The sequence below is a fragment of the Ornithorhynchus anatinus genome, chromosome X1 (assembly GCF_004115215.2).
Source record: "Ornithorhynchus anatinus isolate Pmale09 chromosome X1, mOrnAna1.pri.v4, whole genome shotgun sequence".
NCBI lineage: Eukaryota > Metazoa > Chordata > Mammalia > Monotremata > Ornithorhynchidae > Ornithorhynchus > Ornithorhynchus anatinus.
Genome location: NC_041749.1, coordinates 114,756,007 through 114,877,128, shown reverse-complemented (window position 1 = coordinate 114,877,128; position 121,122 = coordinate 114,756,007). Strand labels below are relative to the sequence as shown.

At 52.4% G+C, this 121,122-nt stretch overlaps 1 protein-coding gene across 4 annotated transcripts; it reads right to left on the bottom strand.

The window, feature by feature from the left end:
* Positions 1-8,023: 8,023 nt before the first annotated feature.
* On the bottom strand, positions 8,024-103,247 carry NCAN (neurocan). 4 transcript variants are annotated; one of them, XM_029051710.2, is made up of 16 exons: positions 102,699-103,247; positions 81,075-81,154; positions 72,268-72,669; positions 70,068-70,242; positions 69,621-69,748; positions 67,933-68,226; positions 66,433-67,461; positions 53,495-55,483; positions 26,906-27,022; positions 15,583-15,696; positions 13,820-13,978; positions 13,199-13,281; positions 12,643-12,787; positions 9,679-9,861; positions 8,940-9,099; positions 8,024-8,398 (listed from the first exon to the last, which is right to left on the bottom strand). In XM_029051710.2, the coding sequence occupies exons 2-15, from the start codon at positions 81,145-81,147 to the stop codon at positions 8,948-8,950; spliced, it is 5,043 nt and encodes a 1,680-aa protein (XP_028907543.1). In that variant the 5' UTR covers positions 81,148-81,154; positions 102,699-103,247; the 3' UTR covers positions 8,024-8,398; positions 8,940-8,947. The 4 variants fall into 4 exon arrangements, with proteins under 4 accessions (XP_028907543.1, XP_028907541.1, XP_028907542.1 ...); XM_029051708.1 differs by lacking the exon at positions 102,699-103,247 and adding an exon at positions 76,147-76,363 and having other exon boundaries at positions 81,075-81,156; XM_029051709.1 differs by lacking the exons at positions 81,075-81,154; positions 102,699-103,247 and adding exons at positions 76,147-76,363; positions 78,069-78,137.
* Between the last annotated feature and the right edge of the window lie 17,875 nt (positions 103,248-121,122).

Below are 121,122 nucleotides of genomic sequence, written 5' to 3'. Positions count from 1 at the left end.
AAACCCTGGAAAAGAATAAATTGGTGGGAATTTGACTTGGTCCCTGGTCCTCAAGGGGCTCTTGCCTTGTCTTGTCTTATGCCGTCTAGTCGTCTTCGACCCATAGCGACGTCATGGACACATTTCTCCCAGAACACCCCACCTCCACCTGCAATCGTTCTGGTAGTGGATCCATTGAGTAAAAATATGGAAGTGGTTTACCACTGCCTCCTTCCACGCAGTAAACTTGAGTCTTTGCCCTTGTTTCTCTCTCATGCCGCTGCTGCCCAGCGCAGGTGAGTTTTGACTTGTAGCAGATTGCCTGCCACTCGCTAGCCACTGCTCGAGATAGGAATGGAGTGGATATGCCACTGCCTGACTCTCCCTCCTGCGGTCCAGACTGGTGGAGTACTGGGAACTCTCCAAGTGTGACCCTGAGAGGTGTCAAGGGGCTCACAATCTAATATAAGCCGGGGAGAAAGGACCAGAGGCAGACACATGAGGACTGATGAAACAATAAAACACTAAAACATAAAAGACAAGGACAAATACACAAAATCAGAACAATCAGTAGGATGTTGAGGCTAGAGGAGAAGAATTTTGGGTTTCTCATGACTCAGAGTCCATAGCACACCCAAAGGCACTGCAATGGCTACCGCAGCCACCATCCTTCTAGAGATTTTATGGAGTTCTTATGCTGTGGATTGTTTTTCTCTTTCCCACCACGGTGTTGGGAAGGCAGGATGAGATGGCGTCTCCTCAGTGGCTGGGAGGGAGAGTCGGTGCCTATTCCTTGGGAGGCAGCCTGGCTGGCTGTCCAGTGGGGGGACACCAAAAGCGCAGGACAGCGAGGCACGCCCAGAGCATGTCAGGAGCAGGGGCCCTCGGTCATGGAGAGGAAAGGCAGAAGCGTTCCCTGTTTCTTCACTTGGCCTTGGAGGAGAGGAACCGAGACCACGCAAGGAGGTAAGGTTGTAGTTACCATTTGCCTTGCTTGGCTGTGGTAGAAAGGTGGACTTGGTGGCTGGCAATGGGGTTGTAAGGGTGTCTTAGTGGCTAGAGCGCAGGGCTGGGAGTCAGAAGGACCTGGGTTCTAATCCAGGCTCTGCCTCATGTCTGTTGTGTGACCTTGGTCAAGTCACTTCTCTGGGTCTCAGACACCTCATCTGTAAAATAGGGATTAAGAGTGTGAACCCCCTATGGGACAGGGACTGTGTCCAACTTGATTAACTTGTATCTACTCCAGCACTTAGAACAGTGCTTGGCACATAGTAAGTGTTCAACCAGTACCATAATTATTATTATTAGCATCGTTATCATTACTAAGGGAGCAGCACACTCCAGGATTCCAGTAGCAGGAACAGCATTCACATTCAGCTGTTCATTCAATTGTATTTACTGAGCGTTTACTGTGTGCAGAGCACTGTACTAAGTGCTTGGGAGAGTACAATATAACAATAAACAGACACATTCCCTGCCCACAGCAGTTGGACCTACTAGTGCTTGTAGCTGGGAGCCTGAACTCTGCCTCTGGGAATATGTCTGGGATGGACCCATTGGGGAGCAAGGCTGGGGCAGGGGCTTCTTGCCAGCAATGCTCCCAAGAGCCTGACTAGAATTCTAGATCCCTCAAGACTGAACGTTCAAACACAGAAGCTCGAGAAGCTAGAGTGGAGAGAGAGGCTTCATTCTTCACCACTCCAGGATCCTGCTCCCAGTGAGAACTTGGCAAGAGCAGCATGGTTTAATGGAAAGGATGAGGGGCACAAGAAGAGTATGGCAAGGGTGCCACATGATAAGAATTATTGCGGTATTTGTTAAGCGCTTACTATGCGCCAAGCACTGGGGTAGATTCTGGATAATCAGGTCTGACACAGTCCCCGTCCTACTTGGGGCTCATAGTCTAAGCAGGAGGGAGAACAGGTCTTGAATCCCCGTTTCACCACTGAGGAAACGGAGGTATAGGGAGGCTAAGTGACTTGCCCAAGATCACACAGCAGGCAAGTGGCAGGGCTGGGATTAGATCCTAGGTCTCCCAACTCCCAAGCCTGGGCTCTTTCCACTAGGCCATGCTACTTCTGAACATGCTCCAAGCACACTTTTTAAAAGAGATGTGGAGGTGGTACAGAGGCTTTGAGGTAAAAAATGAAATAAATGGTGGTATGTGGTAAGCGCTTACTAGGTGCAAAGCACTGTTCTAAGCGCTGGGGGATACAAGGTGATTAGGTTGTCCCACGTGGGGCTCACAGTTTTAATTCCCATTTTACAGATGAGGTAACTGAGGCACAGAGAAGTTAAGTGACTTGCCCACAGTCACACAGCTGGCAAGTGGTGGAGCCGGGATTCGAACCCATGAACTCTGACTCCCAAACCCGGGCTCTTTCCACTGTACCATGCTGTAGAGGGGGATGTGCCTGCAGGAGGGAAATTTGAGTCACTGAACCCTCCATCCTCTTCTTTCTTTCTTGGCCTCCCTTCCTCCACCCTGTGGCTGTCGTCATAGGTAGCGGATGCAGGACCCACTGAGCTTAACCCAGGATCTGTGAGGCAGAAGCCTGAACTGGATCCGACTGGATTGCAAGCCCCTACCCTTCCCCTTGCACTCATCTATTGTAGTCTACCAATCGGTCAATCAAATAATCGTGCTTATTGAGTGTTTATTGCATGCAGGCCACCATACTAAGCAGGAGAGTACGACACAACAATATAACAGACCCATTCCCTGTTCTTCCTATGGTGCTCTGCAAACAATTAGGGCTCAGTTAATACACTGATTAATCCACTTGCTTGAGGTCAGCCTACTCCTGCCTTCTCTGGAGTCAGAGCAGGAAGTCACAGTCTATTTCTTCCCCTAAGACCACCATCCATGCCCATAGTCACCTCCCCTTCTCCCCTTCCTACAGTCCCTGTTCTTAAGCAGACTTTAGTTTCCGAGGCACTTTCCTTTGCAGCCACAGAATAACTGCCCTAATTCTCCACGCGCCAGAGAGGGAGGGCACCCCGCAGGGGGACCCCCACTCTCCCGCAGCGCCTTTGATATTTTCATTAGCCGCGCCACGTGGCGCCAACGGAGAGGTTAAATTCTTGGGCCTGAGGCTGCGGCTGGCTACTGCAGCTCTGATTGGAGCTGGTTAAATGGGGGATCTGTGTCTTGGGGGAGGCCTGGTCTGAAAGGGTCTTCTCTGGGAGCTGGGAAGACTGGTGCTCTCAGCCTGTAAACTGAGCCCGTTGTAGGGTAGGGATTGTCTCTATCTGTTGCCGAACTGTACTTTCCAAGAGCTTAGTACAGTGCTCTGCACACGTAAGCGCTCAATAAATACGATTGAATGAGTGAATGAATGAACCCAACCGACCAACAAAACAAATTAAAAAAACCCAAGCTGCCATTTGGCTGGTTTCACAGGAGCATTGGCTGAGTTCTCCCAGCTCTCCCTGGGCAGATTGTGTCTGCGAAAGCATCATCTTATGTCTTGAACTTTTCACCAGTGCAACCCTAGAGACTGCAGGCCTTCTTTGGGCCCTTGGGTCCACAGCCTGCCAGAGTCACTGAGCGTTAGATAGGTCTTGGGGTTGGAGGCTGGGATCCCTGAGGCGACCCCTCGCCCCCTTTCTTTTGAAAAGGGGATAAGGCCGGAAGCAGATGGGAAATAGGGTGGCATTGGGCAGAGGTTATGAAAAGGAAAAGAAACACACTCTTTGGAGAATGAGAATCCAGCCCCATTACTCATGGATGGAGAAGTAGCATGGCCCAGGGAAAAGAGAAGGAGTTCAGGAGTCAGAGGACCGGGGTTTTAATCACAGCTCTGCCACTTGTCTGCCGTGTGACCTTGAGCAAGTCACTTCACTTCTCTGGGAGTCACTTACCTCATCTGTAAAATGGGGTTTAGTGCTGTGAGGGCCCATGGCACATGGACTGTGTTCAGCCTGATTAGCTTAATAATAATCATCATCATCCTTGTTTTTATTGAGCACTTACTACGTGCAGAGCTCTGTACTAAGTGTTTGGGAGAGTACGACATAACCATATAACAGACACATTCCCTGCCCACATTGAGTTTACAGGCTAGAGGGAGAGATAGACATTAATATAAATAAATGAATTACAGATACATACATAAGTGCTGTGAGGCTGGGGGGTTGAATAAAGAGAGCGATTCAGGACGATGCAGAAGGGAGTTGGAGAAGAGGAAATGAGGGCTTAGTCAGGGAAGGCCTCTTGGAGGAGATGTGTCTTCAGTAAGGCTTTGAAGGGAGGGAGAGTGATTGTTGGGTATGAAGAGGAAGGACATTCCAGGCCAGAGGCAGGATGTGGGCGAGAGGTCAGTGGAGAGATAGACAAGATCGAGGTACAGTGAAAAGGTTAGCATTAGAGGAGTGAAGTGTGCTGACTGGGTTGTAGTAGGAGAGTAGAGAGGAAATGTAGAAGGGGGCAAGGTGATTGAGTGTTTTAAAGCTGATGGTAAGGAGTTTCTGTCTGAGATGGAGGTGGATGGGCAACCACTGAAGGTTCTTGAGGAGTGGGGAAACATGTACTGAACATTTTAGTAGAAAAATGATCCAGGCAGGAGAGTGAGGTATGGATTGGAGTGGGGAGAGCAGGAGGCAGGGAGGTCAGCAAGGAGGCTGATAACAGTAATCAAGGCAGGATAGGATAACTGCTTGGATTAACATGGTAGTAGTTTGGATGGAGAGGATGTAGTGAAGATTGAACCAACTGGATTTAGTGATAGATTGAATACATGGGTTGAATAAGACAGAGGAGTCAGGGATAATGCCAAGGTTATGGACTTGTGAGACAGGAAGGATGCTGGTGCTGTCTACAGTGATGGGAGAGTCAGGGAGAGGACAGGGTTTGGGTGAAAAGATAAGGAGTTCTGTTTTGGACATGTTAAGTTTATGGTGATGGCAGGACAACCCAGTAGAGATGTCTTGAAGGCAGGAGGAAATGCAAGACTGCAGAGGGAAAGAAGAGATCAGGGCTGGAGATGTAGATTTGGTAATCATCCGCATAAAGGTGGTAGTTGAAGCCATGGAAGCAAATAAGTTCTCCAAGGATGTGTGTGTAGATAATAATAATAATTGTGGCAGTCGTTAAGCACTTACTATGTGCCAGGCACTGTACTAAGCACTGGGGTGGGTGCAAGCAAATGGGGTTGGACACAGTCCCTGTCCCACATGGAGCTCACAGTTTTAATTGCCATTTCACAGCTGATACCCAGAGAGGTGAAGTGAAGTGACTTGCCCAGGGTCATACAGCAGACAAGCAGCAGATTCAGGATTAGAACCCAAGTCCTTCTAACTCCCAGGCCCATGTTCTATTCACACTTACTGAGCACTGAACTAAGCACTTGGAAGAGTACAATATAACAGAGTTGGTAGACACGTTCCCTGACCACAGTGAGTTTACAGTTTAGAGGCGGAGACAGACATTAAATATAAATAAATTATGGATATGGACAGATGTGGTGTGGGGCTGAGGGAGGGATGAACAAAGGATGCACATCCAAGTGTGAGTGTGATGCAGAAGGGAGTGGGAGAAGAGGAAATGAGGGCTTAGGGAATGGCCTCTTGGAGGAAATAAATCCAGTTGATTGATTGATTGACCTAGGTAAGAGTAGAGTTGTCCTTAGACTTAAAGACCACCTTTACCTAATCCATTTTTCATTGTGTGTCAATTATCCCTCTCTTCTCACAGCTCACTGGACTGGTGTGCCCCCTCCCCTTCATCCTCTCCCTACCCCCCCACTCATTGATGGCTCCGTCATGTCTCTTTCTTAAGCTCCAGTCCTTATGTTAACAGCACCATCAGAGTGTGTGCCTTTAACGGGGAAAGGTCTCCATTCATTCTAGCTGACTGCCGGCTGCCGACTGGGTGGCTACTGAGTCAATAAAAGGGAAGGGGGCGTGGATGAAGGGCACAGGGGTTATGGGAAAGGCTGTGGGGGTCAGGTAAATCCAGATTCATTTTTAAATGGGATATCAAGAGTGACCCCGATAGGGTTTCTCGAAGGGTAATTTGGGGGAGGTGGGGGGGGTGTGCTCATATCTGATCATCTCTCACCTGTCATCACTTTCCAAGTGAAATGCTGGGGACAAAGGGAGCTGGAAATAGTTTGCCCTAAATGCTTCTTTCCCATAAGATCAGTTTTGGGGTTTTGAAAAGAAAATGGAAGTTACAATAGGAGGGATTAAGGAAAGATATGATTGTTAAATCTCTGGAGATCTCTAAGAATAGGAGAGCCGCTCCCATCTTGCCCCCAGTTCAAGAAGGAGGCGTTAGGCGGAGTCGCCTGGAGGCAGGCAGTGGGAGGGGATGATTCTGGGGGTGAGTTTTTTGTATCCGTCCTCAATGGTTTAGTCATGGGGTCCCTTCCAGCCCACGATTTCTGGAAGATGAGGACTCCAAGAAGACTGCAAGAAGCATCATCCTGGGTTTTGAACTTTTCACCAGTGCACTAGGCTCAAGAGAGCTATTTCCTATAAAATTATTTTTATTGGGCTCATCCAAATGGGGATAGAGAGAGAGAGGAGGGAGAAATATGGGACAGAAACGGCAGGATATGATTGGGCAGGATGATGCTGTTGAAAGCCTGGAATTGGACCTTCAAAACTACATCAGTGAGTAAAATTTATTTAGAATGAAACTAATGGGACTCATTTTTAGGGAACCTTTGTTCTATGGGAGTCTTTTTCTTCAAAATCATCCAGTGAGTGAGTGAAGGAAAATTGCATAATCTGGCGATTTGAGGACTGTTTTGAGGTGTTTGTCACCACAGTGAAGAGGTTCTACTGTGAAATCACCCCTTGCGTGGCCCCCCACCCCCGGCCCCCCGGCACGGAGAAGGAGATGGTGCTAGGCATTTGAACTGTTAAAAAAATTTATTAAAATGTCCAGGAGTACATAAATGCACAGTGTTGGGATACCACGGACCTACGGAACACTGCACGTCAAAACCAGCGGAGAGTCCAAAGCGTGTCGCACACACGCACACACGCACACGCACACGCACACGCACAGAAGTAAAAAAAAAATTCCTCGGTTTAAAAAAACCCCAGAAACCGGGAACCCCAAAGAATTAGTAAATTGAGCCACCCTCCCAATCGCCTGAATACCTCTGCACGGGGGAAGAGAGGAGAGAGGGGGTGGGGAGAGAGAGAGGTGGGAGGAGAGAGATAGAGAAAGATGGAGAGAAAGAGAGATGGAGGGAAAGAGAGATGGGAAGAGAGAGATGGAAAGAGAGAGATGTAGAGAGAGAGAGAGTTGGAGAGAAAGGAAGATGGAGAGAGAGAGATGGAGAGAAAGAGAGATGGAAAGACAGGGAGATGGAAAGACAGAGAGATGGAGAGAAAGACAGGGAGATGGAGAGAAAGACAGAGAGATGGTAAGAGAGATGGAGAGAAAGAGAGTTGGAGGGAAAGATAGATGGAGAGAAAGTCAGAGAGATGGAAAGACAGAAAGGTGGAAAGAGAGAGGGAGAGAAAGACAGGGAGATGGAGAGAAAGGGAGATGATACCTCTCCGTGGAGGAAGAGAGGAGAGAGAGGTGGAGAGAGAAGGATGGAGAGAACGAGAGAAATGGCAAGAGATGGTGAGAGAGAAGCAAGAGGCCACCGGCACGAACAAACTAAGACTACACTTTCCAACAACACCAGATTCAAACAGAAAAAAATAACAGAGGAAAAAGAAAGGGGGGAAAAAACCCCAAACCTTCTAGCAACATTTAAAACTGAGAGACTGGATTTTTTTTTTCTTTTTCTTGCTTTGCTTTCTGAAATCGAGACGAGTCCCAAACTGGAAAGTGGAAAGCTCAGAGCGATCTGCGAGCGAGCGCTGGTCGTGGCGGGCTGCAGGAGGCGCCCTGGCCCGGCGAAGGACAGGCCCGGCTGCCCTGGAGATTCGCGGACCTCGGAATTGGCTTTCCCTCCCCCACCCCTCGGGGCCGGCTCTGAGCGATGGGGATTTAGGGCTTTAAAACGTCGTCGTTGGACCGTATCCAGTCCGAGCTCGTGGAAGGAGGGGGAGGGGGGAGTCTCTTGGTGACACGTTTTTATGTTTAAAATCTGTTTTGTATTTTCCTTTTAATACTGCAAACCTTTCTACTATACGATCACAGGTGGGAGTTACTACTTCAAGTTTTATGCGATTCTATTCAACCAGCAAAAGACCGGAAACATAAGGGACCCGTCAGCCTCTCCTCTCCCCCGTCCCCCAACCGCAGCTGGAGAGAGAGGGAAGGAGGGATGGAGGGAGGGAGGAAGCAGGGAGGAGGGAAAAAGACTTTCGGGGGCGTGGGACCACCAATGCCTGCTATGGGGGCGAGGGGAGAAGGGAGGGATAGAAAAACAGACTCTTTTGCAACAGGCAGGCTGGGGGAAGTTGATGGGGCTTAGACATGCCCAGAGTCCAAAGGCTGGGAGTCCTGATGGGAAGAGATGAACAGGAGATCAGACTGAGCAAGGAAAATGGACAATACTATCTTCCATCCCTGACTTCATGATCATCCAAGTCTGGTTGTCTACCGTATCCCTCCGAATCTAAGTCAGCCCCATCTACGAGTCTACTCCCCCTTCCCGTGCATCTCATTCAAAGACCAGCCAAGGCGACTTCACCACATAAGATGAAGATCAGTTTAAGAGCTCTGGGGGAGCGGTCATAAAAGTATCCGTCTTACATTCGGAGCAATAAGGGACATATACACACAGATATGAGACACTCTTGTATGTGGGTACACACATACCTTCCCATGGGCACTCTGTGTATGTGGATGATTACACAGGTACATCGATACTTTAGCGGGAGGTATCTTTTGGGTGTAAGAAGTGGAAGTCGAGGCTTTTTCAAAAGGGAGTTGGGTTGGGGGCTTGGGATCAGGGGTGGGGCCCCTCCCCTACCTCTTCTGCCAAAGGTTTTGTGGGGAATGGGAGTGGGTTGGGCTGGGTGGGGCTTGTGCTTTCTCTTGCCTTGGCCTTCAGCAGAAGTTACTCTCCTCCTCCTCCTCCTCCCAGTCCAGCTTGGGGTGCTTCTTGTGTTTTCTCCGCTCCTTGCGGGATTTGTGGTGGTGGTGCTGGTGATGCGGGTGGTGATGGCGGTGATGGCGCCGGGTCCTGTGGGATCTCCTAGCTGCCGGGCGGAGGGGGACAGGAGAAAGGGAAGATTTATCCAGGGATGCCTGGTGGAGGAGAATTCTCTGCCTCCTTAACCTGGGAGTCTGGACGAGAGAAGCAGCGTGGCCTAGTGGAAAGAGCCTGGGAGCCTAGGAGTCAGAGGACCTGGGTTTTAATCCTGCCTCTGCCAACTGCTTGCTGTGAGATCTTGCACAAGTCACTTCACTTCTCTGTGCCTCCATTTCCTCAACTGTAAAATGGGGATTCGAAAACCATCTCCCTCCTACTCAGAGTGTGAGCCCCGTGTGGAACGGGGAATGTGTCCAACCTGATGCACTTGTATCTACCCCAGCACTCAGAACAGTGCTTGACACACAGTAAGCACTTAACAAATATCACGGAAAAAAAAAAAGATGTTAGATCTGCCAGCCCACCCGGCTTTCCTCATCTTTCCCCCACTCCAGGAGGCCTGTGGGCAGTTTAATGCAAGAAAATCAAGGTACTTGGTTACTCGCTCAGGCAAGGGGCTCCTTGCAAGGCTGGTCCAGGGGTCCCAGGATGGGAGAAAGCGAGAGGGAGGGAAGCAGCCACCTACGTTTTGTACAGACGATCTTGGGCCGATCCCACTTCCCGTTACTGTGACACTTGATGGTGGGCAGGTGGTGCTGCAGGAAGCCCTCCTCGCATTGGTAGCGCACAGTCGAGTGGATGCTGTACTTGTCCTTCCTCGAGCCCAGGGGAAAGGCGTTCTCCACAGCTGGGGGCAGCCCACACAGCACTGCAGACACAGTCAGACAAGGGAACCAAGGAGGAGACCAACATCAGCACAGTCCATAAGATCAGGGGGCATGTACCCAACGGGGCCTCCGTGGGGCCTCTGCAGGGTTGGCCGCTTATCCCAGGGGTCTGGAGGTAGCGGGCATTTTGCCAATAGGGCAGAAGGGGAACGGGAGGGGGAAAGGCAAGGAACAGTATCTCCCACCCTGCCCCTGGTCCCTCTCCTCTGATATTCCATAGAATATTATCAGTCCCTGAAATCCAACCCTCTACAACTCCCCCAATAAATAATCTGGTGTCAAGGGTCAGAGGTACTCTGGTCCTGTATCTCTTTTAGCTAAATTTCTTTGAGTCTTCCCCATTGTGCCTCTCCTGTGCTTCCCCTCCCACCCCAACCAACACGCCCCCCCCCCCCGCCTCCCCCACATACGCACACCTCACGGCCCCCTGGAAAGGGCATGGGAATCTCCCTCTACCTTGCAGGGTTTCTAGGCTTCCGTTGGGGAAAAAGTCTCCATTGACATTTACATGGAATTCACCAGCTGGAAGTCAAGGCTGTCAAATCCCTGACTCCCAGTCTTGATATTTACAAAGGGTGCGGAATTTAAATACCAAGTCAAAGAAACAAACTCAGGCACTCCCATGCCCTGGGGGAAAAAATAATCGATAAGAGGGAAGTCTCCGAAGCTGGGTTGCCCCGGGGGCCGGGCCAGGGCACCGTGCTGAGCAAAGCCATGTTTGGGCATTTCAGCACCAGGATGTAGCTCCGACAGCCGCTCTTCTTCCATCCCTGGCACCACCTTGGCCAGGCTGGAGTGGATGGAGAGCCAGGGCTGGTAGAACTGCTCACATCTCCACTGCCAAACATATGCTCTCCTTCCCCGCCTAAAGTCCCTACCTCCCCCTCCCAGGGTGACCAAGTGGAGCAGTGGCATGAAGTCAGGGAGGTGCTGAGCTTGTGGTAAGATTGGACTTCTTTGCCTTTGCCAGTCCCCTCCTTGTCTCCAGAACCCCCTCCCTCCCAAGAGATCTGAAGATCAACTAGACCATAACCACGCATCACCTCTGTCACTCCCCGGGCCCATCTCTGTGGTCATCTATGAGGTCAAGTGAGTTTTTTCCATTAGTCAGGATTGAAACCATCCCCAGGCCCGGATTTTCAGAGGGGAGACACGTGGAGGAGGGAGAGCTGGGTGTCATCTCTCCCACCCTCCCCTATTCCCTCCCTGGGCCTGGAGGTTGGCTACTTTATGATCACTAAATGCAATTTGGTTTGGCATTAAAAATGAATGCCCCTCTTGTACCATTTACATAGGGACCATGTGGCATTATATAACTATATGGAGAGCTATAGTTATATCCTCTCTAAATTATAGATGGGGTCGGGTGTGAAAGGGGGGGGGCTGTGTTTTGACAGATCCTCACTAAGGTGTGCTGAACTATCTGCATATTTAATTAATTGCCTTATTGGGGAACATATATCATGACATTTCACTGCCTGTCGGCTCTGCCGGGAATTGAAAGTGTATTTCTCCAGCTCCATTTGAACAGCTGGAGGTTAATATAACTTTCAAGATAAGAAATAGGAGACTTAATAGTTTTAATAGTGTCATATTAAGGAAATTAAAGCGAAAGGAAGGAAAAAATAGAGCCGTAAAAAACACAGAGATAAAGCTGTTGTGGCCTGGGGGGCGGGGGAGGGAGCAGGGAAAGGATGGAATGGAGTGTACAATCTATCGCATTGTACTTTCCCAAGAGCTTAATCCAGTACTCTGCACACAAGCGCTTAATAAATACCATCGATTGATTGATCAGTTGTGTATTCTCAGGAAACCAGGGCACGCCTTCCCTCGGGGAAGCTCCCGTCTACGGCATTCAATATGGGGTTCAGACCCTCCTGGGTGGCAGGGTTAGGGGCACATCGGTGGGATCCAGGTCGGGTGACTCTGAGGTGCCTGTGACCCTGCCTTTGTTAGGCAGGGCACAAGCCGCGTAACGTTATTCTGACGATTTTGCACGAATCCACCCAGACCTAGAGGGTTTCCCCGGGGAGTCCCCTGACCACCGCCCTCCACCACTTGCTCTAGAGCTCTTGTTTTTCCCTGCCAGCTCCTTCTGAACACAGGTGCCACTTCTGGGATCACTCATCAGAGAGATTTCAGCATGACCTAGTGGGTAGAGCACGGGCCTGGGAGTCAGAAGGTCTTGGGTTCTAATCCCGGCTCCCCCACTTATCTGCTGGGTGACCTTGGGCAAGTTGCTTCATTTCTCTGGGCCTCAGTTACCTCATCTGGAAAATGGGGATTGAGACCGTGAGCCCCATGTGGGACAGGGACTGATTTGCTTGTATTCACCCTAGCACTTAGAAGAGTTATTTTGACTAATGGAAAAACTCACTTGACCTCACAGATGCACAGAGATGGGCCCGGGGAGTGACAGAGGTGATGTGTGGTTATGGTCTAGTTGATCCTCAGATCTCTTGGGAGGGAGGGGGTTCTGGAGACAAGGAGGGGACTGGCAAAGGCGAAGAAGTCCAATCTTAACACAAGTTATATTGTGCTCTCGTCTTCCCTTCCAAAGAGGCCAAAACCAAGCTTCGACCCACCCCCAGGGTGTCACCCAGCCAATCAGAGGGCAGCATCAGACAATTTACAGTCTGTCCCCCATCCCCCCCCCCCCCCCCCCCCCCCCCCCCCCGCCGCACACTTTCCCACTTCACAGTGAGAGAGCTTCTGTAAACACCTTTCCTGGGGACGAGTTGCAGGAGTCAGAAGGAGCTTACCTGTTCCTTTTTTGCAGATGTAGGGGAGATTGTAGTTGCAGGGCACATCGTTCCAGCGGCCGCTCTCATGGGCCACGGTCACCACGCAGTCTTCCCCTCCCGCAAAGAAGTTATCTGGCTGGTTTTCCCTCCAGTTCTCGTATTGCTGAGGGAATGGGGTGGGGAGAGAGAAAATAGACCTCAGTCATTTCTTCCGTAGCTAAGGGCTGGGGGTGGGAGGGTGACCCACCCATCCCCAGGTTCTAGAGGTCACACCCTTCTATTCCGTCTTTCTCCTGACCTAAGGCTCTTGCCACAGTCCAAGCACACAGCTCTGCCACTTGTCGGCTGTGTGACTGTGGGCAAGTCACTTAACTTCTCTGTGCCTCAGTTCCCTCATCTGTAAAATGGGGATTAAGACTGTGAGCCCCACGTGGGACAACCTGATTCCCCTATGTCTACCCCAGCACTTAGAACAGTGCTCGGCACATAATAAGCACTTAACAAATACCAACAATAACCAAAAGGCTCGTTACCCAGGAGTGCCCACTCCCTCCCCACGGTCCTCCTTGCTCACCAGGCCGGTGTTGTCGGTCCACTGGAAATCCCGTTCCACGATCCGGTCATTCAATCCGATCCACGTGTTCTCGTGCCCGAAGCCTGGGGACAGGGAATTGGGGGTGGGAGTTGGGGGGGAAGAACTGCAGGGCCTGGGATGTAGCAGGAGGGAAACAGGCCTGGGGTAGGCCCTCCCTGAGAATCTCATACCACTAGGCGGTGTAGCTTTTGTGATCCACCCCAGGGGTGGCTGCAGTCTTCCCGCCGGCAATTCGCATCAGAAAAGACCTGGGCTCTGAGGGCCTTGAACTGGGAGACTCTTAGATGGTTCTGGCTTTGGGACATCCCAGAGGACTGTGACAAGTATTCCTCTAGCTCCCTACTCCCCAAACAGTCCCCAAGCTGTCCCACTCCACAGGGCCTTTCTGCTCCTCTCCCTCATGACCCTGAAGATAGGACCGCCAACTCGCCCCACTCCCCACACACACTCACAGGGTCCCCACAAGACTCACTCTTTCGGCTGGCAGCACCCGCTGCCTTCAATTGCCTGTGGCCTGGGGCCCCCATGCCCTTGACTGCCCCCATTCCCGCCCCCCCACCGCTCCCATTCCCACCCCGCACACCAGGCTGGAGTCCCTACTGTTGATGAAGCCGTGCTCCTCTGGGGAGTGGATGCTGGTGAGGTGGCCAGCCCGGCGGCGGCAGTCCCGCTCGGCATCCTCCCAGGCACGGCGGTGAGCAAAGTAGCGGTAGCAGTGGCCCTGAAACTTGTGCCAATTGTGGTCGCAGCCTTCTGTGTCTGAGAGGAGGGTGGGGGGCCAATTGGGTGGGGGGGAGGGGGTTCGTGGGAGACAGAGAGGAGAGAGTCATAAACAGTAAAAGGGGGAGCAGCGTAGTCTAGGGGATAGAGCACAGGCCTGGGAGTCAGAAGGACCCGAGTTCTAATCTCAGCTCTGCCACTTGTCTGCTGTGTGACCTTGGGCACGTCACTTCTGTTCTCTGGGCCTCGGTTTCCTCAGATGGAAAATGGGGATTAAGACTGTGAGCTCCGTGTGGGACACGGACAGTGTCCAAATTAATTGGCTTGTATCTACCATTCATTCATTCAATAGAATTTATTGAGCGCTTACTATGTGCAGAGCACTGTACTGACCGCTTGGAATGTACAATTCAGAATGTACAATACCCCAGTATTAAGCACTTAAATACCATAACACCCCCTGCCCCAAAATCAGTACTGTTTCAAGGCCCACTCAGTGTGGAACATCCAGGAAGTGCCTTGGATTGGGAGCCAGATGACCTGGGTCCCAAAGCCTGCTCAGATATTATAATAATAATAAAAAAATAGTATACTGTTAGCTCCTTGTGAGCAGGGATCACTTCTACCAACTCTGTTATATTGTACTTTCCCAAGCACTTAGTACAGGGCTCTGAACACAGTAAGCGCTTAATAAATGTCTTTGGCTGATTAATCGATTGATTGGTAATTGTGAGGTGCTGACTATATGCCAAGCACTGTACTGGGGTAGGTGCAAGATCATCAGTTCAGACACAGTCCCAAATGAGGCTCACAGTCTAGAGGAGAGGGAGAGCAAGTATTCTATCCCATTTTGTAGTTGAGGAAACTGAAGGCCAGAGAATAATAGTGATGAGTACTTGTTAAGTGCTTACTATGTGCTGGGCACTGTACTAAGCACTGGGGTGGATACATGCAGATCGGGTTGGACACGGTCCCTGTCCCGCATAGGGCTCGCAGCCTCAATCCCCATTTTATAGATGAGGTAACCGAGGCACAGAGAAGTCAAGTGACTTTGTCCAAAGCCATACAGCAGACAAGTGGCATGAAGTGACTTGACCAAGGTCACACAGCAGGCAATTGGCAGAGCTGGAATCAGAACCCAGGTCTCCTGACTCTCTGTCCTGTGCTCTTTCCACTAGACCACATTACTTCTCTTTTGAAGAAACTCTTAGGCCTGGCCCAAGATCCAGTGCCAGTTCTGGCTGGTTTCTTTTTCCTGTGATTGAAAGTTCCTTGAGGGCAGGGGTGGCCTTGTTCTGATGCTCCCCATGGTGTGGAGCCTGGTCTAACAGGAAGAATTTCACACCCACCCTCCCTCCTTCCTGGGGCTTCATCCCCTGGCTTCTTCCTTCAGCACATTAGTGGGGACCTGGAAACCTGAGGCACTGGAGGAGGGAAACGTGTTGTGGGCAGGGAATGTTATACTCTATGTCGTTATACTTTATATCGTTATACTGTACTCTTCCAAGTGCTCAGTACAGTGTTCTGCACACAGTAAGCACTCAATAAATACGATTGAATAAATGAATTAATGCATATTCCCCTAGGTCCTGGCGAGGCCTCCTTCTGCTGTGGGGCGGAGCTCCAGGCTGGAGGCCTCTCACCTTTCTCGCAGACGCTCCCTCCGTAGCTGGGCAGACAGAGGCAGACGAAGGAATTGATCTCATCGATGCAGGTGCCGCCGTTCTGACAAGGGCCGGACAGGCAGTCGTCGATATCTGCAGAGCCAGGAGATCCGAAGGGTCAGCTCTTCCCCTTGACCTCCCACCCACTGAGCCTCCAGAGGCCAAGCGGAGACTCCTGGAGCAGCACAATAAGGGGGCTGGACAGAGAGCAAGGAGCTTGACCTTCTGATCCCACGCCCATCCACATCCTGGCAGGATGCCTCCAGAGGCAGCAGAAAGACAGATGTGAAAAATGACTCACTGTGTGAACACCGATTAATTAGCAATTAGCATTAATTAGCGCCACTCCTGGAAGCCACCGTCAACTTGGCCGAGGCTTTGTTTGTGGGTCTGGATGGAGTCACCCAAATTGGGTGTCCTTTTGATGTCTCGCCCAGTGGGTAGCAGAGAGTGAAATCAAAGCCGCTAAGCAGGGAGACCCCTCCTCTTTCCAGGTTTCTGGCTCTGTGGTAACTTTCCTGGACAGCGGCAGCCTGTCCTCCTGTCCTCCCCAGACAGGGAGCCAGAGGTCTGGGCCAGGCACCACCCCTCTCCACTCCCCATCTCACCCGAAGAGACTGGCAGCAGCGTGGCATGTGCCAACAGAGAGATGCCATATTGGATTCCCTCTGACAAGAACGGGGGTGCGGCAGCTGCTGCAGCTGAAGTTGCTCAGCTGCGTCCAATGGGTTCGATTTCGGCACTAATTGGGGCTGATTTATCTATGGCTAACAAACAGGGAGGGAGGGTAGGTGGGGAGAAAATGAGTTTCCTTCTGTTCTAGCTCTCTCTTCCCCCAGGGGGAGATGGGGTGGGTGGAGGGGAAGAGGGCTCCGAGACTGATGCAGCACAGGGAGGATTCTAGTGTCTTGCTCCCTGTTTTGCACCGCCAGAAGGCTCCAGGTTTACCTCAGCCTGTAGTTAGGTATGCAGGGATGGGGATGGAGCCAGCCGGCATGAGAGGGACCAAACCACAGGGCCAGGGACCATGTCTATTTCGCACCTATGTCTCATTTCCCAACGCTTAGTGGAGAGCTCTGCACACAGTAAAGCGTTGAATGAATACCCTAACTACTTCTACTTGTAGCAACTAGCTGGTGATGACCAATTTAGTGTTGGGTGCCTCAGCTAACCTAAACGTCCCTCGCTCACCTCTCTCCTGTCTCCAATCCACTGGTCACACCTTTCCCCCTGCGGGGAATATCATCTCCCCTGAGTTCCACCAAGCCATGTTCCTCCCCAGCTTTCCCGCCTTCCTAAAATGCCACCTCCTCCAAGAGGCCTCCCTCGATTGGTCCCCCACCTTCCTGGTTATTTTACCCCAACAGCCACCTGAGCGCTCTGTTTATGTAATGGTTGTTTACTGGGGGTTTTTTTTATCACTTGGATCTATATTCTTGCTCTTAGCTATTGTAAATTCGTCATTCGGGTCTGATCGTTTCCCTCTTTAGATTGTAAGCTCCTTGAGGTCAGGGCCTGAGTCTCCTTTTGCATGCTCCTCATAATATCTCTCATAATATCCCGGCTGGATTATTGTGTCAGGCTTCTCTCTGATCTCCCTTCCTCCTGTCTCTCCCCGCGCCAGTCTATTCTTCATTCCGCTGCCCGGCTCATCTTCCTGCAGAAACGCTCTGGGCGTGTCACTCCCCTTCTTAAAAACCTCCAGTGGTTGCCTATCAACCTCCGCACGAAACAAAAACTTCTCACTCTAGGCTTCAAGGCTCCCCATCACCTTGCCCCCTCCTACCTCTTCTCCCTTCTCTCTTTCTACTCCCCATCCCACACGCTCCGCTCCTCTGCCGCCACCTCCTCACCGTCCCCCGTTCTCGCCTATCCCGCCGTCGACCCCTGGGCCATGTCCTCCCGCTGTCCTGGAACGCCCTCCCTCCTCACCTCCGCCAAACTAATTCTCTTCCCCTCTTCAAAGCCCTACTGAGAGCTCACCTCCTCCAAGAGGCCTTCCCAGACTAAGCTTCCCCTTTTCCCTCTGCTCCCCCTTTTCCCCCCCTTCACCTCCCCTCAGCTAAGCCCTCTTTTCCCCCCTTTCCCTCTGCTCCTCCCCCTCTCCCTTCCCCTCAGCACTGTGCTCGTCTGCTCAATTGTATATATTTTTATTACCCTATTTATTTTGTTAATGAGATGTACATCGCTTTGATTCTATTTATTGCTATTGTTTTAATGACATATTCATCCCCTTGATTCTATTTATTGCTATTGTTTTTGTCTGTCTGTGTCCCCCGATTAGACTGTAAGCCCATCAATGGGCAGGGACTGTATCTGTTGCCGATTTGTCCATTCCAAGCGCTTAGTACAGTGCTCTGCACATAGTAAGCGCTCAAATACTATTGAATGAATGCTCCTCAAGCACCTAATACTGTGCTCTGGACACAGTAGGAACTCAATCATCAGCGCTGCTCCTGCTGCTGAATACTCTAATGAGTCTGTCTGGGCTTGTGGGTAAAAGTCGATCTCCCAAAACCCGGTTTTGAGCAGCGACAAGAGTCACGACAACAACTTGTATGGCCAGGACCACCTCCCCACTTTAAATCTGTCCACCTTGTTCACCTCCCCTCCATCAAAGGCTACCTCCTCCAGGAAGCCTTTCTTGATGGGTTGGAGGATAGGGCAAGGAGAGGATGCCCACCCATCCACCACCCACCCATTCATCCAACATACTTTGAACCGTTCCTTGAATCCTGCCCTTCCTCCTCTGGTACACCTCCCTCCCTCTCTTGCCCTACATAGCCCAGGGGACAGCTCCTCTACCCATTCCCCTCCTTTCCCACTAACACTCAGAGATGCTGCCCAGAATCAGTCAAAGAGGCGTAAATGGTACAAGTTTGTCCCATCTCATTATATTTGGAAGTTCCTAGGCAGGGGGGAGGTAGGGGGTGGAGGAAGGCAGGCTCTGGGGTCCGTTTTGCCGGTCAGGCAGATTGGGAACATTAATGAATATTATTTGCAGAGGAGGCAGCAAGCAGGCAGGATGCTTTTGCTTCCGGCTCAATAACGCCGGAAAGTCATGCTGTGGCTGTGGTAATTAGACTCTTGGCTGTGGTAATTAGACTCTTCCCCACTTCTGGGTGAAAATGAGAATTCAGAAGGGGTGAAGGAGAATAATAATAATAATGTTGGTATTTGTTAAGTGCTTACTATGTGCAGAGCACTGTTCTAAGCGCTGGAGTAGATACAGGGTGATCAGATTGTCCCACGTGGGGCTCACAGTTTTTAATCCCCGTTTTACAGATGAGGGAACTGAGGCTCAGAGAAGTTAAGTGACTTGCCCACAGTCACACAGCTGACAAGTGGAGCCGGGATTTGAACCCCTGACCTCTGACTTCCAAGCCCGGGCTCTTTCCACTGAGCCACGCTGCTTCTCCCAAGCCCATGCTCTCTAGAGGAAACCCCAACTACTCTCCAAAGAGCCCAGCACTGAGGGCCACTGAGCCAGGATCTCCCTTGGCTCTGTGAGGGCTGTAGCCATTTCACTGCTAGGGAGCTGGACCAGGGTTTCTTACTTTCGGGTTCCCGCAGAATCAATGTTCCTGGAATGGCATGGTCCCCAACTCTCTCCCCATTAACCACGGTACCTGGGCAGTGCCCAAAGCACTTCCCATGGGCTTCCCTCCACTCACCGGTTACCCTCTTTCCAGGCCAGAAGCCAGAATGGTTCCAGGGGTCAGATGGGAAGGAGAGGGGGTGGGAGCCAGCTGTGGAGGGGGCTGTTCTGCTGCACCGTGAGGGTTATTCAAGATCCAGTGTAAAGAAACCTCTATTACTCCCCTCCAGTGTGGGAAACATAAATCAGTCAATCAGTGATATTTTTAGAGGCTTACTGTGTTCAGAGGGATCAATCAATCATACTTATTAAGCATTTACTGTGGGCAGAGCACTGTTCTAAGTGCTTGGGAGAGCACAATATAACATATTGGTAGAAACATTCCCTGCCCACATGGAGCTTACAGCTGGGATTGCTCTCAGGAGTTGGAGCAAAGCCATGCCAGGAGCTATAGGCAAGATAATAATAATAATTGTGGTATTTGTTAAGTGCTTACTATGTGCCAGGCACTGTACTAAACGCTGGAGTTGGAGTTTGTTTGGATACTAAGTCAATCGGGTTGGACACAGTCCCTCTCCCACCTGGGGTTCACAGTCTCAATCTCCACTTAACAGATGAGGTAACTGAGGCTCAGAGAAGTGAAGTGACTTGCCCAAGGTCACACAGCAGACAAGTGGCAGATCCGGGATTAGAACACATGACCTTCTGACTTCCAGACCTGTGCTCTATCCCCAGAGGATGACCAGCAGTCATGTTTTCAGATGCCTAGTATCGACATATTTCTGCAAAATGATATACATGTTCGTCATTCTGGTGTGTGTTTGGCATAGCTCCTGTGATGTGATGTCACTTGGGTCTCCTTGTCTGGTATTCGCAAGGGCTGCCAGTGGCCACCCTAGATCCAAGTAGGGCAGGGGGTTTTAAAACATGTGAAAGACATTGTCTGAAAGCATTTAAAAACAAAGCCTCCTGCCTAGGCACCAAATGATGGCTGGCAGGGGATTGGATGGATGGGTTTTATCCGGGCCCGGGGAGGTGAGCTGCCATGGCTGGGGACACAGTGGGAGGAGGGAAGGGGGAGGAGAATGGCTGAGGGACAAAGCCCTATGCCCTTTGGCTCCCAAACCCTAAATTGGGCCTGGTTTAAGCTTCCTCCCCACTCCATATTGGGTCCAGCCTATTGCCAGGCAGAAGAGATTTGCAAGATCCGGAGAGACAGGGCGCAGCAACAACAGCCAGCATGGGGGATTAAGGCGGCATTAACTGGGGAGCAGCTACAGGGTCTGAGCAATCCTCTCACTGGCAGCTTCCAAAACAGTTTGGAATCCATGAGCACAACCCCGAGAGGCCGGCATAGAGAGCGTTGAGAGCATAGAGTGGAGCCGGAGCCTGGGCTGGGGCCTTATCGTTAGGTCACTCAGCAGGCCCCGGCAAACCGAACGGGAGGGAGGAAGGGAGGGGAGATGGGATTATCCCCTCTTTTAACTGACTAGGGGTGGCAGCCAATTCTTCCTCTGGGCCCCCTCTGGTACACAAAGGAAAAATTCATCTCCCTCAAAGTAAGGGTTAGGGGAGGGAACAGGGGAGGGAGAAGCTGAGGGAAAAAAAAAAAACCCACCACCCAACAAAACCTGGAGGTGGTGTGGCAGACTCAGAGCCATTCATCTCTCTCCTCTCCCTTCTCCCTATCCTGCCCCCTGGATTTAGCTCCCACCCTGAGTTTGAAGCATTTAAAATGCTTTCAATTGAGTGCCACAAATCAATCCTTACACATATTTTCAAAACCTCCAGCCCTTGGATTAGCCACCCCCTTGCATTTAACATACTGTGCCTTGAGTCTAAAGCTTTGGTCATTCCTCCACCTGGACCTAGCGAGATTTACCGTTAATATTTTACTGCCTTGAATGTGCGTGACCCGTTTACATCAGTAATCTCATTTTATCATCACCATATCTCACATCTCTGTAAGAGGCAGCTCTTTTCTGCCCCCATTTTACAAACAAGAACATTGAGGCCCAGAAGGAGAAAACCATTTGCCCAAGGTCACACAGCAGGCACAATGGCTGAGCCAGACTATCTCCCCCATTTAGACTGCGAGCCCGTCATTGGGCAGGGATTGTCTCTATCTGTTGCTGAATTGTACATTCCAAGAGCTTAGTACAGTGCTCTGCACATAGTAAGCGCTCAATAAATACTATTGAATGAATGAATGAAAGGGCCCTCTTGACTCCCAGCCCCCACTGGGAATTGAGTGGTGGGGAGTATTACATCCATAATTTATTTATATATCTGTAATTTATTTATTTATAATATTATCTGTCTCCCCTCTAGACTATAAGCTCGCTTTGGGCAGGGAACGAGTCTACCAAGTCTTTTATATTGTACTCTCCCAAGTGCTTAGTACAGTGCTCTGCACACAGTAAGTGTTCAATAATTGATTGATTGATTGATTGGAGTAAGGGAGGAGGAAGGATTGAACCAGTTGGCTCTAGGCTCAGGGCCAGAGTCACCCACCTTCCCTCTGGCCACTTCCATCCCGGTGCCCTCAGGCCGGAGACCAAAGGACAGGGAAATTCAAAGAGCGACAGAATTGGGGAGTGAGACACTTCCTGCTGCAGAAATGCCAGGGAGGTCAGCCCATTTGCTCTTGGAGAGCAGGGAGCCCATCTCAGTGCCTCATTAGGACATCCTAAATCCTGGGCACTCTTCCCTCATGAAACACAGGATTGTACCAGCTAAGTGTTCACCTAAATCCATAGGGGCAAGGTGGAGACCAGCAGTTCCACTGTGGAATCCCCCCGGCCCCCCACCTTTCTTGGGGTCCATCTGCCCACCCGAAGATATGGAATAAGGGATGGAAAGAAGCAGGGATTGTCCAGAATGGCACACTGGGAAAACAGTTGGTGCCCATTCACCCATTCTGGTTTGAATTTATTTATTTCTTTTTTGTGTTGGGGGTGGTGGTGTTGAAGGTCTGAGCTGAGTCATCTGGATCAGGACAGAGACTCTACAGCGGTATGGGGGCTAGGCCTCCCCCAACTGACAGAGTCATGTGTGCCAACAAGGCTATTACCCGGGGCCCGGACTGCGGGTGTTCAGGGGGAGCCAGAGTCTCGCCAATACCATTATGCGGTTTGAAATGTCTTGTTCGGTCCATCTATCCACTTGCTTGCCATGCAACACTTTTACTTATAGGAACAACGCACATCTTTAAATGCCTCAACCCTACCCCTCATTCTAGTGTGAGTCTATTTTTATTTTCACCTCTGGGCATGTGCCCCACTGAGAACCTGCTTCTCTGCTCCTTGCTAACCTCCCAGCCTCCTGTTTCTCCCCACTCCAGTCCATACTTCACTTTGCTGCCTGGATCATTTTTCTACAGAAACTATCTGGTCATGTCACCCCATCCTTCAAAAAATTCCACTGGTTGCCCACCACCTCCGTATCAAACAAAAACTCCTCTCCATTGACTTTAAAACACTCCATCACCTCGCCCCCTCCTACCTCACCTCAGTTCTCTCCTTTTACAACCCAGCCCGCACACTTCACTCCTCCAGTGCTATCCTCACTGTGTCTCGATCTTGCCTGTCACACCACCGACCCCTAGCCTACATCCTGCCTCTGGCCTGGAACGCCCTCTTTCCTCTAATCCGACAGACAACCACTCTCCCCCACTTCAAAGCCTTACTGAAGGGACATCTCCAAGAGGCCTTCCCAGACTAAGCCCCACTTGTCCTCATCTCCCACTCCCTTTTGCGTCACCCCGATTTGCTCACTTTGCTCTTCCCCCTTTCAGCCCCAAAGCACTTATGTCATTTTATTTATTTATATTGATGTCTGTCTCCCCCACTCTAGACCGTAAGCTCTTTGAGGGCAGGGAATGTCACTGTTTATTGTTGTATTGTACTATCCCAAGAGCTTAGTACAGTGCTCTGCACTCAGTAAGCACTCAATAAATACTATTGAATGAATGAATGCCCCCCACCCTACCTCACCACCCACCTTTCACTTCCCACTGTGCTAAATGCCCTGAGCACTGAAGGCACTTACTAAATACTACTGACAGAGAAGCAGCATGGCACAGTGGAAAGAGCCCGGGCTTGGGAGTCAGAGATCATGGGTTCGAATCCCAGCTCTGCCGCTTGCCAGCTGTGTGACTTTGGGCAAGTCACTTAGCTTCTCTGTGCCTCAGTTACCTCATCTGTAAAATGGGGGTTAAAACTGTGAGCCCCACGTGGGACAACCTGATCACCTTGTATCCCCCAGCGCTTAGAACGGTGCTTTGCACATAGTAAGTGCTTAACAAATACCACCATTTTTTTTTTACTGATAGACATAGGAGGGAGTACAGCACTCAGATACTAAATACCATAATAATGTTGATAATAATAAATACTAAATGTTTAGGATAATTATAAGAGTAAGAACACTAAGGGTGGGAGGCACCCATCCAGAGAAGGATGTTGGCAGCAAATCAGTCAGTAGTATTTAATGAGCACTTTTTAAAAATGGTATTTGTTAAACATTATGTGCCAGGCACTGTAATAAGAGCTGGGGGAGATACAAGATATCAGGTTAGACATAGTCCATGTCCTACATGGGGCTCACAGTCTCAATCCCTATTTTACAGATGAGGTAACTGAGGCCCAGAGAAGTGAAGTGACTTGCCCAAGGTCACACAGCCAAGTGGCAGAGCCGGGATTAGAACCCAGGTCCTCAGAGTCCCGGGCCCGTGTTCTTTCCATTAGGCCCCATGGGGCACTCACTGTATTAAGCACTTGGAAGTGTTCAATACAAAAAGAGTAGGTAGACAATCACAGTATGCAAATCACAGTATGATATCTATACATTGATCTCAAGTCTAATACAACCCCAGCTTTTAATGGGGTTGTTTTAAAAAGGAAAGGCTTGACTGCAATTCTTCCTAAAATCAATCGGGGACTCCAGGCCTCTTATGAGGAAGGAGTGGGAGGGAAGGAGGGAGGGAGTAGGAAAACCATATCTCTTCAGCCCACAGGATGGGGTGAGATGGGGAAACAGATCGGTTATAGGCTGAGATCCGAATGGAAAGATGCACCCTTTACTCACCCCTCCCTCAGCCCCTCAGCCCTTAGGTACATATCCATAATTTATATTAATGTCTGTCTCACACTCCAGACTGTAAGCTCATTGTGGGCAGGAAATGTGTCTACTGACTGTTACATTGTAATTTCCCAAGAGCTTAGTACAGTGCTCTGCACACAGTAAGCACTCACTAAATATGATTGATTGATGATTGATAAAATCAATGGTATTTATTGAGCGCTTACTCTGTGCAGAGCACTGTACTAAGTGTTTGGGAGAGTACAATACAGCAGAATTAGCATAAACGAAGCTGATGTTCCAGGAAATCAGCCAGGGTAATCACCCAGATAGTGCCTAAATACCTTCTTAAAGTCCTTTTCTCCAGAGATCTCTGGGTCTTACTAAGCCCCTGGACCCCAGGCTAGCTTTAAAAAGGCACCAAGACTGATAACCATCTTCAGTCTGCTTCTGCTTCTTCTTCTTATTATTGTATTTGTTAAGCACTTACTCTGTGTCAAATACTGCTTTAAGTGCTTGGGTAGTTAGAAGTCAATCAGATCAGACACAGTCCTTGACCCATGTAGGGCTCACAGTCTAAGTAGGAGACAGACAGGCATTGAGTCCCCATCTTACAGATAAGGAAACTGGGGTGCAGAGAAGTTAACTGACTTGCCCCAGGTTACGCAGCAAGCAACTGGCAGAGCCGGGATTAGAACCCAGGTGCTCTGATTTCCAGGCCTAGGCTCTTTCCATTAGACTATACTCTTCCTCAGCTGGGTAGCCCCAAGGGCAGGCCATGCTTGCCCACTTTAGTGCCCGTGTTTCAGACCCCCTTCTTGTACCTACTCCAGCCAACAGTTTTTTTTAACCATACCTGTCGAGGCAAAGGGTTGGGTGGGACAACCTTGCCCCTCTAAGGGTGTGCCCTTGCGGCAAGTACTACACAGGCCACCTTGCCATACTCATCCACTTGACTCCTCTACCCAACAGCCCTGGGTGCCCTTGTGGGGAAGGGGCATCATCCTCTTTAGCATGCACGCTCATTACCCCCTCTTTAGCTGGTTGTCTCTCCCAGGGGTGATTTAACAGGACATCTGTTCCCAGCATCCCCTCTGTTTTTCTGGAGAAGTAACATACTAATGAATTGCTGCACAATCACGCCCCTCTCCTCTCCTCCTGGCAAAAGGCAGTAAGCAGGTGGAGGCTGTCACTTTCACGCCGAGGAAGAGGAGACCATAAGGGCTGGGATTTGGGAGGTCTTTGCTTCTTGGATTTGGCAGAGGCCTGTAGCCAAGACCAGTCACTGGGTGGAGTGAGCTCCCTGCAACCTTCTCTTGATTTTAAACTCGGGGTCCTCCCCATGCTGTGCCTCCTTCGGATGGGCTGCAGAAGGAGTTCTATGTCCTGGGGGGATGGGGAGGCCATCTTCGTGGGGGGTCAGGGGGAGAACAGAGGTCCACAGGGCGAGAGGCAGCAGCTGGTACCTCTGGCCTCACAAAGACTGTAGGAACATCTTTGCACTTGGGTCCAGACCCTCTAAACCCTTTGATACTCACCCCACCCCCACCCATTTTAGGTCTATATCTTTATCCTCTGTTATTTCCCCTACCCATCATTGATTTTCATGTCTCTCTCCCCCACTAGGTTCTCAGCTCCTCGAGAGCAGGGATGGTATCTGTCGTATTGTCCTCCTTGTGGCCAGGAAACATTGTCTAATAAAAATAATAATAATTATGACACTTAAGCACTTACTATGTGCCAAGCACTGTTCTAAGCCCTGGGACAGTGACAAGTTAGTCAGGTTGGACACAGTCCCTGTCCTACATGGGGCTCACATTCTTAATCCCCATTTTACAGATGAATAATAATAATGTTGGTATTTAAGCGCTTACTATGTGCAGAGCACTGTTCTAAGCGCTGGGGTAGATACAGGGTAATCAGGTTGTCCCACGTGAGGCTCACAGTCTTAATCCCCATTTTCCAGATGAGGTAACTGAGGCACAGAGAAGTGAAGTGACTTGCCCACAGTCACACAGCTGACAAGTGGCAGAGCCGGGATTCGAACCCATGACCTCTGACTCCCAAGCCCGGGCTCTTTCCACTGAGCCACGCTGTTACTGAGGCCCAGAGAAGTGAAGTGACTTGCCCAAGGTTACACAGCAGACATATGGCAGAGCCGGGATTAGAACCCAGCTCTACCAATTTGTTATATTGTGCTCTTCCAAGGGTACCGTGCTCTGCACACAGTAAGGGCTCAATAAATTCAGCAGATTGGTTGATTGAGTCGCCGGGTGGAGTTTATACGGCTGGCAGAGTGGCTCCAGAGCCCCAACCCGTCCCTGGCAGATCCCCCCGGACTGTCTGGAACGACTGGGGGTGAGGTGGGAGGACGGAAAGCTTATGGGGTTCTGGGGTGGGGGAGAGGGGCATCTCTGCACCTCTGCCCCCCTCTCCAAGGCCCATGAGGGCAACAGGAAATTTCTTCAGTTGCGGCAGCGGAGAAGAAGATGGATGCATCACGGAGGATGAGAAAAATCTTCTCCCTTCCCTCCCCCACTTCATAGCCTCCCCTTTTCCCTCCTTCCCCTCCCTAGCTCCTCATTGCTCAGCCTCAAGTTAGCCCCACTGGGCCCTTCTCACCAATTTCGCAGTTCTCTCCGGTGAATCCCTGGCCACAGTTGCAGCTGTAGACAGTACCGTTGGGCTGGCAGGTCCCTCCATGCAGGCAGGGATTGTTCTTGCAAGGATCGGGCCAGGCTGCAAGACAGGAGCATGAGATGAGTGTTGAGGGTGGGGGGTCACCGTAAGAATGGAAGCTGCTGTAACCCACCCAGAGCGAATAATCAGTGAATCTCGATTGAGAAGTAAAGAATGTTGCCATCATTCATTCCATTACTGGGTTCCCCCTGGGCCAGGCTAGGAAAAAGTGTTTGTGGGCTGGTAGACTTTTTCTTCTTTGCAAGGCTGTTTACTCCCACGCCACGGCACCACCCAAACGCCCCCTCTCTCCCTCCAGCTCCGCCCAATCAAACCTGAAAGTAGGACCTGCCTCTGAAAGAGCTAGACAAGCCAGGAGCAGCGGTGCTGCCATCTGGTTCTCCCTGCTGCCCCTCTGCCATTCCACCCTTTCCCCTTCATGGCAGGGAGAAAGAGCCACTGCCAGGAAGATTTTGGTGCACTGTGCTATTAAATGAAGGTCCTGAATATGCCATGCCATTTTGCAGCTGTCTTTTGGGTCATCAGCTCAAGCACCTTTTCCCAAAGGGCTGAACAAACGTGATGACTGACTCCATCTCCCTGGAGAGGCTTTCTGGGGGATAGAGTTTTGGGGGTTCAGGCCTCACCCTGAAGACCGCCCCCCGCCGCCGGGCATCCCAGCATCTCTTCTGCAGCTTCCTCTGTCCGGCAACGGTGGGAGTCAGCTCCTGTCTGGTTCAGGTTGGCCCGATTGATCCCACTTGACCCCGGCCCCTTCGATCCCTCCAGCGCACCTGTTGCCTTCTCTGCCACAGTCCCATGTGGTTTGTGTTTGTCTGGGACTGTCCTCTCTCCCCAGCTAGGCTGGCAGGGATTCGGGCTAGTGTTTCCCCCAGTTTCCTGGGGCGCTCAATACGGGCTGTTGACTGACCGGCTGATTGAATCCACGACTCCCCCTAAGAAGCCCAGCCTTCCCCAGCTCGCAGGGCTCCCGCTCCTCTAATCCTGGACTGGCTGCTCCCCTCCCCCTTCACTGGGGGAGATGCCAACTCCTCCGCCCGAGAGAGAGACAGCAGCAGCAAAGTGTCTGACAACAATTAGTCACGTCCTGTTCCCTAAGAATGCAGCTTTCCAGCTCCATCTGTTCACAGGTAATTCAGAGGCTGCGAAGCTGCCCTTCCTCGCTTTCCCCAACCCCTCGCCCCCTTTCCAGACTAACTCGGCTTCTCCACCGCCTCCCCCCTCACGCCCTGCCGAAGATCCGCTTTGCTCCATCTGTCTGGGGGCCCCGTGGGCTGTCAGGCGGTGACAGACAGAGTCTCCCTGGGCTGCGGGGACCCCCGATCCGGGCCCCCAGAAGACGGAGCGTGGCCGGCCCGCCGTGGCCTGTGGTTGCCCATGGAGATGTAAATGCAACATTGGCATCGCAGGCCCCACAGCCTTCTGGCAGATGGAACAAGTCGGGATGTCATTTTTTCCTTTTTATAATGAGCGGTGACTGACTTTACACACTCTCTGAGGAAATCAGCACCACCCCCCAGCCCTGCACGGCAAGGGGAGAGAGAGTCAAGAGTCCAACCACCAGCAGCCCCTGGGATAGGGAGATGTGCACCGGTCGGCGTCTACGCGGAGGAATCCGTTGTTCTCTTGCCCCAGCGCAGGGGGCAGGGGAGTGTGGAGGTCCCCAGACCAGACCCTCTCTGCAAGGGCGCTCGGGAGGAGGCGTCTACCCGGACCCCACTCCGGAGAGGCAGTCAAGGTTAGGTGTCCCTACTCAAAGCCCAACCTGGCATTGTCTCAGAGCTCGGCTCCCCGATTCGATACAGCAGGTGCTGGGGCCTGCAGAAGGAGAGTGACACACGGAAAAAGATAGACTCCGGCATATGCCTCACTCCCCACCCCCCTTAGAGACCCGTTCTCAGTCTGCCCAGAGCCCGAGCCACGACTGCCTGAGCAACACCAATGGGGAATGAATGTATTCCCAGACCAACGATCCCTCAACGGATTGGCGTCGGCCATCAAATGTCTCAACCACCTCTGAACGGGATGATCCAAAGTCACCTGAAAGCCAACCATTTACCAAACTACTCCCTGTGCCTCAATCTCATCTCTCTCACCATCGACCCCTTGCCCACATCCTCTCTCCTGCATGGAACTCCCTTCCCCTTCATATCTGACTCTCCCCATCTTCAAAACCCTACTATCACATCTCCTCCAAGAGAACTTCCCCGACCTACCTCTCATCTCTCCACCCTATTCGCCCTCCCTTCTGCATCCCTTATGCAGTTGGGTCTGTACCCCTTGAGCACTCTGGTACTCATCCAACCCCCGACCCCACAGCACTTTTGTACATATCCTTCTATTCTGTTGCTTCCCCTACCTGTCATTTATTTTAAAGTCTGTTTCCCCACTAGATTGTAAACTCCTTGTGGGCAGAGTTCATGTCTACCAACTCTATTGTACTCAGCCGAGTGCTTAGTCTAGTGAACTGCACATTGTAAGTGCTCAATAAATACCACCGCTTGCTCGATTGATAAGTGGTCAAATCCCAACCCTCTCTTCCCAACTCATCTATCTCTGACAGGTCCCCGTCTGAAAGCCTGCCTGGTGGAGACCCGTTGCCCGAGCTGGTACCCTGATGTCAATTCCCAAGCATCCCTTCCGCCTAACGTGCCAAAGGGATTCTAGGTCCACAGTCCTGAGAGGGTTTTCCTCTCTGAACACTTCCTGTCAGCAGAGCTCTCTGAATCTCTGCGGAGACCCAGCTCATGCTCTGGCCCCCAATTCAGAATCGTCTCCTTCGGAGGTGGAGCTGCAGACTCATCAGGTACTCACCCTCCGATAATGGTGATGATGATGATAATAATAACAATAGTAATAATAGTCGAGCATTGCACTGAGCCGGGGTCGATAAGAGATAATCAGGTCAGATACAATCCCTGTGTCACACGGGGCTCACAGTCTATGGGAAAGGGAGAAGAGATATCATATCCCCATTTTACAGATGAGGAAACTGAGGCACAGAGGCTGGGCGACTTGTCCATGGCTAGTGGTAGAATCGGAATTAGAACCCACGTCTCCCGTCTCCCAGGCCCGGGGTCTTTCCACTTGGCTGTGCTGCTTCTCATTCCAATCACTCCACTGCTCACCTAGTGCACACACAGACCTCTCTGAAAAGGACAGGTGGATAGTAAGACCTTTCAGAGCACGATTTCTCATCCCGCGGGGTCGAATCTTCTTGAATGTCTTAGCGATTCCCTAGTTCAACACATTTTGAAAACCCTCGTTATGCACATAGACGGGTCCCTCTCCTCTCTCTTCTCCAAAGGAAGACGGGCTTTGAACTACAGCAGAAAGCTAGTGCTTTAACAAAGCATCGGGTAATCCTGCATACCTCCTGGGCAGCAAGAGAATATGCGGTATTTCAACAAATCCAGCAGATTTAAAGAGGCAGACAAAGACAAAGGAACAGGGAAACTAAGAGAATGAGCTTAGTGCATACATAAGAGACACGTAAGGACACATCCCCCCCACCCCCTTGCCACCGTCAAGCACCCACAGATACCACGGCAGGGAGCAGACACAGGGAGATGGGTTCAGAAGCACCCAAACTCACAGACAGATAGGCATAAATTATATTACCATTGTAACTATGTACTGCTTTGAAGCTTATACCAAAATATTATTATTTTTTTAATCCCTAAAACCTCAAGACCCTAACCCTTTAATTCCCAGTGACTCAATGACTCCCATAATGGTTTTAAATAAGAGGGTGTTTTCCAAGAAGAAAACTGCAATGTTATCTGTGTTTTTACCATCTATTGTTTGGGCTCTCAACTCCCTTTAATGTTCTTTGCCCCAGTCTTTTGCAATATGTTTTTCATTGAGTGTCTATGCAGGCGCTGACTCCTCCATCACCCTGGAAGCCTTCTGAGGTCAGGGTAGACCTTTCACCAGGCTGGGCCAGGCCAGACCTGCTCTGCTAAGGGTTAAGGTCCTTAACTGAGCCACCGCTGGGCCCAGATTGGGTTGGAAATTTTCCATTCCGCAAGCCCACCCTCACAGCCCTCCTCTCTACAACCATTTTAGGATGATGTATGGGCAGAACCTGCGGGGAGGCAGCAATTTAGGTGGCGGTGGAGTGGAAGAGCGCCTGCCTGGAGGCTGGCAGGCAGCTTGGAAGCAGACAGACCCAGGTTTGAGTCCAAGTTCTGTCACTGGCCTCCGGTGTGACCTTGGGTAAATCACTTAACCTCTGTGTGCCTCAGTTTCCTCATCTGCAAAATGGGGGGTAATAGCCACCTTTCTACCTACCTCACAGGGGTGTTGTTGGGGCAAAACTGAGATAAGTTAATGTGAGGGCTGTTTGAGAATCAAAGTGTGGTACAAAAATCAAGGCCTTATAATTATACATAGCTTTGCACACATGGGTAGTTATTCCACTCTGCTGCTTGAACTACAAATCCCAACAGGCCACTGGACAACTGTATGCACATACATTTTCCAATCATGGTGATACCCACTGAAAGTGAGAGCCTAATAATAGTAATTATGGTATTTGTTAATCGCTTACTATGTGCCAAGTGCTGGTGTAGATATAATCAGATAAAACATGGTCTCTGTCCCACATGGGGCTCCCAAACTAATGGGGAGGTAGACCAGGTATTGAATCCTCATTTTACAGATGAAGAAACTGAGGCCCAGGAAAGTTAAATGTCTTGCCCAAGATCACGCAGCGGACAAGGGGTAGAGCCAGGATCAGAACTCAGGTCTGCTGACTCCAAGTCCATGCTCTTTCCACTAGGTTATACTGCTTCTCAGCTCCCAAACCACTTTCTATCTCTCTAAAGCACATTTCCTGTTTGAAACTGGGGGTGGGGGGAAGCTGGACCGCAAAATTGCTGGGGTCTCAGGCAGCAGCCATGTCCTGTTCTTCTTTTGTCCTTCCCCAGAGTGCCTAGCACAAGACTCTATACCCAGTAGCAGTTCAGTACAGGCCAGTGATTGAAACACCATTTTATTGAGCAATGGCCTCCCCTTTCTGGCAGCCATAGGGAAGGTATCTCTGCCTCCTCAACCCACATTTCCTCATAACCTCACCATGCCAGAGGAAAGGAGGTGTGGTATCCCACAGTGGGCTGTGATCTGGACTGGCTTCCCCAAGACCAACTTTCATCGGTCCCAAGACTAGCCTGCCATCAGAAGGGAAGAGAGATCGGACTCTGCTCAGCTGGCTTGATTTCAGTGATAAATGAGCCATCCTCTGGAATCACCGCTGAAGCTGGGTAATTTCCTGGCCCTGGAGAATGTTTGCAGTGATGTGCGGAAACAAGAGTAATTGAACCTTGGGCTTCAGGGTATCGGCCAATTGCTGCAGGTGGTAATGCGAAGAGTGCCAGGCCCCCGCCTGCCTCCTGTCTCCATTCTGCCTCAGACAGGGAGCCCAGGGACTGCTCCTTAACTTCTTCTCTCTCAAAGATGAGGGGAAGGGGGAAGGAAGCTACGCTCGATGTTGTAGGAGGGAGGAGGTTGGCTTTTACAAACCAATGGGCTGAGCCTGTGTTGCAAATCCCATGTCCTGACTTGAAATGTGCATGGGTGTACGTGTGTGTGTGTGCATGTAGTGGGGCAGGTGTTCACCTGTGATTATAGGTGGAAGTTGGTGAATCCTTAAATCCCTCCCAAGATGGCAGGCACCTGGACTGTAAACTCTGGGAGAGCAGACACCAACTCTTTTCCTTTTGTTGCCTGTTCCCCAGCACCTGCTCTCAGTAGGCTTCAATTGCTGCTGTGGATGGAATGAAGAAAAGGAGGAGGAGGAAGAAGAAAGCTTCTGTGCAGGACTTAGTGGATAGAGCATGGGCTGGGAGTCAGAAGGACCTGGGTTCTAATGGCTCCACCATGTCTGCTGTGTGACCTTGGGTAAGTCACTTAACTTCTCTGTGTCTCAATTATCTCATCTGTAAAATGTGGATTTTACATGTGTAAAATGTGTGTAAAATGTGTCACATGCATGTGTGAGCCCCATGTGGGACAGGGAATGTGTTCAGCCTGATTAACTTGCAACTACCCCAGCACTTAGAACAGTGCTTGGCACATAGTAAATGTTTAAAGTACCATTATTATTATTATTATTATTAAGACCACATCTGACCCATTCCAGATTAAAAACTGATGGTGATTGATCCTGGCTTTAAAATGGGGATGCAAGTTGGGGCTTACCCCAAGATTACTGAACTCTAAGGGGCCTGTTCAAGGCTAATAATAAGTTATGAGGTTTTTTTAAGTGCTTACTATGTGCCAAGCACTGATCTAAGCACTGGGGTAGATACAAAGTTATCAATTTAGACATAGCCCCTGTCCCACATGGGGTTCACAGTCTAGGTAGGAGGGAGTAGGATTAAATCCCATTTTTCAGAAGAGGGAACTGAGCCACAGAGAAGTTACTTGCCCAAGGTCACATAGCAGACAAATGGCAGAGCCAGAATCAGAACCCAAGTCCTCCATCTCCCAGGCTCCTACTCCTTCCACTAGGCCATGTTGCTTATGTTTCACGCTGCTAAGAGTATGTTGGCTCCGTGTTTTCAAGGCAGTTATGCCTGTGGAGGTTAAGGGACTTTCAGCTCTCTGTGGACGTAATGAGCCTCCTGAACTTCCAGGTTCCGCACTGGGGAGCTGAGTATTCAGAGAGAACCCCCATTACTCATTCTTCAAGCGCTCAACTCCAAGTTCCGGAAGTTCTCCCCGCTACCTAACCTAACTCCCTCCTGCTGCAGTTCAAACCAAGTTCAGCATGTATTGCTGTGCACAGCTGAGTACCTGTGCCCATGTAATTGCATGTGAGGCTATGGACCTACTCTCTCTACCTCGATCTCATTTATCCTACCGCCAACTCCTTGCCCAAGTCCTCCCTCACACCTGGAACCCTCTCCCCCTACCTTCTAAGCCCTCTTAAAATCACATGTCTTCCAAGATGCCTTCCCTGACTAAGCCCTCATTTCCCCTCCTCCCTCTCCCTTCTGCGTTGCCTATGCCCTTGAACCCCTGAAGCACTTGATACTCATCCCCGCCTCAACCCCACAGTAGTTATGGCCATATCTTTACACTCTGCCATTTTCCCTTTCTGAAACTTATTTTAATGTCTTTCTCCTCCTCTTGACTGTGAGCTCCTTGTGAGCAGGGATCGTGTCTACCAACTGTTATACTCCCCCAAGCACTCAGTACAGTTCATTCATTCATTCATGCAGTAGTATTTATTGAGTGCTTACTATGTGCAGAGCACTGTACTAAGCACTTGGAATGTACAATTCGGCAACAGATAGACACCCTGCCCATTGACGGGCTTACAGTCTAATCGGGGGAGACAGACAAAAACAAGACAACTTAATCACGATAAATAGAATCAAGGGGATGTATACCTCATTAACAAAATAAATAGGGTAATAAAATATATACAAATGAGCACAATGCTGAGGGGGAGGAGTAGAGGGAAAGAGGGGAAAGGGGGCTTAGCTGAGGGGAAGGGGGAGGGAGCAGAGGGCGGAGGGGGAGCAGAGGGAAAAGGGGAAGCTCAGTCTGGGAAGGCCTCTTGGAGGAGGTGAGCTCTCAGTAGGGCTTTGAAGAGGGGAAGAGAGTTCTGTGCACACAGTTCAGTGCTCAATAAATACCACTGATTGCCGGAGCCCTGTGTGTGCCTGTACGCATGAGGGCCTGCAGGTGAATATTGTGTACACATGTGCAAGTCTTGTGTGCATACATGTGCATATTCGTGTGTGTGTGTTTGGAAAGCATGTACCCACGTGAGCCAATGCAGAGCAGTCCTCCCAGATCTGTCCCTTCTCACTGCCTACAGCAAGTGATGACTCAGTCGCTTTCATGCTCTGACTTCTATTTTCAAACTCATTTGCATTTCTGCCAGGAAAGGGATGTCTGTGATGAGGCACCCCCAAAATCCTCTCCTCCCCCTTGCTGCTTCTCTCCAGAAAGGAATGGAGACTGCCTTCCTCCCCTGCACCCTCGCTGAGAGATGCTTTGAAGCTTCCTCCAACACAGGGATCGGTGACACTGCTGCCTCGGCCTCCGCAGTAGCCTTGGCTTTCCCAGCGGGCAGTGCGGGGTTTCAGGCCATGTGAATTGGGTTCCAGCAGGGTCTCAGATTTGGTGGGCGAGCCACTGGTTCAAAGGGGATTTGTTGTCGAGCAAGGCCTGGGAGCTCGGAGACCTGGCTGCTCCACTTGCCAGTTGGGTGACCTTGGGTAAGTCACTTAACTTCTCCGTGCCTCAGTTTTCTCAACTGCAAAAATGGGGTAAGAGACCCGTTCCCCCTCCCCCTGACACTGTGAACCCCATGTGGGATGGGGACTGTGTCCCAAACTGCTTACCTTGTATCCAGCCCAGTGCTTAAAGCAGTCTTTCACACATAGCAAGCGCTGACTTAACAAAGACCACGATTATTATTGTTGAGAAGCAGCGTGGCCTAGTGGAAAGACCACAGGCCTGGGAGTCAGGGGACCTGGGTTCTAATCCTGGCTCCACCACTTGTCTGCTGTGTGACCTTGGGCCAGTCACTTAACTTCTCTGTACCTCAGTTACCTCATCTGTAAAATGGGGACAAGGACTGTGAGTCCTATGTGGGACAGGAACTGTGTCTGCTCTGATTATCTTGTATCTTCCCCAACACTTAGTATAGTGTCTGGCACATAGTAAGCGCTTAACAAATATCACCATCATTATTATTCTTCCTGCGGTGGAAGCCCTCCTCCCCCAGGTCCTCTTGCCCCACACGCCCATCCCCTAGACCGTCTGCTCCCGGTCAGCAGGGATCCCAACTCAAAGCCAAAGCCTTGTGATGGGGATCTCTGGGGCCCTGCTTTTGCCTTTGATATGGCCAGCAGAAGGCCAGCCTGACTTCAAGGCCCCTGGCCCAGCTCCTGAGGCCACTGGAGTGCCCGGCTGTTGAGGAATCTGGGTGGCAGCAGCAGCTCTAGGCAGCTAATTGTCTTGTTGGTTGGAGATGGGCGGCTCCCGGCCCCCTTGATTTGCTCCCGGCCTACTGGCTGAGGAGTGGTTTGCGGCTGGAAGGTGGCCGCTGTCGGATTTACCCCCTGGTTAAATATTGCAGGGTTGCCTCAGGTGGGCAGGTGGGCTGAAGAGCCATTTACTGTTGGGTGTTTTAGGCCATCCATATCCACACATGGCTTTATTTTGGAAGAGTCGCTGGAGAGCCCAGGGACAAAGACTCTGAAGACCGCAGGGTTCCTCATTACAGCCAAATGGCAGCTGCTGAGTGTATCAGAACAAAGCTGTCCCTGCTGGCAATGTTGGTGACATCTCTCCATCTCTCCAATCACAGGGAGTTGGCAAACAGAGAGGAAACGGGGCTGACTTCTGACCTCAGCACAACCTCCTGGTGGGTGGAGTGGTGGGGGGTGGGGGCGGAAGAGGAGGAGGAGGAGACAACAGCAGCAGCTAAGAGGCCAGGAGAGCCCTCCAGTTCCTCCAGCCTTCTTTGTTCCGCTGCTGCAGTTGTCGTGACCTAACACTTGGTGCCTGCTTGGCCACCGTGCTGTGATCTATGGATGCTGCCTGGGCCCTGATTAATTAACAGCAAAACCCATGGTTGGAAGATCCCCAAAAGAAAAAAGGAGCCTGGCAGTTTGCAGAGCGACAGAGAGCGGGGCCACCGGCCCAGGTCCAATTCTGGAAACCCACGGGACGGGGACAGGCTCAACACCAGGTGGTTCCTTTAATAATAATGATGATGATACTAATTGTGGTATTTAAGCACTTTGGGAGTCAGAGATTGTGGGTTCTGATCCCCGCTCTGCCGCTTGTCAGCTGTGTGACTTTGGGCAAGTCGCTTAACTTCTCTGTGCCTCAGTTACCTCATCTGTAAAATGGGGATGAAGACTGTGAGCCCCTTGTGGGACAACCTGGTTACCTCGTATCTACCCCAGCGCTTAGAACAGTGCTTGGCACATAGTAAGCGCTTAACAAATACCATCATTATTATTATTATCATTATTATTACTATGTGCTAAGCACTCTTCTAAGTGCTGGGGCAGATACAAGATTATCGGGTTAGACACAGTCCCTGTCCCATGTGGGGCTCACGGTCTCAATCTCCATTTTACAGATGAGGTAATTGAGGCCCAGAGAAGTGAAGTGATTTGCCCAAGGTCACACAGCAAACAAGTGGCGGAGCTGAGATTAGAACCCATGACCTTCTGACTCCCAGGCCCGTGCTCTTTCCTTAAGGCCATGCTGCTGCTTCCCTTTCCAACCATCACCTCCCTCTTTCCAAATGGCGCTCTCTTCCTCCCTCCAACCCACCCCCATTCCCAGCCTGCACTTTGGCCACAGGCACCCAAGGGCTCTGCGGTGAAAGTCATCACCCGGATTAGGAGCAAACGTGGTTCTCCAGATCTGACAGGGAAGGTGAGGGGAGTGAGGTGTGTTCAGCCTTTCATTTTCTTGTTGGGGCCTCTCCGAAGTTAATGGAGCATCTGGAGTGTAGACAGGTGGGAGGGAGGGAGGAAGGGCAGGAAAGTGACGGGGAGAGAGACAGAGATAGACAGCGTGAAGGAACAGAGAAAATGGGCCAAAAAAACACAAGGCAAAGGAGGATGGGGAGGTGAATTTAGGAGAAGCAATGTGGTCTAGGAGAAAGGGTACAGGACTGAGACTCAGGAGACCTGGGTTCTAATTCAGAGAAGCAGCGTGGCTCAGTGGAAAGAGCATGGGCTGGGGAGTCAGAGATCATGGGTTCAAATCCCAGATCGGCCACTTGTCAGCTGTGTGACTTTGGGCAAGTCACTTCACTTCTCTGGGCCTCAGTTACCTCATCTGTAAAATGGGGATGAAGACTGTGAGCCCCACGTGGACAACCTGATCACCTTGTATCCTCCCCAGCGCTTAGAACAGTGCTTTGCACATAATAAGCGCTTAACAAATGCCAACATTATTTAATTCTGGCGCTGCCACTTGTTTGCTGTGTGACCTTTGGCAAGTCACTTAGCCTATCGTGCCTCAGTTACCGCAGTTTTCTCCTCGGGGATTTGATGCCTGTTTTCCCTCCCATTTAGACTGTGAGCTCCATGTCAAGCAGGGACTGTGTTTGATCTGATAGTTAACTTCCCCAACGCTCTGTACGGAATAAGTACATAACAAATATCACAGTTATTCTTCTATTATAGAACTCTCTCTTCCTTCAGATCCAGCTCTTTCCCTCTCCCCACATATACCTCCCACGACTCATGAGGTTCCTTTCATCACCTTCCCCACCCACCCCTCAGCGGCCAACCTCCCCCGTGCCTCAGGCCTTAATTCCCTGACACCCCCAAGAGTTTTCTGGTTCAGCCTTACAGTGACTCCTCAGACCCACCCTTAATTCACCAGCCCACCCTATTTGTGAGGTCCTAGCCACATTCGCCAAACCCAAAACGATGAAACCAACACACTCAGGTGTTCTCACAAAAGTGGTTAAAAACAGGGGTGAACGTTTCAAAAAAAAATTATTCTACCTGGAATGCTGTGGCAGCAGAGAGGGTGCTGTGAGGGAGTAACAGAAATGGGATCAGGGGAAAGCCCCAGTCACACAGGAACGGGTTCCTGGGTTGGGTAAGGAATAATGTGCCACCAGCAGAGAGCAAAGAATGGAGTCATCACACTGACTCTGCCTCTAACCCCAGTTCCTTCTGCCCCCAGGGACGAGACAGGCACACCCAGGCAGACTAGGGCCCCAGGGGAGGAGTAAAATAGGAAAGGTGAAGTTGGTGGTAACCCAGAGACAGCAGGAGCTGAGAGGGGAAGCATCTTGGCATAGTGGATAGAGCACAGACTTGGGAGTCAGAAGGTCATGGGTTCTAAACCCGGCTGTGCCACTTATCTGCTGGGTGGCCTTAGGCAAGTCACTTAACTTCTCTGGGCCTCAGTTACCTCATCTGTAAAATGGGAATTAAGACTAGGAGCCCCATAGGGGGCAGAGACTGTGTCCAACCTGCTAACTTGTATCTAAGCGCTTGGCACATAGTAAGCACTTCAAAGTACCACAGTTACTGTTATTACTATTATTATTATCCACCATCACCTCTGCAGCAAAACAATTCTCATACCGGAACGACCATTCTGGCCCTTTTTCTTTTACCAGACCCCAGCTCTGGTCCAATCTAGCTTACTTCCAGCTCTGGTTAAAAAAGAAGCAGAGTTTATTATCCAGTTTTCATCCTGATTTCCACTAGGCCCACTGTCTGATTCCACCAAGAGCACACTCAGCGGCCTGGCTGCTCACGTCCAAACCCCTTGCCTCTACCCATGCCAGACTCCCAGCAGAATCCTGCCTCCTGCCAATGGAGCAGCCAGCAAAGCAGCAGAGAAGGGTCAGCAGTCTCGCGACCTTCCAATCCCCACACCAACACCCTCTTGTCGACAGATCCACGCCAAGCCAGGGCTGGGCTCTTCAGAGTCGAAGGGGAGAGGGCCAGGGATGGGAGGGAGCGAATGTATGATGGATGGCAGCTGTAAGGTGGGGGTGAGTACAAGTAAGGAAATGTCAGCTGGGCTCCAGGGAGCAGAGGGTATCAGTCACTGTCACCGGGACAGCAGAGCAGCGGTGACAAAGCGGTTTAAAAGCCAGCAAAATGATTTTTACCAAGAGAAAATCGCAGTCCTCCCTGCCCCCTGACACCCGCATCATCCGGGCTAATGGAAAGTGGGATTGTACCACGAGAGAAGCAGCGCAGCTCAATGGATAGAGCTTGAGACCGGGAGTCAGAAGGACCTGGGTTCTAATCCCGGTTCCACCACTTGTCAGGTGTGTGACCCTGGGCAAATCGCTCAACTTCTCTGGGCCTCAGTTTCCTTAACTGTTAAATGGGGATACCTGTGCTCTCTCCCACTTACACTGTGAGCCCCGTGTGGGACAGGGACTCTGTCCAACCTAATTAACTTATATCTACCCCAGCACTTAGAAGAGTGTTTGACACATAGTGTTTAAGAAATACCATTAAAAAAAAAAACTGGGTGGCTGAGAAATTCCTGGCTTCTGGGGTCTTCACCCAGTCCCGATCCACTCTGGTTTCTAAAGAACTGAGAAGGGGGTGAGTTTGAGATAGCCAATGGGATTGGAACAACACTCAAAGAGACATGCTGGGGGGGCAGCCCCCCCAACCCCGGGCACCCCACACCCGTCTCCCCTCTTCTTTCCGTCTTTATCTGGGACCAGGCAGGTCCTGTTCCCCAGGGATTCTTTCATTCAATCGTATTTATTAAGGTCTTACTGGGCACCTGAAAAGCCAACTACCTAGCAGGGAAGCTAGAGAACCACAGGTGGTCCTAAAAGCAGCTCTTCCTGCTACTCTGCATTATGTGGGTCATACTTTTTAGGCTTCATCCTACCACAGAAAAAGCCTAAGGCAGCCTAAGCCTCTAAGCAGCATAGCCTAGTGGATAGAACACAGGCTTGGGAGTCAGAAGGATCTGGGTTCTATTCCCAACTCCTCCACTTGTCTGCTGTTTGACCTTGGCCAAGTCACTTAACTTCTCTGGACCTCAGTTCCCTCATCTGTAAAATGGGGATTAAGACCGTGAGCCCCATGTGGCACAGGGACTGTGTGCAATCTCATTACCTTGTATCCACTCCAGCGCTTAGAATAGGGCCTGGCACGTAGTAAATCCTTAACAAATAATATTAAAAATAAAAAAAGACTCAATTAGAGTCTTACTTCCCACCGGAGTGGTAGGATTGGACCCCACACTGCAGGAGTGGCAGAAGCATGATAGCAGGAGGGAAGAGGACAGAAATAGCATGGTGTAGTGGATAGAGCACGGGCCTAGGAGTCAAGGATCTGGGTTCTAATCCCGGCTCCACTACTTGTCTGCTGTGTGACTTTGGGCAAGTCCCTTTGCTTCTCTGGGCCTCAATGACCTCATCTGTAAAATGGGGATTGAGACTGTGAGCCCCACATGGGACAAGGACTGTGTCCAACTCGATTTGCTTGCATCTAGCCCAGCGCTTAGTACGATGCCTGGCACATAGTAAGCGCTTAACAAATACCACAATTATTATTATTATTAGAAGGAGGAGGAGGAGGAACAAAAGAGGTTGCTCAGCCGCTGTCTCCTTCTCTTTTTCTGTGCCACCTTCGCTGCCCCACCTGACATCCCCAGTATGTACCTAGGTACTGGGCAGGAGCTGGAATGACACATTTCTGGTTGTACTGGAAACTTCTCTTAATAGCCCCAGGGCTGGCCATTTCTGTAGAGAATGGTGAAGTCAGGAAGATGCAGCAACCCCAGTGGAGGCGTGAATGAATAGTCCCAGTTCTCTCTCATGCCTTTCAATCAATCAATGGCATTTATTATTAATAATAATAATTGTGGTGTTTGTTAAGCACTTACTATGTGCCAAGCACTGTTCTATGCACTGGGGTAGATACAAGGTAATCAGATTGGATCCAGTTCTTGTCCCTCATGGAGCTCACAGTTTTAATCCCCATTTTACAGATAAGGTAACTGAGGCAAAGAGGAAGTGAAGTGACTTGCCTAAGGTCACACAGCAGACAGGTGGCAGAGCCAGGATTAGAACCCACATCCTCTGACTCCCAGGCCCATGTTCTTTCCACTAGGCCAAGCACTTACTGTGTGCAGAGAACTGGACTAAGCATTGTCCCTCCTCTCTCTCTCTCTTTCAATTTGTCTCCATCCGCTCACTCTCTGCTCTGCCTCTCGTCTCCCCCCTCCCTCCATTTCCTGCTTCTTTGGTCCTGCCTTCTAGAGACTCCATTCCCATCCCACCCTGAACCAGAAAAAAACTGGCCACTTTACCTGAGGTCTCCTTGAACATACCCACCTAATTTACTCCTATGCCATGAGGGGGCTGGGATCCCACAGCCCAGAGAGACTGAGGACTAGAGAGAGGGAGGCTGTGAAGGAGCCAGAGAGACAGAGAGAGATAGACCTAGAGAAAGAGACAATCAGCAAGAAAGAGACATAGAAAGAAGCAAGAAATGGATAGAGAGTCAGAGAGATAGAAAGGGGGCAGAGAGTTGGGGAGAGAGAGAGTGTGTGTGCTTGTGTGTCTATATTCTGGCAGAAAGAAAAATCTGTTCAAAACTCAGTTCTGGCCCGGCCCCATGCTATCCCTCTCTTCTCACAGAGAAACCAGATCTAGAGTTGCCTCCACCCCCACACTCCCCCTTTCACCATCTCCCAGCAAGAGGGGATTTCAGAGAAAATGTGTTCAAGCAAAGCAAGCCACTAATGAAGCTGTCACATATGGACTGGGGCTCTCAGAAGGGTCCTGGTGAGCCTGGGTGGGCTGCGAATGGGGCTTTTGGTCTGCAGGCAGATGGGGTGGTTAGTGGGTCGGTGTGTGTGTATATGTGAGAGAGAGAAAGTTTAAGGTCAGTCAGTACCCAGATGCCTCCAGCTCCAGCCCCACAGTGGCCCATCCAGCTGCAAGCTGTGGCTCTGACCATAGGTGTCAAGAAAGCCCTGGTCCAGGATGGCTATGCAGCAGCAGGGGTTGGAAGCAGCGATGGATCGGAAAAAAGGCAAACCAAGAGACCCTAGGATCCAGGAAATCTGACCAGAAGTCAAATGCACCTGAAAGGGCATTCATTCTGGATTTGGGGAGGGGGCACCCCCAGCGGGGCCCCGTTCACGCCTCGCTGAGCACACCCGAGTGGCTTGCCAAGATTCTCAGTTGCCATGGTGACGGCTGGCGCCTGCAGGCCAGCTCCCTCAGCTTGGCCATCCTCCTGACCTTGGCTGGCTAGGGTCTAGGTGAGCAGAAACCACCCCCTGAGGCAACTGACCATCTTTAGTTAGTTATTGCCCCTTGTCCACCAGCCCTCCCAGCTGGTCCTCTGGCCTGGCAGGAGGCCCCAAGGGCCCCTCCTCTTGGCCCATCTCTCCCTGTCCTCCCTAGGAAGTGGAGCCTGAACTCCACACTAGGCAGCCCATCATGGGGGCTGCTGCTGGGGTCCCAGTTCAGCAAGGGCCAGCAAGAAATGAGTCCTCTCCCTCTTCCACCCCTTCTTTCTCCTTTTCTTCCTTTTCTTCTCCCTCTTTCTCTTCTTTTTCTTAGGAGTAGTAACAATACTTTGTATTTACGTAGCATTTTCCACCAAAGGAATCTAGTGTGCTACCCACATACTAGCGCCCTTTCTGGGAAGAAGATTGGGTCAAAGATCATCCTCCCCATTTTACAGACAGGCCATGGAGGCCCAGAGAGGTTCAATGACACAACCAAGGTCACACAGCATACCAGTGGCCGAACCAGAATTTAGAACCCTAGCTCATCCGACTCCAACCAGATTATACTGCCTGCCCTTCTCCTTCTCTCCATCCCCACTCTCGCTGGGGTGCCTTTCCCTGTCAGGTTGACGAGGTAGCAGATACCACAAAAGAAATCTACCCATCGCCTAACTCAAAACCCAGATCAAAAGCAGTCTGTTGAGAGACAATCTTATAAGAGCAGAGCATCTGTCCTCTTTCCCTTCCTCCTCATATTTGCATGAGGGCAGGGTTTGTCAAAGGCTTCTTTTTGCCCTCCTCACAGCAGGGAGAAGAAGCAAGGGTGATGTCTGAGCTCAGGGGCTGGATCGCAGGTGGCCAGGAAGGAAAGTGAGCTGAGGCAGTCCCGGCAGGTGAATTTTTCAGATGAGTCCCCTATTTCCATGTAAATGTCCTTCACCGTTAACGAAAAGAGAGAGGATTCAGCCCACCGAGGGAGTCGAGTTTCTGTGAGAGCCCTGAGTTACCTTAGTATCCCAGGGCTGGAAAGGATCCAAGGGGTCATCAGATCCATTCCACTGCCCCCAGACTGCAGAAAGCCCAAACCTTCCAGGACGGATGGAGTTTTGATCTGTTTTAACAATCTCCATAATGCATCTCAGTTGCTGCTTCTCTGTTTGCTTTCCCTGGCACTCAGGAAGTTCTTTCATGCCTAACCAGACTCTTTCTTGTTGCATTTTAAGCCCTTTGAGGACTGAGAAGAATGGGTTAGTGTCCTCCTTGAAGAAACCCTTCAGAGATTTAAAGGGATCTATGAGGCTCAGCGGGGGAAATCACAGGGCAGGACTTCACGGAGCTGGGTTGAAGAGCATCAGTGGGGAGTGAATTTATAGAATGGTGGAGGCTGAGGCCCCTCCCTGTAGAGCCTCACCACCAACCAGGGGAAGAATGACCGGTCTCCTCCCAATCACTTAAATGATTGGGTGGGAAAAGGGGAGCTCAGAGACTGGGAATAAGGGGGTCATTTATCCTGTTTTATACTGACCAATCCAGTTTTCAGCTAACCTGACCCCAGTCCACTACAGATGGCCTTATGCCCAGGGGTCTTTATTCTCAATATTTCTACTTCCCTGACTAAGCCCTCATTTCCCCTACCTGACCTCCCCTTTCATTCATTCGATCGTATTTATTGAGCACTTACTAAACTCAAGTATAATTGATCAATTAATGGCATCTATTGAGTGCTTACTGTGCGCAGAGCACTGTACTAAGCATTTGGGGAAGTACACTGCAACAGAGCTGGTAGACACGTTCCCAACCCACAAGGAGCTTACAGTCTATGGGGGAAACAGACACTAAAGTCACTTCCAGCTAGGGGAGATGATGGAGTATAAGGATATGGACATAAGGGCTTTGGGGTTGGGATGAGTATCAGAGTGCTTGAGGGATGCACAGCCAGGTACTCTCCCAAGTGCTTAGTACAGTGCTCCGCACCCAGGAAGCATTCAATAAATATGATTGACTGACTGAATGGCAGAAGGGACAGTGTGGGCCAAGGCTGGTCGATAGGAAAGAGGCACAGCTTTAGAAGGCAGCTGGTCTGGATCAGAGGGGTCAGGCTGAGGGACCATGGGAGATGAGAGCAGACAGGGTGGGACTGGAGGAAAAGGTTTCAGAGGGAACAGGGACTTGGGATTTTGGCCCAAGTCTTGGGCCTCTCGGCTTCCCCTGATTTCACACAGCCACGTCTCCTCTGCACAGCAGAAAGGGAGGACTCAGCTCCAGGGTGGGGTGCACCGCTGCACTGAAATGGGTCCAATTACATCCCTGGCTCGGAACATTAAGACACATTTTATGAGTCAAGCAGCTTCTCTCCCAGAGCGGGGAGAACTTCAAATGGTGAATATTAAGTGTGTTGACAGACTGGCCCCTCAGTGACTCTCAGCTTTAAAGATCCACGTTGCTTTCCCCCCACAGGGAAACAGAGCAGAAAGCTAAAATATTCCTGGCCAGGGGCAGCCTTTCCAGCAAGGCAGAAGAGACTCTTGGAATTTCATATATTTTGAAAGTTGGCTCTGTGGTGGCTTAGGGGAGCCTTAGGTTGGAAAAGCCTGGGAACCGGAATTACAGTCCAGGTGGGAAAGCAAGGAGACCCCAAAACTTTAGCTCAAATGCATTTAAGGGAAGAGCCTGGAACTCCAATGCCATTATTACTAGGTTGGTCCTTTCATGGTGCTATTGATATTCCAGGCTCTAATTGCTAATACAAGCAGTACAGATAATATTGCCAAATGCCAATATTCATTGCTGATAACATTACTTGTCACCAATATAAATATATTATTGTTAGAACTTGGAGATGGTACTACTGCTGGGGATCTCTAGCTGTATGTGCACACGTGGCTGAAAAGACAGATGTGTGGGGAGACTTTCCGATTCTGCTGGGGGGCCCTGGCTTTGGGCACCTGGTCTTAATAAACATTCCCAGGATTCCTGAAACGCTCCAGTTTTCACAAGCCAGGCCCACTACCCCACCCAAACCGAAAGAGGGATCTGCCACGCATATGCAGCCCCGTTCAGCAGGGGCAGCTGTGCCTGATGCCTTCTGGGAACTTGTAACCCCAGTAGCCCAAGCAGCAGAAACAATACACTAACAATTTGGGTTGGGGGCGGGGGGGGTTGTCCAGCCAAAACCCCACAGCACCCTGACCCTTGGAAGCCCTTAATGAAGAGGTAGAGAATTGGATGGGGATTCCACACCTGAACCAAATTTGGCTGAGGTCTTTTGGGCCAGTCTGACTGGAGCCCATGTCCCTGCCCACCCACTCTTTGCCAACCAGGAGAGGCAGACCACGTCCCCAGTAAATGCTGAAGGGAGGCGGTGGGTGGAGGGGCTGGAGACAGAGCCTCACAAGAGTTGTAATGCAGGAATTGAGTCTAGGAGAGGAGAAAGGGGTTCTCCGTTAATCGACTCCCTCTTAGCTGTCTCCTCTCCTCTCCTGTCACTCCCCCACCTCAGGCTCCTCACTCCTCCAAGGCAAAACTCCTAACCATCCCTTGCTCTTAACTCTCAGTCTCTCGTCTCTGAACCACTGCTGATGCTTATCTCCCTGTCTGGGACAGCCTCCCCTTCAGCTTCGCCGAACCCTCTTTCTAAGATTGCTTCTCCCAGGAGGTCTTCTCTAATTACTTCCCCCATCTTCCTGGTGCTAACCCCTTAAGCTCTCACTGTATAGAAGTCCCATGGTCAAGCAGAAAGAGTCCAGGCCTGGGAGACAAGACTTGAGTTCTCATCCCAGCTCTGCCAGTTGCTTGCCTTGTGACAAGTCACTTCATGTCTTGGTGCCTCAGTTTCCTCATCTGTAAAATGGGGGTTGACTCTAATTCCAGCGCCACCACTTTCCTGATTATATACGTAATATACATACATATATTATGAAAGGAGCAGAAGGATGGGGCAGGGCAGTTAGTTACTGGTGATAGCACAGCAGTGCGTGGCGCAGTGGAAAGAGCACGGGCTTTGGAGTCACGGCTCATGAGTTCAAATCCCAGCTCTGCCACTTGTCAGCTGTGTGACTGTGGGCAAGTCACTTAACTTCTCTGTGCCTCAGTTCCCTCATCTGTAAAATGGGGATTAAGACTGTGAGCCCCACGTGGGACAGCCTGATTCCCCTGTGTTTACCCCAGCGCTTAGAACAGTGCTCTGCACATAGTAAGCGCTTAACAAATAGCAACATTATTATTATTATAAAACACCAGGAAGCAGGGTGGCCTAGTGGAAAGGACATGGGCCTGGGAATCGGAAGTCCTGGATTCTATTCCCAGCTCCTCCACTTACCTCCTAGGTGACCTTGGATAAGTCGCTTACCTTCTCTGTGCCTCAGTTTCCTCAGCTGCAAAATGAGGATTCAATACCTGTTCTCCCTTCTACTTAGACTGTGAGTCCCCATTGCCCTGAATGTTTTGTATCTACCTCAGCGTTTACTACAGTGCTTGGCACATGGTAAGCACTTAAATAGCATAATCATTATCATTATTATTATTATTATTATGTGGGACATGGACCATATCAAATAGCATTATTATTATTATTATTATATGGGACATAGACTGTGTCCAACCTCATTATCTTTTATCTATCCCAGCACGTAGTACAGTGCCTGGCATATAATAAGCTCTCAACAAATACCATTTTAAAAAAAAAGTAAAGTGGAATTTGGACATTTCCAGACACAAGGAAGAAGGACAATAGGACATCAACAAGAATAATCCCAAAGCTCCAGGAGGAGAATTGAGAATATGCAGACACCCCTCGGAAATACCCCAGATGACCCAGAGTGACATCAGAGGCCAGGATTCCCACCCTTGGGGCAGAACCAGGGAGGGGCAAAAGGATGTTGAGCTGGTAAAAGAGGGACCAGGAGACAATAATCTCTGCTCTGCCAGTTGGGTTTTGCAAGACAGAGTCCATTGGTCTGTGCACCAGTGTGGAGAGAGCTAGTAAACTGAATTGCTTTGGACCTCTTGCAGTGTCATGTCATTCTTAGGAAATCATAATGGGGTGACTGGCAGATTCTTTCTCTTTTTGCGGGGTTTTCTTACAGGAACCCCAGTATACTGTTGATGGGAGGTGGTTGTCAGCAATACAAGTCGCTTAACTTCCCTGTGCCTCTGGTTCTTCATCTGGAAAATGGGGATTCAATACCTGTTGTCCCTTCTACTTAGACTGTGAGCCCCATTGCCCTGATTGTTTTGTATCTAACTCAGCATTTACTACAGTGCTTGGCACATAGTAAGCACTTTAATAGCATAATTATTATTATCATTATTATTATTAGGGACATGGACCATGTCAAATAGCACTATTATTACTGTTATATTATTATAGTCACAGGACCTCTCCAGTAATAATACCTGTTCTCCCTCCTTCTTAGACTGTGAGCCCCACGTGGGTCAGGGACTGTGTCCAACCTGATAATCTGGAATCAGTCCCAGCGCTTACTACAGAAGTTGGCACATAGTAAGCACTTAACAAATATTATCATTATTGTTGCTATTATTAATGCAAGAGCTGCCCACACTGGAGGGAGCAAGCACAGGGTGAGGGAAGAAATCTCCCTAAGCGCTTCGGCATGCTCCTCAGGGGCTCGCTCAGCCCGAGACACTCAGCAGCGCCAAAGCTCGTCTAATTAAAAAGAAAACAAAAACACACCAAAAAAAGCACATAAGCAAGCACCAGGGCCCAAACGGCTGAATTTCTGCTACAGACGCCACAGTCGCCTCAGGGAAGCCCACGAGAATTGGAAGCCCAGATGGAGAAGACAGGAAGAGGGGTACCTCAGCTCCACATGGTGCTGGCTTGCTTAACCAAGAAGGAAATGGGAGGTAATAGTAATAGTATTAAAAGCCTACTGTATGCAAAGCACCATACTAAGAGATGAGAGAAAATCAGACACCGTCTCTGGCTAGAAGGGGCTGGGATTCGTTGGTAATAAAAGAAGCAGCATGGCCTAGTGAATAGAGCACAGGCCTGGGAGTCAGAAGGACCTGGGTTCTAATACCAGCTCTGCCATTTGTCTGCTGGGAGACCTTGGGCAAGTCATTTCACTTACCTGAGCCTCAGTTCCCTCATCTGTAAAATGGGGATTAAGACTGGGAGTCCCATGAGAGGCAGGGACTGTGTCCAACCTGATTACTTTGTATCGACTCCAGTACTTCAAACAGTGCCTGACACGTAGTAAGTGCTTACCAAATATCATAAAAAATTAATAATAATAACAATTGTGGGTTTTGCTGAGTGCTATGTGCCAAGCACTGTATTAAACACTGGGAGAGATACGTTACATGCAAACCGGACACAGTCACTGTCCAAAAGAAACAGAACCCAAAGTTTTAGGAAGAAAGAACAGGTATTTAGTCGCCATTTTACAGATGAAGAAATCGAGACCTAGAGGAGTTAAGTGATTTGCCCAAGGTCACACCCAGATTGGATCCCACTCCCTCTTAAAGGCCCATGCTCTTTCCATTAGACCATGTTCTCTACGAGCAGGACCAGGCCTGGGCACTTTGGCACGTCAGCCACTCTCCCTCCCATGCCCGCTGCTGCTCAGAACCAAGGTTGGTGGGGGCAGGGGGGATTATAGTCGCATGACCTCTCCAGTGGCTGAGGGCCTGCTCAAGGGTCGCGCCAAAGCAGATGACAAATCAGCCTAAATAGCAGACTTGGGTCGCTCTTGACTGTAGCGTCCCTCCTGGCTCATCAGAGCCTACCCCAAGAGCCCCAAAGTGGCATCGAACCAGGACCATAAAGGCAGGGCGTCAGCTTCAAGCCCAGAGCACCTGGGATCCAGACAAGTCCCTGCAAATCTTCTCCCTCCCAGACTCCTGGCCCAGCAGGGGGAGGGGGCTGAAGGGGAGGGGGTGGTGTGGGGGGAGACAGCTCCAGGCTCCAGCCCTCTAATCAGGAAGGAGTCAGTCAGCTTAAAGAGAGAGGGGTTCTAGCAGTTTGGGCGGCGCTGGCTGGTACTTCAGGGCGGCCACTCATAATGATTTACCAATGAATACTGCAGAGACAGACGATGCCTGCCGGAATCTCATTCCACACGGGGTCAAGAAGATTTCAAACTCCATGCCCTGCTGCGAGGACCCGTGGAGGCTGCTGTCATTAACCCAATCAGCCAACCCCCCTGGCCTGGGTCCTCCTCACTCTCTGTGGACTCTCATTTCCTGGTTTGGGAGCTGCCAGAGTGCTCCTGCCAAGCCCAAATGAAACCTGATTTCATTTCTTCATGTAAAAATTGAGGGTGTTTGGGTTGGGTTGAGTGGGCAGAGGGGACCTTTCCTGTTTTTTGGCTGCTTCTGTGCTCCTCTGCTGGTTCAGGTCCTCGGAGAGTGGCAGCTGGGGTTGGGGTGGGCTCTCTTACTATTAGTGGATCCTCCCTTTCTCTCCCAACTCCCCGGGCTCTTTCCCTAGCCCTGCCAGAAGGGAGGCGCCCAGGCTCTCCCGCACCTACAGAGCCACACCTCCCTCCCTACAGTTATGAGACCCTCCAAGGGGGGCCACAACCGCCACCCCCTATGCAGGGCTGGACCTGCTCCCTTATGGGAATCAGTGTGGCCTAATGGATTGAACACAGGCCTGGGAGTCAGAAGGACCTGGGTTCTAATCAGTTGTCTGCTGTGTGACCTTGGGCAAGTCGCTTAACTTCTCTGTGTCTCAGTTACCTCATCTGAAAAATGGGGATTAAGACTATGAGTTCCATGTGGGACATGGACTGTGTCAAACCTGATTATCTTGTATCTATCTCAGTGCTTAGTACAGTGTCTGGTGCATAGTAAGTGCTTAACAAATATCATAAAAAAAGTCTTCTTTAGGAGAGAGAGCAAGGAGGCAAATAGACAAGAAATTCCCCCCCAAACACACACTCACACACCCCAAGCAGGGTGAGTTTGGACAATCATGAGCACAGAGGGCTTGGCGCCAGACCCTTCAGGGTGCAGGGGAATTAGGATTCCAGAGGGCGCCATCTGTCACGGAGGGGTGATGAGAAAGAAAAGTCTGAGAAGAATAATAATAATGATGTTGGTATTTGTTAAGCGCTTACTATGTGTCGAGCACTGTTCTAAGCGCTGGGGTAGATACAGGGTAATCAGGGTGTCCCACGTGAGGCTCGCAGTCTTAATCCCCATTTTACAGATGAGGCACCGAGAAGTCAAGTGACTTGCCCAAAGTCACACAGCTGACAGGTGGAGGAGCCGGGATTAGAACCCATGACCTCTGACTCCTACTTGCCCCTTCGGAAGAGAGGAACCACACAAGCACTCCCCAGGCAGGAAGTGGAGACGCTCTCACCTTCTTCTGGGCCCAATGGGATGTGGTGGGGAGGAGAAGGGAGCATCCTTGGGTCTAAATTTTCCCTTTGCGTGAAGGAAGTAAGAGAGGGCCCAGCTCCCCAGTTTCCTCGTTCTCCGGACTCCGATGCTCCTGCATGGAACACCTTCTTTACCATCCACCGGACCATATCCTCTCCCTTTGCATCCCAGAGCTGGAGGCCACCCCTGTCAGGAAGCCCTCCCACCCTGGGGGCTTTCTCAGCTCAATCCCGTCGCGACTCACTCTGTCTGTCCACAAGATGAGGATTGGGATTGTCTGCCTGCCTCGCCTCCCCGATTCTCCCAGATCCTGCCCCCGCTTTCCTCCCCAACCCCATCTCTGTAACTTCCCACCACCCAGGTTCTCTCTACGGATCCCTAGGTAACTGACCCCCCGGCCCCTGAAGGTGCCTTGGCCTTGTGGCCTCCGCTCCAGACCGTCAGACCGTCACCTATGACACCTCCGCTGGCTGCCGGGTTCTGAGCCGATCTGATGCTCCTCCCCACGACCCCGACCCACTCCCTTCCCCAGCAGAAACCCCTCAGGGACACAAACCCAGTGAGACAAGAAATGGGGGGGGGGGAGGGGAACAGATTCAGCCTGCCAGACAGAATCCTCTCACCACAAAAATCAAATCAAATCAACCATCTGGCAGCATTTGGGGGAGGTAGAGGACGTACGTTTGATTTCAAAGGATGTCTTTCCATTTCGATTAGTACCGGTGTAACTGGCGAGAGCGGCGGTGGGCATTGCAACAAGAATATGGGATCTGAAGCAAATAAAAAAACCTCGACAGCACCTGGAACAAAGGCACTGGGGCATCCCCAGGGCAGGGACATTATCGTCGTCTCTGCCACCCTCATCGTCTAGGCAATTGGACTAGCTAAATAAGAGCATCAATCCCCCACAAGCATAATTTAATTAGAGGTGGGCACGGCCCAGCTGGCAGCATGCCACCACTTTGGTGGCAGGCGCGGGGGGAAAGTGGCTGGGCTCTCCAAGAGGTACCAGTGCCCCTAGAGTAGCAGCTTAGCCTAGTGGAAAGAGCATGGGACTGGGAGTCAGAGGATTTAGGTTCTAATCCCAGTCCCGCCACTTGCCTGCTGTGTGACCTTGGGAAAGTCACTTCACTGCTCTGTGCCTCAGTTTCCTCATCTGCAAAATGGGGATTCAATACCGTTCTCTCTCCTACTTAGACTGTGAGCCTTATGTGGGACCTGATGATCTTATATCATTCCCAGCACTTAGTACAGTGCTTGGCACATAGTCATCACTTAACAAATACTATTATTATTATTACTATTATTATTGACAAGCAGATCCTTGGTCTCGGCACCATAACGTGGGATGGGCGGGGAAGGGGAGGGATTACCCTGTGGACTAGTGGGTCTGGCATGTCAACGGCAGACAGGAAGCAGCATGGCCTAGTGAAAAGAGCCTGGGCCTGGGTGTCAGAAGGACCTAGGTTCTAATTCCGGCTCCACCGCTTGTCTGCTATGTGACCTTGGGCAAATCACTTAACTTCTCTGTGCCTTAGTTACCTCATCTGTAAAATGGGGATTAAGACTATGAGCTTTATGTGGGACAGGAACTGCATCCAACCTAGTTACCTTGCCTCTACTCCAGTGCTTAGTACAATGCCTGGGACGTAGTAAGCACTTAACAGATACCATTATTATTGGTAGGAGAAGGGGCTAGGAGGGATCGGGGAAATGGGTGGGGGAAATACTCCCAGCAGCAACAGGGGAGTTGCAGAATCATTTGGCTGGATGGCAACCAAGTCAATTTCCTATCTCCAAGATAGGACTGCCCCTAATCTGTCCCCGATATTCCTAAAGGATTGCAAGGAAAAGGAGATTGTCTATCCTCTCTAGGTCTGAGAAGCAGCGTGGCTCAGTGGAAAGAGCACGGGCTTTGGAGTCAGAGGTCATGAGTTCGAATCCCGGCTCTGCCATTTTGTCAGCTGTGTGACTGTGGGCAAGTCACTTAACTTCTCTGGGCCTCAGTTACCTCATCTGTAAAATGGGGATTAAGACTGTGAGCCCATGTGGGACAACCTGATTCCCCTATGTCTACCCCAGCGCTTAGAACAGTGCTCTGCACATAGTAAGCGCTTAACAAATACCAACATCATCATCATCATCATCAGGTCTCTCAGGCCAGCATCCCCAGTCGGGACTTTCAGGGGGTTCTTCCTTGAGTCTAATCTCCATCCCTCCTGCTGCAAGGGAAACCTGTTTTGTCTTCTGGTCTTGGGTGGAGCTGAAGACCTACTGTTTTTTAAAGGGCTGGGGCTGTGGAAGAGTTGGGCAAGGGCAGGTGGGAAACAGAGGATCCTGGGTTCCAGGGTGAAGGGATCCTACATTATAGCCACCCCTGGGAACTTTCCCTGGCCCTCTCGGTCCCTGGGGACAAGCACTTACATTCTGTGCTCAGGTTACTCTCCAGGGTCCAGGATGGGATCTCCAAATCCTCTGCCATAGGCAGCATCCGGTCCTCTGGTCCACTCCCGGCCTCCTCCCCCAGGGCCAAGCCACCGGAATCTGTCACGGGGCCCCGCTCAGCCTCCTCGGGGGATGCCCCTTCTGGCCCGAGGGAATAGCTCCCTTCGTCCGTGGTGGGTTCTTCTGAGCCCTCCTCAGGCAGGGTCTTACCCTCGGGGCCAGTGGGCTCCCCACCCTCCCCGAGTCCTGGCTGCAGGGAGAGCAGGGTCTCAGGTAGCTCTGGCAAAGCCTCACTGGGGCGCAGGGTCTCCTCGCTGCTGCTGAGCAAGCCGTTGGTGGTGGGGTGGGGTGCCGGGAGCCCCAGAGGACTGGGCAACTCTCTTCTGCCTTCCCCTGAGGCATCGTCCATGTCCTGCTCTGGGATGCTGGTCGGGGTTCCCTGGAGAACTCGGCCCCCTGATTCCTCTGGGCCATTTGGGCTCAGAGACTTTGGGGTCCAGGAGTTCAATGGCTCTGGAGCAAGCACGGGTTCTCCCGAGGGGCCACCCTCTTGGGCAGGTAGCCCGGCCAGTGAGTTGGCTTGGGTAGGGTCTGGGGTCGCCCAAAATGACTCTAGAAGGCCTTCGGTTCTGCTTTCTGGCTGGGGTCTCCAGGGGGCCGACTCTGGCTCCAGGGGGTTCCGTGAGGTGAGGTGTCCGGGGCTGGGCTCATCGGGCCCGGACTGCGAGGTGGAACTAGCTGGGGTCTGGCTTTGGACAGCATACGCAGAGGAAGTAGCCACCGTGTGAAAGCCAGGTCCTTCCTCTTCTTCCTCAACCTCTTCCTTCTCCTCCATCTCCACCTCCGCTTCTTCGGTCGCTTCGGTAGCCAGGTAGCCAGGGGTCGTGGAGGGGTCTGCGGTGATCCTGATGGGAGGCAGAGAGTCAAGGTCACCGCCGACTCTGTTCATGGGATGGGAGGCCAGCAGGATGGTGGATGGAGTCTCCTCTTGGGGTACCGAAGCGGTTGTCCCTGCCAGGGCCACCCCGGTACCCTGCCAGGAGGTAGCTCCGGGCACAGTGGTCTCCGTCTCGCTGAGAAGGGAAGGCGGATCGGGGTCTTGGTCTTGTCCAACCTGGCGTGCCTCCTGCCCTCTGTAGGGGGATCCAATTTCAGTGACTGACTCTTCCCGCCTGTCCATTGTGAGGGGCGCTGGAGGGGTGGGAGACTCTTCCCCAATTCTCTCTTGCCCACTTCTGCCCCATCCGGGGTCCTGGGTGCCTGTGGAACTCCAGTTGACATGCTGGGTCTGGGAAGCTGTGGGATCCTCTGGGAAGATAGCAATTTCGCTGGGTTCCCCCTGGGGCTCCTGCAGAGAGGCCCCTGGTGTCATTCTGCTGGGTGGGGTGAAATCTTGAGGAAGGGAGGTCCCTGGGGTAGGAGAGAGTGAGGACAACGGGAAGGGCTTGGGAGCCCGCAGCATGGCCAGGACGGGCACATCCACCTCTTTGCTGACACGGGCCTCCCCAGAGGAGACCTCGGAATCCTCCCCCTGGACCCATTGGCGGGAGCTGCTCTCTGCTCTTCCGGTCAGCACACCACTACTGGTGGGCAACGGGTACCGGGTGGCATATTGGCTAGGAGGGCTGTCTGTCTGTCTTGGTGTCCCAGTGTCCCTCAGGCGCCAGAGGAGCCCACCCCCAGCCTGATCTAGGGTTGCCACTGTCAGAGGAGCATCAGGGCTTAGACTTGCTGCCCAGCTGTCGGTGTTGGCTGATGATGTTGGCTCTTGGGTTGGGACCGGGAAGGCTCTTGGCTCCTGGACACTGGTGACTGGACGCTCTTCGGGCTGCGTCAGTGAGGGCCGGTTGCCTTCTTCAGGAGCCAGGGCTGGATTTCTGATCATTTCTGGGTCTTCTCTCTCCTCGAGGTCAGACACAGAGGTCAGGAGGCTAGGTGGGCTCCCTGATTTCTCGGATCCTGGCACGTCTGCAAGAAGGCACATTTGGCACAATTAGCAGGAAGCCGGAGGGCAATCATGGGAGGAGAACGGGGACCCAGGGAATTGAACCAGTGAGAAGCACTGCGATCTAGTTGAAAGAGCCCGGGCCTGGGAGTCAGAGGACCTGGGTTCTAATCCTGGCTCCACTACTTGCCTGCTGTGGGACCTTGGGCAAGTCGCTTCACTTCCCTGTGCCTTAGTTTCCTCAGTTGCAACATGGGGATTCAATTCCTGTTCTTCTTCCTTCTTAGATTGTGATCCCAATGTGGGACAGGTAAACAGCTGCCCCAAATCTGGGAAGAAGCATGGCCTAATGGAAAGATCATGGGCTTGGGAGTCAGAGGATGTGGGCTCTAATCCTGGCTCTGCCCCTTGCCTGCTATATGACCTTAGGCAAGTCACATTGGAGAAGCAGGGTCGCCTAGTGGATAGAGCACAGGCCTGGGACTCAGAGGGACTCGGGTTCTAATCCTGGCTCTGCCGCTTGTTCTCTGTGTGACCTTGGGCAAGTCACTTCACTTCTCTGGGCCTCGGTTACCTCATCTGTAAAATGGGGATTAAGACTGTAAACCCTGTGTGGGACAGGGACCGTGTCCAACCCAATTTGCTTGTATCCACCTCAATGCTTAGTACAGTGTTTGGTGCACAGTAAACTCTTAACAAATACCACAGTTATCTTCTCTGTGCCTCAGTGTCCTCATCTGTAAAATGGGGATGAAATGCCTGTTCCCCTCCCATTTAGAGTGTGAGCCCCTTGTAGGACAGGGACTGTGTCCATCCTGGTGATCTTGTATCTACCCCAGTGCTTAGTACAGTATTAATAAATGCCATTGATCGATTGAAAGATAAAAAAGAGAACTGAGACAATTCATTCACACCTTCATTAGTGTTGCTGTATCCTCCAAACGTCCATCTTAGATGAGCCATGTGATAACCCTAACTCTAACCTCTATAACCCTAACTATCCCATCTTAGATGGCTCGTCCATGAATTTATCCATAACCTCCTTGAACCTATAGTTATTTTTCGCACTCGTCCATGAATTTATCCATAACCTCCTTGAACCTTTAGTTATTTTTCGCTGAATAACTTCCTGTGGTAACTGCTTCCATACCTGTCTATCTTCTGTGTGAAGAACTGTCTCCTTTTGATCTGAACCTTCCATCTTCAAACTTCAGTGGGTTCCCCCTTATCCCAGGGCTTTGGATTGGGGGAACAATTCCATGTTGGTCCTACCCACAACCTTCATCATGTTGTAAACTTGAACCGTGTCCCCTCTTGGCCTGCATCTTTCCAAACAGAGTCTTGACTTTTCAGGCTATTTTCCTGAAGACCCTCCTCCAATCCCCCGATCTTCTTTCAATCAATCAATCAATCAGTAGTATTTATTGAGCGCTTACTGTGTGCACAACACTGTATTGAGCACTTGGAAGAGTTCAAAATAACCGAGTTGGGAGACACGTTCCCTGCCCACAACGAGCTTACAGTCTTGGGTGCCCTTCGCTATTGCCAGTCTCCACAGCCTAAATTGCAGCAACCAGAGCTGCCCACAGTATTCTAGGGCTTGGATAACCCTTGTCTTTATATATTGTTTTCTCCATTTTTTATTTTGCTTTCCAGTACCTTCCTGGTGGTGCTCAACATTTGGCTGGTCTTTTTGGCTACCACCACCCATTGAACAGATGATTTAAAAGAGCAATCAGCAATGACTCGGAGATCTTTCCTGAGTCATAACTGTTAGTTTAGGAACCATCGTCATGTGGTTGTACTTGGGATTATTTTTCTGCACACACATTACCTCAGCCTTGCTCACGAAGCTTCCCTCCCACTTTCCTACCCACTATTCAGCCCTGAGACCTTCCTGCGGTTTATGACCCTCCGTATGGCATGTCACCCCCCAGAAGAGCTTGGCGTCATCTGTCAAATTGGAGAGTTTATCGGGTACAATGCCCTCTGCCAGATCATTTCTGAAGATGTTAAAGAAAACTGGCTGTGGCGTTCATCCCCACTATTTATACTTCTCCATCCAGGCAAATGATCGTTTATCCCTACTCTCTCTTTTCTCTCTTTTAGTCAGTTTTCTCTCTCTGGCAAAACAATTCCTTCAATCTCATGATTACTCCATGTTTTTCAGCAGTCTTTGGTGTGGAACCTTGTCAGAGATCTTTTCAAAATCTGGTTCCCTTCTCTCTTGCTTCAAAAACTCCAATAGATCGATGGGACTTGATTTCCCCCTACAGAAAGCACTTCTCCTCCAGGAGGGTTTCCTGATTAATCTCTCATCTCCCCACACTATTTCTGCCACCTAAGCACTAAAGTTACCACAATCTTTATACTCTGTTGCTTTCCCGCTACCTGTAATTTATTTCAGAGTCTGTCTTCCTCATTAGATTGTAAATGATAATGATAACTGTGGTATTTGTTAAGCACTTACAATGTGCCGGGCACTGTACTAAAATGTTGGGGTGGACACCAGATAATCGGGTTGGAAACAGTTCCTGTCTCATGTGGGGCTCACAATCTCAATCCCCATTTTACAGATGAGGTAAATGAGGCGCAGGAAGCAAAATGACTTGCCCAAGGTCACGTGGTAGACAAGTGGCAGAGCTGGGATTAGAACCCAGGTCCTTCTGAATCCCAGGCCTGTGCTTTATCCACTATGCCATGCTACTTCTGTAAACCCTTTGAGGCCAAGAACCATGTCTACTCATTTAACTGTAATCCCCCAAGTGCTTAGAATAGTGCTCTCCCCAAACTAGGTGCTCAATAAATGCTACTGATTGATAGATTGATATTGGCCCCTCCCCAGCAGATTGCTTTTCTTTGCTCCTGCTCCTAAACTTATTTATAGATTCTACTAAGTTGCCATATATAGAAGTGAGCCTCACCAGTTTATAATTACCAGGATCACTTCAAATACCCTTATAAATGGGAGTTACATTAGCAATTCACCAGTTCTCCATTAGAGTGGCCTGATCAATCCATCAGTGGTATTTATTGAGCACTTACTGTGTGCAGGACATTGTTCTAAGTGCTTGGGAGGGCACAATGCAACAGAGTTAGTAGACACGTTCCCTGCCCACAGTGAGCTTGCAGTCTAGTGGAAAGAGCACATGACTCGGAGTCAGGAGACCTGAGTTCTAATCCCAGTTCCACTGCCTGTGAGCTGTATGACCTTGGGTAAGACATTTAACTTCTCTGTGCTTCAATTTCCTCACCTGTATAAGGGGGATTAAACATCTGAACTCCTTTCCCTTGGACTGTGAGTCCTGTGTGGGACAGGGCCTGTGACGGATCTGATCACTCTGTATCTACAGCTTTTGGCACACAAACGCTTAACCAATATTATAATCATTAGTATTATTATTATTATTAGAGTGCTACTTAATAATGATAATGTTGGTATTTGCTAAGTGCTTACTATGCGCAGAGCACTGTTCTAAGCGCTGGGGGAAGATATAGGGTCATCAGGTTGTCCCATGTGAGGCTCACAGTCTGAATCCCCATTTTACAGATGAGGTCACCGAGGCCCAGAGAAGTAAAGTGACTTGCCCAAGGTCACACAGCCGAGTGGCAGAGGTGGAATTTGAACCCATGACCTCTGACTCCCAAGCCCGGGCTCTTTCCACTGAGCCACGCTGCTGTAATGCTAGGTTACTGACTCTTGCCAAGAGTTCCTTCAGAACTTCCGATGGATGCCATCTAGTCTAGTCTAAATTAGACCGTTTAAATTAGACCGTTTAGACTGTGAGTCCATTATTGGGCAGGGATTGTCTCTATCTGTTGCCAAATTGTACACTCCAAGAGCTTAGAGCAGTGCTCTGCACATAGTAAGCACTCAATAAATATTATTGAATGAATGAATGAATCTAGTCCAGTGATTTGTTTCCATCTAATTTCTCAATATCATTAGCTAACACAATTCGACTCCATTCTGCTGACCTGTCAGGTAAACAAAACAGTTTGGGGGTGAGAATCTCTCTTCTTCCTTAGTAATGACCAAACTGAAGAATTAATTGAGTTCCCTGCTATCTCCTTTTCATCCCTGAGTGCGGTTTTTACCCCACCGTGGTCATGGGGCCCTACTCATTCACTAACCTGCTTCCTACTTTTGATATATTTTAAAGATCTCTTATATTTAGCTTTGGCATTTCATGCAAGATGCTCTTCCAACTCTTTTTTGGCCCGCCAAATTTTCTGTTTGCAACCCAACTGCCACTTTTTATGGGTTTTCCGTTCTCACTTGGGAGAGCCTTCTGCTTTTTAAAGAATGACTTTTTCATCTGGTGACCTCTTTTCCTCTGCCAGCTAGCCATGCAGGGTCTTTGTTTAGCCTTCTGGTTCTCTGTGGCTTTTTCTAATAACTTTTTTTTTATTTCTTCTATGGTATCTGTTTAGGACTTACTATGTGCCAGGTACTTTACACTAAGCACTGGGGTAGATACAAGCTAATCAGGTTGGACTTACTCCATGCCCCACATGGAGCTCACAGTCTTAATCCCCATTTTACAGATGAGGTTACTGAGGCACAGAGAAGTTAAATGAATTGCCCAAGGTCACACAGGAGGCAAGGGGCAGAGTCAGAATTAGGACCCAGATCCTTCTGACTCCCAGACCCGTGCTCTGTCCATTAGGCCATACTGCTTCTCCATTTGGATCTGCAGCTCTCTGCCGAATTATGTCTCTGTTTCTAGCTCTTCCACTCATGAGGTTCAGCCACCCCTAGTCTAGTAGATCACTTAGATTTCTTTTTATCCCTTCCTGCTTCTAAAGTCCACATTTTCTTTCTACTTTCTAAATTAAATGTTCTCCTATTCATTTTTTTGAAGCCTCCTTTCCCTGGAGAAATGTTAAATGTTACTGAGTTGTAGCCACTTTTATCAATAGGTTTAAAGCAGGTAAATTCAGTTAAGCAGTGCATAACAGGTTACTAGAGGGAAAATTCGAGATGTTGGATGGTCCAGGCATACAGCCGACATCCGGTTCCTCCAAGCATCTTGCAGCCATGGAGACAGAATCCTGGGCTGGATGGATCACCGATCCAGACCAGGATGTTCTTTTGACCAGTGAGAGAAAAATCAAGAGATAAACAGGCAGACAAAAGAAAGTAAAATAGAAAGGAAGGGAGAAAAAGAGGCAGAAAGAAAGGGCCCGAGAAAGGATGCTTGCACCAGGGAAATAAACGCAGAGACAGAGGATTTTAAATGTAAAAGAGTATTATTTTCCTTTTTCAGCATCATCCTCCATTGGACTTGGGTGGCTGTGAAGTTGGTGGGGGGAGGGGGAAGGGTCCAACGGAAAGCACGCGGGAGGCTTGCACAGTGCCAGCCCTGAGTTGGGAGGTGAGGGTGTTGATTTTTGAGAGACTGGCCTGTGTCGAAGTTGGGGACAAGTAGGGCCCCAGCTTTAGTCCCACAATCCTTTGCATCCAAGGGGCCTAAGAGAACAAGAAGGCCTGGCTCATGGGCTTTAAGGAATCCCAGCCAATCCCAGCACTGAAGAGTTGCCATGGAGACTGCCTTCTCCTGGCAAGGGAAGTGTGTAAGGGGAAGAGACGAAGAAAAGCAGGGAGGGAGTCTAGTGAGGAGGGACAGGTCCTGAAGGTGCCCTTGATTTTCTGAAAGCCTCCAGCAGAAGAAAGCAGTCCTTGGCCCCCGAGGGGTCAGGAGATCAGGACACTTGGGTTCCTTTCCGGTCTAACTAGAATCAGGGCTTTAATAAGAGCATTTCTCAGTCCCCTCTGCCTTCTGACTGGGTGACCACTATCTCCGACCCTGGAAGAGAGAGCCCTGTCTCCACCTCTGGGATCCCACGGCCTCCCGCCTAACTGGCTTCCCTCTGACTCCCAGCCAGACCACTCCCCAAGTCCAAGTTTCACTGCTTTGTGTGGGATGTAAGGTGAGGTTGGGGAGAAAGGCCCCTGCTCCCCGCCCTCATCAGCATTTGGCAAGTATGCCCAGGAGATGGGTGCTTCCAGGTCTGGGCTGGAGGCTGTGGGAGTCAGGCAAATGTGGTCGGAGAGAGAGAGTATCGTGCGGACATCAATTTCCAACTCCACCTGAGTGCTCCTCCTCTTCACAGGCCACCTGCTCCCAACAGCTGCTTTCCAGATTGGAGTCTCTCCTCAGCTTTCTGCCTAGGCTCCCCTAGCCCCTCAGCCATCCCCATCTCTCCCCCTCCTCCTCCAGGCCTTCCCCCTCCCTTTTGGTGCCCTCCATGTTCTCCCTTCTTCAAATTATTCTCTCTTTGCACCTTGAACACTCCCTCCTCCTGTCTATAATAACAGTTTCCCTTCAGACTAATGGCAGGATCAGCCTGCAGGGAAGAAAGGGAGAAAGGACTTTGGCAGAAATCCAGGTATGCAATTCCAGAGCCAATTGTCTTAACATCAATACAGCTGGAGTTTCCACAGGATCGCCCCCCTTCCATTTCCGGCACTGTTCCAGGGCTCACCTGAACCTGGTCACCCACACGAACTAGTGTTCTCCTGGGAGAGAGGGGAAGTGGGGGGGTAGGGGTGACAGTGTACAGCCCTTGTCCCTCTGAATCTCCTTAACTGCCCTATTCCTTTGCCTTAAAGTCCATTAAATACCTTCCTGAACTGCTGACTTTAAGACAAAAGACCCCAGAATGAGTAACCAAAGGGTTTGGTGGAGAATTTTAAGCAGCGAGGCAGAGGGCTCTCTCTGTGAGCTGGTTGGAATGAAATCCCACCCGAGGCAGAGGGATGGAGTATATGACCTCTCAAGGCCCCTCCCAGACCTTGAGTTCACTGATTCTGTGACAGCAGCCTCTCCCATTAGCTCCCTAACAAACCACTGTCCTGGAAAAAAAAACCAACAACCCACTGAAAATTCCTTTGTCTCTTTCCGTTCAATCAAAAGTAACAAAATTGACTCCCTGGCCTGGTTTCCATGGTGATGGAACTTAACCTCCCATTTACTCCCTGCCTGGTCTTGGGGTCAGTTTGCAGGTTGGGCTGGATAGGGAAGAGAGGGGAAAGAGCAAAAGTGACGGGGGAAACGAAGTGGGAGGGAGGGGGCCGAGTCCCAGCAGCCGGAGAGCCTCTGGCTCCGGCTGAGGGATGGGAGAGACGTTGCCAGAGCTCAGGGCTGGGAGTGCTGACAGCTCCCTCTTTCCTTGAGTGCTCAGCTGACGGGCTGTGCCCATAAAACTTAACGATTTGTTAAGATCTGCAATTCCAGTTTTAACAAGCTGCCGCGGTAAAACGTTTATTTTTAGTTGAAAAGGTAAAACATCAGCTGGGCCCACTTTGCTGCCTTCCTTCTGCTTCCCCCCCCCCCCAATTTCCTTCCCCTCATGCCAGTCTTGGGCATGGCCAGGGAGACAGCATGGATGCACCCTACCTGGCATGAGCACCCAAAGGGGAGCAGCACCACCTGACTCAGGGGGAAGAACTCTTATGGCACAGTCATCCCTGGCCTAGGGATCCCTAAAACCAGGTGGCCCTTATGGCATCAATGCCCTCTCTAGAACAGATGCCCCTGCTCCCATTTCTTGGCACAGACTCTGGTCCTGCTGGACACTGGAGAAATCAAATGGTGGCATTTCTGGGATTGGAAATTGGGATCTGCTGACTGCCAGGGATCTCAATTCTCCCCAGCACTGAGGGGGACTCCCAGTGGTCCTTCCAGCCCATGGGGAGGGGGAAGAAGGGAGGGCACTGGGGAGGGAGAAGTGACTTTGCCCGCTGCCAGCCATTCACTTAAGTCAGCAGGAGGTGATTTGTTGTTGAAAGGGAAGAATTAATTAGCTGGTGGTAGCCTGCTCGGTGACCTCAAGCCCTAATGAGGCTGTGGTTGAGGGTGATGGGAGGTGGCGGAGAGCGGGAGAGGAGCAGGAAGAGGGCAAGGAGAAGCAGCAGGGGGAGGCTTGTGTTTCTAAACCAAATGAGCATTGAGCTGCTGGATGCTGGGCCCACACCAACTACCCCAGCAACTTTCAACCAGAGGCTCCATGAAGGGAAATCACCATGTCCAGGCTTCAGCCACCGGGGATAGGAGCCGGCAGCCAGAATTTGGGTTTCCCACACCTGAGCCCAAACTAAATCCTCTGCTCAGGACCCTCCCCTCCCCGTCCGACCCTGACCCAGTGATTCCTTGCAGGTGGCTCCAGACTCCTAAATCCCAGACACTGCTGAGCACAAAAAGGAGAGGCATCCAACAGTGGGTGCCCCACCATTGCCCCCAGGATGGCATAAGAACTGTCACTGGCATTATTTTTCCAGCCTTACTGACTCCCATGCCCATTGCCTGTGCCAGCTATTTCAGACATTTAACTCCCTCCTCAAACTCCTGTCTTCCCGCCCCCGCCCCCCTACATCTCTTGCCCCTAATGACCTGGCCGTGCACTTCATTGATAAAATTGAAACCATCTGGCATGATCTCCCTAAAATTTCTCCTGCTCCTCTCCAGTCCCTTCCTCCTCCTGCCCCCTCTTCAACTCTCATCGTTCCCAGCAGTATGACCAGAGGAGATCTACCACCTTTTGTCAAAAATCTACCCCCTCCACCTGTGCCTAGGACTCCATCCCTTCGCACCTTCTCATCGAACACTTGCCCTCTCCCTTCTTCCCTCCCCGAATGCCATCTTCAACCGTAAGCTTTCCAGTGGCTTCTTCCCCACTGCTTTCAAACATGCTCATGTCTCCCCATCCTAAAAAATCCCTACCTTGACCCCGCGTCTCCCTCTGGTTATTGGCCCATCTCCCTCCTACCCTTCCTCTCTAAACTTCTTGAGCGAGTTGTCCACACCACTGCCTCCATTTCCTTTCCTCCAATTTTCTCCTTGATCCCCTCCAAACTGGCTTCTGCCCCTTTCACACCACGGAAACTGCCCTCTCTAAGGTAACAAATGACCTCTTTTATGCCAAATCAATGACTTCTACTCCATCCTAATCGTCCTTGAACGCTCAGTTGCCTTTGACACTGTGGACCACCCCCTTCTCTTGAGAACTTTATTTAACCTTGGCTTCACTGACACTGTCCTCTCCTGGTTCTCCTCTTATCATTCTAGCTGCTCCTTCTCAGTCTCTTTTGCAGGCTCCTCCTCTGACTCCCACCCTCTAACTGTGGGGGTACCTCACGGTTCAGGTTTGGATCCCTTTCTATACTCCATCTCCACCCACTCCTTTGGAAAACTCATTCACTCCCATGGCTTCAACTACCATCTCTGTCTGGATGATTCCCAAATCTACCTCTCCAGTCCTGACCCCTCTCCTTCTCTGCAATCTTGTATATCTTCCTGCCTTCGGGACATCTCTACTTGGATGTCCCACCGATGTCTCAAACCTAACATGTCCCAAACAGAACTCCTCTCCTTTCTACTCCAACCTTGTCCTCCTGAGTCTTTTCCATCACTGTAGACAACACCACTATCCTCTTTCTCCCAAGCCCGTAACCTTGGCTTTATCCTCGACTCCTCTCTCTCATTCAATCCACGTATTCATTCTGTCACTAAATCCTGTCAGTTCTATCTTCATAACATCCCTAAAATCCATCCTTCTCCATCCAAACTGCTATTATGCTGATCCAAGCACTTACCTTACCCCACCTTGACTACTGCATCAGCCCCCTTGCTGACCTTTCTGACTCCTGTCTCTCCCTCCAGTCCATTCTTCACTTTGCTACCCAGATCATTTTTCTAAAATAACATTCAGTCCACTTCTCCCCCCTCCTCAAGAACCTCCAATGGTTGCCCATCCATCTCCACATCAAACAGAACCTTACCATTGGCTTTAAAGCACTCAATCAGCTTGTACCCTCCTATCTTACCTACCTGATTTCTTAATACAGCCCAGCGAATATAATTCACTCTACTAACGGTTACCTGCTCACTGTACCTCGCTCTCATCTGTCTTGCCTCCAACTTCTTGTCCATGTTCTCCTTCTGGAATGGAACTCCCCCCACCCCTTCATGTACCACAGACCATCACTATTCCCTCCTTTAAAGTCTTATTAAAATCACATCTCCTCCAAGAGGCCTTCCCCGATGAAGCCCTCATTTTCCCTACCCCCTCTCCCTTCTGCACTGTCCGTGCACTTGGATCTGTACCCTTTAAGCACTTGACAGACACCTCTCCCTCAGCCCCACAGCACATATATAATTTCTTTTAATGTCTATCTCCCCCTCTAAACTGTAAGCTCCTATGGGCAGGGAATGCGTCTACCAACTCTGTTGTACCGTATTCTCTCGAATGCTTAGTACAGTGCTCTGCATACAGTAAGCCCTCAACAAATACCATTGATTGATTGACCCTTCACTTTCCAATAAGCCACTCAGCAGTGAGTGTAAAAACTATACCAAATAAATGGCCCCCCAACTTTGAGATCTCATGTCAGGGGAAAACTGAAATTGAACCCTCACATATAAACTGTGGGAATTATGAGAGTCTATTGTACTCTTCCCAAGCACTTAGTACTTAGTACAGTGTTCCACATACAGTAAGCACTCCATCAATACTACGACTGAATTGATCGATTAAATGAGGAGGGTTTGACTTCAGGGCACCAGAGGGCAAGTCTAGGTTAAATACCAGCTAGAAGAATTGCAGATACAAACTAATCAGGTTGGATGCAATCCCTGTGTGGGGCTCACAGTGTTAAAACCCATTCTATAGATAACGGAGGCACTGAGAAGTGAAATGACTTACCCAAGTTCATCCAGCAGACAAGTGGCGGAGCTGGGTTTAGAACCCAGGTCCTTCTGACTCCAAGGCCTGTGCTCTATCCACTAGGCCATGTTTCTTCCCTCATAGTAGTACTCCTACCAACTAGGTAGCTATCAGAAAGGGAGCTAAATTAGGAGTTGTCCCTCCATCCTCGCCAGTCCCAGCTGCTACTAGGGCCCCTGAATGGGGCTGTGGAGGGGGTGGGGGGGGGGGTATTCAGCAGCCAGGCTGGGGACAGGTGACTCACCGGAATTGAGTTGGTCCACCTCATTGGACAGGGAAGAGGTCTCGGGAATGCTGGGGGGTCCAAGGGCCAGAACAGAGGGGTTCTCCATGTGGTTTCCAGCTGCTTTGGTTTCCAAGGGTGCTGCAGTGCTGCCTCTCCCGCTGCCCCACTTCCTCTTAGGGGCCACCCTCGCCTTCTGGAAGTATCGTCCATTGAGCCCTTTGTAGCGGCCTCGCCTGGTGGTCTCGGGGCTCCCTGGGGCAGCTGTGGTGGTCCCTGGTTTGCTGGGGTCAACTGTTTCCATGCCCAACCCCCCGGTGACTCCCAGGGCTCCCTCTGGCAGGGATGTTGGGAAACCCTCTGGGCCTGGGCTACCCAGACCTCCAGAGCTGTTGCTCAGGGTTGACTCCCTGGCCCTGGGCCCGGCCACTTCCGTGATAGCAGCAGGGACCCAGAGCTGGGTGGGCCCCAGACCCTTAGGGACAGACGAGCCCCCTTCTGAGATGGTAGTGGAGCCGGGACCCTGAGGTTCCTGGGATGTGGCTTCGGGAGGTGGATGTAGAGTGCTGTCTCTCCACCTGGGGGTCTGGTCCACCATATTCTGCCACTGATCTTCCTCCAGTTCAGGATCCGGCACCAAGGATGTGATCCCAGCTGTCTCGGCCCTATCTGCAAGAGACGCAGGGGTCCCGCTCCCTGCACCCATCCCCAACCTGGCCTGGTAGGGGTCCAGCAAGTGGCCTTCTTCCACCTGGGCCATCCCCGAGGGGGTGGCAGTCGTCGGCTGCAGCTGCTCGTCCTCAGGGTGCGGTGGGGCCAAGAGGCGGGGCTTCAGGGTCGGGTGTTCCTGTCCCGTCCCATCCCGGGAGTCACCGGAGACCAAGAGATCGTCCCCGTCGGGGCCCGGGAGCCCTCCGGGGGATGGGGCGGGGCCGTGTTCCTGTAGAATGTTCTCCAGGCTCAGAATGGGCAACTCCTCTGGCTGGGATCCAGCCCCTGGGGCCCAGGCGGGATGCTCCGGGAGCTGAGTCGGGGGAGCCAAGTAGTGGGCTGCAGGAGAGAGGCAGAACTGGTGTCAGGAGCGGCGGGCCAGAACAGCTCCCAAAGACACCAGGGACTTAGGGCAGAAGGAGGGAGGAAGCCCCAGATACTTCTGGTCCAGACTGGCCAGGGAGGGGGGAGAGAAGATTTCAAGGTTTGGGATCACCTCCCGAGGAGCCAACTGGCTGGCCAATAGACCCACTGACAGATGAAAGGGTAATTTCAACTTATTACTCATTCCTCCTGTGACCAGTAATGGGGAATTATTAGAAACTATCGGCACGGCGCAGTCACCCTGCAGGCTGTGGGAGCTGCTGATAAGGCCCCAATCGAGGTGAGATTAGCGCGGACCATTAAACAGGAGCCACGGGTGTCCCCTGATCCCTGGACTTGGAAAAAGAGGTGGAAGGGTCTCTGGACCAAAGACCCTGGGAGGAAAGCATGAGGGGGCAGGAGAAGCCAAACCCTTCCTCCCCTTACCTCTGTAACAGTAAGCATCGAACTTCAAGGAGGGTTCCGGGAAGCCTGTTCGGTTAGGGAACTGGTACAGGGTCCTCACTCCGGGTTCCTCCCCACCACACTTCTTCCGTGGAGTCTGGATGGGGTAACGCACGCTGCCATCGGCCAGCCAGCCTGGGTCACACTGATCCAACCCCTCCTGCCAGGCTAGGTAGAGTTGGCCAACGGTCGCCAGAGTGGCGCCCTGGCTCTGGCAGTGAGCCCGGGCCCCGGAGAGGGTCAGCCGGCGGGGGTGGGACACGTAGAACACTTCGCCTGCAAGGAGGGAGGAGACAAAGCCTGGATGAGAGTCGCTCTATCCCCCAAACCTCCAAAGAGGACAGGGCCATCGAAGAGGTGTTTGGGATACATATAATTTTTTTATGGTATTTGTTAAGCGCTTACTATGTGCCAGGCACTGCTCTAAGCCCTGGGCTGGATACCAACTAATCAGGATGGACATTGTCCCTGTCCCATATGGTGCTCCCAGTCTTAATCCCCATTTTTACAGATGAGGTAACAGAGGCCCAGAGAAGTGAAGTGACTTGCCAAAGGTCGCACAGCTGACAGGTGACAGTACTGGAATTAGAACCCAGGTCCTCTGGGGACTCCAAGGCCCATGCTCTTTTCAGTTGGCCATTCTGCTTCTTTTTTATGATATGTAAGCATTTACTATGTGTCAAATACTGTTCTAAGGACTGGGATTCTGAAAAATTAATTAGGTTGGACATGGTTCCTGTCCCCCATGGGACTCACAGTCTAAGTAGGAGAGAGAACCGATATTTAATCCCCATTTTACAGTAGAGGAAACTGAGGCACAAAGAATTTAAGTGACTTGCCCAAGGTCACACAGCAAGCAATTGGCAGAGCATATTGTCTATTTCTAATAATGACCCCTTAAATTTGTAGAGCACTTTGATTTTTCCAGAACATCTTCACATCACTTAGTTCATTTTTTTCTCGCAACATCCCTGTAAAGTGGGCATTATAATTCCTATTCTACAAAGGAGGAAAATTAGGCCCAGAGAGTTTCAGTGATTTGCCTGTGTCCCCACAGCAGGCCAGTGACTAGAAATCAGCTCTCCTGATACTTCGATCACCTGATACCCAAGAATAAGGCTTTTGCCCCAGACCTTGAGTACTTCCAAACTTCCCCTTTCTGGCCTGGAACTCCCTCCCCCTTCACATCTGACAGATTACCCCTCTCCCCACCTTGAAAACCCTCCTCAAATCACATCTCCTCCAAGAGGCCTTCCCCAAGCCCTCATCTTCCCTACTCCCTCTCCTTTCTGCGTCACCCTCGCACTTGAATCTTTACCCTTCCAGCACTCGATATTCACCCCCACCCTCAGCCCCGCAGCACTTGTGTACATAGCCATAATTTATTTTAATGCCTGTCTCCCCCTCTAGACTGTAAGGTCCTTGAGGGCTGGGAAAATATCTACCAACTCTGTTGTATTGTCCTCTCCCAAGCGCATAGTAACAGGGCTCTGCACAAAGTAAACGCTCGATAAATACCACTGATTGATTGATTGGTAAAAGAGCCATAGGCTGGGCTGATGCTTAGGAACCCGGTCGAGAGGAACAGAGGGAAGAGAGTCACCGAGGGTGGGAGAGTGGGAGACTTTAGGGCGTGGCTGGGCTGCACAGATTGAGTACACAGGACTTGCCTTTCAGTTCCCGAGCGAAGCAATAAACATCATAGCGCTCCTGGGGGTCCCGCAGACCATAACTCCGGACCCCGGGTAGGCTGTTGCGGTCTCCATAGCAACCAGGCCTGGACAGAGTGATGGGGTACCTGGGGGGAAGAGGCAGAAGAAATGGGGAAGCGTTGCCCAGTGAGGATCAGGGCTCCTTCCCTTTCCCCTGACACCAAGGACAATGGGCAGGGGAACAAGGGGAGATGCAGCCAGTGCTTTACGGCAGCGGCCAGGTGCTAAACCACTCCCTGGAGAAGCCATGGTGGGCTGAGGGAGAGTCAAGGCAGAGGTGAAGGAGCCTCACCCCAAGAAGTCACATAGACCATCCCCCTGCCTCTAAGCCTCCCAGCCCCAGGGGCTGATCCTCCCCAGAGCTCTAAAACCCTAGATGTGACCTGAAGTCCCATCCCAGCTCACCTGACAGTGTGATCGGAGAGCCAGCCCGCATCACAGTTGTCATACCCGTCCTCGAAGGCAGCCTGCAGGTGGCCGGGGGTGGCGATGACGGCCGAGCTGCGACGGCAGGCGTCCTGGGCCGCAGGGAAACTCAGCGTGTAGCGGTTGCTGGCAGCTCGGTAGTGAAAGACCACACCTGGCGAGGGGTGAGGGGAGGGTGGTGCAGAGGGGTGGACGTCATGGGAGGGAAGATGGGTCAGGGAAGCAGGAAGAATGCTGCTGGGGGGAGGGGAGGTGACCAAAAGTCCCCAACCCTGGATGGCCCTTCCCTAGGGCTCACTGCTCCCACCCAAACTCCATATTGATATCTTGCGCCCCATAGGGCAAGATCTTGCCCATAGGCCATCTTGCTCATCTTGCTCATCTTGCCCACAGGCCAGTGCGAGAAGCACACAGGAACACACTCAGCAAAATACCCCCTCTGCTTACACCCCTCTCCCCTAGTTCAGGGCTTCCTTTCTCCAACTAACCAATCAGAGGAAGAGCTGGGGGAAATGGAGGAGGGGGATATTCAAGTTGACCCGATCCATCAGTTTGACTCTGCCTGGAGGCAGGCCTCAGATCTAGTCCCTCCCTGGAAGCTCCCCTTGGCCCCCCACCTCCCCGCCACCATCAAAAATCCCATACTCATATTACTGGAGCCCTAGAGAAGCCGAAATGCTGGGGAGAGTGAGTCTGGGAAATGGGGAGAGAGGGAAGGGGCGGGACCGAGAGCCTGTTCCCCAGCAGGCCCCAGTCAAGCTTCAAGAGATGGAGCGGAGAGCCAGGCAGAGGGAAGGTGATGGTGGGAGATGTGGCATGGTGGGGGTTTTTCAAATGTTCCTCTGAAAAACTCAGAGACCATTTCAGTGTTGAAGAAGTCCAGGTCTCTGGGCAAAAAGTAAAATGGCAAAAAAAAAAAAAAATCCCCAGCAGCATCAGGCTAAATAAAAGATCAAAGTCAGAGATGGGCAAAGCAGAGCCCGTGGAGGATGGGGAGGATAGTGAAGGGCAGCAGCAGCCTAGCCCCAGCCACCTGGAACCCTAGTACAGGTGATCTCTCCTGGAATCTCAAGGCTCGCTGACATTTCTACCCACCCTGTGAAGGCCTGAAACCTGACTCACTCATGTCCTCCCCGCTCTTGGTCTGGGCCTTGGTGACAGAGAGAGAAGCTGGAGTGAACTTCCCCCCAAAGAAATCTCATCACTTCCTACATAAAAGCACATATCAGTCTTTTGGAGCAACCTTAAAATAACACACTTTTGTGGGATGGGGGTAGGTGTGTGTGGGAGTGCACACCTGGTCTTTGGGACCAGGCCTCCGTTAGCACACCACAGTGTGTCATGCTACCCCTACTCCAACAACTGAGGAATAAAGCTTCCCGAGGACCCCTCATCTTCCCCCCATCCAGCCCCAGTGTACTCCCCTCTCCCTCCCTCCTCTCCCCTGTGCCCCTGAGCCATCTCACTGGCCTGCCAATCGCAGGAGAAGGGAGACGTTGGCAAGGAAACCGACTTGGGCTGCCGACTTTCAGAGGATTATTATAAATAATGAGAGGAAAAGAGGGATTTTAACAGCTGCTCAGCACACCCAGAGAGCACCGCTCCCTCCCCCTCCAAGGCTCCAGCCCCTCTCTGGGCAACTCAAATAAAGGGTGGGGGGACAGCTGGTGGGCACAGCTTCCGCTTCCCCCTCCCCCCTCCCAGATGAGGGTTTCTTCCTGTGATGCGGGCACCCACGGTGGGAGGAAGGACTGGAGGAGCTGGGGGAAAAAGATGCAACACCTCCAGCCCACCAGAGCCCAGACCAGAGAGAGTGACTGATGGAGAGGCAGATAGCAAGACAGGAGAGACAGATCTGGGGGGAAAGATGAGCCAGAGAGACGGAACCAGAAAAAATAATCCATCCCACCCATTCACCCCTTCCCACTCTCTGAGGGCCCTGGTCCCCACTTTCCTCCCACCCACCAAGAAGCCTGGAAAATATCAACTTGTCCACTCAGCTCAGGCAAGTCATGCTTTAAGCCAGGTGAGTGGTCTAAAATCTGACTTAGTGGCCGTCCCTGGGAGTGGAGGGTGGCGGATGGGGGTGGGGAGCGGGTGGGAGGGAGGGAGTCAAACATTTGGGAGGACTGGTCAATTTCTTCTGTCTATTTTAACCCCCCTTTCCCTCTGGACTGACCGGTCACTTCCAAGGGCAGCAGGTCTTGCTCATCGTCAATGCCAGCCACCACCTCGCAACGGTAGAGCCCCGTGTCGCTTGCCCGCAGGGGCCCCAGCACCAGGGTGGCGTTGGTGCGGTTCTGGGGATAGCCAGGCAGGCTCACCCGGCCCTGGTAGCCCCGCACCACCTTCACCACCTTCTCCTTGGCCACCAGGATGGGCACCTCCACCTTCTGCCCTGACGCTGAGCGCACTTTGGTCCACTTGACCCTGGGTGGGTCGTGGGAGGTGTTTGGGCCCAGCGAGGTGGGGGAGCGGAGGAGGAAGAGGCAGGGCAGAGCAACCATCTCGGCCAGCCCGGCCCGCAGTGCCTGATGCTGCACCTTGTTGATGTGGATTACCTTCCCGGCGTCCTGGGAGCCTGAAAAGCAAAGGGGAGAAGGCGGATGAGCGGAGACAGCGCGGCCACCGGGGGCGCCTTCTGGGGCCAGACCCAGAGATCCCACTCCAGTCAGGGCTAAAGTGGGGCCGAAGGAGTGACTCTCCCGTGAAAGGGTGAATTTGGATGCCCAGGGACAAACCCCTTGGAGTTGTCCCCGAGGCCACATATGCTCCTGATTGGCTGTCTGAATGTTCTCAGGATGGGCCTGTCTCTCTGCTGGTGGGTCAGGGGGTGGAGTCCCTCCGGGTTCCTCCCCAACCTGGTCTGCTCTGGTCAGGTACCCAGCTGGGATTTTCCAAGGTTCAGGCTTGACTGGAAACATACCCTCACAATTGCGTAACTCTCCTTGCTCGCTCTCCCCCTCCTCCGCCAGAGGGTGCCCGGCCGGAGCCCGGAAAGACCCTGAGAATTCTGGGGATTCACACCTCTCCAGAGCCAACCAGATAGGTACAGGTCTGGCAAACAGCCACCACCTCCCCACTCACCCAGGTGAATCATGATTGAGAGTGGAGTGAATGTAAAGAATGTGAGGCCTGGGACTGGGAAATCCTTGGTCTTCATTTTCAAGGTCGCTTTATCTTGACCCAGAAGGTTATTTAGGCATTCCCCCCCAACCCCATCTCAAATCGGCCATGTAGACAAGGATCCAACAAGTCAGAGCCCAGAAGTGAATGAGTGGCCTGTTGAGACCCTGGTATAAATAAACATGCCTTTCCTTGGCCCTCCCTGAGTCGTCAGACCCTTTGTGATTGCTCAGCTGGACATCAAAGAAGACTGCACAGGTCCATGAGGACATGGGCAGGTTGGACCTGGACCCCCTGACCACAGAGCTCCTGAAGTTTGAAAAGTACCTAGCTTGGGGGAAGGCGTTCCAGCTGTTTGGCTCATTATCCCAATTTCTCTTTTCCCAGACAGGAAGCCTCCACAGAGCTCAGCCTGAAGGCCACCCTCCTCCTCAAAGTCCCTCTCCCTAATGAGAGACTAGACCGTGAGCCCGTTGTTGGGTAGGGATTGTCTCCATCTGTTGCCAAATTGTACTTTCCAAGTGCTTAGTACAGTGCTCTGCACATAGTAAGCGCTCAGTAAATACGATCAAACGAACGAATAACCCGGAATCCTAGGCCGAAGAAGAGGCACCCGAGGTGGCAGGTCTCTGTGCCCTAGAGGCTACTGGGATGTGCGCCGGGATGGGGCTTAGAGTTGGGTGAGGAGGAGGCTAAAGGGGCAGAAAGTGGGCAACACACCAACTCTGCTCTTCCTGGCACCTGCTTCCCCTTTCCCCCAACCCACCCCTTGGACCCGACCCAGATGTCTTGTGAGACCAGAAGGAAGTGCTTAAAGCTGAAACTTGACCAGAAGGTGAGGGGAGAGCTCTCTGTGGGGCTTGAAGGCCCTTCATTCTTCTCTCAGTTTGACCCTAAGCAGGGACTGGGATTGTGAGGGAGGAGGAGACTGTTGAGTGCTCCCCTTGGTCTCCCTGAAAAGGGAACCCCCCTTTCATTCCTGTTCCAGAGCCACCAAGTCCTCAAGGCTCATTCTCCACTCCCTGGGGAGCTTTATGTTCCATAGGCTTCGGGTCAACCCAGCATCTGGTTTCCTGTAGGACCATGCAGCCCCAAACCCCCATCCTCTCCCAGTTTAAGACTTCCTTATCTCAACCAAGGAGACCACCTCACAATACACGGTGGTGGGAGAGATAGCAGGTGTCAAGGGCAGAGGCAGGATTGGAGTAGGAGCAGATCCAGATATACTCCCGCGGTCTCCGGAGGCCTGTGGGGACTCGGAGCTGGCACCCAGAGTGCTCCCCGTGGTGGGAGAATGAGCAGAAACTTGATCCTGCTCCCCAAATCCCTCCCGCGTGGGCAGGGCCCCCACCCCTGCACAGCCATGGCCGGAGTCCGGTCTCCTTTCCCTCCACATCCTCCTGCCCTCTCCCTCTCTCCCCGCCACGGCATGGCAACAGCAGCCAGCCCCATGACCAGCAGGACAGCAGCGCCTTGACTCTCACGGGATGGCCCGCCGTTCACCCCTTCCCAACAGAGAAGTAGCAAGAGGTGAGAGGAGAGGAGACAGCTGCCCAGCTGAGAGGGTGACAAGTGTGGCCACGGGCACAGACACTCACGAGGCCCAAGGTATCCTGGCACCCCAACCCTAGGGCCAGGTAGTGGGGAGCACATGTGAGGCATCCCTACCACATCAGCAGCCCCCCATGTCGCTGATGAACAGCAAGGAAAAGGAATTGTGGTGTGAGAGGGAGGGGAAGAGAGCAAGGAAAAGAGGGTTTCACTACAGGCATGGAAAAAACACAGCACAGCCCTGGTCTATCCTGTCCCAGAGTGCTAGACTGGAAGCTCCTTGAAGGCAGGGATCATGTCTACTAATCTACTGTCCTTTCTCCAGTGCTTAATGCAGTGCTCTGCACAGAGTAGGTGCTCAATAAATATTACTGATTGCTGCCTCTATGCCCCCTGAGCCTCTGAGGCGCAGAGCCCAGTTGGTGTCACCCCCAGGTATCACCAGCCCTCCTGAGTCGGCTCTCTGGGGCACATAGACGTACAGTTGAATCCTGGATGCAGGGTCCGGGACAGACACATTTGTTATTTTTAATTACACAAACTTCAGGGAGGAAAAAAAAAAAATCAGGCAATGGAGGGACTTTCGAGTGTTTTCTCAGTTCCTCTCTCGCTGACTCTGCGTGGTAATAAATCACCCGGCGCTCTCCCTGGGAATGTGTTTTTCTGCTCAGATTGCTCTTCCTCCATCACGCGGCCGTGCCGGAGGGTTATTGATGGGCTCCTGAGCCTCACAGGGGCTGCCACCCGGCTTTGCAATCGTGGGGTTTGCTCTCACCGCCAGGTGTCTTGCCTGCCCTGCTCCATGGGATTCAGGGCCTTATGCTGGCTGGCCCAAGGGACCCTCATGTCCTAGAGCCCACGGGGGAGAGGGCGGCCGGGTGGGGAGAGCAAGCTGGGACAACAGTTTCTTCACCTGCCACCCCCTGGTGTTTGCCCACCCAAATGGGAAGTGGGGGTGGCAGGCAGATAGGAGTATTCTGGGGAAGAGGCCAGGATGGGGCAAAGCTGAGCTAAAAGAAGAGCTGATTTAGTCACAAGGAAGGCCATGGCATCTCCATCCTGGGAGATCTTTAGGAAAGGAAGAATCACCCATCCAACCCGAAGGTGGAGGAGGCACACAGGAGAAGCTGGTGATTTGGGCAAGTGGGATGGAGGGGAGGGTGGGGGCAGGGAGGGCAGGGACAGGGAGGGGGATTAGCCTGTGGGCCCTGCCCCCTCCCTGCTTCCCTCAGGGCAGTGGGCAGCAGCAGGACTCGGTCCCATCCATCAACGATCTGCCATCGAAGGAGTGGACTTCAACTGCTGCAGAAGGGACTTGGGTTAGACCTGAGAAAGGCCTGGATCCTGACCATCGGGGTTGCGAGACCCTGGAGGGTATTACCCAGGGCAGCCGTGGGGTCTCTTCTCTGGAGGCAGGGGGATGGATCAGATGACGGCTGGAAGATTGCACGATCCATGTCTCTCCTCCACTGTGCCAGCTAGCCCTCTTCCCTGGTCTCCCTCTTGCCAGTGCCCTCTGGCATCTCTGGGCCCAAGGTAGCGCTTCCCCAGGCTCCGGAAACCAGAAAATCCCAATGGCTTTGGGGGAAGCATCACCGCTGCGGAAATCACAGTCAAAAAATACAAACTAGAAAATCGGGGTCAGATGTGGCTCCAGCAACGCTTCTAATTATGCAAAACCCTAACCGGCTCTGATCCCCACCCCTCCCCAAATGACCCGCAAGTAGCTGACTCACTTGCTCAAGACAATTGCCCGAGTGGCTTATCCCTCCACGGAGAGGTGAATTCACAGAATGAGGAAGAGGAATCAAAGAGGGGAGCAGGGGTGGTGGGTGGGGGTGAGGGGTGGGGGTGCGGGGGTGGGGGACCAGGATAAACAGTTCACATGGACTGAAAACCTGGAGCCCTGCCTGGCACAGATGGGGTCAGGCCAGGTCACGGCCTAGAGGCCGGAGCATGCACATCGCTCTTGCGGCACTTTGGCTTCCCTTGCAAGGAATGGAAAACCAGCCTTAGGAGAAAGGCTAGAGAATTTTGCGGTGTATATCTTGGAGAAGAGAAAACTTGCAGCTGGGGAGGGGGGGAGGCTTTACAAGGAGGAGTCCATTGACCAGTTATTCTCCTTTGAACAACGAACAAGGGGGGGACTGGCTTAAATGTGTGAGAGAGAGAGAGAGAGAGAGAACTCGTTGGGTTAGACTGAAGGAAGAACCTTCAGTCTATTTAGGGGATTAGACTCTGGAGCAGGTTTCCCAGGGAGACTTCCAACTTTCCATCGCTGGGGAGTTTGAAACACAAATCAGACAGCCTTCTGTCCTGGAGGGTTTAGGCTCTCCTCTGCCCAGAGGCAGGGGGCTGGACCCAATGACCTATTGGGGTCCCTTCCAGCCCTGGGATTCTCCGATTACGTACCTTCTGGATAATGGGAGAATCAGCTCAACGGGGAACGTGATTTGACGTACAGACCAGGCCGGGGCGTGAGGCCTGAAGGGTTGGGGCCGGGGTCTGCCGGTCCCCATTCCGCCCTGCCTTGTAGGACGGTCTTGGTGAAGGGCCCCTCCGGAACTCCCAGACATGTTCCTCACCTCACCCCCGGAAGGCGAGAGCCGGGAGGGGGTGCGCTTCTTCCCATTTCGCAGGTGGGAAAACTGAGGCCCAGAAAGGTTAAGTGACTTGCTCGAGGACAAACACACGCTCAGTTGCAAAGCCAGAGGCAGGCCTCCCTCCCCACTCCAGTCTGGTGCTCCTTCCACGGGTCCGCTCTGTCACCTGGGCCGAGGGGCTCACACTTAAAGGCCAGCTGCAATAGGCCTCCTTTTCCACAGGTCTTCCTAAGGGTTTTTACCTTGACCGAGCCTATGCCCTGAACGTTACTGTGGCTCTTACCTTGACCGAGTGCCTGCCTTGGATGCACTATCCCGGGAAAAGCTGCAGGAGGCGGGGGCTCAGGGAAGCCACTCCTGGCCCCTCATCCGCCCTCATCCGCTGAAAGTCCCGGGCCCAGCTAGCACTCCCGCCCGTGGCATGTGCCCCACGCTCCCACACTATCAATCTCCCATAATTACCCTCTTTGTGTGCTGCCTCTCACCAACACACACATGCACACCAGACTGGGCTCTGCTCTCTTAACAACTTTCATCCAGGAGGCCACGGGTAATAAATAACCGTCTCACCATTCTCTCCTCATTATAGCTGCTCCGGGCCTGGGCCTGGAGCCGGATTGTCCACTTTTCAACGCTATTAAGGCTCGGTCCCCGTCATTACATCACCCTGCCCGTTTACCCCAGGAGAGAGGCTGCTCACTTCTCAGAGTGCAGGCCGCTGGGCGCCGGGAGCGGAGAGGGGAGCATGTTTTATTTATATTCCTTTCCATGCGGTGGTGGCTGTCGAGCCCTGAGGACTTGTCAAGAGCTTGATAGATGCGTCGCTCGGTTTAAAGAGGGTTTGAAGGTGGCGTGGGGTCCCCCTCAGACGTGCCACAGGGTCAAACCCTCCCCCCCACAAGCCGGTGCCCCCAGGACCAGAGTGTCGTGCCCTAGGGAGACGGGAACGACAAGTCAATAAACGGTCCGCTGGCCGTTTCCCTCCCAGAGGTCCCGGCTCTGGTCTGGTTCAGCCCAAACACCCTTCATTTGGAGCCGCGAGGGGTCTGGTGTGAGGACTTTGCTGGGAGGTTGGGGGAAGGGGGACGGGGGTCCCACGGGTAGCAGACCCCAGGGGTCTGGGTGGATCGGGCCCATCCGATGACACCAGCCAGCTCGGAACCCGTCAGGGACCTGAGTCTCTTTTCTGTGGGCCCTCAGGGCCGTCCCTGCCTCCTCTTGGCCTCCTCGGCCCCCACCTGGGGCTCCGCTTGTTGGACCCTCCGGGGAGCTCCAGGTTCCACCCGTCCTGATCCCGGGCGGGCAGGCCCAGCGCCGCTGCTGTCCGAAGGCCTTGGGAAACAAGCGTGGAGTGTGAGCTGGTGGTCAGGGTGGAGGGCAGTGGTGACGAGAACGCTCTATCCAGAGTCTCCAGTTCCTGAAGACCAGGGGCCGGCCGTCTGGGCCCCGGCCCCATGCCGGTGAGCTCTCCTGAGCGCTTCTCTTCGGGTCGGGCTCTGGTAAATCTTCAACGGGGCGAACTCTTTCCCAAAGAAACAGCTGGATCCAGATACTGCACGGGGGTGGGGAGGGGGGAGCAGGAAGGGGCCCCGCAGAGCAACCCCACAATAACCAGGCCGACCGCAACGTCCCCCTGGCTGGTATCAACCCTACAGTAACAACCCCCGGCCTTGCGGAGGCCGTGAGCAGCCCTTACGGAAATTAACCCAGGTGGATCTGAAGGAGGAGGAGAGAAACAAGCAGAAAGGAGACTGTGTGGTGGCTGCACCCGGGGAGGGGGAGTATCTCTATGGATGTTAACTAACTTCTTCTCCCATCTTCCCCTTGGCAGTTTGGGGCTTGAGTGGGCAGGGGTTGGAAGGGTGTGGAGGCCTGGTTTTGTTCTCAGCTTTGCCAGGAGGCCCAGAGAGGGGGCAGGGATTGCCTGAGGTCACACGGTAGAGGAGGGGTTGAGACAGGAGTGGGACCCAGGAATCCCGGCCCCCAGGGCACCCTATGCCCCAAGCAATCCAGGTGTCCTGGGTGTCTGGCAGGGGGAGGGGTAGAAACTCCAACTCCAGGAATCAAAGGAGGCTAACCTGGATGGCTATGGAAGAGCAGGAAATAGGGTCTCTCCTGCCCCCCACTTTCACCCTCCAAGCCCCAAATAGGTACCAAGCTGAGAAGGCAATGTCCTGGCTGGAGGCACAGAGGACAACTCCCCAGGGCTATGGCTAGCCACAAAGACAGGGACTCGTCCTCCATCCGGCCACCAGCCAGCCATCGGTCGGTCAGAGGATGCCCAAGACAGCCGAAAGGAAAAGCCTCCAGGTTCCAAGGGTGAGCAGCGATGCCCTTGGGTTCAGGAGCCCTCAGTGCAGCTAGGGTGGGCAACCTGGGACAAGATGGAGGGGGTTCCCCTGGCTAGCAAAGGGTAGAGGGCAACTCCTCTTCCAGTCCAGCTCTTCCGGCCCCAGCTACTCCTATTCAAATGTCTCTGCCCACTGCTCCTCCCTCCCCGAGGGCTACAGGGTAAGGGCTTTGGTCCCGTTGGTCCCCAGCCAGTTTATCCAGGGAGAGGGGCAAATCTGATGCTAAGGTGGGGCGAGAATGTGAGGTCCGGGGACCTGGAGATTGGGGCTTGATACTCGGAGGGAAAGGGACCTAATGCCCAGCCAGTGGGTCTAGGGTAGGGACCAGAGGCAGCCCAGGTGAGAGGCAGGCCTGGGAGGAGTCTCTGGTGCCAGTTTGAGGGCACACGGGAAGGCCTGGCCGTGCCAGTCACAGGGCAGGCAGCCGGCAGCCCCATGTTCGGCTCACATTGGCACACGTCTGGACTAACGAGCTGGCTGACAGATGCCACCAGCCATGCACCTTCTGCAGACAGATGGGAAAAACCGGGATTGCCCCCAGACGGAGAGGAGCAGATTCAGCCACATGACATGCACACAGCCTGGCTCTGGTGGGGGGAGGGGCGGGGAGGGACAGCGGAGGGACAGGCACAGGGCAAGGGCCACAACCCTGGGCCCTCTGGAGCTCGGAAATCGAGACAGTTGTCACCGAGGTGCCTGAGATTGAGGAACATTCCTGCCCGCTCTGCCCATTGGCATGCAGCCAAATTCAAGGTGCCCCTGGGCTGGGGAAGCCTGGGCTGCTTGAGTCTCCATCCAACACCTGGCCTTGGAGCTCTGATTGAAAACCACCCAACCAGTGTCCAGAGATGGGGGGATATGGGACGGCGGGGAGGAGCGGAAGCAGGAGACCCCTCTGTGGCCCTCCAAACTGCCCCACATATACCCCGTCACTGCAATAACAAATCCCATGCTCCAGGGGCTTCCACCGAGCCCGATCCGTGAGTGTGAAAGAGTGAGGTGGATTGTCCGTGCATTTGCATTGAATTTGCATGTCATTTACATCTCCTACAAAGACTCTGCTGCTCATTCTCCAACCCATTCCAAGTTAAACCATCATCCTTGTTACGGTTTTTTTGTCTCGATTTCTCTCTGCCTCAGCCCTCCCGCCCCCTTGTCAAACTAGATCCTCTCAACCAGTCAAGCTGGAGGGGGATTCAGAGCTAGGGACGGAGAGAGGGGCGGGAGGGTAAGAGCTCAGACTCGTCTCACCTGGAGCAACCCACAGAAGCCCTCCTCTCCCTGGTGCCCAGCCCACAGTGGAGAAGCGGGGAGAGGAAGGGCTTGGGAAGAGCAAACAGTGTCCCCTGACTTACCCTGCCCAGAGACTGCAAGGAGCAGCAGTTGGAGGAGCAGACCTCTGGTGGCTTGGCCCAAGAGGTTCCCCATCCTTAACCTGAAACAAAAGAGAGAAGGGTGGGTTTTTTTCGGGGGGAAGACAAATCCGCTCTTGATTCCTGTTTGTTTAGTGACTGCACCGCCTCATAAATCACCTTTCAGCGCCTCTCAGGCCTAAGTGACATCCAACCTTCCCCAATGAATAATGTAGAGGAAATGGCCTAGAGGGTAATATTAACTCCACTTAGGAAGATTGCTTTAAACGGGGAGAATTTAATTCCGCTGCTGGTGTGAAGCCTTCTCCAGAGCTCAATAAACGGAAGTGGGAGCCAGAGGAGGGTGGGGAAAAAGGAAAACCTAAGAAACCGGATAGGAATTGGGGGTGGAGAAGGCTGGGTTGGAGGGAAGGCTGGCATCCAGGCACTGATGCCGCGGAAGGATGGCGCAAGGACCTTTGGCTCCCTCCAGCTGGCAGCAGGTGCACTATTTGGGCAACTGGGCACCTTTGGCAGCTGGGTTTGATGGTCTGATCCCAGACGTGATTTCTGGTCCCAGTAATGATGATGATGATGATAATAATAATACTGGCATTTGCTCAACGCACTGTACTAAGCGCGGCGATCTGATACATTGCGATCAGATCAGACACAGTTCCTGCCTCACATGGGGCTCACAGTCTAAGGGGGAGGGAGAACAGGTATTTCATTCTCCCATTTGACAGAGGAGGAAAGTGAGGCCCAGTGAAGTGATTTGCCCAAGGTTAAACAGCAGGCAAGTCCATTCATTCATTCATTTATTCATTCATTCGTATTTATTGAGCACTTACTTTGGGCGGAGCACTATACTAAGCGCTTGGAATGTACAATTCGGGATTGGAGCCCAGGTCTCCTGACTCCCAGGCCTGTGTTGATTCTGCTTAACTATGTTGCTGGTCCTAAGAGGCCTGTGGGGTGGGAGTGGGGAGTGGGGGGTGGGGAGGGCCCCTGCACTGAAGGTAGGAGGTTTTAAACTGTGTGAAGCAGCCTGAAGGAATAGCTGAAAACTCTTTAAACCTCAGTAGTGAGGGCTAAGTGCCCAGAGTGGAGTAAGAGTTGGGTGGGACAGGGGTGCCGTCTCCTTCAGGATGTTATGGGTGGGAGTGGGCAGTGGCAGGAGCAGGGAAAGAGTGGGAGTGAGGAAAGATGGACAGGAACACAGTCCTGCCCCAGGGCCGGAAGCACTAGGCTTGAGGAGGGATGTGATAGGGATGGGCACAGGTCAAGCATGAGGGATGATGTGGGGTGAAATGTAATTCTGGGAGCAGCATGGCCAGTGGGGATGCCCTCCTTCAGGAAATTCCAAGGCCCCATAGAAAGGCCCCATGTAGAAGAGCCCCAAAGGGAGACCTAACCGGGTATGGGGAGCCCCATAGGGGCTTCCCCCGTGTGAGGCGGGCCATGCCCAGCACTGAGCTCACAGTGGGGAAGACAGGCGAGGGAAAGGTGGTCCTACCCCAAACCCCACACACCTCGCACCCCTGCCCTGCCTCCTTCCTTCCTATCTGACCCCCTATTCCAAATCCAGGGTTCTCCTACAGGGGCTCTGGGGCCATCTCCCTGGGCTCCGGCTGCCCCTCCTCATGGGGCTTTGGCCTGTCACTACCACTCTGTCATCTCAGGCGGTTCCCAATTAATTCTGCTTCCAGGCTGCCTAGACACAGGCTTTGCTCTGAAAAAGTAATTGCAGAGGTTGGTGGTGGTCTTTCTGCCACGGTGGGATAATTGGATCAAATTCTATCTTCCCGACGGCAATCAGGGATTTCAACAAGCCTATTTCTTTCTCTCTCCCTTCCTCTTTTCCCCTCCCTCCTTCTCTCCCTCCCTCCCACTCTCCCCTATTTTCCTGTTTCCCAGTTCTCATGGATTTGGGGCAGGTCTCACAGCAGTAGCCACAGCTTTCCTTCCCTGGCCTGGGTTCACCTCCAGGTAACGTGGAGTCCTGGGTACAGGGATTCATCCCAGTCCCTTCCCTCAGGAAGAGGTTTTGGTCCGTGAATCCAGCCCAGTGAGGCAGATTCATTTAGAAAATGCAAAAGATGAATGTCCCTCCCTCCCCCAGTGGAAAGTCTGGGTTCTAGTTTCCAGCTAAACCCCAGAGACAGGGAAGGGGGTCTGGAGGGAATCTGGAGGGGATGGAGCGGGGGGGCAAGGCAGCCTCTGCCTGAAAAAAGTGTCTACCTGGTTAGGTGGGCCCTGGGGAAGACCAGAGTCCTCAAGATTAAAATGTCTTTAAGACTCACAGTGCTGCGCTGAACACCCCAGAGTCCTAGCCCCTGTCTCCCAGGAGATCCACTTGAGTGAGACAAAATGGACAGTACGTGACCTTCTCTGCTTCTGGGGTTGTTGGTGGAAGCTAGGAGAAGAGAAGACCAGGACAGCCAGAAAGTGAATATATCTCCCCTGCCCGCTCCCACACTGAAGGAGCATGGCATAGTGGATAGAGCATGGGCCTGGGAGTCAAAAGGTCATGGGTTCTCATCCCGGCTCTGCCACGTGTCTGTTGTGTGACCTTGGGCGAGTTACTTAACTTCTCTGTGCCTCAGTTATCTCATCTGTAAAATGGGGATTAAGACTGTGAGCCCCACATGGGACAACCTGATTAGCTCGTACCTACCCAGTGCTTAGAACAGTGCTTGGCACAAAGTAAGTGCTTAACAAAAACCATAATCATCATCATCCCAAACACTCTCTCTCTCAGAGAGATGGTGAGGGGAATTTTCATAGACTCACGGATTCTTCAGGCTGGATAGATCTACAAGAGATCATCCAGTCCAGTTCCCTGATCCCAGACATATGGGATTCTGCTCTTTTCTTGAAGCCACTTGGGGAGAAGAGCCCACCTAGATCTCCTCCATTCCAGAGTCTGACGGTCCCAAGGCTAATGCTGCCCAACCCTGAGAGTGATTCCCCTCTCCCTGCTTTGCCTCACAGCACTGTCTCCCAGCCTGCCTGGGCCCCTCAAGGGTGTGTGTGTGTGTATGTGCATGTTCCACAATTGGGGGGCTCTCTTTCTCCCACCAGTCCCTTAGCCTGTCTCCCCCATCTCTCCGCCCAGAGGTGCCAACTCACTGAGGACTCTGCCTGGGGAGTACTGAAGCATGACCTGTCACTCCATTCAGGAGATGGATATGCCCTTGACACATGGCTGAAGCTGTACTTCCATAGGGCTCACCAGCAAGTCTGGGCGATGGGGGTGGGTCGGGGGAGGAGGAGAGACAGAAGGCACCCTCGGGTGGGGATCTTGGATGCACCAGATGAAGAGTCTACACCTTCAGCTTCCCTCCCACTGAGCTCCCCCCCCCCCCCAGCAGAGCCACTTAAAAGCACAGAATCTGGGACCCTGGATGCTTAAAAAGGAAGAGCCATTCAGGGTGAAGGTATAAGCTGCCCCAACCCCTGGCTCTCACCCTCACCTCCCTGCCTCCAATTTTCATCCCATCTCCCTTTTCCTGAGCTCCCAGTTCCCACAGGTTCGCTGGATGGAGCAGAAGTCACTAGGGAGGGCTACTGAGTTTGAGTCCAGAGTCAATGGTTATTCTGCTGTGTGGCTTCAGGAAAATCACTTAGCCTCTGTGGGTGGCTGAAGCGATCACACTGAATTACTCCTCTGGGTTGCCCATGAGGTTTGGCAAGGTCTCCTGAGATAAAGACTGCATCCTACCCCGTACCTGCCTGGCCAAATCGTTCTGCTGCAGGGATCTTCTGCTGGGGCTAGGGAGGGGGGATGGTGTCAGTTGAGCTACCACTACTATCAACAATCCAAGTGTGAGTCCCACTGAAAGCAGAAAAGGTGGCCCCAGAAATAACTCCATGGCCAGTGTGTCTAAAGGACAGTGGTCTCCAGGAACACATCAGCCCCTTGAAGGCTGTTCTGCTTGGAGGACTGCACGTGGCAGGGGCTCTGTAAACCCTAACAACCCCCAGTGGCTATACTGGATCCTAAATTATCCAACCTACAGAAGAAAAGGCTGAGAGAAAGCTTAATTCTCTCTCCCAGCTGATACTTATCCAGTGGACAGAGAACAGCAGAGAACAGCAAAGGAACTAGTCTGCCATCGCAGCAGGAGGAATTCCGGTTAGACCTAAGGAAGAACTTGTCAGACAGGCGTGTTGGAAACCGGATTAGATTAAAGAATGAGGGTGGTCTCGGGAGCCCCTTCTCCCAGAGGTAACGGTAAAGACTTTTACCTGCCTGGAGTGGGGTGGGGTAGTAGGGTCCTGCCCAGAGACGGGGCTTGGATAAAATCTCCTAAACCATGTGACATAATAGGACCGTCTCTAGCTTAATGGGGGAAATATGGGAGCTGTAGATATATCTAGCCATATCCTTCCTCCTGGGTCAGATAGAGCCATATATCACAGAGAAATTGTTACAGTGTACAGAAGCACAAGCAGGGCCATCTATCCCAGCAGCTAGAGAAGCAGGGTGAAATCATGTGAGGGTTTGGCCCAGCTCAGCATGAGAAGTAAAGTGGCCTAGTGGGAAGAGCACGGGTCTGGGAGTCAGAGGAGCTGGGTTCTCATCCCTGTTCTGTCGATTGCTTGCTGTGTGATCTCGAGCAAGTCGCTTCATTTCTCTAGGCCTCAGTTTCCTCAAACTGTAAAATAGGGAGTCAATCCCTGTACTCCCTCCTACTTCAAACATGAGCCCCGTGTGGGACAAAGACTGTGTCTGACCCGATTAACTTGTATCTACCCCAGTGCTTAGAATGGTGCTTGACCCATAGTAAGAGTTGAACAAATATAATAATGATAATAATAATACAGCAGATGATAGCCCAGACCTCATTTCCTCCCTCTTCTAACACCACCCCCAATTTAAACTTCTCTCCCCCACTTCCAACCCCGCTCTGTCACCTGCCATCCCAGAAAACAGAGAGCCTAGGGCATCCCCCAGCCTCTCCCGAATCCCCACCTGCAGCCAAAGAGAAGCACTTTGTTTTTCTCTCAACTCAGAGGAGGCCACCCTCTGAAATAGCAGCTTCGTGCAACACCGGCTAAGTAGAGCCCAGAAGAGAGGAGAGGCAGCTGCAGGGAGGGGCTGTCGGAGGGGGAGAAGGGAAGAGAGGAGAGGGAAAAGAAGAAGAGAGCGAAAGAGAAGAAAGGGGAAGGGAAGGAAGAAGAAGAGACTAGGTGAGGAGGAAAGGGAACGGAGGCTTTCCCTGTTGAGCGAACCTGTGGAGTGGAGTGGAACAGATGAAGGCTCCAGTTATGCCCTCTCACCATCCCAGGAGCACCCCCTTCCCTGCTTTTTTGTGTTCTCCCTCCCTACTACTTTTAGCTGGTGGCTGAGGTGGAGAAAAAAGCGAAGATACTCGGTAAGGACTGGGAGGAAGCCTGTTCCTGGAACAGCCTACCCAGTAGGGCCCCTCAGTGTCCAAAGAGGAGCCCCACTGCTTTTCCCAGTGGTTCCAGTGGCTCTACCCTAACCGGATCAAGAGGAATGAGAAAGGCCCTGGTACAGCTTCAGAGATCTCCAATCCATCACCTCTCCCCTCTGGTTGTCTACTGGTGATGCTTGGAACCAAGGAAGAATATGACAGAAGGGAAGTAGCATGGCCTAGTGGATAGAACGTGGGCCTGGGAGGCAGAAGGACCTGGGTTCTCAACCTGGCTCCGCCACTTTTCTGTTTTGTGACCTTGGGCAAGTCACTTCACTTCTCCGTGCCTCAGTTACCTCATCTGTAAAATGAGGATTAATATTGTGAGCCTCAACTGGGACAGGGACTGTGTCCGAGCTGATTAGCTTGAATCTACCCCAGTGCTTAGAACAGTGCTTGACACATAGTAAGCGCTTAACAAATACCATCATTACTAACAAGTCGGTCCAAGGGGCTGAGAGATTCCATGGCCAGATACCTGTTCTCTCCCCTCCTCTGCTCTCCTCTCCTTTCCTCTCCAGTCAGCTTCTCTTCTCTCTCTTCCTCTCTCTCGACTCCTCCCCACTCTCTTTCTCTCTCTCTTTTCCCTCCCTCCCTCCCTTTCCAGGGAGCATAATGAAAGGGGTGATAATTTGAATAATTCAACCGAGAAAAGAAAATCCAGATCGTCAAACAAGGCCATGCGAGGGTGTGGCTGTGGGATCTGGAGTCAAAGGCTGTTAGATGGGAGAGGGGGAGGGCGGAGGCCAAATCCGAGCCCCAGCTTCAGAAGCTCAATGCAAGCATTTTAAAGAGCTGCCAGACTTGTGGATCGAGGCCGGATCCTGAAGGTCGGGGGGCTAAGTGGTGAGTGGGATGGGGGCTCAGGTGTCTAAATCAGAGGCGGCCGACTCGCCTCTGCCTTGAGATCGGAATTCCCGAGTCCCGAGAGGGGCTCGGCCCAGACAGGGTGTCTATTTCCTGTCAGTCCCCATGTCCCGGGGCCCTCCCCTTCTCCCACTGAGCCCCAGCCAGGCTCCAGGAGTGATGGGCTGGGAAGCCCAGTTGATTCCAGGTCCCCCTTCCCCCCACACACCCCAAAAAAGAGGGGCTGTAGAGGCAAGTCAAGGGCTCCAGCCCTTTGGGCTCGGGGTAATGAAGAAAGGGGGTGAGAGATGTGCGGTAGAAAGGCAGCTCTTTGTCAGGGAAACAAAGGATCGGGGAGGGGGCGAGAGCCGCATGGCACCGGGAAGGCAGCCGGCTGGTCCGTGGCTCGCAGCTAGATGTGATGGGGAAATGATTGGTCTCCGTGCCTTCTCCGTGATCGGGGACTCAATGGGGTAGAAAATCATCCCCGGAGCGAGCGCCCAACAGGCTCCTGGGGGGATTTCAGGGCGGCAGCGTCGCCTTTGCATGTCGCCGATGAGGGGTGGGGGTCCTGGTGGGATGGAGGTGGGGGTGCAGTGGGGCAGAACGAAGCTTCTCTGTGGAGGGGCAGGGCGGGTGAGCCCCCTGCACCCCGCTTCAGGACTCTTCCCATCTCCTGCTGCGGGCCCACCTCCCCTACAAAAAAAAAAATCTTTCCCCTCCAACCTATGCCCCAGCTTCTCCAGTCCAGGAGACTCTCCTCTGCTCTGGACTCTGTCCTCTCACCTCTTGCCTCCTCCTCCTCCACCTCCCTCTCCTTTTTCTCTAAGCTGGAGCTCCAGCCAGAGTGATTGCCACCCCTTCCAGAGAGGCCTGCAGTGGGCAACATACACACCTCACAAACACACACACTCTCTCTGTCTCTCTCTCCCCCCTCCTCCCCACAAGGAAACTCAGTGTTCCATCTCTAGACTGTAAGCTCGCTGTGGGCAGGGAATGGGTCTGTTTATTGTTATATTGTACTCTCCCAAGCGCTTAGTACAGTGCTCTGCACACGGTAAGCATTCAATAAATACGATTGAATGATTCCACCGCTGTCTGTGGCAGCAAGATGACTGGAGAAACAGTGCGATGGGTGCCCTCCTGGATACCCAGTGCCAACTGGAGCCCTAGGACAAAGAGCACCCTGTGCTGCTGGCCATCTACACGCCCCCTCCCCGCTCCTGGTGATGATCACCCTCGCCAACATTTCTGGGGGTCAGGAAGAAGTAGTAGAGTTGTTCCATCAGAGCCAGAGCCGCCAGAGGTTGAGACTGTAAGCTTTTTGTGAGCAGGGAAAGTGTCCACCAACTCTGTTATATTGTTATATTGTACTCTCCCAAGCACTTAGTACAGTGCTCTGTACCCAGCAAGCGCTCAATAAATACAATTGATTGAGTGGCTTGCCCAAAGTCCCACAGCAAGTCAGTGGCAGAGCTGAGGCTAGAACCCAGGTTTCCTGACTCCCAGCTTAATGGAACTCCCTCCCCCTTCTCATCCAGAAAGCCGCTTCTCTCCCCATGTTCAAGGTCCTTCTGAAATCATATCTCCTCCAGAGGGTCTTCCCTGATTCATCTCTCATCTTCCCACCCTATTTCCACCCCAACTGTCACTTTGGTACTTCCACATCAACTAAGCCCTTGGATACTCACCTCCCTAACCACCCTCCTGGCTCCAACTAGTACTTTATGAACAGACTTTTAAACTCTGTTGCATTCCCTGACTTGTAACTGATGTTAGTGTCTGTCTCCCTTGTTAGATTGTAAACTCCTGGAGGGCAGAGATCATGTCTACCAACTCCATTGTACTCTCCCAGGTGCTTACTACGATGTTCTGCGCAGTAAGTGCTCAATAAGCACCAGTGACTGATTGATTTTTCTACAGGCATCACTGAGCAACCAAGCGGTCCCAGCTGATAATAATGATCCTTTGAATTTAAATGGCATTTTATTTTCCAAGGCACTTTCGCATCCATTATCTCATTTTGTTCTCACAATATCTCTATGCGGGAGGGAGGAGGCAGGAGGAAACCAAGGCTCAGAAAGGTTTAGTCAATAGCCCAGGCTCACCCAGCAGAAGCAAGGCAGAGCTGGTACTCTTTCCACCAAGCCGTGCTTCCTGAGTCCTGGGTCCCATCCAGCCCCTCGGCTAGGACCGAGACTTGGCCAGTCACCCCCCACCCCGACTCCTGCCGCCATCAGGAAATGTCTCTTTTCATCCAACGGCTTCCTCCACTCACCAAATATCACCCGTCCCCTCCTGCCTATCACAAGTCAGCACAGCTCCTCCCGGGGTCGGGATTCCTCCAAGTGTCGTTAAAATTAATGATAATATAATATTGCTGAAAAACAACAACACACACCAACCAGGGCGTGTGGTAATTGTGCAGTGAGTGGCTGTGAAGGTTAAAGAATGAATAATATTTGCATGCTATTTAATTAGGGAACAAATGTGATATTTATCTGACGCGGGCTGGCCCCCCTGGCTGACGGCACACACATCCCAGACGTCTCCACACATTTTGCTTCATTAAATTCTTTGGGTGCTTTTAGTACTGACATTTATCATCCTGGCATGAGGGACATACATTCCTCTGAGTGCTGTCTGTCAGTAGCTGAGGAGGGGCATCTGGTGCCTGCTACCACACCTAACGATGCTCCCTTTTCTCCACTGGCATGTCTCTCTCCCCAGGCTGTTGACTCTGGGGCATTTGGATCCCCATCTTAGAAGGGTCTTGCCCCAGAGAGCCCTGGCTCCTGGATGGCTTTCATCATCTAGTCTCCTGAAGAATGGCAGCATAGAGCCCTCAGGCTGGAAGGGATCTTGAGAGGTCATCCTGGCTAACCTCCTGCCTCCGGGCAGGATTGTACCTGAGCTTTCCCAGAGTGGGCTGCTGGAGTGACCACTCCTGTCTCCTGGCAAACTAGTCCAGGCAAGAAAAGAAGGCTGGCTCTAGACCCAAAAGGACTACCACGATGGCCAAGGAGTAGACCAGCTTTTGTTTGAGTAGGGGTCGAAGGAGTTCATAATTATTATTATTGTTATTATTATTATTATGTATTTACTGTGTGTCATTAATTATTATTATTGTTAAGAATTTGCTATGTGTCACTATGTAAATCACTCCTCCCTCAGCCCCACAGCACTTATGTACATATCCATAATTTATTTATTTCTATTAATGTCTGTCTCCCGCCTAGACTATAAGCTCACTGTGGGCGGGGAATGTGTCTACCAACTCTGTTATATTGTTATATTGTACTCTCCCAAGCACTCAGTACGGAGCCCTGCGCAGAGTAAATGCTTAATAAATGTGATTATTTGATTGATTGATTGTCAAGCACTGTTCTAGGCACTGGAGTCTTCCCCTCTAGACTGTAAGCTTGTTGTAGGCAGGGAATATATCTACCAACTCTGTTATATTGTTATATTGTGCTCTCCCAGTCACCTAGTACAGTGCTCTGCACACAGTATGTACTCAGTAAATGTGATTGATTGATTGATTGATTGATTGTCAAGCACTGTTCTAAGCCCTGGAGTACATATGAGTCAATCAGGTCAGACAGAGTCCCTGTCCCACATGGGTCTCACAGTCTAAATAGGAAGGAGAACAGGTTTGAATCCCCATTTTACAGATGAGGAAACTGAGGCACAGAGAAGTTAAGTGATTTGTCTTAGGTCACACAGCAGACAAGTGGCAAAGCTGGGATTAGAACCCGATCCTCAGACTTCCAAGCCCGTGCTCTTTCTGCTAGACCAAACTGTTCCTAGGAAGTTTCAGTCTGGAAAGGCGCAGGCTGACGGGGGATGTGATTGACATGTATGAAATTGTGAAGGGTGCAGAGAGGGTAAATACGGAATTGCTGTTCACTAAATCCCATGCTCTCAGCACAGGAGGCACCCATTGGAACTTGAAGGTGGGAGGTTCATGATAAACAAAAGGAAACCCCTCTTCTCACAGAGGGATGCAAGCTGATGGAATTTGTTACTGTAGGAAGTTGTGCCAGCAAAAAGAAATACTTATTTCAAGAGCCCTTCAGAGGCCTGGAGGCAGGAGGCTGGACCAGAAGGCAGTAATAATAATAGCGACAGTTGTTAAGTGTTTACTACGTGCCAAGGACTGTGCTAAGCCCTGGGATAGATACAAATTAATCAGGTGCAGCATGGGGCTCACAGTCCAAGTAGGAGGAACAACAGGTATTGAATCCCCATTTTGCAGATGAGGGAACTGAGGCACAGAGAAGTGAAGTAACTTGCCCACAGTCACACAGCAGGTAAGTGGAGGAGCTAGGATTAAAACCCAAGTCTTCTGAGTCCCAGGCTCACGCTCTTTCCACTAGGCCATGCTGCTTCTCAAGGTACCTCTCAACGTACCTTCCGGCTTTAGGATCCTCAGATTCCAGTCATCCCTAAATGAGATTTATGTCCTTATCTCTAAATGACCTTTATAAAATTCTAGGAGATTCCAGAAGGACTTTTCTCTTTGGATGTATAACAAGGATTTAAACCAGTCAGATCCCCCAAACAAGAAGACCCTCCAACCCATGTCCCCCCAACTCTCTGATGTCAGTATTAAATGAGCTGGTGATGACAGTAAATCCTCAGGTGAGTTGGTGGTGATATCATCTGGTAATTTCTGTTTTACATTTTAGCTTAAATCCACACATCTCCTGCACCAGGTTATCTGCACATGATCCGGGGGTGGGATGGGGGGGGGGTGGGAGTGGGGGGCAAAACTTTAAATATTTCTGCCCAGTTCTGCTGCCTAGATAAGGGTTTTCATGGTGATAGTAAAAGGGATATTTCTTAACTCCCTCTGCAAACCCTGCCTGAAACCAATTCCAGGAAAACATAGTTGGTTGCTCAGCAACTTGAGAAAAGTGCTCCCCCTCCAGTGCTCAGGAACACCAGAAAGTGAGCTGGAGACTGAATGAAGGGAGAAAGAATGAAAATAACAGTAAAGGAAAACCCTAAGACATATTAAGTGAGCAACCTGCAAATTAGATGCAAACTACCATGCAAATTTGCGTCTACAGTAAAACCTCATTAAGCCGATACCAGTTTATTCAAAGTAGTGTGTAATTCAAAGCAACTGCTTTTCCCCAGCTGATTAGATGCCTTGTTGTTCTTTAATAAAGATATTGGATCATCTAAACCAGTTCACTCAAAGTCTGATATTCTGGGGTTTGGAATGAATAAGGTTTTGCTCTGTTCTCTCTCAGCTGTCCAATTGGGTACTTTTAGTGCTGGGATCCAAGGGCAGGGTGTTGGACCAGATGACTTCTTGGGGCCTCTTCGTTGGAGTCTTGAGCTTCAGCACCGATTTCACTGTCCTTTTCTCTGGCTCAAAATCCAAGTTTTCTTTAGGAGAGAAGGATGGCAGTGAGCATGGCCAGGGGATGAGGAATGGGAGAGATACTCTCTCCATCCTGGAGCCAAGGGAGAGGGAAGAGATGGCGGATTGTCTCTGCTCCAAGGGAAACCTGCCTTGGCTGCAGCTGACCCCGTGGCATGGTTCCGGTTCATTCATCATGGAAACCCTGCCAAAAGTCTCTCGTCGTAATGGGAGGGGAAAAAAAAAAAACCACCCAAATCATATTTCATCCAAATCTACAGACTAGGGGCCTGCCAGGGAGGGCAGAGGTGGGCTAACAGTAGAGCTCCAGGCATATTACTATATATACCCAAGCCACTGATGCCCAAACAGCTGATGATTTGCATGCTGATCTGCATTGGATTTGCATGAGGTTTCATTCCTGTCCAAATATTCATTCATTCATTCATTTGATCAGATGTATTGAGCACTTACTGCGTGCAAAGCATTATACTAAGCACTTGGGAGAGTATAATATAACGATAAACAGGTAGAATCCCTGCCCACAGTGAGTTCACTGTCTAGCGGAGGAGACAGACATTGATATACATAAATAAATACCCTCAAAACTCTTTTCCCCCACCATGTCCCTGCTCTGCACTTCAAGAAATACAAGTTTGAGTTTCAGCTGCACCCCTTGCTGTGGTACCCTAGGCAAGAGATTTGCCAACTCGGCGCATCCATTTCTCACTCAAATAGGTGTGTCGTTCACTCCTGCCTGCAATAGAGGCAGTGAGTACAAGGTGAACATCAGAGCTGTTCTCCCGGATCTGCTACTGCCTCACTCCACCCCTCGAATTTCTATTTTCCTCTTTCTTCCCCACACCCACATTTTGCCCAGTCACCTTACTAAGTAAGACTTTGTTTCCTGTGAATGGGGTCTCCCTGAGACAGGAGAACCCCTCAAGGGAAAACTTACTCCTCCTTGGGATATGTGGAAGGAGAGGAAAAAGCGTCTTCCAGTGACCAGAAGAAGGTTCAGCTCTACCCGGCCCGCTCCCTACTGAACAGATGGAGGAAATTGAGGCCCACAGACTCAGCTGGGAGGGGGAATTGTGGTCTGGGCATTGTCAGTGTCGCCCTCACCCACCCCTGTTGGAGACAGTGATGTCAGAATTTCAATTGCTCTGTCTTCTTCTAGACTGTAAGCTCCTTGTGGGCAGGGAGAACGTGTCGACCAACTCTGTTGTACCGTACACTCCCCGGCACTGGGTACAGTGCTCTACACACAGGAAGTGCTCAGTAAATATCACTGATTGGTCGATTCCAGAAAGCTTTCCCATTAAACATCTCATTTCATTCATTCATTCATTCACTCAATCGTATTTATTGAGCGCTAACTGTGTGCAGAGCACTGTACTAGCGCTTGGAAAGTACAATTCAGCAATAAAGAGAGGCAATCCTTGCCCACACCGAGTTTACAGTCTAGAAGCGGGGAGAGAGACATCAAAACAAGTCAACAGGCATCAATATAAATAGAATTGTAGATGTATAGATATCAAAACAAGTAAACAGGTATCAATATAAATAAATAGAATCATAGATATATGCATATATACATAAGTGCTGTGGGTGGGGTGGAGAGAGGTGGGGAAGAGCAAAGAGAGTGAGATGAGGTGACATGGAAGGGAGGGAGAGCTGAGGAAAAGGGGGGCTTAGTCTGGGGAGGCCTCATGGAGGAGGTGAGCCTTCAGTAGGGCTCTGAAGGGGGGAAGAGAGATTGTTTGGCGGATTTGAGGAAGGGGGGTTATCCAGGCCACAGGTAGGACGTGGGCCAGGGGTCGACGACGGGACAGATGACTCCCGGGCTTGGGAGTCAGAGTTCATGGGTTCGAATCCCGACTCTGCCACTTGTCAGCTGTGTGACTGTGGGCAAGTCACTTAACTTCTCTGTGCCTCAGTTACCTCATCTGAAAAATGGGAATTAAGACTGAGAGCCTCATGTGGGACCATCTGATTACCCTGTATCTACCCCAGCGCTTAGAACAGTGCTCTGCACATAGTAAGCGCTTAACAAATACCAACATCATTATTATGAGATCGAGGCACAGTGAGAAGGTTAGCACCAGAAGAGCGGAGTGTGCTGGCTGGGATGTAGAAGGAGAGAAGGGAGGTGAGGTAAGAGGGGCAAGGTGATGGAGAGCTTTGAAGCCAATAGTGAGGAGTTTTTGTTTGATACGGAGGTTGATGGGGAACCACTGGAGATTTTTTTTGGGGGGGGGTGACATGTCCAAAACGTTTCTGTAGAAAGATAATCGGGGCGGCAGATTGAAGTATGGACTGAAGTGGGGAGAGACAGGAGGTTGGGAGATCAGAAAAGAGGCTGATGCAGTAGTCCAGTCGGGATAGGATGAGTGACTGTACTAACGTCGTAGCGGTTTCGATAGAGAGGAAAGGATGGATCTTGGCGACGTTGTGAAGGTGAGACCGGTGGAATTTGGTGACGGATTGGATATGTGGGGTGATTGAGAGAGCGGAGTCAAGGACGACATCAAGGTTGTGAGCTTGTGAGACTGGAAGCAGATGAGGAAACTGAGGCCCAGAGAAATAATCCAGTAACATAAAGTCACATGGTAGGTAGTAATTATAATAATAATGATGGTATCTGTTGTGCCATTAGCGTGGCTCAGTGGAAAGAGCCTGGGCTTTGGAGTCAGAGGTCGTGAGTTCGACTCCAGGCTCTGCCACTTTTCAGCTGTGTGACTGTGAGCAAGTCATTTCACTTCTCTGTGGCTCAGTTCCCTCATCTGTAAAATGGGGATGAAGACTGTGAGCCTCACGTGGGACGACCTGATTACCCTGTATCTCCCCCCAGCGCTTAGAACAGTGCTCTGCACCTAGTAAGCGCTTAACAAATACCAACATTATTATTATTATTATTATTATTAATTACTATGTGCCAGGCACCGCACTAAGCGCAGGAGCGGCTACAGAAAATCAAGTTGGACACAGTCCTTCTCCCATGTGGGGCTCACAGTCTCAATCCCCATTTTACAGATGATGTAACTGAGGCACAGAGAAGTGAAGTGTCCCAAGGTCACACAGAAGACAAGTGGCGGAGGCAGGATTAGAACCCAAGACCTTCTGACTCCCAGGCCCATGCTCTACCCTGCCTATTGATCCCGCCCTTGTCACTAGGCCAACTCCGAGCAGAGGCGAGCGCCTCGGGGTGGGGGGGGGGGGGGGTCGGAGGGAGGGAGGAACAGCATCTGAGGGGGAGGGATCATAGAAGGCTCCCTCCCCCTGAACAAGCCCCAGACCTTCCCCACCTTTATCTGCAGAGAAAAATAACTTGACATTATCAAGTACTTGTGCGGGCTGTTATTTCCTGGGCTGAACCCATTGAAATGCTAATTCTGACTTTCTCGGTGGCATCAGGAAAGGAAACAAAGTGTTTCCCATCACCAACAATTATGAGAACGGTAGCCTAGACAGGCAGCCGCAAGCAGGGTACCAGACCCTCCTGGGAACATCCACGCTCTCCGGTATTTTTGGGGGGGGGGGCGGGGGAAACCCCGGGGTTTTGGGGGCCTCCTGGATTCTCTCGGGGCCCAGATCAGAAGGGGATGCCATCAGGATTCAGATCCTGATGGGGTGGGAGTGAATAGGGAGAGAGCTGGAGCCGGTGTGAGCAGGGGAAAACGGTTCAGGTCTTGTCCGTGGTGCTGAGAGAGCTGAGCCGGGCTCTTTCCGAGACGAGCCGACAAAGAGAGAACCCGTGTGGTGGGACAAGTCCCGGACCCAGTCAATCCTTCCACTCCTGCCCTCCCACTCACAGGGGAGCTCCTTATCCTCCTGACACAAAGATGGCTCGATAAAGATATAGATATGGTGCTGCCGCACACGCACGCACAGACACACTCACACGGGGAGGCAGGCACCCGTTCATTCAGAGGTACCCACCCTCACGCTAGATCAAGCACTCACTTACATACCCGGATGCTCGTTAACACGCCTAGGCACACACACACAAAAGGCAGCACGATGCAGCGGACAAGGCGTGAGTGGGAGAGTCAGAAGACTTAACTTCTCTGAGCCTCTATTTACCCATATGGCAACTGGAGAAAATAATTTCAGCGATGTTGGGAGGGATGAACTGAGAGCACTGATAGGAAAGTGCCTTGATTTATAACATTTGTCCCACGGCCATTTTCTGGGGAGAGCTCCCAGACAGCTCCACCCGGCTACCAGGGCCGACACAACTATTTCTTCGACAACGTTTACGGTGCAGCATCTTGGCAATCCCTATCACCAGATTCCCCCTTAGCCTCTCTGTCCCTGCCTCTCCCCTCCCTGCAGCCCCCACCTGCAGGGCACTCAATCACCAGAGCTGGTCCGGCTAGACCAGGCAATTAGGCCCGGGCCCAAAACCTCCCTCTCCAGCCGGACGTGGGAAGACGCATCGCTGTTCAATTTTAAATAACACACACACTCAGCTGTGGCCTGCTCCTGACATCAGCATTTCTGCAGGTTTTACTCGTGCAGCAGAAGAGAACCAATCCCCCAAGGGGGGAGGGGAGATCGTCTAACAGTGCGGGGGGGGGGGGGGAAATCTTGAATAATCAAGATCCAGGGCTTGTGGGATGAGAGTGAGGCTCTTGGAGGGTGGAAGATCTGCCTGACCTCTGCATGGATCAGTGGAGCTGGGCCGTGACTGCCTGGGTAATCCTGAGCCTGTGGCAGGACTCTGCCTGAATCGTCTTCTGGACCCTCACACACAAACACACCAGCCGCCACGTCTCACGCTCAGCCCACAAGCCCTAGTTCTGATCCATTATTAATCCCTCTATCTCCCTTCATCTGGTTGAATGACACCCCGCCCAGGACGCCAGGGTTGAGGCAGAGGGAGAGACAGAGATAGCCGGTGAAGGGAAGCAGAGTCCCCTAGCCCCATTAGCAACACAAAAGCCATTTCTCCCCTCCCAGCCATTCAGACGCTAGCCCTTTCCCCTTCTCCGCCCCATCTAGCCTCCACTCTTTGGTAGGCCTGGCTACCACCGATACGAGAAGCTCTTTGCTTTTTGGAACGACGATTCCAATCGGCTCTCAAGTGAGCGGGCGAGAACCTTAAGAGCCTGTTAATTATTGAGGTCTCTCCCGAGCGCTTCCTACTTGATCCACTAACCTGCAATCAGAAATGGTTTTCTCTGCCGAGATTTGCCTGGTCCTAACCCTCTCCCCGCTATTGAAACTTCAGAGCAACGAGAGTCCTCTCCCGCCCACCCCCGCTGACTCTCCATCCTTCTCTCCTGCAAACCCTTCTTCGGTGGGAAAAGCTTGAGCCGTGATGGGAAAAGGGAGAGGGAAGGACTTAAGTTGTCCGTCGGCCTTCTATAGAATTACCTAGAACCGATTCCTATCCAACAAAACTGAAGACGAGGGGCATTTATTTGCAGGGAGATTTTTTAGAGACTTCCTAATTCCTGGGTTTCTGAGAGATTTGAATGCCTTGTGGTCTTACAGGAAGGTTTGTTTCTTATCTCTCTCTCTCTCCCCCTCGGTTTTGGAGGACACCCGGATGCTGCTGAAAGAGCCTGAGCTGCAGTGGAGAGAGGGCTATGCTCAGCAGTAATATGTTGGTCCTCTGACAAATGTAGCCGATTCTGCCTGAAGAAAGGAGAGATGGGCGGGGGGCGGGGGGGGGGGATAAAGGAGGCGGAGAGACAGAGAGAGAGAATATCTCAGCATTCTTTTTCTAGGAAGGGGAAACCAGGATTTCTTTGAAAGGAAAAGTTTCTCCAATCCTGGGAGACGAATTACAAGCTCCAGCTCTACCTATCCTCTGCCACACCTTGCCGGAACTCAGAAAGAAACTAGAAGACGGTGACTTGCGTAGACAAAGACTGATTCCTCAAAAGAGAGAGCGTGCGCGCGGGGGCGCGCGCGCGTGCACACCACGGCACCCACCCAAGGGCACATCCAACGGGATGAGCGCAGCACAGCGCTTCGTAGACTGCCGTTACAGCTCACGGTAGCTTCCCTGCTCGAAGCCTAGTCTCGCCTCCTGGAGATCGGAGCCAGCCGGGAGGGGCGGGGGGGGCGGGGGGAAAGGGTGGAGAAACTGCCAGGGCCTTTCCCTGCCTCCGGCCCTGGGGACGCCCCTCTTTTAAATCAGTGGCTTTGACGGGAAAGGTGACCTGTCCTGGTCTCTCCCTGGTTGGCACGTCCAGGGCGAGGAGAGGGGGCGCGGGGGGCCGAGCCTCCCGAAAGCTTTGACGCTGGGGCTTGGGACGCCTCCCTGCTCCGGTCCAGGTTCGCCTCCGTGACCCAGGGAGCCTCGGCCTTAGCCTTCGTCCTCTTCTGTCCTGGGGAGGGAGGCGGCGGATGAGCAAGGGTGGGGGCATTCGCTTGAAAGGAAACAAGAATCTCCGGTGGGAGTGCCAACATCGAGGGCGGTGCAGGGCCGGCCGGGTGGCTCCCAGCCTCCCCTCTGCAAATCCCGGCCAGGAGAGACACGGGCGGCTGTCGGCTCGGGATGCAAATCGCGGGGGTGAGTCTCCCTCGATTCCGCCACGCGCGGCCCTGGAGTTTCCCAGGGAAAGCGGCTGCTCGGGGTCAGAACCGAACGGAGCCTCCTCACCCCAGCTGAGCTGCCGGGCCCCACTTTCCCCCCCGTTCCCCGCTGAAGATGTTTGTACAGATATTAATAACTGCGCGCGCGCGCACGCACACACACACACCCACGTTTAAAATAACCCACACCCCAGAGCAGTGGTGAACATTTTCACAGCTGTCGCTGACTTGTCATCTTATGAATAATGCATCCGTCTCATGCATATGCAGATGGGGGGGGTTGGTGATTAGCTTCAACTGAAACACGGCCTAATCCCTTGCAGACAATTGGAAAATGCGGAAGGGGATGTGAGAGGCCGGGAGGGGTGGTGGGTTCCCTGGGTCTGCGGATTTTTGAGGTTTGGGTCTCCCCGTCCTATCTCCCCTTTCTCTCTCCCAACCCAGCTCCGGGGACCCGCTCACCAAAGTCGAGAAGACACTGTGGGTGTGTATGCGTGTGGAGCGGGGGGGGGGGGGGGGGGGGGGGGGGAGGCTAGGCGGGTGTTGCATAGCCCAATTTAGGGGAAAGGAGGAGATCAAGGAGAAGCAGATTGCCAAAGGCTACACGGGCGGACTTCTAAAACGGAGACTCTCGGAAGAAAGTAGACCTTTGAAAGGGAAAGGGGAAAGTCTAAGCACCGCCCCAGCCACTCTCTCACAGCTCTCCAAATTCTCCCAGCTTTGTCCCGAAAGCTCTCCGCCCCCAGGACACCCGCCTTTGCAGGCTGCCGGCTCCCCCCATCGTGGGGCCCGGGCTCTCCTCCTAGCCGGGGAGTGGGAGCCTCGCCCCTTAGTGCCCCCTGGTGGATCCAGTGAGGATCCGCAGGCGCCGGGAGCGGGAAGGAGTCCAGACCCAAAGAGGGGCGAGGGACGCGAGGGGCCTGGACCGGGAGCCTGGCTGGGGCAGACTCGGGAGGGCCTGCCTTCTTGTCCCGGGACATCCATCCCCCTCCCACCTCGCCCCCGGAGCCCTTTCCGCCCCTGTGGGGAGAGAAATTCGAATGCAAACTGAGCCACCCCTCAGGGTGTCTGTCTGTTTCGCATGCACACCCACAATTTGACACACATACCCAACACGTATTTACAGATGGGCACACACACGCATAGACATACATACCCAATACAAACACATTCGCAGACGCACACACCCAACACATGCCCGCTCGCGTACACCCACGCGTGGACAAGACACGAATTCTTACCGAGCACACCCCGGGCGCTCACCCACTCGAAGGCAAGATACACATACTCGGAACAGACACAGACACACACGCGCGCACACTCACGAACACGCGTACACCCACTACCCGATGCACACACCCGCCCACAGAGTCACATCCCCGACACACTCCTGCAGGCTCACGCACCCAACCCCGTAGATTCACACCTACTTCTCACACTCACTCGCTCCTCCTTTCAAGCCACCTGCTATCCGAGACAGCATGCTATCCATGAGATAAACTCCCGATTGTAAATCTTCTCCCTCCCGAGGTTCTTCGAAGAACAGAGGAGGCCCGGGGAGCTGGGCCAAGGTGGCTGACAGGCGCGGTTTCCTTTTCCTGCAGCCGCCGCCCCCCTTAACCCTCTCTCCTGGTCACTCGCGTACTCCGCGAAGCCAAAAGTTGAAGAGCGAAAGCAGCTGCAACCCTCTCCCACCCACCCATCCTCCCTCACCCCTCGCCTCGCTCGTTCCGATTAAACGCACCGGCGGGCGGCGGCGGCGGCTTTGCGGGAGACTCGAACAAAGCTGCTAGGGGTGGGTTGTCTCCGAGCCGACCGTGCTGGGGCGGGGGTTGCCCCCCCACCCCCGCCCCGAGCCCGCCGCCCTGCGCCCAGAGGCGGGGGGAGGGTGGTAGGGGGGGAGACTGGGAGGAGAGAGGAGGAGGGAGGAGGGGGAGATCGGAAAGGGGATCGAAGAGATTTCATTCGGTTTTCCTCATCGGCCAGCGGGTTCCGGTTGTTCTGGGAACCCTGACGGGACGCCAGCTCCATAGCGATCGCAGCCAGTCGGTTCGCCAGCGATTCGCCTCCTTCCCCGCCCGCGGGGACGGTGGTCCGGAACGGCCCCTGTGGCCACCCGCGGCTTCCCTCCAACCAAAGCTGCAGGGGAGGGTGAGGAAGAGAGGAAGGGGGACCGGGGTTCCACGGACGACCCCGCTCAGGCCCCCCGCCTTGGGAAGAAGCAGTGGCTGCGCCCCGGGCGGGTCTTCCCTCGCACTAGTTTTCTCAACCGAAACGCCACAGCTCTCCCCTCCTCCATCGCTCTCGGCCAGGTGGATGGGTCTGGGCGCGGGGCACGGCCTCGCCTTCCTCGCCCTTTGGAGAGAACCCCGAGGAGTCGAAAAGTTTTTTCCTCTTCGTGTCCAAACGGCCCCGGGAACCCCAGAACAAAGGCGAGTGGCTCCCACGGGGGCGGGCCCCGGGGCCGCGGGACGCCAGGCGGGAGTATTACCGGGGTGAGGCCCCCCGAGTTCGGCCCCGCGTGATGCCCTAGGGTCACCCCCGGCTTCCTGCACCCCTCCGCGCTCTCTCCAGATCCTCCGCGCTTTGGCTTCCCCTCCCTCCAGCCGAAATGGGGGGCTTCGAGGTTTTCGGCTCCCCGCCTAAGCAGAACCCCATAGGGCGCCATCCCCGCCTGTCCCCATCTCCTCTCGCTCCTCTCCCCGAGTCTGCCGCCGAACCCCGGGATCGGTCCACCCCGGGGCTCCGGCCCCCATCAGGCCCTCCGCCCGCATCATTTGGTGCCTCGTCCCTTTCCCCCTCTTCCCTTCCGTCCTTCTTCCACCGTCTCCCTCTCCGTGTGCCCTCGGAAGGAAGGCTGCCTTCCCCCACCTTTGCCCGGTCTCTACCCTAACTGGACGCTAGCCCGGAGGCAACCCCTCGCCCATCGGCCCCGGGCGCCGCCGCCCGCGGAGGCCGCCAAACTCCGCTCCCCGCGAGGAAGAGACGCACCCCGATTCCCGGAGAGGGAGCACCCTAAACTCTCCTCCCCCCGAAAAGAGCCCGCTTCCTCCCCAGGAGGCGCGGAGAACGGGCTGGATTCTCGGGGTCGGGGCGCGAGGCGCGGAGGGGGAAGGAAGGGAAGGAGGGAGGGCGGGACCCCGTTTTCTCCTCAGAAAAGAATAGAGCCTCCCAGACCCCAGGCGCGGGACCTCCGCGCCGACCCCAGCTCTGCGGCCCCGGACCGGGACTCCGCGCCCCCCGGTTCCGGCCCGGGAGCCGCGGGAAGAGACTCGGCGAGCCCCGTCCGGGACAGATGGGGAGGGGGCGGCGGGGCGGGGCGAAACCGTTTGCCCCTTCTCTCCCCTCCATCCTCCCGGGCAAAGGCGCAGGAGAGAAGTTTGCGTGGAGCTAGACAGGACGCAAACCTACCTAGGGGCGCAGCGCCCCTCGCCAGCGGCCGTCGGTCCGTCCGCGGGGATCCCCGGAGTCGGCGGGGTCCCGGGCGCAGGGGCGGAGCTGGCCTGTCCGCTCTAGCGCCGGCGCATCTCCGGGCGCAAATACGAAGCGGAGGCGCGGTAGTGCAGCCCGGCGCTGGGGCACCGGCGGGGACACCGCATCTAGGGGCGCCTGGGGGAACCGTAGCGGCTGCGGCAGCGCCGATCCGCTCTCCCCGTAGAGAAGGGACGGCGAGAAGGGCGACCCCGGGCGGGCAGCGCGCAGAGCCCGGAGGCGAGCTCGGGTTCGGCACCTGCCGCGGCCCCGAGCTGGGCGCCGAAAGCCCCGAGGAGCTGCTGCCGCGGTCCCCGCTATCGCTGCTACGGCTGCTATCGCTACTGCCGCCGCCGTCCCGGGGTTGCTGCTTCCCCCCCCCCCCCCGGCGTGCCGGCAGGTTGCAGCGGCTCTGGGCGAGCAGAGACCCTCGCTCGGCTAGCACCCGCTCTGCCCGGAGCAGCACCTCCGTGATTTATCGCATCTGTTTGGTCGTCTTCTTCTTTTTGCTTTTTCTTTACCTTTTTTTTTTAAAAAAAAAAAAGGATCGGAATCTGGATTGCGCATGCGCATAGGGTCTCAGCCCCCGCCCCCCCCCATTCACTTGTCCCTCCCGGCCCATTTCTCTCTTCTCCCCCTTTGACGCCCCCCACCCCCATCTCTTTCCCTCTGCTGTCCCTGCTGCCGTGGAGGGGCTCCTGCCCCTTCCCGAAACCCTGGCGTCCCCGAACCCTGGCCCCTTCGGTTGGGGGATAAGGAGACTCTCCCCACTTCCCAAAAGCCCCCCCCCCCCCAGTCAAAAGTCATCCCCCTTCTCCACCCCCCTCCCACCACACACATATGTATACCAGAATCTCCCTCCCAGCACTGCCAAACTGCCGGCGAGGCGAAATGGAGACAAGCAGCTGAGGGGATCAGAGACGTCGTCAGCGTCTAGTGGGGCTCAACCCAACCCTAACTCCTTCTCCCCCACCCGGGGCCCGGCCTGGGCGCTGGGATGCTGGAAAAAGGAAGTGAACGTGATTCCTGAACGAGTTTCTAAATGCTGGAGATACGGTCCTGGGGCTGGGGCTGGGGCTGGGAACTCAGGCTTCTGGGGGCCCTCTCCCCATTCCCTACTAGGCCAGGTTATCTGGGGAGAGCTCTCCATCTGTAAAATGAGTTTATCCCTTCCCCTCTCCCCCACCTACCCGGTGATGAAAGAGCTATGAGCTTTTCAGGCCGGGGAGGACCGGGGACACTAAGCTTCTGGAAAGTCGAGATCGCATCTTTTATTTCTTCTGTATGGCCCCCAAACACCTAAGACAGCACTCTGAACTTAATCAATACTGCTGACACTGATACTGTTACTGAACAGAGACACCCCAGTGGGCGGTCTCTGAGGCTGGCAGCATCATGCCAGGGTGTCAGTCGCCGAAACTCGTGCTCCGTCTCCATCCTTCATCCTTCCTCACGGAAGCACCTGCAGACTCTCAGGAACTCGAAGATGCATGTCATTTCCCTCCCCTGGCAGCCAGGCCCCCCGGAAGGGCGGCCCTTGCAGAAGGGGCCACCCTCTCAGGATTTTTAAAATGATATTTGTTAAGCGCTTACTATGTGCCAGACAGTGTACTAAACGCTGTAGTAGTTACAAAGCAATGAGGTTGGAGACGGTCCGTGACCCACAAGGGATTCTGGACTCTGCTTAGCACAGCTCGGCGATGTCGTAAGACCTTGGGAGAGGAAAGGGGTTGAAGAGACAGAAGAGTCCCTCTATTCAGTCCCTCTTGTATCAACGCTGCTGTCCTTCCCGGTCCCACCGCCGCCTAGAAATAGCTCGCTAATTGGGGGCTGCTTTTCTAAGGCCTCCGGGGAAACAACACTCACCTCCCTCAAACAACAGCCCAGACCCCCAGCAGAGTGCTGACCAAACACAGCTACCATTCTGGTCCCTTTCTGGGGTTCCCGCCCAATCCATGCAGGTGCCAAATCCAGGCTCTTGGGGGCTATGACCAAGCCCACTGAAGAGAGACCTTTAGGAAGGACAAGGACAGATTCAGTCGGGACGGATTCTCACCGACGCCCCCCGTCCTCGCCCCCACCTCGTCACCCCCCTTAGCGGTTGCCTGGAGAGGCGATGCCATCTGGCAGACGTCTCCTCCTGGCAGCTCCACACCAGTTCGCTCCACGCCCCCCAGGGCTCCATTGCCCTGTTAGCGCTTGGATCTCGGGCCCAGTTCCCAGGCTACCACTCACCCCTACATGCGTGTGCAATGGAGGCAGTCAACTGGACCAGGGTTCTCTAACTGGACGCGACTCCACTTGGGTCAAGCTGGGGGAAAGAAGGGTCGTCCTGGAAGTGATTGGCCAGACACCCCCGCCCATTGCAAAGACCTCACAGAACAGGGTCCCCCCAGTGCAGACCCCACCCCACAATCATTCTCACATCCTCGAATCGATTGATTGGTCGATCGAGTGATTGATAACAGCTTTTTTGTCCTGTCAACCCTATCCTGCCCATCTGGTCCCCTCCCCCTGCACCAAATCCTGACTCTTCCCCCCTCCACGCTGTCCCGTCCTTTTCTTCCTTTCCTCTTTCATCTCTTTTTCTTACCTGGGTCCTCCCGATCTCCCGTTCACCTCTGTCCTGCGTCTTCAGCGTCCCCAGGGTCCCCAACGACGGTCACGTTCACCCTCAGGACCTCTCTGGACCCAGTGGGGGGAGGGGGGTGGGCCTTTCATCTGGGGAAACTGAGTCGCAGAGCTGGCGGGGAGGCTGGAGGATTAGCGTTCCAGAGGGGTACAACCAAGAGCCCGGATTCTGACCAGTAGACGGACCACGCACCTGAGCTCCCTGCTCATGCCGGGCAGAACGGACTCACTCAGACCCAGCCTTTCCAGGGGACCGGCCTGAGAGAGGAGAGGGACTTCCTGGCCTCAGTGGACTCCGGTTGACGACTATTTTCTTAATTGCCGGGTTCCCAGACGGGGGCGGGGGCTGTCAGATATAAACTAGAATCGCTCTGTTTTCTGTTGAGGGCGAGATGTCCTGTAAACCTAACGGCCCCGTCACCTCCCCCTCCATTTGGGAAGGGCCCGTCTGCTGCTCCTTTACACCTCCGCCGCTTCCTCCATTCCATCGCTCCCCTTCTCGAGACCGCTCCCCCCCCCCACACCCTCCCCACACACACCCCCACCGCTCTCCTGCCGTCCCTCCCTCTCCTCCGGGCCCCTCACCATTCCCTCCTTTCCACCCAACCTCTCCACGATGCAAATGAGTTGCATTGTGCGGGACCGCGCCACGGCGTTGTCTAATTAAATTGAAAAACAAGAGAGTCATTCATAAAACTGGAAGCTCTGTGTGGGAGGGCTTGGTTTAGGCTCGGAGCCCTGCACACCAGGCCGGAGAAGCCAAGTTAGGAAGGCGAGAGCCCAGCCCAATCTGGTGCCAGAGAGAAGCAAGCCCGAGTTAGAGTCAGATCTGGACAAAGCCCCGGAAAGTGGTCTGGGCCGGGGTGGGGGAATGGCTTGCGGGGGTGGGGGGGCGACAGCGGAAGAGACCTGTCACTGGGTATGCGGCTGGCAAGAAGCCAGAGCGAAGCCCCGGGCCCCGGCCGGGGGCGGGGAGGAGAGGGCGTGGATAGGACAGAAAGGGGGAGGTCGCGGCGGCGGCGAAGCCGAGAAAACGATGGAGGGAACCGCTGCTCCTGCCCGAGGCTGGATGCGAAAGGGGCCAGGCGCCGGACAGCCCCGTAGCGTCTCCCGAAAGCGTTTCGGCCTCCGATAGCAAGACGCCTCGGCTCCGCTTCAGCTGAGGCGGCAGCGCCTTTGGCGGCGGGATGCAGCGCCCCCTTCTGGTCCGAAACGACGGAGCCCAGACACCCCGTCGACAAGGTGGTCGATTTGAGAGCTTAGATGGGGGCCTTGAGAGGGTGGCTTTGTCTCGGGGTACAATTTTGTATGCCCGGGGGGGAGATGGTGGGGGAGAATGCTGGCTCAGAGGCTTAGAGCGAGCCTTTTATGTTTCTGAGTCCGCGCCTTCAGCTCCCAGCCCGTCCATCCTCCTGACCGATCAAGGCAGAGAGGGTTAAGACGTAAGTAAGGTAGCCCCTGAGAGCTCCCGAGCTGGGAGACTAGAGGTTCAGACCCCGAGGCGGCAGGGACGGGGGGCGTGGGGAGAAGGTCTCGCCACAAACATCCCTCCCCCACCCGCAGGGGTCTTTTAACTGGGCTTCAGCTGAGACTGCCTCTGCCTCGATCCCCAGCTCCCCCGCCACCGCCCCCCCTTCTCCGGGCCTACTCAGATATTTTGCTTTCCTCCCCGGCCCAGCCTCTTTCAGCTCTTCTGGTTTGTGATTTTTTTCCCCCAATCATTTCATTTGTCTGTTTAAAAGAGGACTCCAACCTCCCAGTGAGCTGAAGGCACGGGGGCTGCCGGAGGAGCGGGGAAGCGGGGGGCCGCAAACTGACAAAGAAAGCAATCCCGGACCATTGTGCAGAGGCAATCTTCTCCTCCCGCCCCCCACCCCCCACTCTTGTCGGAACGATATCGCCGCGGTGAGATATCGCTCTTTTCACACCGGGGGAGGAGAGACTGCGGCCCGCAAAAGCGAAGGGAATGAGTTACCGCCCCGAACCCCCGCTAATTCAGCCACCGGAGTTGGGGAGGATGGGGAGGGTGGCCGAGGGACCGAGGGAGGGTGGAGGTGGAGAGTGAATTCAGCAGGGGTGGGGAGGGGAGGGAGGAAGGGACGGACGGCGGGACGGGATGACATCCTCGATTTTTATCCGACCGCATCCTCCATCGCCAATTGCTTGCTTGCGGGAGACTTAAACCTGGAATAGGGGGCACAAGGCATTGGTAGGCCGAGATCTTGAGCACTGACTGTTCCGCGCCCTCCGGGAAGGGACAAAAGAGGTAATCTATATCTTCTCTGCAACTCGTTTCATCCCTGAGGTTATCTGAGGCCAAGCCGAAGGTTCGGTACCTGGAGACGTGGCCCAGGGCCCGATTCTCTCTGAGCCCTGCAGTCCCTCATTTTCCTGAGTTAGGAGCAGCAGGAACAGCAGCAGCGGAGGGTCAGGGGAGGCTTCTCTAATCCTGAGTGGCGGCTTCCTGGGCCGCGAATCTGAGGACCTAATCCGGGATCCGGGAATGGCAGTCACTCCCCATTCCCCTATCCCAACACTCATTTTCCCTGCCCCCGCCAGGGGAGGGGGCCTGTCGAGGATCGCGCCTTCAGCTCGTGGCGCATTTAGTCTTATTAGAACCGCATCGAGTTGCCTGGCAATTTGGCGTTTTGCAAGTCAAATGAGACTCCAGACCACCGATCCTAGAGCCCGGCGGGCCCACGAGCCCGGGGATTTGGGAGGACCGAATGCCTCCTGGGAGCTGAATCTTGCTTCTTGCACCAGTCAACAATCTGGTTTCATCTCCCAGCCCGGTAACGGACCCTGTGGGGAAGGGTAGAAGTTGGAGGAAACTTGGTCCGGCCGTCGAGCCATCCAGAAGATACAGAGGCACAGACGATGAACAGGAAGCACCGGACGCTGAAGCAAAACCACCGAAAAAGGTGCATTCAAACCCAGGCGACGGACCCCACCTTCCCTGGAATTTTCCCGGGACTTGTTCCTAGATCCCCACCTCTTCCCTCTTATCCAGTCCTTCCCCTCTCCTCCCCCAGACCCGGGCTATCTCACCATCCTCCAAACCACACACCACCGCAAAACTCTAGAACGAGAAGGTTGCGGAAGCTGCACATGGCAGCGCGGGCTGTGACAGGCTGGGAGCCGGAGGACTTTATCGGAAGCAATCACCAGCCGGGCGATTAATACGGCCAGAAAGCTGTTAAGATTAGGGATTTAAACTCAAGAGTGAAATACTGCAACGGGGGGAATCAATAGAGGCTGGGGAGAACGGCCGGGAGCAAAAGCTGCCAAAGGAGAAAGCAAGAGCAGGAAAGAGGAAGGGGAGGAAAGCTGAGAAATATCAGACCAGAAAACATGGCAAGGTGGGAGAGATAGAACCGAGAACTGGATTAAGCGTTTGGGAGAGTACGATACAGCGGAGTTGGTAGGTGCGATTCCTGCCTATAAGGAGTTTACAGTCTAGAGGGGGAGACAGATAGTAAACTAGAATACAGATAGGGGAAAGGGCAGAATATAAAAATATGGACATAAGTGTTGCGGGGCTGGGGGTGGGGTGAAATCATGTGCCTAAGGGGTGTACAGCCAAGTGGATTGGCGAGCGAAATAGGGGTTCAGGCCGAGGACATTTAAGAGCATCAGCAAAACCATTATTGGGTCAGAGCCCTGGGCCATCCAGTCCAGGGTTCTGTCTCCAAGAGGAGGAACAGAATTCTTGGAGGAACTGTGCTGCCCTCCCGAATAGGGACGTCTCCCCCTATAGACTGTAAACTCCTTGTGGGTAGGCAACGTGTCCTCTAACTCTATTGTGTTGTACGCTTCACTTCTCTGCGCCTCAGTTACCTCATCTGGAAAATGGGGATTAAACCTATGAGCCCTACGTGGGACCGGGACTGTGTCCAACCTGATTGACTTGTATCTACCCCAGAGCTTAGTAGAGTGCCTGGCACATTGTAAATGCTTAACAAATACCATTAAAAAAAGTCCAACCCTGGAAATGGAAGGGTGATCCATAGATGCTGGCCAGGAAAATGCCAAACAGATGGCTCCTATATCTATCCTTTGGGCCCAAGTCCTGGTGGGTAGGGGGGAGGGCGGTGAGGTAAAAAGAGGGTCTGAATTCTGGGATTCTAGCCAGACTGAGAGTGTAGGGGAAAGGGAGAGAGTATATTTCTTTGTTTCTGATGAAGCAGGTTGATGTTCTATTTTGTTTTGTGTACGGTATTTGTTAAGCATTCACTGTGTGCCAGGCACTGCACTAAGCAGTGGACTAGATACAAGTTAATCAGGTTGGACACAGTCAGTGTCTCAGGTGGGGCTCACAGACTTAATCCCCCGTTTACAGATGAGGTAAATGAGGTGCAGAGAAGTTAAGTGACTTGCCCAAGATCACACAGAAGACAAGTGGCAGACCCGGGATTAAAACCCGAAGTCCTTCTGACTCCCAGTCCTGGGCTCTATCCACTAGCCCACACGGCTTTTTTCACTCAAAGAAAACCCCGGAACTGGGCCAGCACCTTAACTAAATGGCTTGCCCAAGGCCCAGCTCCCGGGGAAAGATCGGAGCTGAGAAGCCAGGATGGGTTTCCTTCCAGACAGTGGCTGGGACCATGGAAGTCCCACTCTTTTAGACGGATAAGATGAACTCTGCTTCTCAGGCTCTCCTGTGTCTCTACCTCTGTCTCTGACTCAGTGGTCCGCTCTGGCTGTCTGTCTCAGCTTCCGTGCTCCTGACTCTTCTTTCTTTCCTTCCCCACTCCTCCTTCCGCGTCTCCACCTCTGGCTATAGAATCAATCAATCGTATTTATTGAGCTCTTCTTCTGTGCCCAGCACTGATAGTGCTCGTTTCGCTCTGCCTCTGTCTCCCACGGTCGCCTCCGCCTGTCTGTCTCTCTGTGTCCCTTCTGCCCCTCTTCCTTTTTCTTCCTCTGGTTTATTCCTCTCGTCCCCTAGACCCCCAGCCTCGAGGTCAACCGTCCCCACCTCCGGCCCTCACCAGAGATACGGTACCTTCTGTTGCCGTAAGCCCCGACTCGTCTCTTCTGGACGCCTCGAAAGTGAGAGCGCCTTCCTCCCTCCCCAAAGTCCTCCTGTGAGATAGGGCCCCCCATGTTGACCCCGGCCAGGTCGTCCGCGCCGAGGAGGAGGACGCCCGACGGCTAATTGCTGCCATCATCTGTCTTCATGAGTGAGGGTGTCACCCGTGAGTTATCTCCGCTCCTCTCCCGCGAAGATAAATGTCATAACAGCCATCAGCCATCCGGGATTATGGATGGGGATATAATGGCCATTATTTTTTTTTTTCCCTTCTCCCACTGTTCTGTGTGCTGAAGAGGCTTGTGCATGACAAATGTGAGAGGAGAGACTCTTCCAGAGGCGGGACCCTCTCACGGAACCACTTTAGGACAGAGAGGAAGAGCTACAAACAAGGCTATCCGTTTTCCCCCAGAAAACCTCGTTGTTTAGAATTGGTTTGCGAATTCACTTGCATTTTATATGCCTACCGCGTTCCCCAAATTCTAACTCCGCTCATCTAAAATAAATGAATTAGGGCCACCGGAGGCAAAGATAATCGAGGGCGCGGAAGAGGTAGGGGGTAAAACGTCCTTGGCACAGCTGGAAATTCGCTCACAGGTCTGACCTGCCAGGGAGCCAGAGTGGCCCAGTAGTGGTACACTCTGTCATGTTGGCAGCGAAGAAAGCTCCTCCAGTCCAGAGAGCTCTTTCCCGGATCACCCTCATCGTCAAAATATCGTATTCAGCCCCTACGACACGCATGTTGTCAGAAAACTGGAATTCGAGACAGACCCCGTCCACGAAGAGCTCACACTACGGCGGGGAGGGGAGAGGGCGGGGGAAAGACAAACATAAAAACAATTGCCAATTAAACATTAAAGACAAAAGCCACGATTAAACATGTGCTGCTCAGTAACAACCTCGGAGCAGCCCCGTGATCCCTCGCCCGGTTCCTCAGGCTAATAAGCAGAAAAAGCAGTAGAGTCGCTTTAACCGATAAGTTATGTCTGAATCTGAGTGTTTTTACGGTATCTGGGTGTACACCGCGATCAGAGATTATGGATGCATTATTGCCATTATCATTAATTTTATTTCTTTATTTCTCTTCATTTCGCAGTGACTTCCCCAGCTAGCTGCCTGCCCTAGGCTACCCCAATTCTGTGATGTTCTAGGTCTCCCGCGGGGTTTTTCCGCCTCTCCTTGTTATTGTTGTTATTTTTTATTATTTACATTTCTTTGAAGTCCAACTTCTCAGTTGCCTCCCCCCTCTGTGCTGCTCGTCTCCAGCCTCAGGAAAGCTTGGATCCAGAATCCGCACTCTCCCATTCTGGGATTAAATATTCAGTGCCTGGGGCGAACTGTGGAATAGTTTGTTCAATACACTCTCTCCCGCTCAAAGGCCCATCCACAGCAGGGGCCGAGAAGTAGGGAGGAGGAGGAGGAGGAGGAGGAGGAGGCTGGATTAAGGATAGGAAACCGGAACCGCAGCTAAAAAAAAAAACCCAGCCCTCTCCCCTACCCACCCAAGGGAAAAGAGGTTAGAGCCCCGTCTGCCCTTCCCGCGGGCATAGACTCAATTACAAGCTAAAACAACGCCGCGCCCGTGTAGCCCTGATTTACTGGGGACGGGAAGGGGTCGGGGTGGGAGACAAATCCCTTCCCAGCTCCGTGCTTCTGTTTCCCCACCTGCCCATTCGGAAGAATCAAACTGCTGTGCTTCTCTCCCACCCCCTCCCTGGCCCTGCCAGCCTCTTCTCTCCTCATCCCCCAGACAGAGTAATAATAATAATTATGATGGTATTTGTGAAGCGTTTACTACGTGCCAGGCACTGTACTAAGCACTGGGGTGGATACAATCAAATCGGGTTGGACACAGTCCTTTGTCCCACGTGGGGCTCACAGTCTCAATCCCCATTTTACAGATGAGGTAATTGCGAAGTGAAATGACTTACCCAAGGTCACACAGCAGACAAGTGGCAGAGCCGGAATTAGAACCCATGACCTTCTGCCTCCCAGGCCCGTGCTCTACCCACTACGCCATGCTGTTTCAAGAGTACCTCCTGCTTAATATAAACACAATCTTCCGTGGCAGCTCCACACAACTGAAGGCCCGGGTCTGCATATGTAATATATCTATAATTCTATTTATTTATTTCATTACTGTTATTGATGTCTGCCTCCCCCCACGTCTAGACTGTGAGCCCGTGGTGGCCAAGGATTGGCTCTATTGATGTATTGCACTTTCCAAGCCCTTAGTGCAGTGCTCTGCGCGCAGTAAGTGCTCAATAAATGCGATTGAATGAATAACGGATGGTCCCGGGGCCAGCTTTGAACCCGCGGGAAGTGGGAGGGGAGCAGGGGTTGGGAACCGCGGACCAAACTGGAATTCCTGCTTTCTTCAGTCTCCCCTGGCCAGAGTGGTTCAAAGAGAGGAGGAGAAAGGGGTGGGGGAAGGAAGGAACAGCCCCGGAGATGAAGGGCAAGGGCTCCCATCGCCTTGTCCTGTCGAGGAGGAGAAGGAAGGAAAGAGACGGCTGGAGAGACCAGGCCTGGCGGCGTCGAGGAAGGGAGCGTTCTGACGAAAGACCCCCTTAGGCCGGCCAGCCGGCCAGCCTCCCCCTCGCCCCTTCTCCAGCGCGCCAGCATTGGTATTCCGCTCAGATTCCCGGCCGCTAATGAAGGCTGGTGCAGGAGAACGGCTACATTCATCCGGAGCCTCACTTATTAATGAGGCCTCCTCCGTGGCAGCTGGGGCCAGAGGCTCCCACAGCCCGCCCCCCTGCCTTGAGCCCCTCTCCGGGGCCGGGGGCAGCGGGGGCGGTGGGGGAGGGGACAGGGGGCCCGGACAAGCGGCTCCTTCAGCCCACTAAGGCCGAGGAACTGGCATCCCGAGCCCAGAGCGAGCCCCCTTCACATTGCTGCAGGGGGCCAGGTTTCCAAAAGAAACCTCTGTCCGCTCGCCGGAAGGATGGACTCATCGGTCCTGGGCAGAGGGGCTGCAGGGGAGGCCCAGGCTACATCCCTCCCCTCCTGCAAAACCAGCCTCCCCTCTCCCGCCCTCCCCCCACGCCCCCAGCTTGCTCTCAGTGAAACCTTCCCTGCTCTAGGCTGGTTTCCTTTCCCAGCCATAAAATTGGCCTTGAGAGGGCAGCTGTGTCACAGTCACAGGAAGTCAGAAATTGGGCCCCAGTGACTGTACACCGACTATTTCACTCCGCCCCCCTCCTAATCCCCCCTAATGGCTAGGGAATGTGTCGCTTCGTTATTCTGAATGTCCCAAGCACCTAGTACAGTGTGTTGCACCAAGTTGGTGCTCAGTAAGTGCTGCCACTACTGCTAGTCTCCCAGTTCCACCCCCATATCCACCCGGTTCAGGAAATAACAACCAAAGTCGGTCAGTCAGTCGTATTTATTGAGCGCTTACTGTCTGCAGAACACTGTACTAAACACTGGTGAGAGTACAATACAACGGTAAACAGACACCTTCCCTGCTCACAACGAGTTTATAGTCTAGAGCTCCAGAGATACCTGAAACTGCACTGTCACCTACAGAGTCCTTAGGACGGAACCAACAGATTCAGATTCCCTGGGGTCACTGCCCTAAAGTGTGCAGCCCCAGCTGGACCGATCCCTAAATCCCAGGGATTCAGAAAGAAATGGGTTTATGAGGATGCCCAGAGAGAAAACAACTACCAAGCAAGGTCCCAATTGCTCTGACTCTGTCCCAGCCCGCTTCCTTCTTCTTCTCCCCTGAAGAAGTTGCAGGGTCCCTCCCAGAAGACTGATGGGCAGTACACAAGTTTCGCATCTTTTAACCACCTCCTCCTCAACCTTTGTCCTGCCTCCTCCCCACACTCCTCCTAGCCACAGCCTTGCCGTGATTGCCCACACTCTCTCTGGCAGGGAGACACTCTTCAATCCTCCCAAGCTTACTGTCCCTCATTCTTGACTCCATCCTCTAGCTCACTCTCTTCCCGCTGCCTGGGACTCCCTCCCACTTCGGATCAGCCAGACCAGAGATCTTCCTATCTTCAAAGCCCTTCTGAAATCCCACTCTCTCTCTGCAGATTAATCAATCGATCATATTTATTGAGTGCTTACTATGTGCAGAGCACTGTACTAAGCACTTAGGAAAGTACAGTATAATAGAATGGTAGACATGATCCCTACTGACAAAGAACTTACAGTCTACAGGGGGAGACAGACATTAAAGTAAGTTACAGATAGGGGAAATAATAGCATATAAGGATATTCACCTAAGTGTTGTGGGGCTGAGGTGAGTATCAAAGTGCTTAAGGGGTACACAGCCAAGTGCATAGGAGATGGTGAGGGGAGGGCAGAGAGGGGAAATGAGGACTTAGTCAGGGAAGGCCTCTTGGAAGAGATGTGATTTTAGGAGATTTTGAAAGACGGGAGAGTAGTGGTCTTTTGGATATGAAGGGAGAAGGAGTCCCAGGCCCACGGGGGTCCGTGGGTATCGCTGTATCAGCAGCGATACAGACGAGATAGAGGCACAGAGAGTAGGTTGGCATTAGAGGAGCGGACTGTGCAGCTAGGTTTTAGTAGGAGGTCAGCGAGGTAAGGTAGGAGGGAGAGAACTGATTGAGTGCTTCAGAGCTGATGATAAGGGGCTTCTGTTCGATGCAGAGGTGGACAATGCACTGGAGGTTCTTGAGGTGTGGGGAGACCTGAACTGAATGATTTTTTTTTAAAAATGATCTGGGCAGCAGAGTAAAGTATGGACTGGAGAGGAGAGAGACAGGAGGCAGGGAGGTCAGCAAGGAGGCTGATGCAGTAATCAAGGTGGGATAGGATAAGTGATTGGATCAGTGTGATAACAATTCGGATAGAGAGGAAAGGTAAGAGTCTAGAGATATCGTGAAAGTAGAACTGACAGGATTTCATGCAAAGAATGTGTGGGTTGAATGAGAGAGATGAGTCGAAGATAATGGCAAGGTTACCGACTTGTGAGACAGGGAGGAGGGTGGTGCTGTCTACAGTGATGGAAAAGATAGAGGGAGGACAGGAGTTCGGTGGGAACACGAGGAGTTCTGCTTTGGACATGTTAAGTTTGAGATATCGATGCAACATCCAGAGATGTTTAGAAGGAAGGTCACATTCTCCCAACTCTCATCTCAGCACTTTTGTACATATCGACTTACAAAATGCACTGTTTAAGCACTTCCTCCTATCTGTAAATTATTTTGTCTGTTTCTTCCATCATATTGCAAATTCCTTGAAGGATTGTATCTTCTACCTCTCTTATACTCTCCCAGAATGATTAGCGCTGTAGAGTGCTCAGCACACAGTAGACACTAAATAAATGCCATTAATGGATTGATCAAGAGTAGCCTAGGAGACCGGCAAAAGCCTGGGGCTAGTTCAGAAAAGAATCACAGATCTCCCTCCTGTTCCCTGGGTTTGCACATTACTATTATTATTAATAAGAGTAACAATAAATATTATTTTTATTATATTAATATTTGTTAAGAGCTGGCTACGTGTCTTGCAGTGTTCTAAGCACTGGGTTAGATACAAGATCGTCCGGTCAGGCACAGGCATGGGGCTCACAGTCTGAACAGAAGGGAGAATAGGTATTGAAATCCCATTTTCCAGATAAGGAAACTGAGGGCCAGAGAAGTGAAGTGACTAGGCCAAAGTCACCCAGCAGCAATTGACAAAACCAGGATTAGAACCCAGGCCCTCTGATTCTCAGGCCGAGGCTCTTTCCACTAGGCCACACCGCTCCTCTTTACTCTCATGCACACATCCAGATTCACACCCTCCCCTTCCAGCCTATTCCCACCCTCCTCTCTGGCTCACTCACATGCATTGCCTACTCTGTCAGAACTTCCACTGAGGCTACATCTGTTTTCTCAGTGTTACGGGACTCAAAGAAAGATTGGTCTTGAAGCAAGTGCAAGGAGGTGTCAGGGGTGGGGAGGGAAAGGGAGGTAAATTGGTTTATTTGGCTGGGAATTCACTTTGGAGGCATCTGTGGAAAGTGACTATCAGAAGCTCAACTGTGTTTTGATATATCTTGGGCCTTTCCCCTCTCTCCAACTGAAGCCCTTTAATTCCAATCAATCAGTGATTTTTACTGAGCACTTACTGTTTGTAGAGCACTGTACTAAGAATTTGGGAGACTACAATGGGTATATATGATTATATGACCCCTACCCTCAAGGAGCTTACAGAATAGCAGGGGGTCAGACACTAAAACAAATTACGGCTAGAGGAAGCAACTGAGTATAAGGATATGGACCTAAGGGCTGTGGGGGTGAGGGTAGGGTCCTAGAGGGGATATGATTTTAATAGGACATTGAAAATGTAGAGAGGCTGGTCAGTTGGATATGTGAAGGAGAGAGTTCACAGCAGGAGGAAGGATGTGAGCACGGTATGGATGGAGAGTGAGGCAAGACTGAACGACAATGAGTAGGTTGGCATTAGAGGAGCAAAGTGCGTGAGCTGGGTTGTAATAGGATTAGTAACAGGGAGAGAGCTGATTGTTTGCTTAAAGCCAGTAGCGAGTAGTTTCTGCTTAATGCGAAGATGGATGGACAACCACTGGAGGTACTTGAGGAGTGGGGAAGATGTACACAGAGCGATTTTTTAGAAGAATATCCAGGAAGCAGAGTGAAGTATGGATTGAAGTGGGGAGAGTCAAGAGGCAGGAAGGTCAGCCAGGAGGCTGACTGCAGTAGTCGAGGAGGGTTATGACAAATGTTTGAACCAATGTAATAGTTTGGATGGGGAGGAAAGGGTGGATTCTGAAGATGTGGCAATAGAATCTGATCTGATTCATTCAGTCGCATTTATTGAGCATTTACTGTGCTCAGAAAACTTAGCGCTTGGAAGAGTACGGTTTAACAATAAACAGACATTCCCTGCCCACAATGTGCTGGTGGAGAGCCTTTTAGTGATCCACGAGGCTTGTGAGAAGAGAGGAAAGAAAGGGTGATGGTGGAGGAAGTAGAGTGCTTGGATTCCAAAAGCTTCCCACCTGGGCCCAAGGCTGGTGGAGGTGAGGGCACTTTCCTCAAAGAACACACAGCTTTAAGGGACTAGGAGTTTATAAGCCTGTTTGGAGTGGAGGGGAGACTATGCATCAGTTTCCTCATCTGTCAAATATGGACTCAATGCTTTCTCTCTCTGTTACTTGACTGTGAGCCCCATTTGGACAGAACTGTCTGACCTGATGATCTTATATCTGATCTAGCCCTTAGCACAGTGCTCAGCAAATAGTAAGAGGTTAACAAATATTATTATTATCCGGAAGGCCTGGCGCCTCCCTGGAGGATTCACTTGACCCAACTTTTCTCTTCGGCGTCCACCAGCCCCGATGCTGAGATGTCAGTCTCCACTCTTCACGGCTGGACCCCGGATGAATATGGCCCGGGCTGGTTGCTTTGGGAAGATAACATCAGGTGCCAGCATATTATAAGCTGGTGAATTTACCGAGCGATGTCTCAGATATTTCCACCTCCTCTTACCCTCAACGGCTCCAGATTGGGGACTGCATTGAATTCCACCTCACTCCATCAAGAGATCAGGTCTCCAAATTTATTTACGCTAAATGTCTGTCTCCCGCTCTAGACCGTAAGGTCGTTGGGGGCAGGGTATGTGTCTGTTATATTGTACTCTCCCAAACGCTTAGTACAGTGTTCTGGCACAGTTAGTGCTCAATAAATATGATTGACTGACTGACTGATGAATCAGGCAGGAGACCAGCCAATGCTATCATGATTGCCACATGACCTTGGACAAGTTATTTGACTTCTCTGAGCTTCATTTTCTCCATATCTGGAAAAGGCAGGACTGGCCATTGCTGAATGTCCCTCTTCCCCATTCCTTCCTTTCCCTTAAATTCCATCTGGGAGCTGGTCCAATGAAGAGACACCTGTGAAAAAGTCCTGGGAGCAAGAGCCTCCTGGACTGCAAAGGATTATTATCCCAGGTGATGTTGCTGGGCCTCTGCTCTGCTCCCCTCATTTGCCCTTCATAGCCATCAGCAGTCAGTTCCAGGTTGCCCACTTTTCCTAAAGCACACATGACTGATTTATTTAGTTCTATTGTCTGTTTATAGGAAAATGGCAGCCGGTGGCTTGATAAATTGGTGTTCTGCTCTGCAGAGGCTACTCTGTTTCTCTCCTCCCTCTTCTCCATCCTTCCCCTAACCACCCCTCCAGCCCTGCAGGAAGCTGGCACCTCAGGGTGGAATCTTCAGACCTGACATGGGAGTCAGAGGGAGGGAGAGATGGTCAGCAGATCTCTTGGACAGCTCCCTTAGATTGTAAACTCTTTAGGGGTTGGGAACCTGTCTTTTGCTTCTGTTGTACTTTCCCATGCAGTTAGGACTGCGCTTTGCTCTCAGTGGGCACTCAATAAATAGGATTGATTGAGTCTTTCTAGCTGCCTTTACCTAAGAAGAGTGTCGGGGGTTAGGGGGTGGGGAGGGGAGAGGCTGAGGAGGGAGGAAAGATGACGGGTTGTCCCTGGCTGGTGTCCTTTGTGCAGACTCCTGTCTCAAGGATGCCACTGTGTTCCTCTTAGGTCAGCCTAAGATCAGAATAGCACCCCCAGGGCTAGCTCACTTCAGAAAGACTTTTCCAGGGTTTGCCTGGATGGGACCGCTTTGCCCAGCAAGCCTGGATTCAGGGGTCCCACTTTCCCACACTGGGTCCCCTGTTGCTGCTTCCCAGAATCCCCCTGCTCTGGCAACTTTTATCCCCGAAGCCAGACTTGGCAGTCCCAGGCAGGGTACTTGGGCTTTAGCTCCACTTCTGGGTTTGGTCCAGGGCCGCTTCCAACGGTGTGGGCTGGTGGTAGCAACAGAACTACAGCTCCTTAAATCACTTCCTCAGTCTGAGCCCAGGACTTCTTACTTGTGGAGGTTCTGCCACTGGATTTTCCACAGTCGGTGTCTCCTGAAAAGTGGTGGCCCTGAGCGACCTCCTGCTTCACCACCCCAAGAACTACTCTAGCCAGGGCAGCACCGAGCCCCCACTCCAGGGTGCCCCTTGTTCCTGGGAGAAACCCAACTTCTGTTCCTCCTTCCCCCACAGCAGAGCCTAGGACTGGATCCTAAGCAGAGATGGGCCATAAACTCTGCTTCCTCAGGACAGTCCCGGGGCTCCGAGGGAACTTCTTCCAGCCTTTTTTCTCTTCCAATACAACCCCACACCAGGCACCCTGACTTCCAAGACTTAGAACCTACCCGAGCCCTAGAACACAGGCTTTCTCCGACTCCTCTACTTCTCCTGGTCCCCCTTTCCCTTCAGCCCCTCCCTTCCCACCTTCATTAGGCTCCACTGTTTGTAGCAGCCCAGTTATCTCCACAGCAACCGGGTTGGATGTGGCAGACCAAGAAGGACGGTGACGGCGATGGCTGTGGCTGTATGAGAAGCCTTGAGAGTGGAGGGGACGGGGTGCTTTGGAGGAGTGATGGCAGCCGTTCCAATTCTTCCTCCCACCCGGCGGAAGATCGGGCTAGGAAGCCCCTAGCCTTTCCAGTCCTAAGAGGCCCCCTGTAGCCCATGCCTCCCTGGCTTCCCATCTGATCTGCCTCTAACTGAGGCCTTTATCTGAGGCAGCATATCCTAGTGGAAAGAGTATGGGCCTGGGAGTCAGAGGCCCTGGGTTCTAATCACAGCTCTGCCATTTCTCTGCTGGGTGACTTTGGGCAAATCACTTCTCTTCTGTGGGATTCAGTTCCCTCATCTGCAAAGTAGGGATTCGATACCTGTTCTACCTCCTACTTAGGAGGTTACCTGTTCTACCTCCTACTTGTGAGCCCCATGTGGGACCTGATTTCCTTGTATCTCCCTCATTGCTTAGAACGGTGCTTAGCACGTATTAAGCAATTCACAAATGCCACAATTATTATTATTATTATTGTTATTTTCTGAGGGTTTGTCTCACCACTGACTCCTCACTGCTCTCCAAGGCCCCGACTTGGCCTTCTGCACATAGCGGGTCCCATTGTCCCTCCCTGCCCACAGTACAGTATTTCACATAAATTGCTTCAGGGACCCTCTCTCGGTCATTCTTGCCATGAATCTGGCTTGGCAGGGATTTCTGAGCCAGTGGATTCCTTCCAGGCCCCTGCCATCTCACTTGCTCATGTAAGAAATCCTCTGGCCAGAAAATTCTCCAGGCCCCAGACAGCCTGTCTCCTGCCTCCAGGCAGGACTTCAATCCAAGCAGAATGGCCTCTTGCCCATTTTCAAAGATCTCCAAGGTGTGGATTTCACCAGCTCCCTCTGTCACTTGCTCAGGTTTTTCATGGCCTTTCCTGTTGGCAAGGGCTTTTACTCTAACCTAGATCCTTCCTGCTGCAGTATAACCCTATTTCTTTTTGTTAGAGAAGATGGGTGTCTGTGATGAACCCGACCCAGAAATCGTGACAGCTGTGACAGGTTCAAGTTTCACAGTTAAGGGTAGGGAGGGGAAGAAAGAGAGCAAGACAGAGACAGGGATAGAGAGAAAAGGTGAAAATCAGAAAGAGCTTGTTCCCTTGGGGGAGGATAACTCCAGATGGGCCCCCCAGCTCTGATGTCTTTGAATCTCCATTTTCAGCTGCTGCCAGGGGTCTGGGCACTGTCCCTTGAGGTAGAGAAGCAGTGTGGCCTAGTGGAAAGAGCCTAGGCCTGGGAGTCAGAGGACTTGGGTTCTAATTCCAGCTCTGCCACTTGTCTGCTATATACCTTTGGGCAAGTCACT

Coding starts and splice junctions, on each gene's coding strand:
- NCAN (XM_029051708.1), bottom strand. CDS start 76,222: ATGGATCGTGCAATCTTCCAGCCGTCATCTGATCCATCCCCCTGCCTC. Junction 67,462..67,932: donor CGATGCTTACTGTTACAGAG/GTAAGGGGAGGA, acceptor TCTCTCCTGCAG/CCCACTACTTGGCTCCCCCG. Junction 12,788..13,198: donor GGACCGACAACACCGGCCTG/GTGAGCAAGGAG, acceptor CCATTCCCTCAG/CAATACGAGAACTGGAGGGA.